The sequence below is a fragment of the Emys orbicularis genome, chromosome 9 (assembly GCF_028017835.1).
Source record: "Emys orbicularis isolate rEmyOrb1 chromosome 9, rEmyOrb1.hap1, whole genome shotgun sequence".
In the NCBI taxonomy this organism is placed as follows: domain Eukaryota; kingdom Metazoa; phylum Chordata; order Testudines; family Emydidae; genus Emys; species Emys orbicularis.
In genome coordinates, this window is record NC_088691.1 from 60,195,788 (window position 1) to 60,339,966 (window position 144,179).

The following is a 144,179-nucleotide window of genomic DNA, read 5'->3' on the forward strand; positions in this document are numbered from 1 at the left end:
AAGAGAGACGGGAAGGTAGTACGACACCATGGAAATCTTACTGCAAGTGCAAGTTGTCTGGACTTTGAAATTGCATAGGGTTCCCTGTTCCATTATGTACTTTCGCAGTTATCAACCAGCCTACACCTCCCATATGTGGCTGGGCATTTAACTTCTACTAGGATGTTTCTTGATGAGTTTTTACCTCCAGTTAATTGATTGCCAATGGATAGGGTAAACTACAAATGTTTGGGTGGTTGTGGGGAGTGTCCAGACTAGTTTTTACAAACACATCAAGGGCATTGAGTTAATTGTCAATCAGTTAACTTGAGAGAGGAAAAACTAGTGAAGACAATCCCGTCACAAATCTACCAGAACCTGAATTGTATTTGGAGGTGGGGGAGGCAGTGATGTGCAATTATGCTAATTCCCCCCATCTCATAATTAAATTAACAAACACTTTAGTGCAAAGGATTCTCTTCCCTCCCTCTCCCCCTGGGTAATGGCCAGAGTAGGAAAATCCATTTTTTGGCTGAGGTTTAAATATATTAAGATACAAAGAGCCTTCAACATTCTAGAAACATCTCTGTGCAGCTTGGATAGCAGTCAATGAAAAAAGCAGTCTGAAAACTGCTAGGATAGTGATCACCAGCAGTAGGGCAAGAACCTTTGGGGTTTAAATTTTCCAATAGGCAGTAAAAATGTATGCCTCCCTTTGAGATCCTTATCCCCAGCTGCCAAGATGACGGACAAGTCAGCTAACAGTGGGAGGTGACCACTCCTGCGAACAATCACTGCCTTTGCTTCTTGGTTTGTAGTGGTTTCAGAGGGGACCTATTCACTAGGAGCAAGTCCCACTGTTCTCAGTTTTTATTTTTAAAGTTTTCTGGGAATTTATCAGTTTGTTACAAAAATGAAAAAAAAGGGTGAAAATCTGTTCAAAAATTAATTTGTTTCCTGGGTAAATATTAAGGAACAGGAGGACAGAAAAAAGCAACACAGAGAAAAAAGTACTGAAAGTAAAAGCAGTTTGATGCTGTTGCTTAGTTAATGAACTGTACAGTACATTAACAGTACGGACTGTGGCAAGGCACCACCTCGGTCTCATTGGGCTTAGCACTTCCCCCGCTGGCTGTGGAGGGTTCTGGGGTAAATCTGCCCCACTCTGACCCATGTTGGGCTTCCCCCTCTGTTCTCTCTTATCGGTATTTTCAAGGAGGAGTGCTCCTCCAGCAAACAAAAAAAAAAAAACAATTTACAAACAAAGGGGGATACCTTTCCCTGGGCGGGCAGGTAGGTGTGGGGGTGGGGTTGTCCTGTTGTTCCCAGGTGTCAGTCCTTCCCCTAAATAGGCAGTCCATTTGGTTGTTTCCACCTTGGAGAGTAGCAGCCTGTCACACTACTGCTATTAGCCCTGCAGCAGCTTGTCCTTCCCTCCCACACCAGAAGAGGGGTTTTTAAAGATTTCAGGCAGCCCTTAATTGGACTCAGGTATCCCTAATTGACCTGAGGTAACCCCTTCTCAGCTTATAGGGGAAAGGGCCTTTATCATTCTAGGGCTGACATCTCTCTCAAAGAAAAAGGAAGCAAAGGAAAAAGACACTTGATTTGAACTGAAACGCCAGCCTTCTCCACCCAGAGAGAACCAATGGCAAAGAAACAGCTGCTGGAGCCAATTCCCTATGGATTCATGGCATAGTGTAATTTAAAGAAATAAAGATGTCTATTTAGGACAAAATGCAAAAATTATAATAATCATAATAAAAATCACACTCTTGCATCTACCCCAGCCTGACTTTCACAGTACATATATGCACATGCATGGGTGTAGCTTCTACTACATTGCCTTAGCCTAAGACATAGCCTCACATTTACACTTAAGCTAATTTATTATTAACCTAAACACACCTATCTAATGTACTGGCTTTTCTTAACATAATCAGTATCTTCACATACTTGACCAGTTCAAAATTTGGGTGAAAATTGGTAAAAAACCAAGTAGTAGCTTTTGTAAAGCCTGGAAGAAAACTGGAAACAAAAGGCCTGAACTGTTAGTTCCCTGAGAGGCTTCAGCTGTAATAAATGAAGGTGCTAGGTCCCGATATAGTAGCTACACCTTGCACATGGGTAGCAAGATAGCCCACATCCAAGCACAGCATGTGTGATGCTTTTGTTTGCCTATTTCAGGGTCCCATCAAGCCATTAGCTATGCTGCTTCAGATGTAATGGAATAGAATCTGGGTCACGTGACGATCAAAAGCGTTTACACAATACTTAGAGGTCTCTGGTAGTTATAAGAAGCTTCTCTGCTACCTGTATTGTCATGCTGGGTATTGCTGGCCTGTTGGTGATGTCAGCTACAACTTGTCAGCTACAACTATTATTCCTATTTGGCCAACTAATGTTGCCAAAGTGGACCTGAAAAATGTTAGGCTGCCAAGTCATGTAGTTGGATATCTGCTGTGAGCATGTCAGTCACCCTGTTGCTTGGTTTGGACTCTTACCTTCAGCTGTTCTAGAGTCATTTGTAGTAGCTTGCTGCTTTCTGGACCAGAGGAGAGAAACATAAGGCTGTTGGTAAAGGTACCAGCCACTTTATAGGCTAAGAAACCTAATAAACATACTTGCTTATAAAAAGAATCGCCTCTCTGAAGTCACTTGCTTGAGTGGGATGGGAAAGAGACTAAAATGATGGAGCAGTAACTTCCAATCTTTATCCCTCCTCTCACTTATGCTTTGGTTCAAATCCCTATACTGCACTGATGGAGCAAGCAGCGAGACTGAGTCTTCTGAATGCAGAAATAGCAGCAGGAGACTTTCTATAGCACTAGGATGCAGTCAGGCACAGAGCCACCCTCATGGCCTAAAGCTGATGCTAACACAGGAATTATTATATGATTGTAATGGCCAGGAGAGAAAAACAAAGGCTTGGACAATGCTGCAGTCAACTGAAGCAAACTTACCACCTAATTTCCCCATGACCAAATAAGGCATTGGATGCTCTAGTGCACAAATGTTAATGTTGCTGAGGTCAGAGTTAGATGAACTGTGTGTGTGTGTGTGTATTGTGTGCAGGGCAGTACAGGGGAGGAGAAAGGGAGCTCCCGGTGGAGGTGAGTCTGTCACCAAGACCAGCTCTACACTACAGGTGCTGCAGCTATGCCACTGTAGCGTACCACAGTGTAGCTGCTGCCCGCATCAATGGAAGGGGTTTTGTCTGTCGCTGTCGTGAATCCACCTTCCTGAGCAGCTGTAGCTAGGTCGGGTGGATGGAGGAATACCTATGTTAACCTAGCTGAGTCTAGACCAGGGGTTAGGTTGACTTAACTATGACACTCGGGGGAGAGGGGGGTGAATTTAACGATGTAGCTTGGGTGATCTAAATTTTCAGTGTAGACCAGGCCCCATACTGGTTAATCAATGTGTAGGTGTTAAAGTAGGCTTCCTCAGCTTGTCACTTTCTTGCTTTCAAGGGCTTGTTGTGTGGGTGGGTTTGGCACTTAATCATTCTTAGGGAGTTTAACCTTTTGTTGGGTATACAATAAACCTTCAGGCGTTGTTTTACGTTCCAGCATTATCTCCAAACCACAGTTGAGGGCTGGGGCCCACTGTGCTAGCCGGTGTACAGACACCTAATGAAGACAGCTTTCTCAGGCTGCATGGCAAACAGGTGATTGAAACAGACAGACAGGAAGGGGGTAGGTTGAGCGGCTGAGATAACGAGAGAATTTAGCAGGAAAGCTGCAACCACAACCCAGCACTGAGCTAGCTGCTCCCACCCAGGAGTGATTTGAAGGCATTCCAAAAGAGGGGGTACGAGGCAAAGAGGGATTTAAGAGGATAAATGGCATTGTAAGCTTTGACCAGGAGCTTTCCCCAGAGTGCTACGTGATCTTCCTTGGTTCCTTGTAATACTGTAGTGTCATGATTAACCCCTCCTGCCAGCTTCAAATAGTCATGTTACGGGTTAGGTTGCTAAAGTGGCACATCTTTGCATGGAAAGAGGAATTAGTGGGCAAATGAAACCATGTCCTTCCGGAACTAGCTGTGCTGGGCAGCTGGATTCCTGTTTGTCTGTTAGTGTTTGAAAGTTGTGTGTCCAGGATTCGGCAGGCCCCTGATGTGGAGGTGCAGGGGAGCAAGGGGGAAGCACATCTGGCTTATAACCGAGCTGTGAGTGGTTTATAAGCAATAATCTGGAAGTGATGCAGATGTAGCGACACCTACAGAATTCTGGCACATCTCCCTCCCTTAAGCTTTAGAAACACTTAATACTGAAAAGCTCAACAAGGTCCCACGCTGTAGTTTACTGGAGGATGGGGCAGACTACCTGGATCCCCGAGCCTACTGAGAGGATTATCCTGAATGTTATTATAATTAGATAGCTCAATTAATACACTGTTCATTTCTTCTTTAGATTGTCTTTTCTTTGATTCTAGGCCTCTTCTTTTTCTCCTTCTCCTCTTGGGCTTTATTTGAATGATGTTTCAGATTCCTAGATTGCAAGGCCAGAAGGGATCATTGTGATCATTTACTACGACCTCCTGTATAACACAAGCGAGAGAACTTCTCCAAAACAATTCCTAGAGAAGATCTTTCAGAAAAAACATCCAATCTTGATTTAAAAATTGTTGGTGATGGAGAATCCACCATGACTTTTGGTAAATTGTTCCAATGGTTAATTAGTCTAACTGCCTCTCCATTTAGAACTTCTTGACCAAAGTGAGATTGTGATGATAGAGGAAAAATTAATTCTCAGCATTTGCACCATCAGACACTGGCAGTTCTAACATTCTCTATTGCGGATGTTTTGTTTTTTTCTCTCTAGTTCTCTTTCACCAGTCCAGGGATCAGGCAGCTCTGTATCAGTGTCCAATAAGGCCATTTCACCCAGGAATGCTATCTTCACTTCCTTGTTCTCTCAGAGACCATCACCTGCATCTGCTTGGACTAGCTGCATGATTTCTGTGATGTTAGGGGTTCTGTTTCTCTGGGCATGCATATGAGGAAATGCTGCCTCTTTCTTTCAGTTCAGTCCTGGCAACACAGCCTGTAATGGGGGCTTCTCCCCTGTGTCTGGCAGTAGGATCCAGCCAGTTGTGACACTATGCAGACAGGAGCAGGGAGCATCGAGGGGCATCTGCGCAGTCTTAGAACAGAGGTAAGTGCTTTATCATGGATAGTTAGCAGTACTTCTCAGTAGAGTGAGCCCTGCAACATTAACCCTTTAAGGGCTTGGCTACACTTGCGAATTACAGCACATTAAAGCAGCCCCGGGCGCACTAGCTCACTACCTGTCCACCCTGGCAAGGCACGTAGAGCGCTCTGACTCCACGGCTAGAGCGCTCCTGGTACTCCACCTCGGCAAGTAGAATAACATTTGATGCGCCTTCACTGGAGTGCCCCAGCATCATGTGAACGAGGTGTTGGATTACTGCACTCTGATCAGCCTCCGGAAACGTCCCATAATGTGGAGTGCTGTGTGTGAGAGAGAGAGAGGCGGGGGAGGGGAGTGGGGATCTGCTGCTGTCTGAACTTACAAGACAGCATGCTGACATACTCTCAGCCCCCCAAAAACACACTCTCTCCCCCCACATACACACAACACACTCCCTGTCACACTCCACCCCACCCCGCCATTTGAAAAGCACGTTGCAGCCACTTGCATGCTGGGATAGCTACCACAATGCACTGCTCCCTGTGGCAGTTGCAAGAGCTGCTAATGTGGCCACGCCAGTGCGCGTGCAGCTGTCAGTGTGGACAGACTGCAGTGCTTTCCCTACTGCACTCTCTGAAGGCTGGTTTAACTCAAAGCACTCTACATCTGCAAGTGTAGCCATGCCCTAAGTGCCTGTCAGCCCTTACACAGAAATTAGTCGGCAACACTGGTGTTGCAATTAAAAAGTCAAATAGCTTTCAGTTGGGCAGATCACTCTCCAGAACCCTTGCTGAGAAGAGCATTTGCAGGAAACCAGTGATTTCATTGCTGACAACAACTGCAGTGCTATGGTATGATCTCGTGGGACGAACCATGGAACCAAGCAAGCAGCCCTTTGTCCCTCTAGGTAAACAACTCTGGGAGAATCCCAAACAGAATCATTGCCCCCCTCGACCCCCTAGATTCACAGGCAGCGTTTGATGTTTGCTTGGTTTATTGGTTTTAGGCCACTTGTGTGGAAAGTACAAAAGTGGACAGGCGGAAATGTGGACACCTTGTTCTTGTCCCATTTCTCGAGTGCATATGTGAACAGCCATTCGCACGTGGAGGTATGTACATGTCTCGGTCAAGGATCATACATGTGCCACCCATTGGGCTCTAAAACAGTGCAGAGAGTTGCATTGCTAGGAGAGCGCTGCCGAATAACAGCCCACCATGTACTGGGGGGAAGTACAAAGTAGTTGCAGGGACAAAAATGACAGTGAATCTAAGGGCACGTCTTCACTACCCTCCGGATCGGTGGGTAGCGATCGATCTATCGGGGATCGATTTATTGCGTCTAGTGTAGATGTGATAAAATCGATCCCCGATCGCTCTGCCGTTGACTCCGGAACTCCACCGCAGCGAGAGGCGGAAGCGGAGTCGACGGGGGAGTGGCAGCGGTCGACTCGCCGCCGTCCTCACAGCCAGGTAAGTCGACCTAAAATACGCAACTTTAGCTATGCTATTCGCGTAGTTAAAGTTGCGTATCTTAGGTCGACCCCCCCTGTAGTGTAGACCTAGCCTAAGTAAGCAGGACAAGCAGCCTTCAGCAGAACACAGTCCCTGTCAAAACCATGCTTTTTTTTTATATCACAGCTCATGATTATTGAAGGAGACAGGAGACGGGGTAGAAGGATTAAATGTGATGCGAGATGTCAATCCCACACCAGGAAGGAGATTGCAAGCTGTGGATAGTGAGTGGATATAAGCCAGGCCAGGAAACCAGAATTCTTTTGCTTCTCATGAGTCTGAAATTATGCAGCGGCTAACACAGAAAACACAAGTGAAATAGAGTTTGTCGCTCAGAAATGTACACTTTAAACATGCTGTACGCAACCCCCCTCCATCTCCCCCCAAAACGGAACCTGTACACAGCAGTCCTCTGAAGCAGCATGTGATGGAAATGCAGATGTGGACACTTTGGTTCCTGTAGGGTTACCATTCGTCCGGATTCCCCCGGACATGTCTGGCTTTTCTGAGTTAAAAATAGCGTCCGGGGGGAATTTGTAAATGTCTGGACTTCCCCCCCTTGCAGAGCGCGCGTGGCTGACAGGGCAGCCGGCCGGATGGTGCCACTTGCACTGGGCTCCAGCAGCCAGAGAGAGCCCCTCCTCCGCTTCCCCCTCCTCTCCCCTGCAGCTGAGATCACTCCCTCCCTGCATGTGCAGATCGCCGGACATTCGGGCCTCCGGCAGTGTCATAACTATAAAGGGAAGGGTAACAGCTCTCCTGTGTACAGTACTATAAAATCCCTCCTGGCCAGAGACTCCAAAATCATTTACCTGTAAAGGGTTAAGAAGCTCGGTTAACCTGGCTGACACCTGACCCAAAGGACCAATAAGGGGACAAGATACTTTCAAATCTTGGGGGGGGAGGCTTTTGTTTGTGCTCTTTGTTTAAGGGGTCGTTCGCTCTTGGGACTGAGAGGGACCAGACATCAATCCAGGTTCTCCCCATCTTTCTAAATAAGTCTCTCATATTTCAAACTTGTAAGTAAAAAGCCAGGCAAGGCGTCTTAGTATTACTTTGTTTTCTCAACTTGTAAATGTACCTTTTACTAGAGTGTTTATCTTTCTTTGCTGTACTTTGAACCTGAGACTAGAGGGGGGTCCTCTGAGCTCTTTAAGTTTGATTACCCTGTAAAGTTATTTTCCATACTGATTTTACAGAGATGATTTTTACCTTTTTCTTTAATTAAAAGCCTTCTTTTTAAGAACCTGATTGATTTTTCCTTGTTTTTAGATCCAAGGGAGTTGGATCTGTATTCACCAGGAGTTGGTGAAAGGAAGGAGGGGGGAAGGGTCAATTTCTCCTTGTTTTAAGATCCAAGGGGTTTGGATCTGTATTCACCAGGGAATTGGTGAAAGGTTTCTCAAAGCTTCCCAGGGAAGGGAATTAGCTTGTGGGAATGGTGGCAGCGGACCAGATCTAAGCTGGTAGTTAAGCTTAGAAGTCCTCATGCAGGCCCCCACACTTGTACCCTAAAGTTCAAAGTGGGGATACAGCCTTGACAGGCAGTCTGGAGCTCCTCCCCCTGCCCAGTCCGTGGGGGAGCGCGGCAGCGTGTCGGGCTGCGCGTGGAGCCCGACATGCTGTTCTGAGCGGCACGGTAAGGGGGACAGGGGGTCGGAGAAGGGGCAGGGAGATTCTGGAGGGGGCAGTCAAGAGACAGGGAGCAGGGTTGGATGGGTCGGGAGTGCGGAGGGGGGGCTGTCTGGGGGTTGGGGGTGTAAGGTTTTGGGCAGTCAGGGGACAGGTAGGGGGTAGGATCCTAGGGGGGCAGTTAGGGTGGGGGGGGTCTCAGGAGGGGGCAGTTTGGGGACAAGGAACAGGGAGGCTTAGGTAGGGGGTGGGGTTCTGGAGGGCAGTTAGGAGCAGGGGTCCCAGGAGGGGGCAGTCAGGGGACAGGGAGCAGAGGGGTTTAGATGGGTCGGGAGTTCTGGGGGGGGGGCTGTCAGGGGGTGGGGAGTGGTTGGATGGGGCGTGGGAGTCCCTGGTGTCTGTCTGGGGGTGGGGGTGTGGATAAGGGTTGGGGCAGTCAGGGGACAGGTAGGGGGTAGGGTCCTAGGGGATCAGTTAGGATGGGGGGGAAGGTCTCAGGAGGGGGCAGTCAGGGGACAAGGAGCAGGGAGGCTTAGGTAGGGGGTGGAGTCCTGGGGGGCAGTTAGGTAGGGTTACCATACATCCGTTTTTTCCTGGACATGTCCGGCTTTTTGGTCCTCAAATCCCCGTCCGGGGGGAATTGCCAAAAAGCTGAACATGTCCGGGAAAATAGCTTTGCCGGCATCCCTGCCCCAGTCCCCTGCTTACCTTGCGGCTCCCGCAGGCTGCGAGCTGCAGGCGGATTCCCCCGCGGCAGCTGCTGCTGCTCCCCCCAGACACCTCAGCTCTGTGTAGCTGAAGAGCCGAGCTGCCCGAGCGCTACCGGCTTCACGGTTTGCCGGGCAGCCCCCAGACCTCCAGATCCTGTGCCCCCGGCCGGGCGCTTCCCCAGCGCAGCCGGAGCCTGGGAGGGGAAGCGCCCGGCCAGGGGCGCAGGGTCTGGAGGTCTGGGGGCTGCCCGGCAAACCGTGAAGCCGGTAGCACTCGGGCAGCTGTTTTGCGGCTGGGAGGGAGGAGGGAGAATGAGTGGTGCTCAGGGGAGAGGGCGGAGTTGGGGCGGGGACTTTGGGGAAGGGGCGGAGTTGGGGCGGGGAAGGGGCAGAGTTGGGCCGGGGTGGGGAAGGGGCGGGGCCAGGGCCCCGTGGAGTGTCCTCTTTTTTTAATGAGGAAATATGGTAACCCTAGTTCCTGCCAAGTAATGTTTTTGGTTCACTTTGGAATGAAATTATGAAATGGTGGAGTTGCAGCAAGTGGTGACTGAAATGAGTTGCACTGATTTTCTCTCTGCTGCTTTGAGGAATTGATTCCCCAACCCCCACCCCCAACTAGGTAAATAAAGCATTGCATCTCACATGGGCGTCCCAAACACTTTACTTATTTTTAAATTAAAATCTATCAACTCAAGAGCTTATTCTTTAATCCATTACTTACAAACTGCCTGATCCTGCAGCCCCGCTTAGCACTGCAAACTTTGTGGGGCAGGGACCATCTTTGTGTTGGAATAATTATATTTGGTCCCATTAGGTTCCATTGGGCCATTAGAGAGGAGGGGCTGCAGGATTAGACCTGAGTGTTTAAAGCAGAAATATGAGCAGAAAGGGCTGTTCTTAGAGCACTAAAAGTTATTGCAATCTCACACTCCCTGTTCAAACATTTAACATGATGCAATAATCCTCATTAGCAGGCATGTGGCTAAGCTTGCCAAGAGAGCAATGCAAACAGAGGTAGTTGCAAGAACATGGTAAAATTAGATGTGTTAGCACGTTGATATTTGCATTAGCCCTGGCACAAAGCAATCTATTTCACGGGATCAGTTTGTTTTAATTAAAACAAAAAAAAATGTGAATCCCAGGCAATCAATATAATGGATGTTTCACTGAAAATATAACCCACCAACAGTGCTTTGCCATACATACTTAATTCCACTGCTAGTAAAGGATCTAATCCTGCTGCCACCAAATAGCAATTCAGTGGGGGCAACTTCAGGCCCTAATACTTTCCTTCAGTTCGCAAAATTAAAACCCTTAGTTTTCCAGAGAGGATAGAGTAACAGCAAACGCCCCAGACTACTAAACCGGGAGTGGAAATTTCTGCTTATGAAGTCACAAAGTTAGTCAAAAGCGCCTCTTACTTTTATTTGTCTACATTTTTGGGTGACCAACTCGACCCCTTGGGGCCCGGCTTCCTGACACCACAGCTATTATTAAGTGAAGCACTTCTCAAAGTCACGGGCCCAATGGGCCTCAAGCTGGACATCTAACTGTGTGGTGACTCTTCAAAATTGGCTGCATCGCAGGGTCACAATTCATGGGATGCAAGGGTTGCAGCATGATGCATCTTGAGCAATTGGAACTGTCAACTCTTTACCTATGGGGAATATGCTTTTTTGAAATCGACAAGAGCAAAAGGAGGGAGAGTCTTTTCCATGTTCTTCAGCTGCAGCACAAAACCAAAAAGCTCCACTACTTAGACTATGCAGATTCATCTAAAAGTTCAGGTCCTATTTGCCATGGAAATTTATCAGTTCATTATTTTCTTTGCATTTGCTCTGGTAGGAAGTCTCATTCGAAAGTACATCTTCCAAAAGTTGTGGTAAACCTATGGAACAATGAAGCTTAGGTCTGGCTCCAGCACCTACTCTAACATTTTCAGACCACATAGTCATTATTCCCAGCTAGTGAGCTGACGTGGGAAGATCAGTCAGTCAGATGTTCTAAACAAAAGAGAGATTTCTTGGTAACCACACAAAGTCCACATTACACTGGCTACTTCAAGAACTTCTCATGCAGTCTTTTAACTAATTCACACATTTAAACCATTCCCCCTCCTCCCCTCCACCATAAGTAATGTCTGGATCAGTTGTACTCTAATATTAATGCATATTTTTTTCTGTAGCTTCTGACAGGGAGTTCCCACTTGGTGAGCACACTGAATTTTCTCACTAAAAACCAGATGGCAAGCATTTTCCCAAGATAACAGCTCAGAAAAATTCTAAGCCAGGCCAAATCCCTCTTATCTTTCTCAAGTGAGTAACCCAGTTTTGCAGTACATGGAGGAGTAGACTCTTTGGTCTGCAGTCTGGTCTGCAATCTTGAATGGGCCACTGACATTAAAGACAGGCGCTCCTGTCCAGATAGGACTGGCATGTGAAAATACAGATTTCTATGTTTGCAAAGGTGCTAGGCTCATCTCTGGAGGAGAAAGACTAGCCCCTAGGTCCCTGCTGGGATCGCCAAAATTCTTGTTATGTTTATAAAGTGCCTAGCACAATCTGGTCCTGGCCTCTAGGTGGCTACTGCAATACAAACAACAACAATCTCGGGCATAATTGTTCATACCACTTTCCCCCTCCAACTATGTTAAATAATCATTGGTGACTGCTTGAAGAAAAAGCAACTCTTTTCCACTGAACTGTTGCTTTTCCTCTGAACATGTCCCACTGTTAAGAAAGTAGATAATGTTCTTAAATCTGCTGGGTATATACAAACACTTCCCCCCTCCAACCCAGTTTTTTCTAATGTTGGCAGTGTAAACTGAATGACAACTCCTTGATACTCCAAGTATCAGGCTCCAGGGTGGGAGGAGAAAATAAAACTCACCTTTAGAATGTGGATGATTGTGTCATTTTGACCTTTACCCAATAATGCAGGAGAAAATTTCTGACTTTAATCATAGCAAACCAGTCTATTTAATATACAGGTATCTGATAACACAATGGTCCATTCATGAAGGAATAGGTCTTGTATGATTAGAGAACACTGAATTATTACGGGATATAAAATAAGACAAGGGATGACAATTACTTGTTAACATTCTGCCCACATAAACTGGTTTCTATCCATTAGCTGCTATATGAATTTGCTATATCGTATATACACATGTTGGTGCATGGGAAGAAATCTTGGAAAAAAAATGAGTCAGATCCTTGTCTCGATCATACAACTGTCAATCCTGGAACTCCACTGAATATAGAGCTAAACCCTGATTCTACTCAACGGCAAAGCTCCTGTTTTCTTCAATGTGACCAATATGTATCCCTAATGCTAGGCTTAAACTGAAGTCAGCCTCTAGGCTCTGATGTTTCTTACAAGGCCAAAATTACAGCTGAAGGAACTTTTAAATATTACCAATGACAGCAAACATTTAAGCAGAACACCCCTCTCTACCAGAAATAAATTACAAGTACTCAATACAATACATAAAAAGGGACACCATTTGGCGGCACTAATCTATCTTGGCACCTATTAGAAAAGAGATGTCTAGAAAAGGATTCTCTTCACAAATAGTTGTAGTGTGCGCTAACTAGGTGTGAACCAAGACAAGTAAAACAGTTAAACTCTTCAGAGTATGTCTATGAGGACAATAGGACAGCAAGTCACTTAAAAAATTGTTTTTTCAAGACTCCTTCTCTCCCTTAGACTGGTTCTATACTTCAGTGGAATTACCGCAATTTATACCAGTGTACGAAGTTGGCCTACATCCCAAGGCTGATTGGCTTTAGAAATTAAAACTGAGTTTAAAACCAGGACAAACCAGCTCCCCAGACTATGTATCATGAAACAGTCATGGTCAGAAAATCATCACTTACATGCCAACCTATTTTCTTCCTGGCCAATCAAAACAGACATATTGTGGGAGGTAGGGGGAAAGGAGAAGAGATGCAGACACGAAGGGTAAACAGAAAAAGAACAGTGCCTTCTGTCAAGCCGAATGTTTCTGCAACACAATCCAGCTCTGGCTGTGATAATCCTGTGGAGTGAAGTGTGGCAACCTGAATGCCGCAAGGATGCTTCAAGGCAGGAAATCACCATCAGCTCAGTTAAATGAACTAGGACACTGGGAGATCAGCGTGAATCCTCTTCTAATTGGTGGATAAAGGGCCCTTTTCTACCATCCTGATTTCTGTGAGTAATTCCATTGCTAAAATGTGATTCAGTTCCCTAGCCACGTGAACCTAAAGGCAGTACGTGTATGGGGAACGATGACTCATGTGACATCCATTGCAAGCTTGTATTCAAAGATGAAGCCCGGTGCAGCAGTAACATAGTTACTGCTGTGATAAAGCAGCAGGCAGAACATTTACTGCACTAACCCCAGAGGAATGGATTGTTACCAAGGCGAATGATGAGTGGGTCAAAATTTTAGGATGAAGTCACATTTTCAGGCCCCCACCCTACAGGGGCTTGTGACCATGTTGAAAGCCAATTTCGAAAGTGGCTGTAGTAGTCTGGGGGGTCTACATAATTCACCTCTAGCAGTGGTAGCAATGATGGAGGGTTTAGAGCAGATACAACCTAGCCCAACTTCTTAACAAGGTTTGTAATCATGCCAGTCATAGATCCTGAGGCCCTGTGGGAGCATTCACTGAAAATACCATTGCTAATGCTTCTTCAGCTCCACCAGTGTTAGCAACGTTAGGGGCCCTAGTGTGATGGCTGCAGGTTTTAACACAATCTCAGGTAAGCCAGCGCTGAACAGGTCTGACTGGTGTTAGGCTGCTGTTGGTGTTTAGTACCATGGTCGTTAGACCTACTCAGGACACGCTTTTAAAAAAAAACTGTGCAGCTGCCCAGCTACATGAGCGCTTCCTAGGTTGCTAACTCAGGGGCACCTGTGTAAGCAACAGTGGGGCATGATTAGAAAATGTAGACAGGGCGTAACGTAGACAGGGCCTTGGCATGCATGTTTACAGTCTACTATGTACTTAAAAGCCCAAGGCAGGATCACATTAGGTGTCCCTAGGGCAAGTTAGTAGTAGTGAATAACGCTTCAGATTTTGGCTTATGTAGAGACAGGCTCAGTAAAAACCATACTAGCCTTGAGCATTCAACAGCAGCAGCTGCTGCAGGTGTTTTCATCAGTATGCCATCTAGACCTACTCTGAACAAAGTCGGGCCAGTGGTAGATCCATTTGTAGGTCTCTAACTGCTGGCACAGACATTTCTTCTTAGCAAGTCTTTGTTAAGGGGCCAAGTCTATGCCTGGGTTCTAGCAGAGTGGCTGGCTGAGGAAAAAATCCATGTCCACTCGTGGCCAGTGAAACCATGCGTGCTCCAACCAGTCAGCCCTGGTGTTAGGACGTGACTGTAGCTAGCTTAGTTCTGATTCCCATAGCGAGTCGGAGTACAGAGTTGGATGGGCAAGAGGAAACCAGCAGGAAGACTATCATCAGGTATTGCAACCAAGAGAAGCAAAAGGCCAAAGCATTAGTAAATGAAATATTTCCTGCTGTAAGCTTAGGCTAGCTGATTATTAAAAGAAATGAGACGAGGTGGGTGAGGTGTAACATCTCATTGTACCAACTTCTTTTGGTGGAAGAGACAAGTTTTTGAGCTTCACAGAGTTCTTCCTCAGGTCTGGAGAAGGTAACCAAAGTGTCATAATCAAGTTAGGTCCAATAAAAGCTATTATCTCACCTACCTTGTGTATCTCACAGCCTGGGTCCAACACGGTTACGGCAACACTGCAGACAAGTATTAAAAGGAATGTTTGTTCACACCAATAGTCTTCAGGGGATGTTATTCTGAATATAGTAAAGTTTTCTAAGGGACCTGTTTACCCGTAGTCGAAGATGCATTTGCAGAAGTGACAGACTATGCTCCTGCAATTGGTGCAGTGTTGCCCAGACAATCAGAAGACCAGTTTTGAGGACCCTTTTGAAATTTGGCTCCGTCATGGAATTTAAACCTTACACTTTCCCCATGACTTGAAAAAATTACCTTGTGCAGAGATTTGTCCTTCAGCTGAAAAGTTCAACATTCAAAGAGAGGATTGCAAAATAGGGGTCTCCTGGGCCTGAGGAAATTGGGCGTGTGTCTGCAGTTACAAAGGGTGGTGACCTTTGCAGCAAGTTCACGGAAAGGCCACACCCCATGACAGTCTCTGTACTGGGCTATACAGCTGCTGCATGGCTACATATAAGTTCTCTCAGGCAATTTTTTACATCTTGGAACGGCATCCCCATCTCACTCCTCACAGGAGTGAGAGGCAAAACAGAAATCCAGGGCTCAGGCATCCACTGCAGCTTATTTAAATACAATGTATCGATGGGAAACGGTCCATCACCACGATGCACTTGCTTTGAAGTGCCCGGCTGATGTCAGGAAATTCAGTGCTGTAACCTGTCAAGGGATAGGACAGGAATTTGGAAGATGGCCTTTAATTCCACTGGCAGCCTTGAGCACTCAATTCCAACTGACTAGCATATTTCCAGGTTCCTCTGTATCTCTCAACAGATATGCCATCCCCAGGAGGACTTTGAAAGATGCCACTTCCAGAGTGACCTCTAGTGACACATGGCCACCTATGTAGCAAGGAAAACAAGCAGCTAGGATTGTGAGGAGGCCGAACGAGGACCACACCGACAGACATGTACGCGTAAGACACAAACACTGGCTGTAAGTCACTTTTACAAGTTTCTTTATGAAATTAAATGTAGCCCCTGGTGAGGGGAAAGATATAGTGCAAGAATGACTTTGTACATGCTACTGAATTCAGATATCCCTGGATAACCAGACTTCAGTCAGCTACAGTATCAGCAAACATTGGAACTCTGAGCTTTGCAGACAGTTAGTGCTTACTCACAATAGCAACACGCTGGAATGAATGGGTGTTTTCCTTCCAACCGCCTGCAACTTCTCCTAAGCTATGGAATTCAGTCCTTATGGCTTCTAACTCTTTCACTATTGTAAGGCAAATCTTTCCTTTTACTAACCAAGGATTAAATGAATTCTTTTTGGCCACAATTTACAAACCTGCGTGCCTACCGCTAAGCTCTTAATTCCACATTTAGGCACCTTATAAATGGCCTGATTTCTTTTTTCAGTGGTGCAGGTGACCTGGAATACACCTCGATATGGGGGGCGGGGGGGGTTGTACGTGTTCTCTGGTTTGGAAAAATCCATCCATTTTGTATGAAGGTGCTCAACTGTGGAGTTAGGACCTTGACTTAAGGGAATTAAGTTTGCAGATGTTGGCCTTTGTTTTTTGTTAACAAAAAAAAGAAAGACAGACGAACAGGCATCAAGTTAACAACATCTGACAGGACTGATTACAAACTTACAAAATACACAGTTCTGTATTTGCCATAAATAAACACATTACAAACGTTTAACATTTTCATTGGCCAGGAAATATGGCAGAGTGACAGTGGGAAGAGTCTAAGGAGCTGACAACAGTATTTATTTTAGGCACATTTTTTTCCTAACTCATTTTTTTTTTACATAACTCAAAGAAAATCAACTAGGTTGCAAGATGCATGTACTTCACTCATGCTGTGGGTTTGATTGGCACCATTTAACGGACTATGGTTCGGCGGTGTGTTGACCTAAGGAAAAGAAAAAGGGCACAGCGACATCATTGTTGCCTTCTCTGAGTGCCAATAAAGGCTAATCAGTCTGTTAAACATGTAGTAAGATCATTTCTTTGAAGATGAACTCGGGGATTGGGGCAGTAAAAGGAAGGGTTTAGTCCCCCCAAAAGTGCATCACATCAGCAACAATGAACCATGGTTCTGAGCATGCTCAGTAGACACCAAGCAGGCTGGTGTTGGAATGGACAAACTGCCATCTCTGCATGGGCAGCCAAGTTGGCTGAAGGCTAGAGTCTCTCTGGCAGTTGTCAGACAGCAATAATGTTCACAGCTGGGAGGATTGGTTCAAGATGCAGCTGACAACAAGGGTAAGATGAAAAACAGTTCAGGCTCCATCCTGTCGTGATCTCTTCCTGGGGGTTTGTATGGCTCCCGAGTGTTGTGCAGGGCTGGCTCACTTTGACTGGCACAAAAACACGCAACACAGTGTCCCACTTCGGACCCATTCAAGTACAGTCAGTCTGCAGAATAAATAGGGAAGGAAGGAGCATGCGCCATCCTTTGCAAACAGAGGGATGGAGGAGCCGGGGGTCCGTCAGCTGGAACTGATGGCTAAAGTGCTTTCTCAGAAGGGATTCAGGCACAATAGGGAGCTGCCCCTCACTTCCGAAAGGGTGTCAGCCTGCTGATGTTCTGCCAGAAGTTCGAGGGCTTGCGCTTGGGCTCTGCCAGCATGAAGACTTGCTGCTGGGGGAGGTTGGTAGGCAGAGAAGGGTGCTTCTGACGCATCAGAAAGTCATAGTAGGGCCTGGTGACAGCTGTTTAGACCATGAGACAGGGAAGAGCAAGCGTTAGACTGGTACAGTCCCATGGCCGATTCCCACACAGTCATTCTCAAAGCTGAGGCAGAGTTAGCCATAATAAGTAACAGCCAGTTACAGATAACTCTGTTTTGAGTTATCTAACCCCAAAGGCAGTTCGGGGATTAAGCTGATAGTCTGGGAGTGCCCCAAATGTTGATTGGAATTCAGAGATGCTCGCATGCCCTCAGAATGTTGCCTGCGGCCACGTGCAGCAATGCGAGGACAAAGCTGGACACTTAAGGCATGTCTACACTGCAAAGGAAACCCCCCAGCAGGCCGTACCAGCCGACTCAGGCTCTTGGGGCTGTTTTATTGCAGTGTAGACTTCCGAGCTACCACCCAAACTCTGGGACCCTCCCACCTCGCAGCCCGAGCCCAGAAGTCTACACTGCAATGAAACAGCCGCAAAGCCCAAGCCCGAGTCAACTGGTATGGGCCTGCCATGAATTTTTCTTTGCAGTGTAGACATGCCATTACAGTGCTCTACTGCTGACAAACTTAAACAGCACCCAATTCTGAATGCTTGGGAGACTGGTTAACTGACCTGCACTTGTGCACATTAGCCTGTGTGGCAGGTTGTAAATACGCAAGTATTTGTAAATGTTTAAACGTTGCAAAGTCTTACTGAGCAGTGGGCCCAGTCCACAGCATTTAGATATAGATCTGGATTTGGAAGCCCTTGGGGTTCAGTAGTGTTTGGAGTTAGGGGCTTGTCTAGACTACAGACACTATAATGGCACAGCTACGGCACTGCAGCCGTAGCGCCATTGTGTAACAATGGAAGGGGTTTTTCCATCACTGTAGTTAATCCAAGAGGCGGTAGCTAGGTCAACAAAAGAATTCCTCCATCAACCTAGTGCTGTCTACACTGGGGCTCAGATCAGCTTAACTACTTCTCTCGGGTAAATTTTTCACATCCCTGAGTGACCTAGCTAGGTTGACCTAAGTTTTCGGTGTAGACCAGGCCTTGGTTCACTGCACTAGAGAGAGACTGGGCAGCCTATGCCAACTGGATCTGGCTCCTGTTTCCAAACTCCCATGATACGTGGCAATATCTGGCTCCAAGTCTGGATTATAGCTGAACTGTCCTTGGATTTTTGCAGTACTGTGCAATAAACTGCCAGCCTGTGTTTAATTCCCCACACAGTACCCAGGGAACCATAGAAAGGTAAGAGACTGAATTCCTTGGCAAGCTACAGTAGAGGGAGTGCAGCCACAAAGTCTGGTTTCCCAGGGCAGTTCTGTGAATCTTCACCTGGAGGCAGCGTCCATGATGAAGGGCAGGACAGGCATAAGGAGGGGAAACTTCCCTGCAACTCATAGAGCTCATCCTCCCTTCGGCTACTGCTAAACCTCCCGTGTTAGGCTGCTGCTTTCTGTCCTGGGTGCCTACAGACGCTGTTGAAGAACACATCATCTGCATCTGCCAATCCCCATGTACAGCAAAGGGCGGGTATTTAATTAACTGTTCTATTGTGGTAGCACCAACACTGTGCCAAATACCACACAAACATACACAGAGAGAGACTGCCCCTCCCGCAAATACCTCAACCTAAACCCTTTTCACTTCCCCAAGAGTTCCCCTAAAACTCCTCTTGTCATTCTTCCTGCAAGCTGCCCCATTCAAATTGTTTAGAGACCTGGCTTCTAGGGCTGAGGGGGGGATTCCAGTCCCCAGCCAGATGCCATCCAACAATCTCATAAACAGAAGCTGCCAATTGTATTTAGCTACCTTGAACTGTACTAGGGGTTTTGGAATATGAACCAATGATTAGACACACAGAATGGCCCTTGTAGCCAGGAAATATTGGGTTGCTGAATCTCATTGGCTTAGCTGAGGCTGCCAAGTCTTCAACTTGGTGAGAGCTGCTGGGAATTGTACTGCAATTTCCCACCTCTCTGAGCCTATCAGCTGGCCTATCCCAGAACTTTGTTAGCGTCACTTGATTGACACTAATCACATGCAGTAAAATCAGCTTGTTCGGGGAAAATTTCCATATAATGGGAGACAATAGAAAAATACAGTGCTGAGTAATTTCCACAGCTTGCGGACAGTTCCATTAATTTCACCAGGATCCTACTTCCCTGTCATGACTCTTTCTCTGTATTTTCTTTCTCATCCATCAGTGATGAAGGGCTTGATCCAGCAAAAATATTACATACTCATAAAACTGCATTTCCTAGTTCACCTAGGAGAACAATAGCTCTCAATATGGTAGTAGGCAGTTAGTGAGGTGTTAGTCACCCCCATCTTTAACATTCCAGTTCAACCCCAGTGGAACAAGACCCACCAGTGGAAATCTTTAGTCATTTCCCTCTTAGCTGTAAGAGTAGGGAGATGGATCAAAGTTTGTGACAAGTCACATCTCCCATCCAGCTAAGAGGGTATATTGACTGGATGGCACTAGAGTCTGGTTTATTTTCAAGGTCTACAGTCGCTGTGAGATTCCTTAGCATTGTGTTTAGCTATGGACTCCTATTGGGATCTGAATTGGAGGTTAACTCTTAACACTGTGTTCTTTATTTAATACTGAAATGCTACCTTAACCTGCAGAATAACTAACTGTAAATATTGTTATAAACAAAAATAGTGTCACTGGGAAGTTATGCTGAAACGTTGCTCACCTGTTTATCGACAAGTTCAGATTGCTTAATGGGGGGCACGTTTATCAGTGAATCTGGATTTTTATTTAAATGTGACTTCACTAAAACATTTGTTTTCTGAACTGTATGTGCTGATCCGATTTACAGCTTGTATTTTTTACTCTTAAGTTTGATCAGGTTTGTTCCTAGGCTCCATAAACCCGGAGCGACAGAAAATTAGAATGGCTATTGCTAAAACAGGGGCAATTGCTTCTCATTAATTTCCCTGCCCACTTTTTTCCCCCACCACACCAAGTGATCCCTGTGCCACTGGAATAAAGATCTTAAAACCTACCACCCCAGTGGTAGGAGAAGAGTAACATTTACCAAGCTCCCAAAGATGAACAAGCCGGGGGAGGGGGCAATTAATGCATTGATCAGCCCAAGCTTATTTGAAGTCAGTTTTTTAGATGTGCTGATGTGCTTAGGAGAAAAAGAAAGGGCCACACTCACCCTTAGGCTTTCCGGTGTGGTGCTGTTTGTTGGCATTCAGCATCGCCTGCTTCTTCTGCACCTCTGTGATTGAAAAACCTTAAAGACAAAACCGAACCTGTTAGCAGCTGTACCGCTTAGGGCTCCTCCTACAAACAGCGGGGCTCATGAAGAGGGAAGTGTGGGGATGAACACATCACTATGGATTTGATTGTGCTCTTCAGGCACAGCCCCATATTGGGGTCTACCTTGCCGCAGGAGCCCCGGGACACATTCTGGGTAGAATTCAGCCAGAATTGCCTCTGGCGCTGAGGGAGAGTGTATGCTGCCCAGGGCGTGCTGCCAATTTTTAGCAATTGCAACATGTGCCTCACTTTGTGGCAGCTACGCCCCCACTCAGTTCTCCCTGCCTCCTTGGTTAGCATGGTCAGTGGCAGCCTACCAAATGGCCTGCACTCTTGGTGCACTGGGTTGGCCCTGCTTGTGTGGCCCTAGTCACATTAGACCAAGTATGAAAACAGTGAGATGGATTTGCCCCCTAGAGAACATGTGGTCATGTATAGAATCCTGGATCAATCTTGTGCTGGGCTATTGACGAGTCTGTCTCTAACCCTGCCAATGGGAAGAATAATTCAAAACTAACATAACTTACTATTTAATAGTTCAAGCAGGCTAAGCAAAAGAATTTAGCAGCTCCCTGAGACCTCATTTCAGTGCTTGCTCTCTGCTCTATTCTTTGTATGATGAGCAGAGGGGAAAAGAAACATCATGCAAAATATATACATCTGCAGCCCAGCCCTGGGCTGGAGGGGCATGTATTGCATTTGCACACATTTGTGTTCAGCGTGGTGGAGGGCCCTGCTAGACAGACAGCCTTGCCATACCAGTTTCCTGGTCAAGCTGAACCTGTTTCCTTTCATTCTCGAATGCCTTGAGCCAGCGCTGTTTCTGTTCAGGCTTTTTTGCACAGAATAAGTGGACTTCCTCAGGGTCCCTGCAGAGCAGCTTGAATGCATTTTTAACACTGATATTGAAGTCCTTATCCTTCCCATCCTCCACGTCCACTATTTCCATGTCATCCATGTTGATCCGACTCTTATAATAGAGGATGTCCCGGCGCAGGAGATCCTGAAAGAGATTATTTTCATTGTAACTATATCCAATTTCCATGCACACAATTCCTTTCTCTTCCTAGCCACAACAGACGACCTGTTACCTTGCTGATGTGCACTGCTGCCTTATGAGAAAAAGCAATGACACCTAGGCCTCTTCGCCCTGACTGTGGCTTTTTGGAACTCACTTTCTGATGCTGGCTGCAGTCTTAGAACAAGCTGGTAGGGCCCAGGAACAGTTTCTGTAGCTGATGGAGCATGTGTCTGGGCAGGACTATACTTATAGCAGTGTGATAATATGTACTGCCACTCAGGGGTGAAAGTGAGCCGGTACGGCATACTGGTAAGAACCCACACCGGCCCGTATGCAGCCCACATTAAAGCACTGCCACGGCGTTATAATGTCCCTGCCACTTTTGCCTCCCCCATCGGCGGCCCTGCTAGTAGGGTCCGTACCGGCAGGGCTGCCCACAGGGGAGGCAAAAGAAGCAGGGACATTAAAGTGCAGCCACAGCAGTGCTCTAAGGACGGTCTTTTGTCGTGGCAGCACTTTAACGTTGCGGCAGCCCTACCAGCAGGGCCACCGACTGGGGAAGCGCAGCAACGTTAAAGCGCTGCCGCGGCAAAGGAGCCTACAGAGCTTTAACGTCCTTGCCCCTTTTGCCCCCCCTCGGCCACCGATGGGCGGGGGAGGGGCAAAGGGAGCAGCTGCCCTGGGGCTGGTGATTTAAAAGGGCCCGGGGCTCCGGACGTCACTACCGCAGCAGCGGCGTCCAGAGCCCCAGGCCCTTTAAATTGCCACTGGAGCCCCAGGCAGCGCGGGCCAGGCAGCCTGGAAGGGCTGGCTCGGGGATGCTGACCCCCCCCAGCCCCGCCCCTTCCGCCCCTTCTGGGGGTTGGAGCTGGCCCCGGCCCCATACCGGTAAGTGTCTGGAGTTATTTTCACCCCTGCTGCCACTACTATCAACTGCACTAGAGTGCTTCTGTAATTCACTGTCACTTTCCAGGATGTCTGAAAGGCAAGCACAGGTTCCTGTCATTGCCCTGACACGGGGACACTGGGTACTTACTAAGCCAGACAACTAGTCAACATTGTTATCCAGATTTAGGACAGTGTAACGGAGCAGGATTTGGCCCCTACAGTCTATCTCAAGAAGCCACAAAATGCAGGATTGGATTTTCCTGCTAATTTCGCTGGTGAAAAATACAGCCAGCACTAGTGTCCAAGGCAAGGCCCTCATTAGTTTAAGTCACTTGAAGTAAGGAATTGTGGGTATAGTGAAATGGGTCATGCACTCAGTGAAAAGCTTTGGTGTGGTCACTTCTGACGTGCTGTAGAAAGAGCCCTGTCTCCCTTTGCACTAGGTCACAACCACATCTGAGTCTTTGCATTTACACATGTAGCTGTGACCAGCCAGCATTCCCAATGAAAACAAGCCAAGTGACGCTTGGCCTACTGATGTGGGGGCCTGGTTTTCAGTGGTGCTGAGCTCTTTGACATCACCTGGAGCTTGTAGTGCTTAGCAACCCTGAAAATCAGACCTGTGAATTAGCTCAAACTCTGAAAGAGCTTTCAATAAAGAACAACATATGGGGAGGAAAGGGTCTGTGGGGCACATTGTGCTTCCCCTGAAGAAAATACAAAACTGATCTTTCAATACTACCCATCCAGGGGGAAGTGCCAAAAGGCAAGATCCCAAGTGAAATGTGTTGTTCCATCCTTACTTAGAGCCTAAGCCAAAGTCAATGGAAGACTCTCATTGACTTCAGTAGGCTTTGGGTCTGGCCCCTAAAGGGACGACAGACCGCTTTAAGGACTGTGATCCCTCCTGTTATTTAAATAGGCCATCTCCTTGGGTTCGTTATAATCCAATATAGGAGCTGTAACATGCCACGCTTTCCCTATGAGAGCAGTGTATCCGAACTGATTGTTCTGGAAATTAGATACCCAGCCACAGCCATTTTGTCTTCTGGGTACCATTTCAGTAATCTGTCCCTAAATTCCTGCTGATGACAACTGTGTTAGATGAGGGCGAAAATAGTGATGGCAATGTTGACGCATTTGATTTTTTTAAAATTAAGCCTCACGCTGATCCTACAAAAACCAATGCCCAGCTTTCCTCTCTAGAGTGACCAGACAGCAAGTGTGAAAAATCGGGACGGGGTGGAGGGTAATAGGAGCCTATATAAGAAAAAGACCCAAAATTCGGGACTGTCCCAATAAAATTGGGACATCTGGTCACCCTATTCCTCTTTCACTGCAGGAGACCTGCCTGTCAAGAGCCCGCTACTTCCATTTATCATCTGCAATCAAGTGCACAGTAGACCAGCATGGCAGGAAAAAAATGCTGTATATGCACATACACAACTCCAGCCCCCTGACTGATAGACAGACATGTCTAGCTTTAGCCTGCCAACCTACATACTGACCCTCTTTAAAGCTATTCTGGGGAGGTTAATGTAAAAAGTAAAACTGAACTGAGGTGGGATTTGACTTCAGTGGGCATATCAATCAACAGAGGTAGAGACAGGCTCCTCAAGTTACCTTCTTACAGCAGACCAGCTGGTGATCAAAGAGGAAGAACATTCTCTGTTGGCTCTTCGCTTGAGGCTGGGAGATTTTGGTTAATTCCCCAGAATAGATGAGTTCTGAGCTTCTGACTAGGACGTCTTCACCCTGGCGGCAGCAGCAGCACCACAAAGAGCATGTCAGTTTGTCCCAAGAATCACAAGAATTTAACCTGATTGAGCGCCTGGGCTTGATTGGTTAAATGGTGTGGTCCTGACCTACCATCCTGGATCTTAGGTGATAGTTCATAAGATGTCACAATGACCTAGAACAACAAATGTTGATGGGAAAAGGTGCAAAGGGGAGACAGACTGAATCAGTCCAAACAAAAAGGCCTCCTGATATAACTCAAGGAGTTAAGATCATGCTTGGTAAACAAGAGAAACGTGCAACCAAAAATCAGTGAACCAAAATTGGTGCGTCCTGGATGCAGGCCGCCTCTGTGAATGCGGATGGAGTGAAAAAGGAGCAGGGGCTGTTGTATGAATTTAGATGGAATAAATGGGCCAAAGGCGTTAACATAACCCAGTCACTGTCCAACACTCAACGGCATTAAACAAGGTTCAGGGTTTAGTATGCAGAGACCTCAGCCTGCTTAGTACGATGGCAAACACACCATTAAAAATCCTTAGCCTTTTATTAAAGACATAGAGAAGAAGGAAAAACAGTTAAAGCAGTTGAAATATAAAGCATTAAGTAAGGCTTTCATTTTAAGAAGATTTCTTGTTCCCTTTCCCTTTAGCTGGAGAGAGTTTTTAGAAGGAAAAGCCCCCTTGTCTGACATCTCTTAGATGGTATCAAAGATGAGCTAATTCAGTTTAAACTAAATGGAAGGATAAACAAAAATAGATCTGTGACTAGGGTTTTTTATTTCAAAAGGGCTAACTTTAAAGAATTAAGGAAATTAGTTAGGGAAGTGGATTGGACTGAAGAACTTGGGGCTCTAAAGGTGGAGGAAGCCTGGAATTACTTCAAGTCAAAGTTGCAGAAACTATCAGAAGCCTGCATCCCAAGAAAGGGGAAAAAATTCATAGGCAGGAGTTGTAGACCAAGCTGGATGAGCAAGCATCTCAAAGAGGTGATTAAGAAAAGCAGAAAGCCTACAAGGAATGGAAGATGGGAGTGATCAGCAAGGAAAGCTACCTTATTGAGGTCAGAACATGTAGGGATAAAGTTAGAAAGGCCAAAAGCCATGTAGAGTTGGAGCTTGCAAAGGGAATTAAAACCAATAGTAAAAGGTTCTATAGCCATATAAATAAGAAGAAAACAAAGAAAGAAGAAGTGGGACCGCTAAATACCGAGGATGGAGTGGAGGTTAAGGATAATCTAGGCATGGCCCAATATCTAAACAAATACTTTGCCTCAGTATTTAATGAGGAGCTTAGGGATAATGGTAGGATGACAAATAGGAATGAGGATATGGAGGTAGATATTACCACATCCGAGGTAGAAGCCAAACTCGAACAGCTTAATGGGACAAAATCAGGGGGCCCAGATAATCTTCATCCAAGAATATTAAAGGAACTGGCACATGAAATTGCAAGCTCATTTGCAAGAATTTTTACTGAATCTGTAAACTCAGGGGTTGTACCATATGACTGGAGAATTGCTAACATAGTTCCTATCTTTAAGAAAGGAAAAAAAAGTGATCCGGGCAACTACAGGCCTGTCAGTTTGACATTTGTAGTATGCAAGGTCTTGGAAAAAATTTTGAAGGAAAAAGTAGTCAAGGACATTGAGGTCAATGGTAATTGGGACAAAATACAACATGGTTTTACAAAAGGTAGATCGTGCCAAACCAACCTGATCTCCTTCTTTGAGAAGGTAACAGATTTTTTAGACAAAGGAAATGCAGTGGATCTAATTTACCTCGATTTCAGTAAGGCATTTGATATGGTTCCATATGGGGAATTATTAGCTAAATTGGAAAAGATGGGGATCAATATGAAAATTGAAAGGTGGATAAGGAACTGGTTAAAGGGGAGACTACAATGGGTCGTACTGAAAGGTGAATTGTCAGACTGGAGGGAGGTTAGTAGTGGAGTTCCTCAGGGATCGGTTTTGGGACCAATCTTATTTAATCTTTTTATTACTGACCTTGGCACAAAAAGTGGGAATGTGCTAATAAAGTTTGCGGATGACACAAAGCTGGGAGGTATTGCCATTAAGAAAAGGACCGGGATATCATACAGGAAGATCTGGATAACCTTGTAAACTGGAGTAATAGTAATAGGATGAAATTTAATAGTGAAAAGTGCAAGGTCATGCATTTAGGGATTAATAACAAGAACTATTGTTATAAGCTGGGGAGGCATCAGTTGGAAGTAACAGAGGAGGAGAAGGACCTCGGAGTATTGATTGATCACAGGATGACTATGAGCCGCCAATGTGATATGGCCATGAAAAAAGCTAATGCGGTCTTGGGATGCATCAGGCAAGGTATTTCAAATAGAGATAAGGAGGTGTTAGTACCGTTATACAAGGCACTGGTGAGACCTCATCTGGAATACTGTGTGCAGTTCTGGTCACCCATGTTTAAGAAGGATGAATTCAAACTGGAACAGGTTCAGAGAAGGGCTACTAGGATGATCCGAGGAATGGAAAACCTGTCATATGAAAGGAGACTCAAAGAGCTTGGCTTGTTTAGCCTAACCAAAAGAAGGCTGAGGGGAGATATGACTGCTCTTTATAAATATATCACAGGAATAAATACCAGGGAGGGAGAGGAATTATTTAAGCTCAGTACCAATGTGGACACAAGAACAAATGGATATAAACTGGCTATCAGGAAGTTTAGACTTGAAATTAGACGAAGGTTTCTAACCATCAGAGGAGTGAAGTTCTGGAACAGCCTTCCAAGGGGAGTAGTGGGGGCAAAAGACATATCTGGTTTCAAGACTAAGCTTGATAAGTTTATGGAGGGGATGGTATAATGGGATAGCCTAATTTTGGCAATTAATTCGTCTCTGACTACTAGCGGTAAATATGCTCAATGGCTTGTGATGGGATGTTAGATGGGGTGGGATCTGAGTTACTACAGAAAATTCTTTCCTGGGTGTCTGGCTGGTGAGTCTTGCCCACATGCTCAGGGTTTAGCTGATTGCCATATTTGGGGTCGGGAAGGATTTTCCTCCAGGGCAGATTGGCAGAAGCCCTGGGGTTTTTTCGCCTTCCTCTGCAGTGTGGGGCACGGGTCACTTGCTGGAAGATTCTCTGCACCTTGAAGTCTTTAAACCACGATTTGAGGACTTCAATAGCTCAGATACAGGTTTGATACAGGAGTGGGTGAGTGAGATTCTGTGGCCTGCGTTGTGCAGGAGGTCAGACTAGATGATCATAATGATCCCTTCTGACCTTAAAGTCTATGATTCTATGGTCATAACTGTCCTTTTGGGGAAGAGAGAAGAAGTTAGTTGAGATGAGCTGGAGCTGCTGCTGCTGCTGTTAAAGTCCAATCCTGTTTCATCTCAGGTGGTGTTTGGGATTCAGCTGGAGCCGGCAGTGGTGGTGACGTCCCCTAGATCGCTCTCCCGGCCTGGTCTGCTCAGGACATCTCCAGGATCAGGATGATGAAGGCCCAGGATCCCAGGAGATGGTGGGGAGTAGTAGCCATGATGGTGAAGCTTGCTCCAGTAGCCAATTTCCCCTCCAACGTCTCTTTCTTTAAGGACCTCCGAAAGGGAGTTATGGGTGGATAGTGCATACCCTCATTATTTTGTCCACCAGTTAGGCCTAGTTTCTGACATACCAATTTTGGTTCACTGATTTCTGGTTGCACACTTCTCTTAACACACTCCTTGAGTTATATCAGGAGGCCTTTTTGTTTGGACTGATTCAGCCTGTTTCCCTTTTGCACCTTTTCCCATCAACATTTGTTGTTCTAGGTTATTGTGACACCTTATGAACATAAACGCACTATTTAACAATTGAGCTCACAATTAGGGTAAATTTGTAGGTCCAGTTATCACAGCATGATCTCATTCCATCACAACACTGGAGCACAATCCCTGCCTCTCATGAGAGTGAGGGATGCTGTCCCTCTCACATCCATTGAGCACCAATTTGGCTGGGCATATGCAGAAAATGAAATTTTGTTCTGGATTCAGCCCCATTTGCCAGGTCTGGATCATCTGCTCATCTGCTGAGCCAAATCCTCTGCCCTCAGAGGAGCTACATTAGTTTACACCAGCTGATGGGGGGGGGGGGGGAGAAAGGATAATTTAATCAAAATACATTTGCTCAGCTCTAGAAAACAGGCAGTTTTGTTTATTTAAAAAATAAATAAATAAAACTGGTTTTAAAAAGAGCTTTTCTGAGCATGTACAAATACTATAGGAAAATTCAGATGCCATTTTATCTGTCAGGGCCTGGTAGCCCTCTCAAGGATGTCGCTTAGAATACTAGATGCCAACTCTGCCTGCCTCAATAATGCTTGAAAATTAGTCAAATAATAAATGGTTTATTGGAATTTCAGTAAGCAGCATGTGCCAATTTCCTTCTGCAAAGAGCAAGGATGTATGGTAAACGGGACCCAGAGAGCTGTGCAAAGCTCTAGAAGGGTATCAGGCTAGCTCAGGTCTTTCAGAGTTCCTCCAACCCTATCAGGAGAAGGTGAAACAACAAGCATGAGTGTGACAGAATGTGATTGGGCTAGTGAGCCAAATAAAATAATCACTTGGGGGCCCCATTCACTCTGTGGGGCACTTGAGTCCCCTCACCTCCCAGTCCTCTATGGAACTCTGCCACTGGGCAATTTTGTCTATGTTCTCCAGCCTCCTCTTTCTCTCATTGATCAGTCGAGCAACGTTCTTCATGGCATTTAAGGCAGCTTCAACATCTTTAAAATCCCTAGGGCGAAACAGATTTCGTTAGGCACGTCTACATGAGCAGACCGGAATCCAAAAGTGCTGCAACTCTAGAGTCTACTGAACTGGAGCACAGAGCTGGAAATCTGGGTTCCATTTCTGGTTCTGCCACTCACTTGGGTTGTATTTCTAAAGCACTTGAAGAATGTCACACGGAGAGCCCCGTGGGCCACATTTTCAGAAGAACTCATCTCTCATTTAGGCATGAAAATAAGAGGTCAGATTTTGAAAGGAGCTGAGTTCTTTGGAAAGCCAGGCCCGAATGGTGAGTGCTGAGTATCTGAAAATCTGACCCAGCAGGTGCAAAGTACTTGCTATTCTAAGTATCTGTTTTCTCTGGAGATTTAAAGCCACTATTTTGTCCAATACAAAAACTATTTTTTAAGTGAAATTGTTAAAGCCACAATATTTTCATGCCATTACATTTGAAGATTTAGTTGTCAGACATGGGCCAAGACCATTTAGAAATGCATGGGTTCCTTTCAAACAGGAGGCATTATCTATTTGTGGTAGGACAGAATCTCCTGCAACCAACCCACACACCATCTGCTACCACCATCTCACTCACTAGCCCTGGAAGAAGAGGGCTGGAGTGTCTTGCCTTACACACTATTTCCAAAATCTCAGAGCACCCACTGTGGCACGTACTCTGAGTAACCCCTTCCAGATATACTTAGTTTCACAACATAGTGTTTACGAATTTAATAACACACACACATAAAGTAATTCTGAGAAACATCAGTGTGGTCATTAGGAACTTGAAAGTCCAGCTCAATTCATAGTGTGTCACTATGATCACTTTCCTCCAATACAGATTTTCAGGTTTATTTGTGTAACTCTAGTTATATCAGGTGCATTATTAAGAGACACATTTTATTATACACAAATATGTTCCTCGTACTGCAATTCCTTAAAAAAACCAGTTGATCAATGGTTGCGCTATGAGAATTTGAATAGATTCTATCAAAACTGTAAAGGGATTCTGTTTAAAAACACGGGCCCAAAGTTTGCTGTGCCTTAAAATTGTTATGATGCCCTAGGGAAAGTTCTCTAGAGCCAAAGGGCCACATCCTCAGCAATGTGCATAGCCCCACTGAAGACATTTTAAGTGCAATGATTCCCACTAACTGAGGATCTGGCCCTAAACAGCTAGCCGGGTATTTTTTAAGCCTATTACCCTGACTCCATAAAATCAAAATCATGGAACAAACATGCCCATGCAGTGTGTCCCAGGAACAGGTTTCAAAGCTGGGGGGTGACTGTGCAGAGGGGGCTGAAGCAGCCCAGACCTAATGCATGAACTGTGCATGTCCCTGATGTGATGGAGAAGATCTCCACAATGGTACCCAGTTACTGCAGGCAGGGAGGGCAGGCTAGATGCCTGAAGGTGTGTGTCTGTGCTCACCATGAATCCACTGGGCCATAGGACAGCAGCAGACCAAGTCCACCACTCCCCTCATACCCTGCAGTATTAGCCACAGCCTGGCTGCTCAGACATCCTGGCTAATTCTGGCCGAAGAGCCCATCCTTTCAGACACGATACTTCTAATTCAGGCTTTGTTCAGATTCCCAGACAAACAGCCTTTGTTTTGGTAGGACCTACAGCATTATGTGCTGTGCTCCTGCACAGCCAGCAAAGGAAGCACAAGTTGACTCATGAGGCCTATTGGCTGTGCTAATATCACTCTTGGGGCTCAAATAAGGAAGTGAACATGATACTAAACAAACAGTAGGGTGGTACCTACTACACAGGTAGAGAAAGCTCAGTGTTTGCCTAATAAAAAAGGATATATCTGGTAAGACGGCATGCTAAACAATTGTGAATATAACATACAGCTACCATGAGTATCCTTTTTCTGTAACTCTGAGACAACTGTTCACAAATTCCCCATTCCCATGCGTGTATAAGCCGTTCCCTGACATTTTGCACCTACCTGTGCTGGGGGTTGGTATATTTGAGTAGTTCAGCCAGCTGCAGTGGATACTTGCAGATTTTCTGCACTGGAGTCAGCAGAAACCCATCCAGAGAGATGTCGATCATCTTCTGAAGCAGGCGGCACGCTTCGAAGAAGTAGACATACTTGTTGACTTTGGTGAGTCGGGACAGCTCCACGCAGGCGTTGGGGTGGTTGTTGCAGTACTCGGAGTAAATCTGGAACTCTGTTTGCTGAGATGGGAATGAAAAGGCAACCCCTAGTGGTAATCTCTCTCATATCAGGGTCTGGGCCTGAAAATGCTGCACAGTGCAGAGCTCAGCCATCCTCTACCCACTGCAGGCCCCTCTGCCCAAAACAACTACAGTACCTACCCTGCTTCCCAATAAAGGGACTCCACCCACCTATCCTGGTAGGCAACCACTAGTCTCTTCCAGGCCTCACCCTGGCCTTGGTAGTGGTGCCCTTTGGTAGTGGGTACTGCCAGGCATGCTGATATACTTCTCTCCCTGGTAGGCCTATACACTCAATGATGGATCTATATGTGCCCTCCAGCCCACTCCCATTATGCCAACCCGCAGTCTCCTCTTAGAGGGAGAAGAGGCCCATCTGATAAATGTCCTATATGTTTGCCTGGCTGAGGCCAATTAAAAATTATGGTACATGCTACTTATCAGACAGGCTAGGATGCGTCCAACATCCCATGTACTCCACAGGCCACTCTATCCCCTACCCAGATGGATGTTTCTGATGAATTGATGATCAGGAGTAAAATACTTAAAATATTGGCCTGCAAATGGCAACATTAGGCTACAGAGTTTACACCCCCAATGGAGAGGTATTGCACTCAGCAAGGCAGCTTTTTATTGAGTCACATTGGGAAGGTCTTCTTGGCAACCAGAAGGGCTACAGATTTAATTCTAAAAAACCTAAAGCTTAAAAATTCCATCCAGCTAACATCTCCCCAGCTAGCCTTCTCCCATGAAGACACTGCAAATCAACTCACATATTCCAGGAAGCAGGAGCCGACCTCACTCAAGTGTGGATGGTCTTTGTTGAATTTCTTCTCCAGCGCTTTTACAAATTTTTTCTGGCATTTGTAAATGTCTTCGATGTTCCCAAAGATTGTCTTCAGCTGTTCTTCTGTAAACATGTCAGCCCTCTTGCGGCACTGCTTAATGTAACCCTGGGAGGAAGTCAGATTTTAAAGGGGTGTTGGGTACTTGCTCAAGGGCCTGGTCCACAGACCACTGGAGTCAATGAAAGACTCTCATTGACTGCAGTGGGTTTTAGATCAAAACCCTATACCTTTCTAGTATGAGTCCGCTGTGCTTTTATTACTATTTCTGAAGGTACCATGCCTAAAAATGGCACACATGGAAATCAAACCATAGTCAGAAACATGCTTTGGATGATACTGATCCCATGCTCAATGGTACAACCTGCGCTATAGAATCTTCTCCGGTAAATAACTAGCTGACTGTATGTGTACCAGATATTCTGGTTAAACCCAAAGGGTCAGATCCTCAGCTGATATAAATCGACAATAGCTCCATTGATGGAGTTATGCTGTTTTACACAAGCTGAGGATCTGGGCTTGAATATACTAGTGTCCTTGTATAAAAGTGTCTCTGTTTCACCCCAGTTGGCTTCCTCTGTCCATCCCGGATGAGGCTACAGCTCAGTGGTGTTTTAGATATGTATTTTGCGAAGTGTTTGGGGAGGAAAGGTCCTATGTCCATGCAAAGCTGTTATCACCAATTATCACCACATGGCATGTCTCTTGTTAAAGGAGATGTCAGAATATTCAGCATGTTCAGAAGTGAATGCTCTAATAGGCCGAACATTCCCCAGGGTTTGGATCTATGAGTATATGAATTGCATGAAAACTGGTATTTCTGTTCATGCCACCTCTCACCATTTACTAATAAAGAATATAGTGGTGCTAGTATTCTAGTCTTCTTGGCTTGGGAAATTCAGTTAATTACATTTAATCAGGACTCCTCTTTGTGCTCCAAATAAAGGGGCATTTGGGATATTCCTGGAATGAATCAGTATTCTCCATTTCCTGAACATGCACAGTGATTACAGAGGGGGTAGGCAGAGAGTATATGACAGGTATATGTCAGAGAGACAACTCTGCTAACCGAGGGTTCTTTTCTTAAGGGAAGAAGAGTAATTTGCAGCTAGAGAGAGAAGAAGAGCACAAGACAGCTTAGTAGGGTGGGGGCTGGGGATCTCTCCCTTCTGAAGTGGGTTCAGTTCATGCATTTGGGTCACACCCATTCTATCTGCCCCTTATTCTCTCCTTTCACAGCCTGGTTACCTCACAGATGTCCTTCAGGTGTTTGATGTAGTCTCTCTCTGTGCTTATGATCTCGTTGATAACATTGGTCCTCATTTGGTCCTTGCTTGTCTGCCCCACTCCATAACGCCGGGCGGCGGTGCTGGCATCCTCCTCTTTGCCGTCCTCTGCCTTCATAGGATAGTCTTCCATGGGTTCATCTTGGTTCACTCGGAGCTGTGTCAAACACACATGGGTTTCCATTGGGTAACAGTCCCTGTTTTTACTCTCTCATCTTGCCTGGGTCACTAATTCAGATCCTTCTACCACCAAGAAGGACATGTTGGAGGACAGCAAGGCTGCTGTGATGGGCACTTCCTCCCTGTCACATTCCTAGAGCCCACACACGGGTTAGTCAATGTCCTCCAGAATTAATTCTATGAAATATCCAGAACCTGGGCCCAGAGATTGGCCAGGGGAGGGTGGAGGGAGTTCTAGTGATAGGGATAGCTAGTTTCAGTCAGTAGACTTTGCCGTTTGCTCCATAGACCTTGGAGGGGCTGAGAATATGGCAGAGGATAGGTATTCAGCACCTGGGGGATGCCTTCATGTCACCCAGCCACTGCTCCCGTTAACTAAGGTGTGACATTGATGGGCTCCCTCTTGGATGGAAGGATCACAGGTGTGATGTGAGGAAATACATATAAATCAAGGGAAAGCACCTCAGTAAATGATTTACTAGTCAAGTCTGAGGGTTTTTTATGGGGTGGGTTTAGGGGAATAAATCAATAGATAAATTCTGCTTTGATAGTCTTTGTTAAGGAGTAAATTAAAGGACACTCATTACTTACAAGGTAAATAACAGTAATAAAACATTTCTTTATATGAATTGAATATAGATGCCAGTGGGCAAGTAATGCCACATGAAGAGACAGCTCAAGGTTGCGTCTGACGAAGTGGGTATTCACCCACGAAAGCTTATGCTCCAATACATCTGTTAGTCTATAAGGTGCCACAGGACTCTTTGTTGCTTTTTACAGCTCCAGACTAACATGGCTACCCCTCTGATACTTGACACATTTAATATGAGACTCATGCTTCTTTCAGTATGGCCACTAGATGACAGCACAGCATGAATATTGGCAAAAATATCAGACATTTTCGTAGAGGACTTGCTGTACACAGTCTACCTTATCAGCTGTACTAAAACCACTGTTAGGTAATTCCAGGCAATTTTCAATTCAGTTCTTTTATACAGTACTGCCATAGCGCATATTTAACTGTCTCAGGTTACCCCATTTGGATATCTAATACCATTTAGAAAAATATCATATAAAATGCTTAGGAAAGAACAAAGAAAATTCAAGTAAGGAACATGCAACATCATTTTGCAAATGTCCATTCCACTTCAGCCATTTTAGTGCTACAAATATTGCAATGACACAAAGAGTTTGTTTAGATTTCTACATAGTTAAAATTTGTTAAGATAGGATTATCACATCTATACCCACACATTATTGACACATTGTCAACATTATTGACAAAAGCTGATGGATCAAAGATGTGGGATGCCGATTTTCCTTCATTGCTAGCAGGAGAGCATGGACCAGCAAAACTAGTGCAAACTCCATGTTAGACCCACAACTAAAACGACTGCATAGAATCAAGGAAGTCTGAGAGTTCAGGTTAGCTGGAGTTGCTTTGATACTCCCTTCCCTAAAGCTCTTACCTGAAATAGATCAGAGGTCAAGTGATAATTGGCAATGCTTGAGTTGCCTGAGCAAGGAGCCATCAACTATTGCAGTAGGAGAAGTTGGCATCCTGCCCTTTTAAAGGTCAGCACTGACAATGCCTGTCAGCAACAGATATGCTGTCTCGCCACAGGTTTTTACCACTCAGGAGGGACATGGGTCCAACTTATAGGCAACAACCTGAAGCTCCTCCAACGCAACCTCAGTGTGGCGCTCAAGCAGAAAAGACTTTCCAGAAACCAGTTCTGTCCCCATGGAAGGTCAGAACTGGCTCCACATCCAAGTGATGTTATTTACGAACTACAACATTTTATCATCTGGAACAGGTCTTCGGCTAGGGACTAAGGATGCTAAGGAGGAGACAAGGAACCTCTTCTTTGCCTCCTGCACAGCCCTAGCAAAAGATTTCAAAACTTTTATGTCCCAATCAGTCAGACTCCCAACCAGGACTTTTGCTATAGGCATAAATACATAATTTGTATCAGGTAATTTGTGTGAGGACAAATAACTGAGAATCCAGGTATCCTGACAGACCTGAATTTCCCCATATCAATTCTCAGTTAATGTAGTCGTGCTGAAGCAGTGATGCAGAGCTGGGATTCCATACTGAGAACTGCAGCTCACACAATGGAATGAAAATTCCCTCTTACCTGGAAAGGGAAGGAAAATATGTGGCCTATGCACTGAATCTGCCTGGGCTCTTGTTCTCCCCCATATGTAAGGAGAACTCGGATGGCCCAGCAAACCAGCAGTAAGGAATCCCACTTCTGCACCATCCAAACCACAGACTACACTTCTGGAGCTCAAATTTTGTCCACCAAGTCTGTCACATCCAATAAATGGGGCTTGTAGGGCCAGATCCTCAGCTGGTGTAGGTTCGGCATGGCTCCATTGATTTCAATTCAATTATGATGCTTTACAGTCGCTGGGGATTTGGGCCTACCATGACAAATGGAGAGATCCACTGAGGCTTCAGTTCAGGACAGCATAGGGTTGCCAACTGTCTAATCACACAAACCCAAATACCCTTGCCCCACCCCTTCCCTGAAACCCTGCTCCTGCTCCACCCCGCTCACTCCATCCTCCATCGCTCGTTCTTCCCCACCCTCACTCACTTTCATTGGGGCAGGGGGTTGGGGTGAAGGAGGGGGTGTGGGTTCTGGTCTGGGGCCAAGGGGTTCAGAGTGTGGGAGGGGGCTCCAGGCTGAGCCTGGGCCAGAGGGTTGGGGGGCAGGAGGGGGTGTGGGGTGCAAGCTCTGGGAGGGAGTTTGGGTGTGGGAGGGGGCTCAGAGCTGGGCCAGGGGATTGGGGTGTGGGAGGGGGTTCAGAGTGTGGGAGGGAGTATGGGGTGCTAGCTCTGGAAGGGAGCTCAGGGCTAGGCAGCGGTTTGGGGTGTGGGAGGGGTGCAGGCACCGCCCCTGCAGCTCCCATTGGCCGCAGTTCCCGGCCAGTGGGAGCTGCGGAATCAGTGCTTGGGGCAGAGGCAGTGCGCGGAGACTCCTTACCCACCCCCCACCACCAGGGACATGCTGGCCACTTCAGGGAGTGGGGCAGCCTGCTTTAGCCCCGCTGCACCACCAGACTTTTAGCGGCCTAAAATCTCCCAGTTTGGCTTCAGTAGCCTCTGGGAAATAGAGTCCGATTCCGGGAGACTCCCGGCGAAACCAGGAGGGTTGGTAACCCTAGCACAGCATTATTAAAGAGAAACAACAATGTACATGGCTCTGATCACCAGCACATTCTACACCAAATCACCTCCAACCATGGAAGTGCTTGGGGCACTCCTATCAGGGAGCTGGTGTTAACAGACTGGGGTTAAAAACAATGTTTAGGTCCTTACCCGTACAAAGCTGGCTGGAAACCAGCCTTCGCTGTCCAGGATCCTCCCCCACCACCACTCCTTGTTGGTAGCATCCATCACTTCGATGACATCGCCAGCCTTGAATCCCAGCTCTTGGTCATCCATGGTGACATGATCCCAGAGGGCTTCTGCGTACACCACGCTGCCATCGCTGATGAGCTGGGAACAGAGCAAGTAAAGCATTGGCAACCAGTTACCTCCAACAGAAGCATTTCACTCAACTAGCACTCTCTGAGCACAGGCCTTGTTCCAGATCACTGCCACAAATGGCACAAGTCACTCCACTGTGAACAGGAGGAGGACAGAACCATGCTGCCTTCCCTGCACACACACTCACACTGTCCAGCAAAAGACAGCATGTTGCAAGCTTTGGAAGGCTGCCACTGTTGTGTGAACTCCTGGTTTCCAGGGGCTCATGCTGCAGTGTAGCCCCTCCTTGTCCCAGTATGGGCCCAGCTTAAAGCCTCAGTCTGGTTCTTATTCTAGTGTGAATAAGAACCTTCAAATCCTTGCAGAAGCATAAGAATTTAAAGCACATTCATTTCTTAGTGCAGTTCATAGGGCTGAATAGTGACTATTTCAAATGGCACCTCCTTACTGAAATGACCTGCCCTGCACCCTCTGTGTATTCAGAGTCATCTCTGCTGACTAGGCCCCAAAGCAGATTTTATTGCTTTAGAGCCCTTCAGAAGCAGCAAAGTGACAAGAAGCCAAGTCCATTCTGGCTCATGCTTCATCAACAGAATTACTAAGTGCCAACTGCACAGCCAAACTGTGCTCTCTATTGCATCTGATCCACCCCAGTTTGAGACAGCGAGAGGTGCTGGGTAACTGAGGCAGATTTTGGATCAGAGAGTTGTTGTTATTGGTGATTATGCATTAGCCTGAAAGAACAGAGCATGCACTTTAGATCTCAGAGCACATTTGTGGCACCAGGTCATATTTGCTACGGAAGCCCTTGAGATACAAAAATGGAACCCAATGGTAGCATTTTTACAGAGCCACTTTTCAGAACAGAAAGTACCCCACAGTGACCTAAGATTTTATGCTGCTTTTAGTGTGGTTAAAATTAGCACTTAAGCCTCTTTAAGTAAGTCCTCAAAGGAAAACAAATGCTTAAGCTTAGGGTCAACTGGTTATTAACATATATCAAAAAGTGCTTACTTTGGAAAAAATGCACATATGCACAGCCCATCTCTTTGGGCGAACAATCACTTGCATTTAAGGAATGATTCTACTGCGTGTATTCAGTATGTAATTTTCAAATGGTCGCAACTTTCTTACTTTCCAAACAATTTGTTTAAAACTTAAGTCTTGGACATACTCCTCACTGAGGACTATTTACATGCCATGGTTGAGTCATTTTTCAATGATCTGTGTGATAAAACAGAGCAGCAAGTCCTTATAACCATGGGGACAATAGCCCTTCCCTGCACCCACTCATGATTCAGTAACATCAGAGGAGGTTCACTTCAAACATTCAAAGTAAAAGCTCTGCTCAGGCAGAGACGAAGCCTGGAAAACTTCAACCCTAAAAGATCATTTAAAAAAAATGCATGAAGAAGTAAAAGCAAGGGACCATAAGGAAAATCTTTGTATCCTGCACTGTGATAGTCACTACCAAGGGAATGTCCAGCTGTCTTTTCCCTACAAGTCCACCCTGATTTGTTGGGTCAGAGACTTTCCCATTAACCTTAACCTCTGGAGAACAACATTTATGGGCTTTCATCAGGGACATGACTAAGAATAACGGCCTAGACATCTATGCGAGTCTGTGAACCTTTGGGGGCTTCCTTCCTGAGGGGTCAAAGAAAACACAGGACTCTTCCCATTATGATTTGGTTAGGGAAGTGTCCCCAGACAGTCTAATCCAATGTAGAGGGGCGTGTGAATCCTGATTTTCTGTAACCCCATTGTGCAGTGCTAGCCTCTGGAAGGCAGGTGGCATGAACAGTCCCTGAGGAGGATGGGAAAGGAGAAAACTTGTGTGTACACCTCTACCCCGATACAACGCTGTCCTCGGGAGCCAAAAAATCTTACCGCGTTCTGGGGGAAACCGCGTTATATCGAACTTGCTTCAATTCGCTGGAGTGCACAGCCCCGCCCCCCCGGAGCACTGCTTTACCGCATTATATCCGAATTCGTGTTATATCAGGTCGCGTTATATAGGGGTAGAGGTGTATGTGTAACCCACACACCTTCTGGGTGTGGTGTTCTGTCCCATCTAGTGGCACTGAAACCACTTAGAGAGAGAGCAATTAATGAGTCTGCTCTACAGCCCTAGCTAACAGCCAGTTTACTCTTAGCTCATGTGGTAGAGGTTCACGCACTAAGCTCCAGAGGTTCCCGGTTCAATCCCACCTGCCACCGACCAGGGTCTGTTGGCGTTACATATGGTTCAACGACAAAGTTATTTATTATACCCAATACCCCATCTTCAGTCATGTTAATAACCTCTTCTGAAATATTATCTCCGTATCCATCCACTGTGCTGTATAGCCCAGCATTGGCTATGATATGCACCTGAGGTTGATTATATTTTTCCAGGCACAGTTGATCACATCCTGTGTTACTATTTTTTTTTTGGTTTGGTACCAATGCAAATAGTACATGGACAAAAAAGTGCATGCTACAGGATGCAGAACAGGAGGCAGTAGAGCTGGTTGCATTTTTTAAAAAACAACATTATTTTGGATGGAAAATGCTTTTTTATCTAAACCAAAATGTTTTGTGGCAATGTATCTGTTTCGCCAAAATGTTGCAAGGAAGATTTCTCAGGTCCAGGTGAGGGAGGGAGAGAAAGACTCCTGGAATAGCCAATAGCCCATTAGTTTGGGCACTCACCTGGGTGGTGGGAGACATAGGGACAAGTCCCAGCTCTGAATATGGCAGGGTGGGTACTCTAACCTGGGTCTCTCACATTCCAGGGGAGTGCCCTAACCACTAGGCTATTTTGGGGTGAGAGAACAACTTGCTGTAGTTTTTTCACAACATGTTTTGAAATATCTCAGTTTTGTTCTGCTCTCTCACAAACAAATTCCAAACTGTGACATATTTCATGAAATGGAATTGTTGTTTTTCTGACCATCCCTAGAATTAATATAGCAGCTAAAATGGTCCGAAATGTTTCAGCCATGCCTCACCTCTTTTCAGCACTCCAGCTATTGGGGGTGCATTATAATAATGCTTAGCATGAATAGAGCACTTCTCATCTGTGCATCTCAAAGGGGCTCACAAAGGTGGACAAGCATCATTGTCCCCAGTTTACAGATGGGAAAAAAGAGTTACAGAGAAGTTAAGAGATGTGCCTAAGGTCATACACTCTATCAATGACAGAGCCGGAATAGAATCCAGGACTCAAATCCCAGTCCTGTGTCTTATCTACTGGACCTCACTACTTCCCATCTACACTGAGTTAGGATGAGTTTGGATCATACAACTGGTGTTAGTATGGGACCATTTTCTACGTAAGAAAAGCAAGGATCAAATAGTGGTAGTGAGTGACCCAGAAAACCAAATGCTACCATAGCTAGTGCAGCAGTAGAGAGATCTTTTCACACTTCTAAATGCATGGTTTACAATTTGTCCTATTAAGCTGTGTATGTGTGTGTGTGGGCGTTTAAGTTTAAGCTTGATAATTAATCAATAATGCTATTAGGGCCATTTATTACACTGCTTACTCATGGTTCACATAGCAAAGGGGAATAGAAGCCTACTGCTGAAATTTCTCCTTTCCCTTCAGGCATGACTCATTTGCTCCACTGTCATATAGCTATGGAGTAGACTAATTAAGAAATCTTTGAAAAGAACAGAATTCAAAGGGCTTCTCAAGATACAAGTTATGAAGAGCTCATAAGATAAAATAACTCTACTATGGCCTTAAATCCCCTGCTCTGAGTGTGGAATCAAGTACCAGAGACATTCAGGTCACACACTCTGTGAATGGGGCCACACACAGCTTCTTTACAAAATTGCTGCTGCAACACAAGCAAGATTCAGCAGAAGTGAATAAATTAACACTATAAGCTCCAGGCAGTCAGAACTGCCTATTTTTATAAGGAAGACAGTATGGCCAATGAGACCCAACATTAGCAATGATCCCAGGTTGACCTGTTAACAGCTCACTAGGGGATTTTACACACACAATTCCCATTGAAATTGATGGGAGCCGTGTCAGTAAAACGTTTAATCAGCTTTGAAAATCTCAGGCTTCGGCACAGGTGGATGGCTAGGCTATCCTTTAGTTTAATGCAGCATCTAGTATTAATACCTGAAGCCTTCTACATTCAGGAATGTAGCTATAAAGGTGATTGTGTATGTAGCTACAGAGTCATAGCTGAACTACCAAATACCCAGGAGTAGGCAGATAAATCCATGCCAAAGATGTTTGGGACTCATAGTAGTTACTCAAAAATGGTGGTGGGGATTATAGACCAACTATTGTTTCATCAACAGTTAACACCATTTCTATAATAAGGGAGCAATGAGAGGAGATTAAGGCAGAAGAGTGAGGAGAAAAATGTTTTATTTAGGCTCTGGACTTTCTCACCCAATTTAGTCCCGCAATATTTGAAACACCACTTGACTGCTACAGCTCCCTGATTCAATGCGACTTTAACTCAGGGATCTATTTGGCTTTTGGGAGGTGACAGGTACTGAAAAATTCAATAGTCCATTGATTATTATCAGCATATCATGTACTGCCCATTAGTGCATCATGTCTTTGATCTGCAGCTTTTTAAAAAAATTAATTTTGTTGGACTCTCATGGAATGATTAAATGACTCCTTGTTTTAACAGACCCTCCTCTGAGATAGATCATTTAAGAGTAGACTGTGCCACTACTCAACATCAGTCATGATGTCATTGCCGTAAATATTGTTAAACTATTGATGTTATTTCACATAGTTTCTCTGACTTGATAAGTGCAGCTGTTCCAGACGTGATGCTGAACCACAATGGACACTGTAGAATTCAACAAAGCTTGTTCTGGCAGAGACATGTTGCGGCTGGGTTAAGAATGGGACGGTTAAGATTCTCCTTTTGCTAATTAAGAGGAAGCACAATAGGAGGAGAAGGGTTTTCTGCAAGATGTCCAAGAACACTGCACAGTTAGACAGGTACATTACAAGCGCTTCTTGCCTTCCACAGAAGCATCACGCTAGATGGAGTATTGATCACTTCCAGCATAGCAACTCCTATGATCGAAAAGGTTCACAGTTACCACAGCACATGCCCTGCTCTTGCTATTTACCATAGTCACTGAGAAACAAAGGTCAGTTTCCATACAAAACAATGTATAACTTGTCCATTCTATTGTTGTGACTTCGGCAGCTTTTCATTCTGACCACTCCAGACCTTTTCTGAAAGGCCTGCATTTGCTACCACTAAACTTGTTCTTGTGACCTAAGTAAGGTGACCAGATGTCCCGATATTAGGGGCTTTGTCTTATATAAACAACTATTAACCCCTCCTCCTCCCCTGCAAAAAAGTGTCCTGATTTTTCACATTTGCTACCTGCTCACCTTAGACCTAAGCAACTTGTGAACCAGAGTTTCCAGAAGGGAAATGGTAGAAAACAGAATGCAAACCTTGCCTTCTCCAGACCTGCTCTCAATCAGTTTTGTTTGCAACTCTGTAAATGAGCAGAAATGAGGGAGTTCTCTTTATTTAAACCAGGGTTGAGTGTGCAAGGATACATCAGCAAACCAAATGCAATATTATCAGTGTATCACTGACATTGAATATTGACTGTACTGCAGGTGCTCTAATATTACATTAGCATTTTTATTCATCTGCAGCTGTTTTTAACTGTCCACATAGCTACAATCGGCTGTAATTTGTTTGCTGCTCATTTACAGTTCACCAAAGAAGCACTGTGTATGTTACTCGATATGTCACAAAAGTGAACAATAAGGTACGTTAGAGGCTGCTGCATTAGGCTCCCAAGCACTGTCTGTTCAAGGGCAGAACAAATATGACCTAGAGGGGCAAAAAACAGCCCGGGGTCCACTGCAAATCCACATAATTACACTGAAATTAAGCCAATTATATGTATGCAAAGAAATTGAGGTTGCCAAGCACTGCATCTATATGCATGTTTGTATTTTGACTGTTCAGCTCTTGTTGATCTAAGGCTGTATACCTCGGCATAATTGCCTCATATGTCCCAGGCTTGTTCTAGCAGAAGCTCCAGGCAACATTAATAGAGATAAAAGATCTGTGAACTGTGTAGAAACCCTATGAAACCAGGGATGGAGGCTGCTTTAGGGAATATTTATCTGTCAGCTGTTTAGTTCTACTTGAATAAAACTGTAATAACCTTCTATTGCTTATGCTGAGCACTAAAAGCTGAAAAAGCAGCCCTGCTTACACCAGGTGCATCGGCTATCAGTCAGGCACAGGGGATCTCAGCCTCCAGTTGAGAGAAAGGATAAGGCACAAGAACCACATTTTCTGCTCTGTGACCCTAGAACAGATGCCTTTCAATCAAGAGTAGCTATAAAGTCAATCATTGCAGCAGTAACTAAAATACGTCTGAGAAGCGTTGCTTTTATTTTTCTGAATATTTCTTTGGATCTCTCCCAACACGTGTATTAGAAACAGAAAAAGAGAACTGGGTCAAGACACCAAACATTTAAAGCCTTCAGTCCCACCAGTCTGCAAGTCAGCAAGCCCCCCAAAAGGCAAAACCCACAGACTGCTCCAGCTGCTTCACTCTGTCAATCCTTCCGCTATGGAAAGTGCAGCAGGGGAGTTTTATATAGCATGTTATTTCCCATCATGCCCAGAGGCACAGTTTTACTCACTCTATAGATTCTTTTAAATGTACAGGTGTAATCTAGCCAATCTTTGCCCCGACTTAAAAATTTCTCCTGTAGTTCAACGCTTCCCTCCCTCTCATCCCGCACTCCAACTCTCTGTTTTCATGGAAGGAGAGAGGAGACGAGAAAAAGGTCAACAAAGAATGTGCAAGCTGGTTTTCAGAAAAACACCAGTAACAAAACAGAACCAGCCCTCTGGCATGAGCCAGGCCCAGGCAATTAACATTCCCCTACCCAGGAGTTTTAAGAAATCATTGTCCCCTTTTGTTACTAAGACGGGAACTCCTAGATGGTCATTTATTCATATTGTGTAAGGCCTGAAAGCTCCATTAGCTCATCTAGTCTCATCTCCTGTATATCACAAGGCACTACATTTCACCCAGTTTCCCCTGTATTGGCCCAATAACTTGTATTTGGCTAAAGCATACCTTTCAGAAAGGAATCCAGCCTTGATTTGAAGACATCCACAGATGGAGACTCCACCACTTCCCTCAGTAGTTTGTTTGAATGGTTCAGCACCACAATTGTCAAAATATTGTGCCTAATTTCTAATTTGAATTTGTCTGGCTCCAGTTTCCAGCCATCGGTTCTTGTTCTGCCTTTCGCTGCTGGATTAAAGAGCCCTTTAGTATCTGGGATTTTCTCCCCGTGAAGGTACTTACTTATACAGAGTAATCAAGTCACCTCTCAATCTTCTGTCTGATAAACTAAACAAACTGAGCGCCTTAAGTTTCTCACTGTAAGGCATTTTCTCCAGCCCTGCAATTGTTTTTGTGGCTCTTTTCTGTACCCTCTCCAGTTTTTCAAATCCTTTTTAAAAAATGGACACCAGAATTGGACACAGTATTCCAGTGTTAGCCTTAGTAATGATATATCATCTCCCTACTCCTGTTCATATATCCAAGGACCACATTAGCCCTTTCTGCTACAGCATCACTTTGGAAGCTCACATTGAGTTGCTCTTCTACTATAGGGTGACCAGACAGCAAGTGTGAAAAATCGGGATGGGGGTGGCGGATAATAGGTGCCTATATAAAAAAAGTCCCAAATATTGGGAGTTTCCCTATAAAATCAGGCATCTGGTCACCCTAATATACTATGACCCCTAAATCCCTTTCAGAGTCACTGCTTTACAGGATACAGCCCCCATGTAGGTGTGGCTCTGCATTTTTTATTCCTAAATGTATGGCTTTGCATTTGGCTGTATTAAAACACAGTTTGTTTGAGTGGGCCAAGCTTACCAAGTGATCCAGATTGCTCTGTATGACTGACCTGTCCTCATCATTATTTACCACTCCACCAATCTTTGTGTCATCTGCAGATTTTCTCAGCAGTGATTTTATATTTGATTCCAGAACTTTGATGAAAGTGTTGAATAGTGTTGGGTCCAGAACTGATCCATGTGGAACCCCACGAGAAACACCCCCATGCAATGATTTCCCATTGATGACTGCTTTTTGAGATCTGTCCGTTAGCCAGTCCTTAATCTATTTAGTATGTGCTCTATTGATATTATATATTGCCAATTTTTTAAATCAGAATGTCACATGCTACTAAGTCAAATTCCTTACAAAAGTCTATTACTTCTACTAATTATGTTTATCAACCAAACTTGTAATCTCACCAAAGAATAGAATCAGATTTGTTTGATGACCTATTTTCCATAAAAGCATATTGATTGTCATTAATTATATTCCTATTCTTTAATTCTTTATCAACTGAATCCTGCTTCCAATTCTTCCTGCTCCCCGGGGTAATTTCCCTCTCAAGGAATATGCAGCGGAAGGTGGTTAAAGTAGATTGAAACAGGAGGGGGAGTGCCCACTGTGCCACACAAGGAGAAGGGGGAGCTGTAGAGAAACAGGTTACCCAAGCCAGGGGGAAGAGGGATGCTATCCTTGTTTTTAGCAGAGTAGGCAGAGCGGTGCTAAGCTCTATGTGTGTGTTCGGGGGAGAGGTTATAGGAAAGAACTACAATCCAGGCATTGCTTGCAATGCTTTGCATGTTAGGGATCCACTACACAGCACATACATGCACCTTTTGGGGGAAGTCTTCTCATCAACATCCATTCCAAAGACAGATTTCCCATAATTTTCCCCTCTGACATTTCATGACCAATCACTTTCATCAACCAGAAACAAATTTGGTAATGCTTTCTCCCACGGACATCTCATTCACTCCTGTTAGAGATACGGGAGTTTCCTGTTTTTATCATGTGCTGTATAGTAACAATAACAGGAGTACTTGTGGCACCTTAGAGACTAACAAATTTATTAGAGCATAAGCTTTCGTGGGCTACAACCCACTTCTTCGGGTTGTAGCCCACGAAAGCTTATGCTCTAATAAATTTGTTAGTCTCTAAGGTGCCACAAGTACTCCTGTTATTTTTGCGGATACAGACTAACACGGCTGCTACTCTGAAACCTGTATAGTAACAGAGTCTGCTAACTTTCTAGAGCGAATATCCTCAGTCTTAGGCAAAGGAAACCACAGAAGGTAAAATACCACTGAATCCTTCCCAAGGTTATCATCATTCTCTAAAAGACAGTTCCTGCTATCACGCCAGGTAACAAAATGTTAATTTATTACAGAAGTTGCTGGTAGTTACCACTCTAATTAAGGTTGTAAAATGGTTTCCAGAAGCCCTTGTTATCATTCACTCAAGTTTCCAGAAGATTATTCTTTGAAGATGAAATTTTCCATACTTTTTTCCCAGCCTCAAGCCATATTTTTTTCTGGTAATTGTGAACTAATTTTCTTCAACTGTTTTTGAATGAGAAGATAGTAAAAACAAAACCAAAGCAATTTTCTATTTCGCATTCTGACCATCGTTTTACTCACAAATGGCCGAACTCTGAACATTCAGACTTGATGTGTAGGCTCCTCAGTGAGGAATAGCAGAACCTTTGCTAGGCTGGAAAATGTGTGGTTTATCATTTAGTAGTTATGAGGGTTTGAAAATGTCCTCTGTGGAGCATGCAGAGTGGAAACATTCTCCTGTCTATGAATGCACAGTACAAGTAGGCATGCGTATAAAACTAAGGAAATACAGTGTCTTTCAAAAATGTTCAAAAGGCCTTTGGCAGTTAAGTGATTGATTAAAGCCATCTTAAGCCCACAGAGCCCAAGAACTTAAGTTGCTCTAAAGCCTTAAATCAGCTTAAGTTTAAACCAATCTAAAGCCTTAAAGTGACTTAAGCAGCTTATACCAGTCTAAGACCTTTAAGTGGTTTAAAATACTTCAAATTTTGGCTAACCTGCACCTCCCTCCCCCCCCAGGCCTCTCCAGCCATACAGTTTGTGAACAAGCAGCAGGCACCAGCTGCTAAAAACTTTGCCTGGGATTTTCAAAGTGTCCGAGATGCCAAACTCATATTGACTTTGAATGGCAAGTGGACACCTTACTCCCTTAGGTCTCTTTGAACTTCTCAAGCTTTGACATTTTGCTGCACACCACAGCCACTCTAAAACTCAACATGAGACTAGGACAGAACTCAAATCCTCCTGCCCCTTGAGGTGAAGACAAGTAAAACCCCAAGTAGCTGTTCTAAGTGTAGGGCCAATGGCATACAGTTGACCAGTTCTGATTCTTTCCAGTAGAGGGAAGCAACACATAGGAACTAGTCAGTGCATTACAATATTAACTGTGAACTTTCCACTGTGGTCTTGATTGTGGGTCAGACCCCAAACCATAAGGAACCTATTTTCCAGTTCTAGTTTGGATACAGCTAAAATGTTGGTTGATCTCATAGAATTTGAACCCCAAACAGAGGGAATCTCACAAGAGTAGCTAATTGCACAACAGCAGCTTGAAAGATTTTGGCATCTTCAAACTTGACCCTTACCTTACCTCTGGCTTCAAATCCATCCTGTGAAACCTAACCTATACCTAATAGGAAGGAATCCAGATCCAAACATCACCTCCTCAGCCTACCTCTCATTATTTAATTGTGACTGGCAAAATTGTTGCAACTTTTCATTTTATCTTTACTCAGGGACCCAATTGGGAATGCTAGTTATTGTCTTCATTTTAATGTTATGTGTCTATGATTATACTACATATACATGCTGCTGTGTTCTGTATTCTAGTCTCTCACCATGGTCCTTCCCCATCCCCCTCTTCCTTCTTTCCTCCAGGATCTGAATTTCTCTTTAAGCCTCTCCCATCAGTGCCCCCTTTATTATCCTCCATGATACCACCTGTCCCTCTGTCTTTTTGTTGGAGCTCAAACTTCCCCTTAATCTCCTGTCCCTAAAGTGGGCTGCTGCCAAATTTTGAGGTTCCTCCTTTGTACCTTTGTTGCTTCCTTCTCCCCCTTCAAGGTATTGCTGCCATTTTTGAGGTGTGGGGAGATCAGGTGCCCTTTAGCTGTGGGCCAGCAGCCTGCATCTTATCTGGCTCCTCCATACAACCGCTGCCCCTTGTGGCTGGAGGCCACATTGACAACTCAGGAGAAGCCAGCTCAGTTTTAGGAAAGCAGCAACTGCCTGAGAAGCTCAGAGTGCCCTTATCTCCACTGGGAGAAGTCCAGTTACTCCCCTAATGGATCAGGAATCCCCCGCACCAAACAAGAAAAAAATGGGTAGATACACAGCCACAGGGTTCCTGGGCATAAACACCTGGCCCTAGCTCTTCATCTGTGGAAAGACGAGGGAACCAGAAAGACTCACAAGGCTCTAAGCTTTGAGCCAGACCTTTATTCCTTCCCCAGGAGACTCAGTAACTTACAGAATGAGCTGTAGCTTGGAGGCAAATTAATCTAAATTTGTTTTACAAATAAGGCAAGAGGAAACATTTGCAAGAAGCAAATATAACAGTGCTGTTTGCAAACCACTTCAAATCAGCAAAAGGTCAGCATATCTCTGGTTCTGGGATAGGCAGCATGCCAGAAAGTAGCCCTCCTTTTTCTTTGTGTGTAATTTAATTTTAATGGAACACGCCGCAAGGAACACACTAAAATGATTTTTATTGCTACAATTGTCTGTGAAAACATCCCCCTTGGATTAACAGTCATGTGCCAGATCCTGCCCCAAATTAATGGGAGCTGAGGACACTTAGCACCTAAGAGGAGGAGCCCCAGAATTTTCAGGATTTGGCACTTAGAAACAATTTCCCCTGCCCCCAAAGAACCATTCAAGAATTAGCCTCTGCCTCCTTCCTTTGGCTTCTCCTGTTAAAACAACTGCAAGTGTCCAGTGACCCCAAAAATTAGCTATAGTGGCAATTTCTCTACCTGTAGCTCTCTCTCTCACACACAAACATACACTTCAGGCTTTCACCTTATTATGCTAGTGGTCAAATATCCCTCATCCATTCTTCCTTTCTTAGGTGACCCTAAGAAAATCTCAATATTAGCAGGGCTGTGGGGTGGAATCAGAACTGATGCCGTTTCACATGTTCGTCATTAGGCAAATGTTAGTTATTCCTTATCTGATTGGTTTCTGTAGGAGTAAAAATGTAGTCAATCACTTTCTCCTTTTTTATTCTAACAAGAGCTCCTTTGTTTTAATCAAGTTCTCTCCATAACTCCTTCTCTGAGTAAATATATGTTGTTGTTTTAAAAAACCCTATTGATGGTACATGTAGTGGGTAGACAGAAGTAGCAGCTGGTTGGGATCTTTTGGGGTCCTATCATGCTTATGCCATTTAAATATTTCCCATTTTCCTCATTTATCTGAGGTTTCGATTGCCATTTTGGTCAAGAAAGCCAATGGATTCCCTTAGCCCATTATCCATATTGCTGCCTCCAGTCTGTGAACATAAGAACGGCCGTACTGGGTCAGACTAAAGGTCCATCCAGCCCAGTATCCTGTCTACCGACAGTGGCCAATGCCAGGTGCCCCAGAGGGAGTGAACCTAACAGGTAATGATCAAGTGATCTCTCTCCTGCCGTCCATCACCACCCTCTGACAAACAGAGGCTAGGGACACCATTCCTTACCCATCGTGGCTAATAGCCATTAATGGACTTAACCTCCATGAGTTTATCCAGTTCTCTTTTAAACCCTGTTATAGTCCTAGCCTTCACAACCTCCTCAGGCGAGGAGTGCCACAAGTTGACTGTGCACTGTGTGAAGAAGAACTTCCTTTTATTTGTTTTAAACCTGCTGCCCATTAATTTCATTTGGTGGCCCCTAGTTCTTATATTATGGGAACAAGTAAATAACTTTTCCTTATTTACTTTCTTCCCATCACTCATGATTTTATATACCTCTATCATATCCCCCCTTAGTCTTCTCTTTTCCAAGCTGAAAAGTCCTAGCCTCTTTAATCTCTCTCATATGGGACCCGTTCCAAACCCCTAATCATTTTAGTTGCCCTTCTCTGAACCTTTTCTAATGCCAGTATATCTTTTTTAAGATGAGGAGACCACATCTGTACGCAGTATTTAAGATGTGGACGTACCATGGATTTATATAAGGGCAATAAGATATTCTCAGTCTTATTCTCTATCCCCTTTTTAATTATTCCTAACATCCTGTTTGCTTTTTTGACCGTCACTGCACACTGCGTGGGCGTCTTCAGAGAACTATCCACGATGACTCCAAGATCTCTTTCCTGATTAGTTGTAGCTAAATTAGCCCCCATCATATTGTATGTATAGTTGGGGTTATTTTTCCCAATGTGCATTACTTTACATTTATCCACATTAAATTTCATTTGCAATTTTGTTGCCCAATCACTTAGTTTTGTGAGATCTTTTTGAAGTTCTTCACAGTCTGCTTTGTTCTTAACTATCTTGAGCAGTTTAGTATCATCTGCAAACTTTGCCACCTCACTTTTTACCCCTTTCTCCAGATCATTTATGAATAAGTTGAATAGGAGTGGTCCTAGGACTGACCCTTGGGGAACACCACTAGTTACCCCTCTCCATTCTGAAAATTTACCATTTATTCCTACCCTTTGTTCCCTGTTTTTTAACCTGTTCTCAATCCATGAAAGGATCTTCCCTCTTATCCCATGACAACTTAATTTACGTTAGAGCCTTTGGTGAGGGACCTTGTCAAAGGCTTTCTGGAAATCTAAGTACACTATGTCCACTGGATCCCCCTTGCCCACATGTTTGTTGACCCCTTCAAAGAACTCTAATAGATTAGTAAGACATGATTTCCCTTTACCGAAACCATGTTGACTTTTTCCCAACAATTTATGTTCTTCTATGTGTCTGACAATTTTATTCTTTACGATTGTTTCAGCTAATTTGCCCAGTACGGACGTTAGACTTACCGGTCTGTAATTGCCGGGATCACCTCTAGAGCCCTTTTAAATATTGGCGTTACATTGGCTATCTTCCAGTCACTGGGTACAGAAGCCGATTTAAAGGACAGGTTACAAACCATAGTTAGTGGTTCCGCAATTTCACATTTTAGTTCTTTCGGAACTCTTGGGTGAATGCCATCTGGTTCCGCTGACTTGTTACTGTTAAGTTTATCAATTAATTTCTGTTTAACTAACCCCTCATTTTTGCATAGTTCCCCTTTCTGAAGTTAATGCCACAGTGTTGGGCTGTTGAGGTGTTCTTCCCACCACAGGAATGTTAAAAGTTATTATATTATGGTCACTATTTCCAAGCGGTCCTGTTATAGTTACCTCTTGGACCAGATCCTGCACTCCACTCAGGACTAAATCGAGAATTGCCTCTCCCCGTGCTGGAAAATAAGGCAGCTGAGCTGGGGCAGATCACAGGTTCTCCTCCTCCTCTTGTGTAACACTATTCCTTACCCCAGCCAAACACACAAGTGTTCAACAGATTCCCTCTCTTCCATGGAACTGAAACCTGCAGCTATGGAAGAGATTGCAAAATGAATTGTGGGCCTTGCAATAAGCGGCTTTGCAAGGCAATCAGAGGCAATGTTGTTTAGTGGCTATGGCACCAGACAGACCCAGCAGACCTCCGTTCTATTCCCAGCTCTGACACAGACCTGCTGTGTGACCTTGGGCAAAGTCTCTTCCCCCTCTCTGTCTGCTTCCCTTCCTGCCCTTTGTCTGTCTTGTCTGTTTAGACTGTGAGCCCTTTAGGGCAGGGGCTGCATCTTACTATATATGTGTACAGTGCCTAGCACAGTGAGACACTGATTCCTATTGGGGCCTCTAGGTGTTACTGTAATACAAATATAATAAATACTAAAACATTCAGTTACAATTTCTTACCAAGATTCCTCACGGTAATTTTCAAACCCTGCTTTTACTTATCCACTTATGAAACTTTTTTGGGGGGGCTCATGGGGGAGAAAAAAATCTTCTCTGCTAGGTTCTTTGTTCCAGATCCTCGATTGGTGTAAACCAGCATAACTCCTTAAACTCAACAGAGCTAGGCCAATTTACACCAGGTGAGGGGCTGATACTCTGTGTATTAAAACAATGCTGAAAGTGATGGCTGTTTTGGAATGCCTGAAGTAAGCCCAGCACAAATCTGTGCAGAGGAATAAGTCAATGGGTACAAGAGAAATACCATTTTATTCATATTTTGCAGCTTTTTCATTAGTTAACATGCCCAAGGATGCAATATAAATACGAACATTCCTCATTTTTTAATCTTATCTAATCTTTGCAAATGGACATTTTAAAAATTACAACAGTAAAAGCATAAATTACAAATAATAGTTGACGGTATCATTCTAAATACTTAACGTGTTTCTTATCGGGCCAGCTCCATGCCTTAGAGCCCAGGAATAAATCACAAAGACAGCAGATGGTTATCAAATGTCACCCTACAGAAATGAATCTAGCTTTGGAGAATAGACGCAGACCAAAATGTGATCAAAAGCAAATAGCTCCCTCCTCGACATAGGTCCAGTACTCCGCAATGGAATGGAGCAAACTTTTGTACTGTCTACATTTAAAGCAAAGAAACAAGCTTAGCAGGCCCTGCTCTCTCATTGGACAGGCCACTGCCAGTGAAATGTTCTGGTGCACTAGAGCTAGACCGCTTCTCCTGATCCCATATCGCTGTGTAGGGGAGTGGAAGACTGTAAAGACACACCTCTGTGCAGCCCATGCGGGTCGCTTCTTCTTGCAATTGGGTAAGTACAGAGGTTGCACTTGGAATGTTCTCCCCCGGGAGCAACCAGGAAGTCAGTGAGTAGGGAGTGAGGGGAGCCATGACTCTGTGCCCCCATGTATTGACCAGAGAAGCTGGCTGGCTGTGGGGTGTGGAAGAGTGTGCTGTACCCCCAAAAGGTGCATCAAGACATTACTCCCCCCTCTCCAGCACAAATGGAGAGCCAGGGGAGACACTGTGCCTAGGAAGCTTGTCTGAGGCTCACCATCACCAACACTGCTCCTCAGTCAGGGGCCGGGCTGTGCCCAAAGGCACAACCGAGCCCAACATCTGCATTGCTGCAGTGAAGAAAACGAACAGTCTCGCTGCTGGGTCTTCAGCTTTGATGACGATTAAGTGCAACTAGCAAAAAACAAACACACAAACAAAACCCAATGCCAACTTTTGTGCCTTCAAATCCCAAATCACCTTCCTTTCCCATCAGTCTTTTCAGTGTTGCCGATGCTGTTCACACCCAACACGACTCTGGAATCCTTGGCCTGATGTCATCTTTCCAGGTTGTTTCTTAAACTGAGATTTGAGGCAGGTTTGAATGAATCATGGTTTGTAAATACAGGTTGATTAACTTCTATAGGCCAGAAGTGAGGATTTCCAGGGTAAGAAATCCCACTTTCAGAAACAGATGTGATGGCATAATTAGCTGTACCCAGCTTGAGGCTGTATATATGACTGTAGGCAAGGCTGGGGTGGAGCAAGAGAAACAAATATAAGTGTTCCCCTCCCAACCATAAAACTATACCCAGATACCACGAAAATGGCCATCTTACAAATAACCAGATAAAGAGATGGAAATGCAAAAAAAAAAAAAAAAAAATTCATCCATCATTTCCTCATTAAATATTAGGGGCAAAAGACCCAGATTCTGACCCCTACCCTGTATTCCCAGGCCTGGTGACCATCCAGGGCTGCTGGAGTCTGGAGATATACTTCCAATTAGCACTTTGCTCCAGGATTTCAGAGTTGCCCTGTCTTTGTAACAACTTCCTTTTTGACATAAGGATTGCTGGCCCCTTCAATTCCCATCTACACTGTGAAATAATAATACACAGCATGTACCTAGCTCCTTCCACTTAGGAACTGAAAGAGCTTTACAAACATTGATTCATTTAGTCTCCCAACTCCCCTGTGAGAAAGAAGTATTGTTATCCCTATTTTACTGCTGAGGGAAACTGAGGCAGAGAGATAAAGCAATTTGCCCAAAGTCACCCAGAATCTATGGCAGAGCCAGGAGTAGGCAGCAGGCCTCCTGACTCTCAGTACTGTGCTTTCAGCCCCAAGACGCTTTCCCCAGAAATCCTTTTCTGGGTACTGCAATGCTTGCCTTCCAAGGAGATCATTACAGAAAGAGGGAAGTGGATTAACTGACATTACAGAACAATCAGAGGCAGCATATAGATGAAGGCAGGAAAAGCCTTTATACACATTTCACAAACCACAACCCTGCTGTCTTTACTGAAAAGTGTGCCCCTTAACACTCCAGCACTTGGGACCGCAGCCTTGCTGAGCTGAGGATTTGCTTCTCAGAAAGGATCCAAATTGAGATAAAGAAAAGGATACGCACCGTACACTTAGAGTGCCTCATGACTTTAGAAAAGGTAAGGCAACTATAGTTGGAGCCGGAAGCTGCCACTATTATTCAGATTAAGCGATACCTTTACATGTAGTCTCAATCCTTTCAGGGGGCCATTTGCGGCATCAGGCTCTGCCCAAGACAATTACAGCGGGCAGAGTGAGGCTTTATGGGAGAATTTTTCTGACACACACACAAAAAACATTGACTCGTTTTTCTCTCTTTTTATTGCCTTTAAAAACATTATCAAGGAATTTTAATGTAAAAGGCTGAGTTAATGCAGTGCTAAGATTGCAGATTTAAACATCAACAGTCAAGACATGCCAAAGTTAAGGTTCTCATAGCAACATTAAACTGCCCACGGGTGCATGTGTGGTTTTTGGATAACTAGCTATGCTGTTAAATATGTGCCTCAATATTCAGTACTGGGTATGTTAAAATCACTGTAAGAACCTTCATTATTTCATCTCCTGGATTTTGTGTGTTTAAATTTGCAATCTTAACATTGCTGTAATGTAGTTTTATATCCAGTATATATATTGTGTGTGTACACACACATATACAAACTGTACATTCTCAATATAAAACTACACACACACACACACACACAAACAATATATGCATGCAACGGAGTCAAGTGTTAAATAATTCTGCTACTAGCTTAAAAACATGGATGATAATAGCTTGCATTGCAAGAAGCCTTTCCCTTTATTTGTCTTTAGCTTGCTCCCAACCCTATTTCCGCAACTCTGCCAGGCTCTCTCCACTGCCCGCTAATGGCAGCCAGCACTTTTCAAATCAGAAGCAGTCCAGGAACCTTTGTGTCAGCAGTTGCTGCACGTCAAGAACAAGGGAGCTGCCATGGCAGTCAGCAGTGAGGTATATCAGTGCCCTGGGGACACCAGCTGCCAGAATTATGTTTCCAACCAGACTCATCTTGGTTGTCTCCAGAAGCAGATTTTCCACCTAGCAATGGCAGCTAGCAATTTTAGGTCTCATATGCTCCCCAGGATCCACTCCATTGGCTGCTGTTGCATCACCTTTGAAGGGCCACAAAAGTTAATGCAAAAGGTATTTGAATGCATCTCACTCCCAAAGCCATCAGCTCCCGTGACCGAGCAGAAAAGGGCAAAAGCTGCGTCCTGGGACAGATATGAAACTGGTGGTGGCAGTGGATGGGAGAAGAGTGGAAGAGGAGGGTCACTAATATGTTAACAAGGGACAAATTTCCCCCTGTATTTAGCCTGTGACAAACACCATGTAAAAACAAGGGTACCTGACTGGAGAATTCCTTCCTTTCAAGAAACACTTTCTTATAACCAAGAAAACAGTCAACATCACTTGGCAAATCATTAAGTGCAACTGGTATACAAGTTTATATTGACTTCCTGAAAAGCATAATGAGTATATTCTCTGCATTCAGTGTTCAGCTTGTCAGATCTGAAGGACACCATGGTGGGGTGAAGACCTTGGTAGGGAGTGAGGGGCAGTGGGTTCTTTCTCCCTCTTTGACATATTTTACAATCTGATTCCTTCCACAAGCAAAGGCTTATGTAACCCCCACACATAGGCACCGACTCCGTGGTGCTCCGGGGCTGGAGCACCCACAGGAAAAAATTAGTGGGTGCTCTCCACCCACTGGCACCTCCCACCCCACCTCCTCCTCTTCCTCCCCCCCATCCCAAGCGCGCTGCGTCCCAGCTCCTCCGCCTACCTCCCAGTACTTCCCCCCGGCTGCCACCAAACAGCTGTTTGGCGGCGTGCTGGGAGGGAGGGGGAGGAGCGGGAACGTGGTGCACTCAGGGGAGGAGGCGGGAATTTGGGGAAGGGGTTGGAATAGGGGCGGGGAAGGGGTTGGAATAGGGGCGGGGCAGGGGCAGGGCCGCATGGAAGGGGTGGAGTGGGGGCGGGGCCAATGGGGAGGGTTGAGCACCCAAGGGAAAGCAGGGAAGTCGGCACCTATGCCCACACACCTCCTGGATGTGGTGTTCTGTCCCATCTAGTGGGGCAGGTGGGGGAGGAGGAAGAGACAGACAGACATCAGCCTTAGTTAACAGCCAGTTGGCTTTTAGCTCATGCAGTAGAGGCTCATGCACTAAGCTCCAGACGTCCCAGGTTTGATCTAGCCCGCTGACGACGAGCAACTGTCGGTGTTACACTTACTCTACAGAAGTATTTTTATGAATTCCCCCAGAAATAAATCATTTCAAGTTGGTACAACTGAGCAATATCTAGAGGAGGGCAGAGTCCTTTAGAATCAGGGAAACCATTCTAACCCTCCCACAAATTGTGTGGTAGAATTTTTAAAAAGGGGGCTTCTGGGACCCCCCCCCCTGGCACATCACTGGGCAGTGTGTAATGGACGAAAACAGAGTGCAACTGGGTGATGAGAGTCCTGATATTGAATTCCAGCAACTGCTGACTGGCTGAAAAAGGGGGGGGGGAAGCCTATGGATCTCTGGCAAATGGCTAAGTGACCAATAGCATGACCAACTACTGATCAATACAGAATTCTTTTGATTGCATGAATCTACCTTAACAAACAGGATTGTGTTTGGTCTTCAAACATTGTAATCAATATTTCAGGGTGTATGCATATGTCACCCTGCCCAGGCATGGTTTGTGTATATTAAGACAAATGATTGGGAGATCAATGGATGCATTCTAACTAGGGCTGTCAATTAATCACAGTTAACTCATGTTTTTAACTCAAAAAAATTAATCGCGATTAAAAAAAATTAATCGCGATTAATCGCACTTATAACAGTAGAATACCAAGTGAAATTTATTACATATTTTTGGATGTTTTTCTACATTTTCAATATAGATTTCAATTACGACACAGAATACAAGGTGAACAGTGCTCACTTTATATTATTATTTTTGAATAAAATATACGCACAGTAAAAATGATAAACAAAAGAAATAGTATTTTTCAATTCACCTCATACAAGTACTGAAGTGCAATCTCTTTATTGTGAAAGTGTAACTTACAAATGCAGATTTTTTTTTGGTTACATAACTGCACTCAAAAACAAAACAGTGTAAAACTTTAGAGCCTACAAGTCCACTCAGTCCTACTTCTTGTTCAGCCAATCACTAAGACAAACAAGTTTGTTTACATTTATGGGAGATTCTGCTGCCTGCTTCTTATTTACAATGTCACCTGAAAGTAGAGTGACCAGATAGCAAATGTGAAAAATCGGGACCGGGGTGGAGGGTAATAGGTGCCTATATAAGAAAAAGTCCCAAATATCGGGACTGTCCCTATAAAATTGGGACATCTGGACACCCCACCTGAAAGTGAGAACAGGTGTTTGCATGGCACTTTTGTAGCCGGCGTTGCAAGGTATTTACATGCCAGATATGCTAAACATTCGTATGCCCCTTCATGCTTTGGCCACCATTCCAGAGGACATTCTTCCATGCTGATGATGCTCGTTAAAAAAAAAAAAAAAGCGTCAATTAAATTTGTGACTGTACTCTTTGGGGGGAGAATTGTATGTCTCCTGCTCTGTTTTACCCGCATTCTGCATATATTTCATGTTATAGCAGTCTCGGATGATGACCCAGCACATGTTCATTTTAAGAACACTTTCACAGCAGATTTGACAAAATGCAAAGAAGGTACCAATGTGAGATTTCTAAAAATAGCTACAGAACTCGACTCAAGATTTAAGAATCTGAAGTGCCTTCCAAAATCTGAGAGGGACGAGGTGTGGAGCATGCTTTTAGAAGTCTTAAAAGAGCAGCACAATGAGGCGGAAACTACAGAACCCAAACCACCAAAAAAGAAAAAGAACCTTCTGCTGGTGGCATCTGACTCATGATGAAAATGAACATGCGTCAGTCCGCACTGCTTTGGATCGTTATCAAGCAGAACCCATCATCAGCATGGAAGCATGTCCTCTGGAATGGTGGTTGAAGCATGAAGGGGACATGTGAATATTTAGCACATCTGGCACGTAAATATCTTGCAATGCCAGCTACAACAGTGCCATGCAAACGCTTGTTCTCACTTTCAGGTGACACTGTAAACAAGAAGCAGGCAGCATTATCTCCTGCAAATTGTAACCAACCTCGTTTGTCTGAGTGATTAGCTGATCAAGAAGTAGGACTGAGTGGACTTGTAGGCTCTAAAGTTTTACATTGTTTTATTTTTGAATGCAGTTTTTTTGTACATAATTCTACATTTGTAAGTTCAACTTTCATGATAAAGAGGTTGCACTACAGTACTTGTATGAGGTGAATTGAAAAATACAATTTTTTTGTTTTTTACAGTGCAAATATTTGTAATAAAAATACAAAGTGAGCACAGTACACTTTGTATTCTGTGTTGTAATTGAAATTAATATATTTGAAAATGTAGTAAACATCCAAAAATATTTATAATATATGGTATGCTGTTGTTGTTTAACAGGGCGATTAATTGTGTGATTAATCACGATAAATTTTTTTAGTTGTGCGATTAATCGCTTGGCAGCCCTAATTCTAACTAATATTATTTATAGCTATATTTCTACAGGGGGAGTCACCGTAAATATCCTTGGTTCTTGTCCAAAAATGCCAGAGGTGTACTGCACCTTATCAAGACATAGAGTAGGATAGGTATTAATAGCTGACACTTCCAACTTTTTGTAAGCAGTGCTGATACCCTGTGGCCCAATACTGCTCCCGTTACTGTCAGTGACAAAACTCGCATTGACTTCAGGAGGAGCAGGAGCCAGACCACAAAGACATCAAAGCTTGCTTAAGCCTGGTGAAAAATGAAGATCAAATTCTGCTATCATACGTTCACAGGCATCTGCCAGTGACTTCACTGGGAGTTGGGATTTGTGTACCTGAGAACAAAGTTTAACGCTGGACCGTTAATATTTTGAGGGATTTGCTTGGCTGTATCTATAATTCACCCCTATCTAAAAACAATCCCTTTTCCATAATACCTCTGTAAAGTTATGACTTTAAAAAAAAATTACAATCACGGAATAATCACAAAGCTAGAATGGGGAGATCTCTTTGAAATCCAGATTTGTTTTTTAAACAGCTTGAGAAAACAATGTCTGTGTGGGAATTCCAAGGGCTGGATTCACCATGCTGTCCTCTAAGGAATGTTTGTATATTTTGATCACTGACATTAGATCATGGTTGGTACTCAGAAAAGCACCCTGGGGTCTGATCTGCAGTATCTCAGCCCTGTGATCCATGGGATTATATATAGGTGTCGGGTATGGTTACAATGAAAGAGACAAAGAAAGAACTCACAAAATACAATTTCATTTCTGTGTGTGCTGAAATGGCAGGATTTTGGCACAACATCAATGTATTACACATAAGCATGTAAATAACCAGTACAGAGAACATCATATGTGATATGACAAAGACAACACCACAACCAAAGCTCTCCCAATATCAGATCAAACTCCACGAGCCATTAATATTCAGGTCTGAAAAAGATCATGGCAGCTCCAATAACATCACAGGGAAATGCACTGCCCTTATGAAACCTGCATCTCATTGCATGCTGCTTGCAATTGCAAAATGAAGAGGGAGCATGTTGATTTTTTAAGGGCTTGGACATTTTACTGAGCTTTTTCTATGCCAGTAAAAAAATAGTCCCATGGCTTCCTTTATAGTGTGTCTTCCCAAGATTCATTTGCCTTTAATGCTACCAGGTAGAATGTTGCTCCACTTACGTGCCACTGCTTATGTCTGGAATTTCATGATGTAACAAGCCTGGTGATATGACATCACCAAGCTGAAAAAGCTATGTCAGGGGCTCAGCTTCATTCCCCTGCTCTTCTAACAGGCCTATTTCAGTGCTCCTGGATTCAATCAATGTTCACGCTGTGCATGCATATTGTGTTTCTGCTAGAAATAAGGGGCACGAAAGCAGTTTTCTGTCCAGTGATTTTGCCAGCCATTTTAGCAGACATGCACATCTATACAAGCATGGGGTGGTAATTAAAGAAACAGGATAAACGCCAACAAAATGCTCTTTCCACACTGTTGCAGCTGTGTGTCAAACATGGATTCCTGATGCACTCGAAGATCCATTATTAATCAGTTACAGTTAATTGTACATTACTCACATCCCACCACACAGCACATATTTCACAGCCCCGATGCTGGCAATTAGAAAGCAATACAGGTTTGAATGGATCAGGCTTTTGACAGCACATGTAGCCTTTGCTTGCGCGATAGTTTGTTATAAAATGATTGCCACTCAACAAGCAAAGAGAGTGCACAGTCTGTACAGCACTTGGGGATCCTTTGGGTTGAGAAGTGCTACATACACGCATGGGATCACCATTGTTCTGAATCAGGGGTGTTTAGCACCACGGATAGCAGTTATTCAATTGACCGGGTTGGCTCTGTTACCTCTTTCACTTTCAATGGTGTAACGGTGCTCTGGACAGCAAGGCACAGACGATGACAACAGGGAGTGGGGGTGGGAGGAGGAGTGCTGACTAATCAAAACAACAAGGGGTACTGTCAGACACACGGGCACCGTGATGGGAGACAGGCAAACCAGAATCAGACAACGACAAGCTGACCTGCTGATCTGTCGCCCAGTCCTGGAAACCCCCAATCCACCACCACCACGCAACAACCGTCTTCCTTCAGTGAAACGCCAAGAGGAACATCAGCACCACGTTAATGAGGATGAGGAAGAGCAGGATGATAAAGACCACTACCCGCTGGGTCTCCGGGTTCATGTTGCAGCGGAGGAACGTGTGAAGTGCGCTCCATTTATGCCTACTTCGGTCTGGCCCCTTCGCCATGGCCAGCGATGGCCCGCTCAGCCCTCAGACAAAAACAGTTCTTTAGCTGGTTACTGCACTGTTCCTGGGGCGGGGGAAGGAGGGAGGAGGGAGGGAAGAAGGGAGTTACACACAATAGAGCTCTTCTGCAGCTGTCAGGAGTCTAACGGACTCGGTATAGCCATTATCGGCACTTAACGAGATACAGCACACGTGCCAGAACCCCCCTTCCTCCCGTCAAGCAATCCGGCTTATCTCCTTCTAACTCAGCATAGCAACGGGTTTCCACGTCTTCTTCAGCAAAGCAACCGCCTCCGTTACATTAGCAGAAAGAAGACATTAAATTCCTTATTGCAGGAAGCCTGCGCGTGCTGGTGCACAGCGATCCCAGCTGCGATACTGGCTTTCCAAAGAGCCACTCAGCTATTTGCTAAGCTCGGTATCCAGGATACATGCAGGCCCTAGCAACAAGGAGAGCAGGGAGGAAAACATGGGGGGGTGAGGGTTCTTCTAAGGAGGGTCAGGAGTGGATTAGGCAGCTGCTTTTTTTAAATCCTTACTCCCGTGCTAAGAGTATGCCACAGTTGGAGAGAAGGCTAATGGAGCTCCCTCACAGGGGGCCTATGTAACTAATGTCCACACAGTGTGACAGCACAGAGGTAGGGCACATCTAGGGCTGCAAGGATACTTCAGTTAAATCCAAGTTCTAAAAGCACAGGTGTGGATTAGAGGAAGGATGGACTTGGGGTTAAGGCACGGGCCTGGGACTCAGAGTTCAATTTCCACCACAGCCCTTCTGTGTGGCAAGCAAGCCACTTAACCTTTCTGTGCCTCAGTTCCCCATTTCTAAAATGGGAATAATAATACTTCCTGTGTCTGTCTTTTCTATTTAGACAGCAAGTTCTTCGGGGCAGGGGCTGTCTCTTACTCAATTTATGTACAAATTTGAAAGATTTCAAATTTAGAAATTTTAAAAAAATTAGGAAAATATGTAGTGATTTCCCCCTAAATCCCCCTGATGCCCCACAGTTGTATTTATTCTTCTTCTTTATATTACAACAGTGGCTGGAGGCCCTAATCAAGATCAGGACCCCCACTGCAGTAACAACAAAGCAGAGGAGGGGTGTGGGTCGGAGGAGGAGAACAGGATGCTGATAAATGCTCAACTTGCTTCCATTATTGTGATATATATAACACACAAACCACCTTTTTTCAGCTGTTGGCAAGATTTACAATCAGGACATCACCTCACTGAAGATACCAACATTGACCATCATTTCTTCTTGAGGATTTATATTGCTTAACTTTTTCTGAGAGTTGCCGTCTTTATTATTATTATTTTTTTTAATTGTGCTACTTTTGGGAAAGAGCGGGTGTTGGGTGGGAACTGCTGACCAGAGAAATAATTTCCTCTCTGTTATATTTTGGTAGTGTGTAAAATATCTGTCCTTTGCAGATATTGTTATAAAAAACAAGTCTGTAACAACTGCAGCTCACTGGTATCTGCACGTGAAGAGTACTGTGAATCATCGCTGACACCTAATTGGAGAGCAAGACATACAACGCCTAGGTGGAGAGGGTTTAAGACTCCAATGTATATTTAGTACATGGCAAATAATGCTCCATTTTGTCTTTGAGCCCCATTAGCAGTTTTGGCTGGGCCTCAGCAGCTTTGTCATTCACTGCCTCATATACCAGGGGCTGTGTATCCATATCACATTTTAAAATCTATTTGAGGTTGTCAGATCTATGCTGTTGATCTCCACAATCTGTTTTTTTCTGAGGTATTTCAGCATGAGGATCTGCTGGTATGATGCCTTACTGGAAAAGCGTAGGTTATTGTAACTGGAGGTTCTTCGAGATGTGTGGTCCCTATATGAATTCCAAATATGGGTGTGCAGGCAGGTCAGGCACTGGAATGATTTGTAGCAGTGTCCGTTGATCCACACGTGCATTGTCCTCATGTCTGCAGCTGAGACTATAAGAGGCCGTGCGAATCGATGCTACTCCAGTATCCCTCCCACCGATAAGCAGTGTAGTCTGCAGCAGAGGGGATGGAGGGCGGGTATCGGAATCCCAAAAGGGATGACACATCTTGAAGAACCTCCAGTTACAGGTAAGTAACTACTCTTTTTTTTCAAGTAACTACTCTTTTTTTTCCAGACCTGGGTGAGTAGTGATCAGTGATCAGTGTGGAGGCAGGTGTGAGAACTTGTGAGGAATTATTGTCTATAGCACAGTGTGGCCCATGGCTGCATCTGCGGCTGCCACTCAGGCAAGGTAGTGAGACATGAAGGTGTGGATGGAGTGCCACGTGGCTGCACAGCAAATGTCCTGCCATGGCACTTCTGCAAGGCAGGCTGAGGTGGCTGCATATGCTCGCGTGAAGTTTGCTGTGACTCTAGGAGGTGGAAACACATTGGTGAGTATGTTGCATTCGTGAATGCAGCAGGAGATCCATGTGGAAATGCACTGCGAGGAGAAGGCTTGTCCCTTGCATCAGGCTGCAATGGCAACAAAGAGCCTGGGTGATACACAAAAGGCACAGGTGCGGTGGATGTAGAAGGCCAGTGCATGCTGGACATCGAGGGAGTGTAACGCTCGTTCCCTGTGGGAGGTGTGGGGTTTGGGATAGAAGACTGGGAGGTGAATGCACTGATTGAGGTGGAATTCTAATATCACCTTAGGTATGAATTTTGGGTTCAGGCGCAAGGAAACCTTGTCCTTGTGGAAGACGGTGTAAGGGGGGGGGGTCGGCCATGATGGCCACCAGTTCACTAACGCATCTCGCCGATGTGATGGCCACCAAGATCATCTTCATGGAGACATGGAAAAGAGAGCATGTTGTGAGGGGTTCGAAGGGCGGCTTTGTGAGGGAAAAGAGAAGAAGATTAAAATCCCAGGAAGGTGTGGGGTTGAGTATCGGTGGGAACATATTCAGCAGACCCTTGCAGAAGCCAATTGTGGTTGGGGGTGCGAAGATACAGATGCCATCCCCCGGAGAGAGGAAGGCACTGAGTGCCGCCAGGTGGACCCGTTTGGAGTTGTGGGCGAGGTCTGATGTTTTGAGGTGGAGAAGGTAGTCCAGTATGATAGGAAAGGCTATGGAGTCCAGCAGGTAATGGTGGCGGTGAGCCTTGGAGGTGAATTGTTTCCATTTTGCTTGTTAGAAGGCCCTGGTAGATGACTTCCTGTTTTGCATAAGGATAGTGTGCACTGGGGTGGAGCACGCCTTGTTTCTGTGCAAGCTCCATCCAAATAACAAGCTGTGAAGTGGAGTGGGCTTGGGTTGGGGTATCAGAGCTGGCCCCACACCTGTGTGAGGAGCTCAAGGTGTGTGCAGAAGAGGAGCGGGGTGTGAGCAGAGAGGCAGAGGTGGTCTGTGAGCCAATACTGGTCAGGCCAAGAAGGGACTAACAGTATAACCATCGCTCAGTCCTGGCAAATCTTGTGCAGGACTTGTGGGATGAGCGGAATGGCATAGCATAGGTTGCCGGTCCAGGGGAGGAGAAGGTCATTGCCCCATGAATTCTCCCTCACGCGCCCCTTGGAGCAATAAAAGGGGAATTTGTGGTTCTTGCTGGTCATGAAGGGGTCCCATCGCGGGGTGCCTCACCTGTGGAAGACAGATTGGAGTGTGAGATTGTGCAGTTCCCACTTGTGGTCCATGTAGAAGGACCTGCTGAGCATGTCTGCAAGGGAGTTGTGGGAGCCTGAGAGGTATGTGGCCTGGAGTGTGACATGGTTTTAGATGCACCAGTTCCACAGGTAGATGGCCTCTGCCCAGAGAGAGGGGGACTTGGCTCCGCCTTACTTGTTGACATAGACTACCGTTGCCATTTTGTCGGATAGCAGTTGAATGTGATGGGATCGTATGAGGGGGAGGAACTCCCGGCAGGCAAGGCAGATGGCTCTTAACTACAGGATGATGATGGGCATCTTGGCTTCTCTTGGTGTCCAGACGCCCTGGGCTGTGTGACCATTCAGGTGGGGACCCTGATCGGTGAGAGAGGCACCTATGGTGAGACTGGCATGTGGGGTGGGAAGTGTAAAGGGAGTGCTGACCATGACCTTAGAAGGGTCGATCCACCATGTGAGGGAGGCCAAAACAATCTTGGGGGAGCAGGGCGGTTTTGTCCAAATGATCTGTCTGCGGTCCGTAGAAGGACAGAAGCTACAGCTGAAGCAACGCATATGGAGGTGGGCATGGGTCATCACTGAGGTACATGCTGCTATCTGGCTGAAGATGGAGACACATTGGCAGACAGAGATGCAGGGGTTGCGGCGCAAATCCATGATTATAGAAGTGAGGGTGGCAAAGCAGTCTAGTGGGAGAAAAGCTCAGGCCACGATAGATTCCAGGTGTGTACCAATAAAGGTGATCAGATGGGTAGGGACGAGGACCGACTTTGCCTTGTTGATACAAATGCCGAGAGTGTTGAGAGATTGTGAAAGACCAGGATGGCCAATAAGAGGTGTTGGTGGGAAGGCACAATGAGAACCTGGTTGTCCAGGTAGGGAAATACAGAGTGGCCGAGATGTCCAATTTGTACTGTGACAACAGTGAAGACTATTTTATGAAGACCCAGGGAGCCACTGCAATACCGAAGGGGAGGACATGGAACTGGTAATGGGAGTGTCTGACTATGAAACAGAGAAATTTCTGGTGGGCTGGGTGAATGTTGATGTGAAAATACGCCTCTTTCATGTTGAGAGCCACAAACCAGGCACTCTGGGAGAGAGAAGGGATAATCATGGAGAGTGTCACCATCCAGAACTTGAATTTCCTGATGAATCTGTTGAGTACCTGAAGGTCCAGAATAGGGTGGTGTCTGCCTCCCTTTTTTGGAATGAGGAAATATGGGGAATAAAAACCATGTCTCCAGTAAGGAAGTAACATGCTCTATGGTGCCCTTGAGGAGGAGGGCATGCCCTTCCTATCGGAGGAGGTCTCGATGGGAGGGATCTCCATGGTAAGTGTGGGGTGGACAATGAGGGGCGGAATAAGAGGAATTCTATGGAGTACTCCTGATGGATGATCTCCAGTACCCAACGGTCCATGGTGATCTTTCCCCAATTGTGGGCGATCAGGGCAAGACAGCCCCCAAAGATGAAGGGGAAGGGTGGGAGAAGGTTTACAGTTCTCAACCCGTGAGTGAAATCTGCTACTTGGACTGGTGTTGCAGGAGAGTTGATGAGGTGGAGATGGTGGAGGCGGAGTAGTGTGGTCGTTGAGGTCGCTGGCTGCGGCAGGGTGTCTCCTACTGGTGTGGATAGTAGGGCGGGTAGGGGATGTGGGGATGGGGCAGAAGGACTGACTCTGCTACCGTTGCCTCGGGGCGGAGGTGTAAATGCCAAGAGATCACAGAGTGGCATAAGAAGCCTGGGGCAAAAGAATCTATCTTTTCACTGAAAAGTTTGTCAGTGTCAAAACGGAGGTCCCAAAGAGTGATTTGTACCTCCTCAGGGAATCCAGAGAATTGGAGGCAGGAATCCTGTCGGAGTACGATGCCAGTCGCTAAAGAGCGGGAGGCAGTGTCGGCAGCATTCACAGCTGCTTGAAGGGCCACCTTGGCACCAGCTTCCCTTCATCTATCAGCACCGGGAACTGCTGTTGCTTTTCCGTTGGCAGAAAATCTTTAACCTCCAAGAATTTGGAGTAGGTGTGAAAATCGTATTTCGCCATCAGGGCTTGGTGGTTGGCGATACGAAATTGGAGTCTGGCGCAAGCGTCTACCTTCCTGCCCAAGAGGTAAGAAGGAGCACTCCGGCTCCAAGAAGCTCTCGGACTTGGAGGATGGTTCCAGCAGTGGCGGAGCAGTCGGTCCAAGGTGGGTGGAAGAGGCACGCCTCTCCATCAGAAGCAATAGGGGTTCATCCACTGGAGAAGGCAGGAATGAGGTGTCCAGGGATCCTGAGAAAAGAGATATGGGAGCATTCACTCTTCAGTGGGCAGTAGCGGTTCCAGGTGGCTGGGCGTGTGTGGAAACAAGTGCGGCAGGCTGGAGAGTCTGGGTGCCGTCAACAGTGCAGGCGGCACAGGTGGCAGCTGCATCGGTGTTGATGCCAGAGTGGTGACTGGGGCCGCTTCGGATCTAGAGCAGCCAAGTCAACACGTGACTTCTCACCCAACCTGGCTTGGCTTGGCAACACTGCAATTTGTGGGCAGTCCAAGACTGCCCTTATGCCTATGGCCATGCTTCTTGTGCTCCTGGCGGGGCCTGTTGGACTTCAGTGGTATTGACGGAGCCAGCATCTGGGAGGTAGACAGAGGGGTGCTCGCAACCAGTGATTGATGCCAGTCCTGGATCTGACTGAGCATGTGGACATGTAGCTTGCTTCATAAGGAACTTGTGGGGACAAAGTTCCCTGGCCTCCCGTGTTCAGGGAAGGAACGAGCAGCAGATGGTGCTGCTGGTAGCAACGTGGGCTTCCCAGAGGCACTACAAACACCATTGGTGCTCATTGCTCACAGAGAATGAGCGAGGACACAAGCCATTTTGAAGCCAATTTGCTGGGGCATAACCCCTGGGTGGGGATGCCTCCCCAACGGGGGAAGAGCTCCATTACGGAGCAAGCCTAACTAACTATAACACTAATAGACTACAAAAATAAGAAAAAAATAATTATATACAAGAAGGAAGAATGGGCAAATCACTCTCTCAGCTAGGCTAAGAGCATGAAGGACCAGCGGTTCCGATTCAGGCCATGCGGCAGTAAGAGGGAACTGGAGCTGCGTCGACCTGCATGGCCTCTTATAGCCTCGGCTGGAGACATGAGGGCAACGTACGTGCAGGTCAATGGACACTGCTACAAATGGCATGTGCACCCACATTTGGAATCCAAATAGGGACCACCACTTGAAGAAGAACTGGCATTTCTTGCCTGAAAACTGGGTTACTGCAAACAACTTCCCAGGTCTGACACTAATACTGGGCCCCTGCTCATATGTCTCCAAGGATTCTCATGCAGGTTTCTCATCTGCTAGCCCTCCTGCTCAGTGAGTATGTGGAGCTGTTGTAAGGCAAGGTGGACTGCAGTATTTTCAGTATATGGATGATTCCAACTCTACATCTGTGTCCTCAGACCTGAACAGAACAGATGATCACTTTACACAGTGTCAAGAGCCACTTGGCTGATGCCCACCCTAGATAACCTCCAGATAACACAGAAGTAATGCTTGTGGTTGGAGGGAGACAATTAGAGGAAATGTTGGAGATTATATCAGATCCTTCAATTGGCAGGTATGGAGGTCTTGTTGGATACTGTGCTGCTGCTTAGACATCCAGGCAGCAGCAGAGGTCAAGACTGCATTTTTCATCTATATTTGGATGAAGGATTTTACTTTTGGGGGGAGGGAAAAGGGGGTTGCTGTCCTTGACGCAGTTACTCATGCCTTTGTCTCCTCAACACTGTGTTACTTGCAACATGCACTGCATGAACGCTTGAACCTCAGCTAGAATACGATATGGCTGCCTGTTTATTACAACTATGCTCCGGAGTCTGTCCTGGCTTCCAACTCATTTTGACCTTTAAAGTCCTAAGTGGTTTGGGTGCTGATTACATAAGAGCCCACTTCTCTGTATGTGTGACAGCACATAAACTGGAGTGACTGAGCCCATTTTGTGAAGGGTCTTCAACTCCAGAACTTACTCTCCCACTTGATTTGCTGACCTTCAGGACAGCCTGCAAAGCTTATTTATTCTTGCAGACTTTCCATGAGTGGATTGCTGTTGGACATGAGTGAAATGAAGGGGCTGAATCTTATTTGTGGGAATTGGGGAAGTTTTGGGAAGGCTAAGTAGGGTGAGTGGAAGAACTTTCTTTAGGGTGGGAGAATGATTACATATATTTTCATAAAAAGTACACAACACCTACAACTTTAGCCAGGCACCTGACTAAATTGAAAATAAATAAATAAACTGTAGTGACTGATGAAAGCCCAAGATGCAATGATGTGTACTGACAGTCACTGAGGCTGAAAGTAACCTCAACAATCTCTGATGGGCTGTAGGAATACGGAGAAGATGCCAAGAAGTCTCCGGGTAAGGGTTCTTCTAATGCTATAGTTCAGGAAATCTCTGTTTTGAAATATTTGTATATTAGAAATGTGTGTAGGTGTGATAAATGAAGTGTGTGTGTGTGGGGGGGGAGCTCCCTTTTATGAACACCCAGCCAGCCAGTTAGCTGTAAAATCCCTCTTGGTGTCTGTTTTCTGCTTGCATTACCTGTAAAGGGTTAACAAGCCCACAAGTAAAAGAATAGGAGTGGGCACCTGACCAAAAGAGCCAATGGGAAGGCTAGAACTTTTAAAATTGGGAAAGAAACTTTCCCTTTGTCTGTTGTTCTCTGGGCTGCAGGGACACGGAGCAGCAGTGCTATAAGCAGGAATGCTGTGTAAGGTTTGAACCAGGTATGAAAAAGTATCTTCCATACCTAGAAGAAATTATTTGGACAGGGAATGTTTAGTTAGACACAGTTATGTTTATTCCTTATTTTGGCTTGTGGATCTCCTCTGTGCTAACCCCTGATGCTTTTGTTTGCTTGTAACCTTTAAGCTGAACCCCCAAGAAAGCTAGTTTGGGTGCTTAATTTTTGGAATTGCTCTTTTAAAATCTAGCAAAAGCCTAAGTTCCAGATGTATTTTTTCCTTTTTGTTTTTAATAAAATTTACCTTTTTTAAGAACAGGATTGGATTTTTGGTGTCGTAAGAGGTTTGTGCATGTTGTTTGATTAGCTGGTAGCAGATAATTTCCTTTGTTTTCTTTCTCAGCTCTTCCCCGGAGGAGGGTGAAAGGGCTTGCGGGTACCCCACAGGGAGGAATTCCCAAGTGTTCCTTCCTGGGTCCAAGGGTTGGGTTTTTTTTTTTGCATTTGGGTGGTGGCAGCGTTTACCAAGCCAAGGTCAGAGAAAAGCTGTAACCTTGGGAGTTTAAAACAAGCCTGGAGTGGCAAGTATTAATTTTTAGAATCCTTGCAGGCCCCCACCTCCTATACTCAAAGTTACAGTGTGGGGATTCAGCCTTGACAGTAGGAACTTGAAGATGAGGAAAGTAAATACACCTTGACATTTTTTCTCTTTGGATACTCCCATGAAATTTCTTGAAAAAATGAAATATCTGGAGGGCAACAGGATGCAAGCGCAAAAGAAGAAATTTTTTTAACACAAAATTCTGTGGAAGAAAAATATATTTTGCATACAACTCTCATCACAGCAGAGCTTAGAAGACATCCTAACCCAAAGATCATATCTGTCATGACTCTTACTTTATGTTACAACCCCTATTGCATCAAGCTGGAATGCATAAGAGTCAGGTATAATGTATTTAATGTTTGTATGTCTTAAAGTTCAAATAAAGTCACACAGTCACCTTGCTGACCTTACAGTGGATAATCTGACTGTGAAGGCATGAATGGCACAGATACTGCAATCTGACATTGGTTGTGATACATCCTTTGTTTCTACTACCTTGGCAGGTCATCCAAACCATCCAACAACATTTCTTGATCAGGAGAATTTGTACCTGGAAATAATTTCCATGGCAACTCAATCTGTTTCCCTGCTGCAAACAGCTAAAATATAATCGCTCAGTTATTAGCTATTTTTTTGTGCACTTTTCATTACAGAAATAAGATCTGGTTCTTTCTCATCACTGACCATGCATATGCGTATATGGTAGGTGTTGTCACTGTCAGAGGAAATGACTTAAGATATTAGCTTGCAATTTGGTATACTCTGAAACAGTGAGATTTTGTATGTGTGCTCAATTAGCTCTCAGGAATCAATGTAACTAGTAATTAGTAATTAGCAGTAACTAGTAATTCACGTTTGAGCCAGGGCCTAAAAGTGTCAGAATGGAAAAAGTTCAGCTGGTTAAATTGCACATGGCCAAACATTTTCGTAATGGAAAACAATTTTTATAGGTCCAGAATGCCCTCGGAAGTTTACAGTCTGTAATGTTCCATGGCCACTGATATTAGTACACTGTGAGAAAGTTGTTTCTCATCATTCCAGATAGAGCACAGCATGTTCTCTAGCTAGTATGACACGGCTTAATTCAGTTTCTACAGCCAGTACTGCACTGGACAATTTACAGGTGTTCTACCATTAGTATATTACAGATGGTTTCATTACTAGAGTGCTAAGATATGGTACATTGGTTGTCAAAGGACAATAAGCTAGTCTGGATTTCTCTGTATGATCCACAGATTTAGAGATTGTTGGATGGGGTGGGGGTGAAGGGTATGACATTCAGCCATTTCAACCATGTAGTTATAACTGAAATCCTCAAAAATTAAAGGATTCCGGTGACATTTCCATACCTTTGTTCCTCCTCATTTTCTGAAAGTGGCAACAACTCCAGCCCACAAACAATTTATTCAAGGTTGGAGGAAGATGTAATAATCCCACTTTGGAGCAGTTCTCTATAGGGGAAATCCCTTGTATGAAGAAAAAATCTTAACTGGGGATAATCTAGAAGCCAGAATCAGTTTTGAAGGAGACCTTTCACCTTCAGACCTCTGTAGTAGAAAGTCTTCAAAGTCTCTGCTGAAGGCATAGTTCTTGCCCTCCGTCCCTCCCCCTTGCTCTCTCTGATTATATAAGGGTTTTCAAGCAAGCAATTTAGTTTTGTGATGTTCAGCTTATTTAAATGACACTACTCAGTAGAAAGAATGAGCATTTGTGTATCTCTTTTCTTTACACAATGTGTTTTACTACAATTCAGGTCAGGGAACTGCCGTGACGCGCTCACTGCCTTGTCTTGTTGCCCACCTCTGAATATCCCAATCTTGCCAGTTCTGTATGTGGAAAATACTGAAGTCCGTTACACCAAAGAGTGCTGTAAAGAATACACAGCTGGCATGTTATTGTGACCCCAGGGACCCCTCAATGCCAGTCAGGAAAGGGGTTACAAGAAGGTCCTGATTCTGGTATGTACATTCTGGTTCACCAAAGAATGTCATGTGAGATCTTAAATGAAAACCAGGGTCACGCTGGTCATGGATATCATTGTGAAATGTATGTACAGAGATACTATGTAGGAGTTATGTATGTACGTTGTTCTTATCTTCTGTGTCACAGCAGAGGTGCAGAAGCAGGTTTCCTGTCAGACAAAAGATTCTTATTCACCTGTCTCTCTGTCAGCATGTACAGTTACTTTGTGAACCACTGCTATCACCTTGTGCTTCTCCATAGTAGAGTATGCATGTCCATTGTGGGAACAATCCGTCCATGCTAAGAAATTAGACCCTGTTTTAAGCAACAGGTGTCGTGGAACAACAGCCTGTCCTTACCGGCTGGCATTGCACCACCTGATATCAGGAGGAAGGTAGCAAGCCCAAGAGAAAGATCCTGGCAGATGGAAGTTCCAAGGCATCCATTATACAGTCACACAGGAATAATCAAACACCTTAAATCACGAAAGAGTTTTATAACCAGTTTTGTGCCTTTGGATATGACAGCTGGCAAGGCACAACTGAGGTTATGGAATGAAAGACTATGCACAGTTGGACGCACTGAAATAGATCTGGAACCCCAGAAGGACTTTCCCGGAGGGGCTGATATAGACTGGTCAATGTGGCGATGCCTGAACCACCTGTGCATTCAGACTGGCAGATCAAAGACTAATATGAATAAATTGGGCTATTTTAATGACACGATATAGGTGAGTGTAGCAGGGTGCAGATCATGGAGCACCTGCTTGTTTGCCAACTCTTTGGGGAGACCTGTACAAAGGAGGACCTTGCTGCAGCAATGGAAAAAGCCATTGCTTGTGCACAGTTCTGGAAAAACATCTAGTCTGTGACAAGGACATGAGAAGAAGCAGCAGCATGTATATTAAGCATTGTAAGCAAACACAATGGAAGCACATTTACATACGAATTCAACAGAGAAAGATGACGTCAACAAGGAAGGGCACACAGCAGGGGACGAGAACCTTATCTTGTGATACACTTCAAAGGTTTGCTAGACTGTATTTGGGGAACAAAGAAGAAATGCTGTCATCTGGTACCTAAGAAGTAACTGGGCAGTGCATTTACACTCATAGAAATAGAATCATAACCTGGCTTGGCTGAAACACTGCAGAGGATATTTGGGGTGAGAAACTTCAGACAGAAGGTTAGCCTGTTAAGTCTAGTCTCTAGAAAGCATGGTATGATTTTGTTTTATATGTAACTTTTTGTTTCCATCATCCTCACTCACTATCTCTTGAACCTTTGCTCAATTTATCCTTGTTTTCACTATAAATATATCTCAGTGCTGTGATATTAAGCTAGGTGCTGATACCAAATTGAATCATACAAGCTGGTGTGCGCACTGTTCCCTCAGGGACAGCAGACTTGGTATTTCTGAGTGTGTCCAGTGGATAAGGGGCTGAACACTACAGGGAAACGCTTCAAAGGAGCTTAGTGACCGGGGTGCACCTATTGTTAAGCTGCAAAGCAAAATGAGGGTTGACATTGTCCTGCAGAGAGTGCTTGGGTAGCTAACAGGCTAGTGGTATCAGGAAGCTGACACCCAGTTAAGCACAAGCAAGTCTCCTTTATGCTGGAGGCAAGGGTGTAACAAGGTGACTCACAGTCGTGGGTACCCCGAGAACCATCATAGTAATATACATAGGGCCCTACCAAATTCATAGTCCACTTTGGTCAATTTCACAGTCATACGATTTTAAAAATCGTAAATGTCATGATTTCAGCTATTTAAATCTAAAATTTCACGGTGTTGTAATTGTAGGGATGCTGACCCAAAAAACCAGTTGTGGGGGTGTTGTAAGATTATTGTAGAGGGGTTTGCAGTACTACTACCCTTACTTCTGTACTGCTGCTGATGGCAGCACTGCCTTCAGAGCAGTACAGCTGGATTGCAGCAGCTGCTGGCCGGGAGCCCATCTCTGAAGGCAGAGCTGCCACCAGCAGCATGGTATGGTATTGCCATCCTTGCTTCTGCACAGCTGCCTAAAGAGCTGGGCCCTCAGTCAGCAGCCACCACTCTCTGGCCACCCAGCTCTGAAGGCAGCGCAGAAGTAAGGGTGGCAATATCACGACACCCCTCCTACAGTAACCTTGTAACCCTCCTGCAACTCCTTTTTGACTCCCAATTTGAGAAACGCTGGTCTTCCCTGTGAAATCTGTATAGCATAGGGTAAAAGAATACAAAAGACCAGATTTCACAGGGCCAGACCAGATTTCACAGGCTGTGACGTGCTTTTCATGGCCATGAATTTGGTTGGGACCTAAATATACAGTAAAGTTTGCGTGGCAATCCTTTTCATCAGCCTCTGACGGAATTTAAAAAACTGGAAGAAGTCTGAGTTTTCTGGAGTGTTTGAGTGAATAGGTTATTTGAAGGCAATAACTTAAATGAGTTGTGTTCAAGAAAGAGACTACTAGACTGGAGGAAATGTTACCAAGCAAAAAAGCTAGACTCAGAGAAATTTGATGGAGAGAAATGTATTGGTCCAAGTGGCCTTTTTCAGTCTAGCAAGTATTGATGCCTCTATTCAGGCCAACAAGTTAGGGAAAATGCAGCAAAGTAATGTGCACTGAAGAACAAATAATGACAGGCTGTTCCTCGTAATGTGCCCCATTTGTTTTGCCCAAGAAACAGACAATAACAAGACACACAGCTCTTGATGATTCCCCCATAAACACTCCAGAATGTAGCTTTCAAACAGATCAACAACGCTGACTGCAGAAATTATTGCTTTGTGACTCTACTGATATACGACTCCTCCTCTGACCTATGGTAAATAAATAAGTCATTCTTGTTTGTATTACAAGCAAAATATCCATGAGGGGCTGAGAAATTTGCTGATGGTATGTCTGCACAAAAAATGCTATAGTGGCACAGCTGTACCACTGTAGCATTTCAGTGTAGACATTACTATGCCAACGGGAAGGGTTCTCCCATCGGCATAGGTAATCCACCTCCTTGAGAGGTGGTAGTTTGGTCAATAGAAGAATTCTACTGTCACCTAGTGCTATCTACTCAGGGACTTAGGTTGGCTTAACTACACTGCTCAGGGTGTGGATTTTTCATACCCCAAGCGATGTTGCTGGGTCGATCTAAATTTATAATGTAGACCAGCCCTGAGACAGCACATTCAGGGGAAGGAGTGAGTTACCTCCCTCCATCTGTTCAGAGAGTCATACTGACTGGTCCACTTGGTGAGAAGATGGGTTGGCCAGATGCAAGGACTTTGGGAAAGGATAAAATTTGAAATGGGTTGGGGGAGCAGTTGAAAACAAAACAGAACTGAACAAAACATTCTACAGGACCACTATCACCCACCTCAAACATCTAAATCTAAACAAAGACATTGGGGACCAGATTCTGAACTGGCATAAATCAGTGCAACTCCAATGAAGGCAGCTGAGGCTCGATTTACACCACCAGAGGATCTGGCCAATGATTAAATGTCTCCATGAGTCTGCTTCACAGATATGCAACATGTGGAGATTTGTTCAATCTAGTCCAAGGTTATATACAGGCAGAGACAAAGGAAGCTATTCTCCCCTCAGGGTCACATATGTATGTGTATGGGTGGGGGAGTAATGGGGTTAATACAAGTAACTTCTATTCATTCTAATGGGAGTAGCAGACATGAATCACCTGACCAGCAAGAGAATAATAACACTCAGAGCATATGGTCAGGGTAATCTAATGGGGCTTGAAACAAAGCCCGCTGAAGGGAATAGAAATCTTTCCATTAACTTCAATGAGAACTGGATCAGCCCTTAAAGAACTCTGTTGTGACACTAACACCCCCTTCTGTCTGCAGCTCCTACAGTTTGCTGCTTTAATCAAAAGAATCAAATATGATATAAAGGCACCTTCTAATCCTTTTATTACATTAAAGTGCTCTGGAGCTTTGCTGCCTCTGCCCCCAAACTCAGGCCAGTTCTGCTCCCATTGTCCTCAGTCCATGCAGCACTGGCCCTTTGTCCTGAAGGTCGCCAAAGCCACAAGGGAGGGTCTGCCAAGGGATAAATAATACTCTCTGAAGTTCCAGAAGTCAGGAATGAGTCACAAAGACTTTTGTTTCTCTGCCATAGGATTCAAACAGATTCTACAGTGCAAGAGGCAAAAAGAAAAATAGCTTCTCAGTCAGAACTGGAGGAAAAATAATTTCAGAATTTTTCTGTCAGTAAAACCATCCCAAAGGAAGGTTGAGATAGAAAAGTTGGTATGAAAACCAATTTGTTCCACATAAACTCCCTCCTGCTTCCATGTCAACACTTACGTTCGGAACTGCCGAAATCAACATTCACCAAGTGCTTTCCTACTCTTTCAAATTATTTCCAGAGACCATATGTACAGAAACATCCAAACCTCTTGTGCTCCCACTAGCCACTACATGTGCTTCTTTAACTAGGAGACCCATTCTACTCTACTAACTGTACTTAGTAGTGGCATAGTATGGGTGGGGCTGTATCAGTAATAACTTGGAAGCTAGCCTTGTCTGTTGCACACTGATACACTATCCCATACTACAAACTTAACTATGGTTATATTATTTTTTCTGAGGTAGACAGGGCCAAACTCTTTGTGCCTTCTTAAGAACAAATCTTTCCCTTGATGTTAGGTGTTATGCTGGTGACAGAACAGGGTGGACACATATTGGCTCCAAACCACAACTTGCTACTGCACAGCAGAATGGTTCAGGTTTGGCAGTCACACCACACACAGGAGTCTTTGCTACGGAGTATACCTAGGGATTTTCAGCCCAAATCAATATTCCTAGCCAATGTTGGGGAATAAACTAGAGATTTATATGGAGTGTGAAAATGAAGTTTTATAATGGAAGTTGACTACAGCCTTAACTGTGAAGAAGCTACCATCTCTCCAGAGCACTAGTAATTGTTTTGAACAATTAACAAACCAGTTTTCTGATTCTGTTATTGTGGCAATGGTTAGATTAAATTTTGGGAGGAGTCCCATATGACTGAGTGATCAGTTTTTAAAACCTATAGAAATGCTGGGTAATGTACAGACAGACTGCAAGGTGTTTTGGCACAAAAAGCTTTTGGAATTAAAAATCTGTTTGGATATTTTTCCCCAAAGGGAAGAAGTATTCTGTGATAGGTGCTCATCTCTTCTCCCATCTCCCCAAACTAGGAATGCATTTAATACTAGCAAAGAACAGAAGTTATTAACAGTATCCCCTAGTACTTGCATTGTCATTGTCAAGCCTAACAAAGCTGCTATAACCTTTACAATTTAATAGCTCACATGAGATTGGCATAAACATTTCAAAAGACACTGCTCTATCTTGGGTGTTTCTTTTGAGTGACTTTTTTATGTTTGTTTTCCAGACACAGACAGACATCTAATCTTTAGCCATTTTAAGGTCTGTGGGGAAAAAGCAGAGAAACTGCCCATTCTGTTGTGTCCTTTAAGTTTAGTTTACATTAGAGGCAACTGGCCAGCACAGAGAATATCATCATGAATCACTAATTCTTTATCTAGACACTGTACTTAGATGGACCCCCTCATTACTGAAATATCTCAGCACATGCTCTGAATTAAAAATGACAGTACTCTCTCTCTTTAGTCTTCCCCTGCCACCAAGAACCAGAGTTAGGAGTTGCTGTTTTGTTTTGTTTTGTTTTGTTAGGAATGAATCTGAGAGAATGAGGATGCTATTGAGGAAAAGCCTGGGGTGAAGATTGATTCAAAACTTTCTACATCATTAAAATGAAAACAGTGATTGGAATTAATGTCAATTTGTGTGTATTTTTATACAGAAATCTCATATAAATACATACACATGTATGTACATACATACAGGGCAAGACACGCGGTCTTTTGCATGACTGGAAGGGTGCAAAGAAATCATAAGCCTGCCCTAGAAAGGCTGACGAGGATTTCCCTGCCCTAAAGAGCCTAGGATAATCCTCACCTCGCATAAAGCAGGCATAGTCTGCTTTACATCACCAACTCCTCATCTCTTGTTGTAGAGGAGGGGGCAAAATGAGGAGCAGAACCGGGCAGGACCATAGCACACAGTGTTCTGTCTGATCCTCAGCTAGTAGAGAGGTCCCTGTGGGATTCCTCCAAACAGTGTAACTTAGAGCAGCCCGGAACCACCTGTGGCTGCCCCAGGATTGAGAGTGCAGAAAGCTGTCTTGACAGCTCCCTTGGAAACCTGTCCTACCTCCCTAATCAGATGCTCTGGACATGTGATGAGTACAGCTAAGGATCTGGCCCACAGTATAGGCCATGAAGCATTTGCATATACTGAAACTTTTTTAAATAAAATGTAAAAATACCTCTGATGAAATATTAAAAGTTTGCACATTTAAGAATCTCTCTCTCTCTCTCTCTCTCACACACACACACACAAATCTGAAAATGCAAAGAGTTTTTAGAACATGATGCTGCAAACGTGTATGCACGTGCTTAACTTTAAGCATATGAGTAGTCCCAGTGATTTCAATGGGACTGCTCACATGTGTAAAGTTACTTATATGCTCACATCTTTACTGGATCTGAGCCTTAGACTACAGGGTCCTCAAGGAAGAAACTGTCTATTTCTTGTCCTTTTCAGCCTTGAGCACCATTGGTGTCTAATAAATAAATGATTGCTGCTGCCAAACCATAGTTGTCTCTGTTCAAATCTTGGCCACAGTAACATGTGGGATCTGCAAACAGGAACTTGAGCCAGCAGAAGGAGGGAGGGAGAGCATTTGTTATCCGGTTACATTTGCTTTAGAGTCTGGCTATCAGTTGAGAGAACAATATACTCACATGAAGACATAAAAGAGGCAATAAATCATCTCTCCTAGACTATATGCATGAACACAGTGTATCACTTCCAAAAGATTGATCTATCTAATTATGTATGTTGTGGCTGGAAGTCTGGTTTGACAATTTCTTTCCCAAATTATTTTGTATCCTTGAGATTGATTATTTCCTTCCGAGGCAAAATGTTACATGGAGAATGGTATGTTTTAAAGACTTTTTTTTTTCCAAATTGTTCGCTCATGAAGTGTATGACAAATGTATAATAAACAAAATATCTTAAGGATTCTAGACGTATTATTCTTAAATGCTATGGACTATACTCTGTACATTAGTTACTGTTTATGCAGTCTTCTGCAATATTGAAATTTACCTGAATTATTTGATGGTAACTTAACCTGTTTTGGTAATGGTGTTACACTGCTGAATCCCAAAAGATGCAATTATAAAAACTAAGTTTTAGAATCAAATTACAGCTTCCATTACTGTATTTACTAGGGCTGTCAATTAACCGCAGTTAACTCATGTGATTAACTAAAAAAAATTAATCACGATTAAAAAAATTAATCACGATTAATAGCATTGTTAAACAATATAATACCAATTCAAATTTATTAAATATTTTGGATGTTTTTCTACATTTTTATATATATTGTATTCTGTGTTGTAATTGAAATCAAAGTGTATCTTATTCTTGATTACAAATATTTGCACTGTGAAAGGTAAACAAAAAATAGTATTTTTCAGTTCACCTCATACAAGTACTGTAGTGCAATCTCTGTGTCATGAAAGTGCAACTTAAAAATGTAGACTGTTTTTGTTACATAACTGCACTCAAAAACAAAACAATGTCAAACTTCAGCGTCTACAAGTCCATTCAGTCCTACTTCTTGTTCAGCCAATCGCTAAGACAAACAAGTTTGTTTACATTTACAGGAGATAATGCTGCCCTCTTCTTATTTACAATGTCAACAGAAAGTGAGAACAGGCATTTGCATGGCATTTTTGTAGCCGGCATTGCAAGGTATTTACTTGCCAGATATGCTAAACATTCATATGCCCCTTCATGCTTCAGCCACCATTCCAGAGGACATGCTTGCATGCTGATGCCGCTCATTAAAAGAATAATGTGTTAATTAAATTTGTGACTGAACTTCTTGGGGGAGAATTTTATGTCCCCTGCTCTGTTTTACCCGCATTCTACCATATATTTCATGTTATAGCAGTCTCTGATGATGACCCGGCACATGTTGTTCGTTTTAAGAACATTTTCACTATAGATTTGACAAAACGCAAAGAAGGTACCAATTTAAGATTTCGAAAGATAGCTACAGCACTCAACCCAAGGTTTAAGAATCTGAAGTGCCTTCCAAAATCTGAGAAGGATGAGGTATGGAGCATGCTTTCAAAAGTCTTGAAAGAGAAACACTCCGATGAGGAAACTACAGAACCTGAACCACCAAAAAAGAAAATCAACTTTCTGCTGGTGGCATATGACTCAGATAATGAAAATGAACATGCGTCGGTCCGCACTGCTTTGGATTGTTATTGAGCAGAACTCACCATCAGCATGGACGTATGTCTGCTGGAATGGTGGTTGAAGCATGACGGGACGTATGAATCTTTAGCACATCTGGTACGTAAATATCTTGTGACGCCGGCTACAACAGTGCTATGAGAATGCCTGGTCTCATTTTCAGGTGACATTGGAAACAAGAAATGGTCAGCATTATCTCCTGCAAATGTAAACAAACTTGTTTGTCTGAGTGATTGGCTGAACAAGAAGTAAGACTGAGTGGACTTGTAGGCTCTAAAGTTTTACATTGTTTTATTTTTGAATGCATCTATTTTCTGTACATAATTCTACATTTGTAAGTTCAACTTTAATGATAAAGAGATTGCACTACAGTACTTGTATTAGGTGAATTGAAAAATACTATATTTTTGTTTTTTTACAGTGAAAATACTTGTAATCAAAAATAAATATAAAGTGAGCACTGTACATTTTGTATTTGTGTTGTAATTGAAATCAATATATTTGAAAATGTAGAAAACATTGAAAAATATTTAAATAAATGGTATTCTATTATCGCTTAACAATACGATTAATCGCGATTCATTTTTTTAATCGCATGACTGCCCTAGTATTTACCTCTTTTATAGAGTGAGGCACATAATTCATACCCCATACCATGAAAGAAATCTCTTTACTATGCATTAGCTATTTTGTTAAATAGAAGCATTATATATATATTTCTGGGTGTATTGATCAATGTGTTTCTTAACTGAAGCCAATGAAACAACAAATAAAAGATATGCAAAATATTGCAAAACTGGTGATTTAAACTAGGGGTTCTCAACCTTTTTCTTTTGGAGGACCCCCCAACATGCTATAAAAACTCCATGGCCCAAGGGAGGCCTTTGGGCTTCAGCTGTGAGTGCGGGGGGGGGGCTTCTGCCACACAGCACTGCTTGGGAGCCCCATGGGTTGGGGGGCTCCAGGCTTCTGCCCTGCAGGGTGGCTCCTGCTAGGGCTTGGGGCACCTGGGCTCAGAGCTTCAGCTCTGTGGGGTGCTGGGACTCGGGACTCCAAACTTCAGCTACTGGGTGCCAGGGCTCAGGGGTCCAAGTGGCTCTGCTTGGCAGACCCCCTGAAAGAGTTTGTGGCCCCACAATGGGCCATGGACCCCCGGTTGAGAATCACTGATCTAAACTATATGGCATGATCACAGAATGATAGAAATGTAGGGCTGGAATGGACCTGAAGAGGTCATCTAGTCCATCCCCTAGTGCTGAGGCAGGACCAAGTATACCTAGACCATCCCTGATAGGTGTCTGTCTAACCTGTTCTTAAACACCTCCAGTGACTGGGATTCCACAGTGTCCCTTGGAAGCCTATTCCAAAATTTAACTACGCTTACACTTAGGAAGTTTCTGCTTCAGATTAAGCCTATTATCCTACCTTCAGTGGACATGCAGAACAATTGATCACCATCCTCTTTGTAATGGCCCTTAAATATTTGAAGGTCCACCCTCAGTCTTCTTTGCACAAGACTAAACCTTTCCCCATAGGTCAGGTTTCCGAAACCTTCCCCCCCCCCATCTTTGTTGCTCTCCTGTGGACTCTTTCCAATTTGTCCACATCTTTCTTAAAGTGTGACGCCCAGAATTGGACACAGTGCTCCAACTGAGACCTCACCAATGCTGAGTAGCGCTGGACAATTACCTTCCATTTCTTACACATGACACTTCTGTTACTATAATACAAACTATAACCCCTGTTCAGCATTACTGCTGCCTAGCCAGTTATTCCCCATTTTGTAATTGTACAGTTGATATTTTTCTTCTTAACTGAAGTACTTTGCATATGTCTATATTGAATTAAATCTTGTTGATTTCAGACCAATTCTCCAATTTGTCAAGGTAGTTTTGAATTCTAATGCTGTCCTCCAAAGTGCTAGCAACCCCTCCCAGCTTGGTGTGGTATGCAATTTTTACAAGCATAGTCTACTCTATTATCCAAGTCATTAATAAAAATATTGAATAGTACTGGACCTAGGATAGATTCCCTGCAAGACCCCACTAGATACCTCTCCCCAGTTTGACTGTTATGTAATACGTATTAGATTTATCATTGACTTTAATGGGACCAGGATGTCACACAAATGTATTAAGTGCACTGACATAAATAAATAGAAAAAAATGACCAGTTTAGTCATTGCATTAAAAGTTAATTTCCAGAGGCTTGATTCCTTCCTCTACCCAACCTATCAATGCTGTTGATCTTGGAAAAATCATCTAGTAAACAACAAAGATATGCTCAGGTACAATAGCGAATTTTCCAATTTATGCAGAAACATGCTCCCCACAGCAGAGAAGAGGAATGAGCCCTTTGTCTAAGATCTGATATGTTCTAAATCAGTCATGCCTAAGTCTATTTGCCCAGTTTGATTAATTTTATTTGATGAGCAAATAAAGTATTATTGTTTTCTTCACTATTGTCATGGTACGGGTGAGTAAGTAGATTTTGTGCCTAAACCAGTCAAGGTTCTAGATAATTTTACAGTGCTTAAATTAAATGGATATGCCTCACATTTCATGTAATTTATAGCTACATGTGTCCAATATATTATGTTTCCATATGGGAGGACTGAAAAACTACACAGCATTAGTAATATAGCTTCCCCCTGTCATATTTTTCAGCTGATCATACTTTGGATATATGTGGATCTGTTGCCTGGAACTCCCCAAACTAAACCAAACAAAAATATAATCTCAACCAAAAATCTCTTTTAAATACATTCTCTCTGCTCATGAAAAAGCTTTGACAGGGCCTCCAAGAAAGATATTTTTCCCCTTTTCTTTTCTTAAGAATTGGTTCATATAATTCCAGCCCATCCTCTATTATTACTTTTTGTTTGATTTCTTTCTTGGCTCCTACACATCCTTGAGCAGTTCTTCCTAGGTGGGCTCTGTAAGCCTTCCCCCTTTTCTTCTATCCCTCAAACCCCTTTGTCAATAAGTCATTCTTCTTCCATGAAAGGCTTCATTGTCATTCCACAACCATTGTCTACTGATCCCAAACTGATAAAAACTGAAGTTAAAAATAAGGAATGTTGGGTCTGCCAAATGTTTAAAAATACATTTAAATCTTTCTCTGTTTATTTAAAGATAGCTAAGAATGAGGATATCTGCAAGGAAATTGGCATGGTTTCTTTCCTCTAGACCAATGAAATACCAATGGAGATTCAATAAAGCAGGGAAAAGACAGCTTGGAAAAGTTTATTAAATGATTATATTTTAGCTTCTTCACTTGCGGTTCCCCCAAGGCTATTACTGAAAACCTTCAGAGAAGATCCTGCCTAGAAATGTTTTTATTTTATAGAGGCTATGAGCTTTGACGCACCACTGAAGTTCATCAAGATGGCTGGGAATCGGGAAGGTTTATGTTAGAAATGTCCATTCTAAATTTTACGGTATTTGTCCATTTAAAATCCCTGCATTAGAAATTAGTATTCTATCATACTGTGCCATTCCAGAAGGCCATCATGCAGAGAGGCACTTTGCTAATGCTAATTGATGCTAAATGATGGAATCATTATCCATCGGAACCAGTGGACAAGGTAAATAATGTGCTACCTGTTATTGGGCCAAAAAACAAGTTGTAACACACAAGCTTACAGGGCACAGGCCAATAAACAAATAATCAATGTTGACTGGTTGACCTGATAAGTCTATGGATCTGAAATGCCAACAGATCCAGATATGCTTCAAGAACTTCGCATGTTACAACTGCTCTGGACAAATCAAAGTTACATGATGGATAAGCAGTTAACAAAGACAATGAACTCTTAAGAAAAAAAGCAAATGTTCTCAGTAAAAAGAATGAGGAAAATTAAATACAGAGAATATCTGATATAGAAACAGAACCATTTCCAAGTGAAACAAAATATTTTTCAGGATTCATCACAAGGTATAAAGATTTCTTTAAGGATATCTGTAATTCCTACAATATTATATTGTATCCTTTTTCTTTAACCTCCCCCTCTCCCCAAGATCTAGGAAGTTACATACAAAAACTATGTTAAAAGAATGTTTAGGTTGCACACTCAAGCACTTGAAAAATCAGGAAATGCAGTAAACACCTTCCACAGCTCGAAATGTATCCAGTACATGCTGGGGAATACATTTCCCGTGCTGCTAAACATATCAGAGGCTACTGGCCAAACACACCTCAGGTACCAGCTAAATGTGGGCGAATGCATTCCTAGTGCTGTCATATGTACCATGTCACTTCCAATTCCCTTTCATTACAAAGTGAAGTGGATGTAACAGCACAGGAAACTGAGCAAGAGAATAGTTTTGTGGCAAATCTTGTTTTATCCTACCAGTTTTCCCATCTGTATCACAGCATTAGATGCGTTGGTGTTCTTCTAGATTCTTTATGTTTACTTGCTGATAATAAGGGGAAAAACAGTAATGGGATGAATTCTTAGTTCTATGCTGCTGTGGTGGCATGAAGAGGCTGTAAAGTGGGTGGAAACAGCCCCTCATAAGCTGCTTTCATTAGGAGCCTCCTCACCGGTATAGAACTATGACGGAGACCCTATGATGGGCCTGCTCCCATCCCCATTGTAGCAGTGTAGCTGAAGCATGCTGTATTCCAATTATTCTCTGCTCCCTATCATGCCCAGGGGTTGTGGGAAGCAGAGTGGAAATTAGAGCAGCTCTAAGGCTTTCACTTTCCCAATAGAGCAGGGAGACTGGTACTGGAAGGAGTATATGTTGTACTGTTTTTAAACGGTGTTATACCTGTTGTTTCTAAGTCTTTACCTCATACAGGTCCTAGAAGCTTTATGGCTGCCTCTGACACAGGCATAAGGTGTAGCCACCACCATTCCAGCCATAGCTGACCCCTAAGAAAGCATAATACATCTTTTATCGGTGCACCTCCATCTTGTGCAGGTCACAAAAAGATAACAGAGCATACAGCACACTCAGTTCAGCAGTCCGTATTATAGTTCATAGGGAGCATGTCCTCAGCTCTTCCAATGAAATGTTTATTAATTCACCCAAAGCATTCTATATATTGTGTAATACTGCATAGCAGGATTCCTATTTTAATGCACTAGACAAGGGCATTGTACTTTTGCAGACAGACAGATCCTGTGTGTTGACTAATACTCATCACACAAGTTAGACTATGGAACACGTTCTAATTTGAGACAAGCAATTAAACTGATGTCAGCATTACAAGAACCGTTTGCCAAAACCATTCCCATTCACTAATGTGCTACTTGTTTGGACATAAGCTTGCATTCAAGGTGAAAGGTTTGAACACGTGTTCAGAATAATCCTTCCAAGGGCTTCAAAATCATCATTCTAGCCCCACTAAGTAAAAATGCTTACCAGACTTCAGATCACACCACCCCTGAAAGTATTCCAGCCTGTGCTGCTCACTCATGTCTGTATATTCCCTTTCTGCCTAAAAACACACGAGAAGAGAGGAACTCCTAACTGAAGTTACCTACAGTGTAGGGAGCTGCAGTTCCATTTTATATCACATCAGCATTCCTTCGATGCTGGAGCCAGCAGCTCTATGGAAAACCCCAATGTGAGTTTGGGATGATAATGCAATTAAAATGGTGACCGAAGCAAGTGAATACTGAGCTGTACCCATTTATCCAGGACCCTATTGCAATGGTGATGCCTCACTACCAAAAACCAAAAGCAGCCTCCTTTCTGCTTCTTCACAGACCTACAGTTGCAATACCTCATTGATGGCAAGTTGTTCTCCTCCTCCTCCAGGATGGCCATAGCGGTGATTGGAACTCCGAAAGTCCTCATACAGATCCTCCTCGCTTCCCACGTCATCTGCAAGAGCTGTCTTATCCAGCGCCCCATCAGTGATCACTGCAACAACAAGAAATGAACTGCTTAACAACACTGCTGAGCAGAGAGACATGAATGACAGCAGATGGAAAAGATCATTAATCTTGGATTTTTAAGTAAATTATTTTAAAATCTGTTCTGTTAGCATGACTGAGAGGTGCCGATTGATGTCACTAGAAATCAAAGTTGTCAGTTTATACAGAGACCAGGAACGGCAAAGGCACTAATAATGCAAACTGTCACATGCAGCCACACAAAAATGGCTAAAACCCAATGTAAAGGAACTACCGGTGCTGCAAGAGGACAGTTCACTACTCATGCCCATTTCAAGTTCTCTCTCACTATGGCCCTGATCCTGCAAACCATTATGAACATGCATGAATATGCCCATTGAGATCTGTAGGACTACTCACATGCCCATTAAGTTGAGCACATGCACCAGTGATTGCAGGATTGGGGCCTAAGTGAACAGCAAAACAAAAGCTATTTTCACACAAAATCTCAACCTGTGTGCAGGTGAGTGAAGAACTCAACCACCATCCTCTTCCTATTTTGGCAAACAATGAACAGAGTTAGTCAGAAGAAAAAATAGGAAAGTCAAGGGAATGTAAACTTAAGTTTGGATTCAGGTAGAAATCCTGGGTGGTCGGAGCTGTTTCACCTTCACTAAAGCTTGACTGATACCAGCTTATACGCATCTGAATTTATTACCATCTTTGCTCTTTAATTTTGATAAATGGAGGTTACTTACCTGTAACTGGAAGTTCTTCGAAATGCACAATCCCTATCTGTATTCCATACATGGGATACGCATGCCCACCATGCGCCTGAGTCTGGAATATTTTATAAGCAATGTCTGTTGGCCCACAAATGCACCACAGCTCTCCTCATTATATCTGAACCAAGGGCACAAAAGGTGGTGTGGGCCAACGCCTCTCCAGTTCCCATTCTTATCGTAGTTCAAATAATCTGCAGCAGAGGGGATAGAGAATACAGTTAGGGACCATACATCTGAAAGAACTTCCAGTTACAGGTAAGTAACCTCCATTTCTTCTTCAAGTGTTGATGTCTATGTGTATTTCACTCGTGGGAGATTAACAAGCAGTAGTCAGATGGGGAGTGGGTGTGAGGATGCAGAAGTGATAGCTGCTAGTACTGCTGTTCCCGCTGCTATATCTGCAGCTGATGACAGGACCAGAGCATAATGTCTCATGAAGGTATTCAAAGAGCTCCAAGTAACTGCCCTAAATATCTCTAGAAGGGGAACATCTCTCAGAGATGCAGCCGAAGTAGCTTGCTCTCTAGTGGAATGAGCTCTCACCCTGCTTCTGAGGGGGAATTTGAGCTAGCTGATAACAAAGGGTAATACAACCCGAAATCCATTTTGAAACTGTCTGCATCAATATAACTTGACCCCTTGATCGCTTTGCTAGGGAAACAAATAGTTTACGTTTTTCTAACATACTTTGTTCTTTGCAGACATACAGCAAAGCCCTTTGGATGTTCAGAGAATGGAGCTCTCTCTCTTCATTTGTGGCATGGGATTTTGGAAAAAATACCGGTAAGTGAATTAACTGACTCATAAGAAACTTGGAAACTACTTTAGGAACAAAGCTAGGATGGGGTCATAACAAGACCTTTTCTGTATAGAATGCAATATATGATGGATCTACCATGAGCGTTCCCAGCTTGCTGATTCTTCTGGGCTGACATTATGGGTACTAGAAAAGCCACCCTCATGGACAGATGGACCACAGAGTATGTAGCTAGAGGTTCCAAGGGGTGTGGTGTGAGCGATGATAAAACAAAATTAAGGTCACACTAAGGCGTGAACTTCACCAATGGTGGAAAGGACCTGAGAATCCCATTCAGAAATCTAGTTGTGACAGGATGAGTGAAGACGGTACAGTTATCCATCGGAGGATGGAAAGCACTGATCACTGCTAGATTCACTCACAGAGAACTGAGTGCAAGACCTGAAGACTTAAGGGTAAGTAAAGATTCTAAGTTAGCAGGGATCCCAGCTGATTCTGGAGACGAGTTTCGTTGGTGAATCCAAGAGGAGAAACACTTCCATTTTGCTGAGTAACTGCTTCTTATAGAACCTTTTCTGCTTTGGTTAAGGCTGGATTGTACCCTTTTAGAACATGAGTGCTCTATTTCTGATGTCCATCCAAATATCAAGCTCTGAGTTGCAGACTGGGGTACTTGAACCTGCCCTGTGCTGTGTTAGAAGGTCTGGTAATGTGGGGATGTTCATAGGAGGGTGAACTGAGAGCTTCAGCAGATCCGTAAACCAGAACTGTCTTGGCCAGATGGGCACAATCAGTATGACACAAGCTCTGTCCTGGTGGATCTTCTGTAGAACTTGTGAAGCATCTAATAGCACTGTTCATTGCCTAACTAAGCACTGGCCACTGAAGGAGTATCTATTACCACCATGGGCACGTAATTCTACTCCTGTAACTTCGCGTAAGTGAGGGCACATCTCCTGAAAGTCTGTCTCCTTCTATTGGATGAAACAAGTGCTAAAGTCCTGAGCATGAGTCTGAAGCCAGTGGAGATACAGACTAGATATCAGAGAGAATAAATGTCATTTACGCTACTTTTACACAAGGAAAAACTGGTCATCTTCTTTAAAGAATAGAACCCTTTTGTACTGTTTTCTCAGGGTTAGTTGCAATTTTCTGAAACGCTCTTTTTACCAAGTACATTTTGAGACGCATGTACTGGGTGTTGACCGATAATCACTCCCTTATTCTGTGCTTTTATAAGATATTGTGTATACGTTTTCTGATTTGTAAACTCAGAGGATATCATCTTCCTGCTTTTCTGAGACAATAACAATGGTAATAACTGAACAAAATGCTGATTGGCATTTGTATTCTGGTTAGCAACTGCTGTTAGAATAAAGCATACGCAGTTTACATGACAAAGAGGTGTACTCCAAGGAGTCTTTCTACGTTATAAAATACAAAGGCAATAACACGATGCCTACAAACAAAACGCAGGTAAAATACACCTGATGGAAGATTTCAGCTCAATGGATTCACTAGTATTGCAGTACTAAAGCTAAATGAAATTAAGATATCAAGAGATAACACCATCTGGACTCTTGGTGATCTCACTGACCAAGTTACAAATTATGTCATACTCAAAATCCTTGCAGAGCAGATGAAACGCAAAGGAAATAATTCTAGAGTCATATAAATAAAAGCTGGGAAAGTCTTATTAGATCATCTAGTCCATGGGTTCTCAACCTTTGCCATCCTGGGACCAGCCCCGCATTTAGCAGTAGGGGAAGGGCAAGGGGGTCATGACTCCTGGGCTCAGAACCATAATCTAGTCCATCTCCCAAGGACTAGTCCAGAATCATTCCCTACAGGGTATTTTCTTGTAGTTTATTTGCTCTCCAAAGAAAACCACCATCCAGAAGTGACACTCTGGTATCATCAGGAAATATGTAGAAAGCCTTCAGCCTGACCAAAAGAAAATCAATAATATCCAAAGCACAAGCTGCAATGATACGTGGACCAGGAGCAAGTCCAAAAATGTAATCTGATATATCACTGTGAACAACCTCTAATTCAAATCAAAGTAACAGACGCCAAGCGGTACATTTTGAAAGGCCCCAAACATGGGAATTTAGCCATATGACTAAGAGCCCAAAGGAGCTGAGCTTGTGGCCTTTGAAGCCAATGGCAAAGCTCCCATTGAATTCAGTGGTGTAATATTAGGTCCTTAACAGCTCTATGGGCTAGACCCTCAGCTGATGAGTACCAGTGTAACTCCACTGAAGTCAACTGCATCACCTTAGGATCTGTCCCTGTAATTCCAAGGGAATGCTTTGGAAATACAGTCATAAATTTCCCGCACAGCAGAGATTACAGTAACAACTGCAATGACAGTTCCGTCAGTGCTTCCATTATATGTCATGTTTTGTCAGGGTTTCATAATGCAATCATTTCCAATCACATTGTGTTGAAGCTCACATGTGAGTAATCAGTGAAATGCATTTATTTTACATCATAATGACTGAAGTATGCATCAGATCTGAATGAAACATTTGAAATGTTTACCCTTTAAATGACAATTTACTGAATTCAACAGAAATTTGCAAGGTGACAAAGATCTATTGATTCTCACTTTCATTTGCAAACAAAGCTTCAATTAATTTCAGTGGAAACTATGTGCCTGGGGACAATATGCCCTTATGATTAAAGTGGAGTTTGCTGTGGAATGGTTTAACTGCCCAAGAATTCAGTGTTTTAAGGGATGCTTGACAAAAGCCTGAGTACACATCAAACATATTTCAAATATAAGCAACCGGCACCCTATTGAATGTATGTTCAAAGTATATGTTTCATAGAGAGCAGTTCTCACATCTAGAATACTACATATAAAACTTAAAAGTACTGAAACTGCCACCTTCATAATTTTAATCGGTGCAGTTATAAAGGATTCTACTCTGATATTATTTAAATCAACTAATCTACCACCGCTGGTACATCTACCATAGTTTGAGAACTGCTAACATACAGTGTGTGCTACACACTGTACTGTTGATGAACTATTTTGGGGGCAATTTGTGTAATGACAGAAACAAAAGGTACACTTTCAGGAACATAACGGATTGCTTTGTACAGGAGTGAATCATTGTTTAGCCCATCAAAGCTCCTCTTTCTTTGTGTTCTGTCTCCCTTAGCATGGCACCTTATTGATTCCTGCAAGCTTTCATTGCTTTTGCTTTATACCCCCTCTCGACTAGTTGCATTACATAGAGTATAATTTTCAGCCTGAAAAATGTTTCCTGACATCATTAAAGCTTTCTGATTTTGTCATGTTTTCCCAGTTGTATTATGATCGGCTTTATATTGGGGGGTGGGGTGGGGAAGGAAAGCTCCATGGAGAATAGCTCTATTATTTAAAATATTCTATACCTCCGGTAAATCTCTGGCCAACTTTATTTAATTTTGCTATATAGATTTGTTTTTCTTAGCATGTCTTGATTAACTTTGACTCAGGGGTCAGCCTCATTAGCCTTCTCTGCAGCCTTGAAAACTGTTGCTACATCTTGTATTGGTTGTCCAAACGTAACTAAACAAACAAAAAGCATAGGTAAGTTTCACCAGAGAACTCTATTGCTTGCAATAATGCAAAAGGTTTTTGGTTCTTAGTCTGTGATGGAAATTTGTCCAGGAGAGAATTTTTTCATGATATTTTGTGAAGTATGCTAATGGTTCAGAAGGCAGGAAGAAAGAGTTAAGAAAAATGGTGACTAATGAGACTTTGTTCTGAAGCAGCTTATTCAAGAGGGAAAAAAGAATCCTGAGAGTTGATTATTAAAAAAAACCCCTTTGAAACAGTGACCCAATACACTAGAAATCAGTCAAGGAAGTAGGGCAAGTGAAGGCTCTTAATATAGGTAATGATTCAACATGCACAGTCGTAATTAGGTCAAGCAGGAAAGAAGTAAGCTTTATTCTAAAAATCTATTAAGTGGACCTGATAAAAATTGTTAAAATGGTAATTCGGTTTCTTCATTAGTTTCATCAAGTGCACAGTACTAGTTGGACAGGCACCCATTATGCTGCACAGGAAGAAGAGGCAGCCTGCTGCGCCCTTCTCCCCAGCCCCAACAAATGCTTGTTTTCATCCACACTTGAATGCACTGATGTGGTCACAGCTGGCTGTCTCCTTTTCTCTCTGAGCCCAATAATCTAATCTGTCACGGGAAAACACAGAGCAGTAAAGAACAACTTTCACTCCAAAACAAGACTCTGAACTACATTCAATTAATTTTAAACCAATTTCCCCAGAATTTAGATGGCTGTCCAGATAAATTCGTCTAACTGTGACAACAGAGTCTACTCTGCAGAACATGGGGAGGGAGAGAGACCATGATTTACCACTACGGCTGCCTGCCAGAGTGTCAAAATCCTGCTTTGTATTGCTGCAAGTCTGAACCTGAGCTCAGGATTTATGTCACAAAAATACTTCGGCAAATAGAAAACTTTGTCATGCTAGCTCATAAGTTATTCTTCTTAGTCCTGAAGCAGACATTTTCTGGAGAGAGGAAAACAAACCATATAAACCCTTCTGTGTGCTGCCGAAACCAGAATAAGCAACATTGGGAGGAGGGTATAGGGATCTGAGCCCCATCATCACACGTGAGCAACAGTGGGGTGTTACAATAAACGACATAAACTCAGAACACTGATCAGTGTTGATAGCACTACTTACACTGAAGACAGTTAGAGTCGAGAACACATTTGAGTAAATACAAATGTAGCTCAATAAAAATTAAGCTTAAATATGTTAGAAACAGAATTAAATTAATTAAATATGTTAGAAACAGAAAAGTGGAATAAAGAAAAATGGTTCAGCTTTCTTCAGGCTGCTGAGGAAAAAGTGATTTATTTTTCTCTGCAGTGTGAAGAAATGGGGGGGGGGGGGGGTGGAGGGGAAGGAGCATGCTGTGCTCTTTAAAGGGGCTGTAGCAAATTATTTCCCACACACAGCGCTATACCAGAGCAAATGGAGGAATTATGCCTCAGAGGAACGCTTCCCAGAGCACTGCAGTCTAGCCTAAAATTAAATTATAATTATATAATTATTCCCAACTCCAATGCCAGCTCACTTCATGACTTCAAATTACTCCCTCTGCCTACAGCCTTGTCTATGCTAGTGGCGGAGTGTAGAATACGTGCAGCTACAAGCTGCAGTGAAAAGCAGGCTGCGTCCACACTGGCGTGTAGCTACACACGGAAGTGAAAGTCTCTGGCAGGGGGGAGGCAGTGGGGAAAGGCTCTGGCAGCGGGGAGCTGCCGGTGCTTTTCTCCACTGCCTTCCCCACCAGAGATTTTCCCCACAGCTGAAGTCTTTCACTGAGGTGGGGAAAAGCAATGGGACACTACACTGCTAAAAATAGCAGTGTAGACATGGGAGGCACTGGTTGCTCGTGTAGAGAGCTGTGTAGGGCACACAGCCACAGGGTTCAGGTGTGTCCTTACTCTAGTTGCCTAAGCAATGCCTCATTGTCTACACTGTTATTTATACCCGTGCTAGGTGGCATATGTACTCTACATGCCACCGTAAGTGTAGATACAGCCTGTGTGCATCTGTCTATATAATGGCTATATAGTTACCCATCTCACAAGAGTGTTATTTATTTGTATTATAGCCATGGTAAGGTTTCATATGAGATGGGGCTAGTGCAGTAGGCGCTGTGCATGCGCCTAGTCAGAGAGAGAGAACCCCCTCCCTGGAAAGCTCATAATCCAATATAGACAAGACAGACAAAGGGTGGGAGGAAAAGCATCCTCATCCCCATTTTCTAGATGAGAAACAAAGGCACACCAAGCTTAAGTGATTTGCCTAAGGTCACAGAGGGAATCCATGGCAGAGACCTCCTGAGCCCCAGTCCAGTGTCATAATCACAAGGCAATGTTTGTAGAATACTCCAGAGGGAAGATGCTATTTTGTACAATGCAAGGGCCAAACATTCCCATGCATTCATCTTTTTTTAAATTTTGCAGCTACTCAGCAGATATTTTAAACCACATTCTACAAATGCAAATAAAACAGAGTAAACCAATTGTTTAATTATTCAAATACATTGGTTGGGTCCCCTTTCCCCCAGAGAACCTGCAGGGTTATTTTCTAAAGGGGAGTTTCCTTGTTAGGGTGGAGGAGGGGGTTCTCTAAAATCTGTAATCTCATAATAATTGATGTCAATGTATCTCTCTGAGTCAGATAGGCCTGATGCTTAGCTGGTGTAAATCGATGTGGCCGATTGTCTTCAGTGGATCTATGCTGATACATTCCAGCTGAGGGAATTTGGGGAGTGAACCCAGCATTGATGGGGAGTGAGTTAAAAGAAGCTGTATTGATAACCATCAGATTCATTTTCATAGGGCCTTTTATAGGAACGCAAGGGAAATACTCCACAACAGTTATGGGTTGCTTTCAAGGCTGATAATTATCTGAGAGCATCTATATTTAACTAGAAGCAAATGAATGAAAAAAAACCTCCAAGGGGATTTGATTTTTTGCTCATTGGAAGGCTGTCTGACAGAAGTTGTTTTCTGGGTGCCATAGCCACCTGCTTAATTTATCTCTGTACAGCATTAAAGCTAAAAGAATGCACAGAAATAACATTAGGAGTCCAATTTACACTCAGAGAGCAAATGAATTCAGAGCTAAAGACATCATTCTCTCTCTCTCTCTCTCCCCCCCCCCCACCCTCCCACGCCCCCAGACTGCTGGTGATTCTTGATTGTAGAGCTGCCAGGGTGAAACAGTTTACAGTTAGAGTTCACATGGCCCAGGAGGCTAAAGAAAAGTATGGAAAAGAAAGGCCAAACTGAGAATGAGTTGCTCAGGTGAGCTGAGCTAAAAGCCTCTATTCTCTGCAATCTAGACTGCTATGTTCTGGTCTCCTTTAGAAATAGTGTGTAACAGCATTCAGCAATTCTGCTTTGACTTATGTGCTTCATTTATCAGCTGCTTGATATATTGTGATCCCTGTGCAGCTCCCACAGTAAAATCCATCAGACAGTGATGTCATCCCATTTCTGTTCCATCAGTACAATTCCTCTGGCTCTTTATTGTTCCAATGGACCCTCTTCCATTACTGTCCTCCTGGTTGTGGGCTGGTGGAACAGGAAGAGGGTAGTCTGGTGGGAAATGGGTGACAAGGGAAGAGGAACCAATAATGTTGCTTTATGAGAAAAATGAAAGCGGTCCTGCAAAATAAAGCCTCATGGATTTAATCTATTCCATGTGCAATTATATGTTGGTCATGAAACAAGATTTTAGGGATCTTCAGGGAGAAAATAATGCATGAGAGAGACATACACACAAAATACGCAGAGAAAGCAAATGCTGAATAGAACCCCTCATATTAAAACACAAATTAAGAGTAGAAAAAAACCCATCAAAATGAAATCAGCCTTTCAGTAAAAGTGCCATTACCCAGCACTGTTGTGCATGAGCTAGTTGCTAATTAGCTGAAGCAAAGCGCAAATCCATTCTTTGGAACAAAAAAATGCTGCAGCTCTTTAATAAAAACATAGTGGGGTTCTTGTATTGGTCTGCAGGGTTGGAGCTCAGGGTAACATCCATCAACTATAATGCACTGAGCCACCCACTCAGATTTCAAGAGTTTTTTAATCCCAATTAGAATTCTAAATGACTTACAATGAGGTTTGAGGGAGCTTTTGCTCTCATGTGTAGTGTAGATAATTATGGGCAACAGAGAGTCACAGGTGTAAGAATGGTTCTGCAATTTTGGACTTTAGGATTGCTGCTTGCAATCTGCTTCCAGCTCATATGCGTCTGCTCCTGCACGCATCAAAGATGACAAGGCAGAAAAGGGGTTTGGGGTGCTTGCATTTGATTGGGAGCAGTGGGCTTAGCTGCTTTTCAGCAGGTGATTGACAGAGCAGAAGCTTGAGACAGAATGGAACGATACAAGGGAAATATTAGATAAACTGAAAAGCAGAACAAACATTTAGATCAAAACAATTAGATCTTTATTTGATCCACAGCCCAGTCCCTCCTGAAAACTCACCTTTGCCATAATGCAATGGCCAGGCTGTTAATGCTATTGGCTGCTGAGGAATTACACACATCCTGTTCTATTTATTTGTTACCATGTCTCTCCTTGCCCACCCATGCCTATTTGTCCCCATCCACGTGTTATATCTCAACTTTCAACTGTAGAATCTTTGGGGAAGGGCCTATCATTTACCATATGTCTGTACAGTGCCTAGAACAGTGGGGCCCCATGTGGTTGAGGCCTTTAGGTACTATCGCAGTGTGAATGTTAAATAGTAATATTATGCAGTACAAGCAAATCCCTTTCCTCCTGGGTCCTGGCATTGTTCTTTGCTGTGTCATGGGTGAGACATACTCACTAGGATATAAGCCACGTCGTTTAGTCTCCCATCAAGGGGACTACTGTGAAGTAAATTATTATTTAGTGTAACTAAGGGTGGAAAAATCTAGCTCCATGATTTTGCTGAGCCTTAAATAAAATAAAAAACAGATCCAACTCCCAACCCTTCAAAGGAAAAGAAAAGAAACGAAACAACAACCTAGCAACTAAGCAGCCCCCATAAACCTCCACAACTTGCTGGTTTGGTTATTGTGGTTATACGTTAATTTGATATTGTCCAGTAGAAAATAAACTTGGCCAACTCATCTCAGCTAGAGCCCCAGATGAGTTTTCAATGCATCTGCATAGATGAAAATGCCACTTGTGTTGCTAACTATGCATTTCTACCAAAATCGGTACAAACAATCAAAGAAATTAAAGCAGATGAGCTGAGAAACTAGAACAATAGTTATTTACATTAGGCAAATGTAGAAGGTGGGGACAGTGATCAAATATGTTTAGTGCAGCTGACAAACCTAACTAACATATTTTAACTGGTATGTGAATTAAGGAGGACTTACCAGCAAAATCGTGGGTATTTTATTTATTTATTTTTAGAAGAGCATCTGTCCAGCTTTTCAAAGCCTTACAGGCATGTCCACAAATGAGACGATTGACAGTGTCAGAGTCAGAAGCATCTGTTTCTTTAAGGATTATTCCAGGGGAATCTCCCTAGCTGATCTGAACACCTGCCCTCAATCAAGCACTCCGCTTCATTTCTTAGAGATCACTTTGTGCTTCCCTTGTCTCTTTTTAAACTGGTTGTTTGCATGGATGTGTAGGGGGGAGGAACGACAAACAAACCAACCACACAGCTTTACTGCTGTGCCATTATTTCATCCCATTTGAATGTTTCAGTTCAAATGAGCTTAAGTTAAATCCAGTCAAGCCCATTTTATTCTTTTTAAAATTTATCAGGAAACCATTCAAATGAGATCAAGGCATAAGCAGGAGCTTACAGCCATTTCTGACTGCAAGGGATATAGAAGTTGAGAGAGAGAGAGAGAGAGAGAGAATGCAGCCTAGCATGGGAAAATTTGGGTTGTAAGTACTCAGTCCTTGTAGAAATGTCATTCATTCCATCTTTACGTTACTCTCAAAGGCTTTAGTGGGGCTTTAAGTCTGATGGAGTTAGGTCTGGTCCCCACTAAGCCCCCACTTCGGACTAAGGTATGCAAATTCAGCTACGTTAATAACGTAGCTGAATTCGAAGTACCTTATTCCGAACTTACCGCGGGTCCAGACGTGGCAGGCAGGCTCCCCCGTCGATGCCGCGTACTCCTCTCGCCGAGCTGGAGTACCGGCGTCGACGGCGAGCACTTCCGGGATCGATCCGGGATCGATTTATCGCGTCTAAACCAGACGCGATAAATCGATCCCAGAACATCGATTGCCTGCCGCCGGACCCTCCGGTAAGTGTAGACGTACCCTTACTCCCCCCCCCCCCCCGAAACATTGCACAGCTCTTGTCTGTTTTAATTATATTGATCCAAATGTGATGTGTGCTTCTCTAAGACCAATTTCTGCTCTAAAACCACTTCCTAAGTGTGCATGTTACTAAGGAATCCAAACTATTAAGGACTCTACTTCTCTATTTGATTTCTTGTACCTATTACCTTATTAAATAGAGTAGAGAGTGTACACATGCTTTGGGAAAATCTGACTGGTTTGTATTCTGAGAGTTCCTTCATTTTTATTATGCTTTTATTTCCTATTGCTCCGAAGCACTGAGGGCTTGGAAGCCAACTCTGCAACAAAATCTCATCATCTAAATTACACAGTATTTTTCAATCTTAATTCACACAATGGAAACACGGTGGTTCTGCTGCATATTGGGCCTTCCATACTTGCTCGAAAACGGTCTCTCTATAAAGCCTCTCTATAATAAGATACTACAATTCTCTGTGCATTATTCTGAAGCCTGTTATGTCTGTAGAGACAATGTGAAGTGACAGAAACAGCTACAAGCATGGTCAAGGGCTCTTGTTGTTCAGAATATCATCAGGTTGAATCGTCACTAGGTTTCGCAGTCTGTTACTGTACAGTTTGTAAGTTCTCAGCCATTTTGACTTTACAAATTATACCCAGGTAGTGTACAGCTACATTAAGGCATGTATTTACTAGCCCATAATGTCATTCCTATGCAGTATTCTCTGTAGAATGTAGAACACTTCATATTATAAAATATTGTTTATAAAGCACCTTTCAAGTGTTGCATCCTAATCATGATGTACTTTTCATGGAAATATCTAATTTCTTGCAGTGTTTTCAAAAATTGACAGATTCAGAGAACAGCAAAGATACATTTTGTTTTTCAGAGTAAATCCAGGTGTTCTAACTCAACAAGTAAAAAAAGAATGAAAAGTTGTGCTAATGATAAAAAAATCCCCACATTTTTAAGTACAGCCAGCCTTGGACATTCTGAATCAAAATTACGAAGTTTGAATGCCTAAAATTAGGCACCTAAATCCATATTTAGGCACCTAAATAAACCAATGGGCTTATTTTCACAAGTGTCGAACACACACCATTCCCAGCAAAATCAACAGGAGTGGTAACTGCTCAGCACTTCTGAAAAATCAGGCCACTTATTTAGATACCTAAATAGGGATATAAGAACCTAACTGTAGGCACTTATATTTGAAAAATTTGGCCTGAATTTCTCCCCAGAACTCTGCACCTCAGGCATAAGATCTGCTCTTTATTTTTGAGAAGTTGTCCAGTCTTAAAATTATATATATATACACACACATATCCCAGTTCTAAGAAAATCCCTGGGATCAAGCTCTGAGAACATTTTTGCGGAAAAACAAATTTAGGATTAGGGGTTAGTACATTACAATTGTTCTACGAAGAAGGGACCCTTGTGAACTGAACACACTTGAATTATGAAGCATCACATGAGTAAGGATGGCAGAATTGGGCCCTGTAACTCAATGGTGTAACAATTAAAGATATTTGGAAATTCTGAGTGAGTTGCAGGATGGTTGTTCATTGTGACCAAAAGTAATGCAGCCTTTTAATTAGACAAACAAGCAAGTGTCTCTCCACTAAAAGGTCATTGCAAAACAAGTTGCCACAGTAACCTAGTTTAGAGGGACCTAATGCAGATGTAGGATAGAATTGTCAAAAGTACTCAAATGATGGCTTTTTCTGCTCCCACAGAAGTCAATGGGAGTTTTACCGTAGACTCCAATGGGAGTAGAATTAGCCCAACAATGACCAATTTGCAAAGCCCACCCCTAAATGTGTTTAAGACCAGTTGTACAAACAGATTGCTAGAATGAACAGCTCTGTGGACTATGTAAACACCACCCCCTCTCTAAAACCTCTGAATTTTCCTTCCTAATATATACATGTGAGCAACTTTTTCTCAAGACTTTTCAAAGTCCAGAATGAAGTGTAAAGTGGACAGCATTAGCCTTAACATATGTTTAAAAAACAAACAAACTGCCAAGGCTGATCCAAAGTCACTAAGGCATTCAATTCTGTTCAGAGAGAAGTAGGGAGACAATTGAAATTCACTCTAAAGGGCTAGTCCCTGAGGAACTCAGGGCATGCAGAATATGTCACTTCTTCATGGCTCTGACTGAAACGAGTATGCTTGAAACATGGCATTTAGATGGTTAACTATCACAATAGATTTAAAAGCATCATAAAAGACTTATGGGTTCAAACACAAGAGCCTTACAAACAGAATTTACATTAAATAATTGCATGTTTTCCAGTAAATGGAAGTGAGAAGGGTAGTCATATTATTCGTGGTCTTTTCACAATATTCCATACGCAGGGGCGGCTCTAGGCACCAGCAAAGCAAGTAGGTGCTTGGGGCAGCCCATTTGCAGGGATGGCAGCCGGCAGGGATCCAGCCTGGGAACTGAGAACCAGCAGGGGGCCCTGGGAGCTGTAGTTCCTTGGTTAGCTCCCTGCCTATAGAGCCAGCCCTGGAGCAGGGAAAGAACTACATTTCCCAGGATTTCCTTGGCCGCTATCAACAGGAAAGGGAGAGGGAGGGAGTATGGTAGCTGAAATGTCATGCTGCAGCTTGCTGTGAATGGAGAGCTCACTGCTAGAGCAGGGTGGCATTGTGAATGGGGAACAAGTATGCCCAAGGAGTAGAAGGCTTTGGCCCAGATATCCCCTTCAGAAGACATCCCCAGACTGGATTAGGGATACTGGTGTGACCTCACCTTGCAGCCCCCAAAGAAAGAATTGGGTGGATTAAATGGACAGTGCCCCTCTGTATCTGAAGCCTAGCAAGGGAAGTATGTGGATCCCACTAGAATTTAAAATGAAAAGTAAGGGAGGGGAGACTCTACTCGACCTGGGCAGCTTTAGATACAGTACCAGGCACGTAGGAGGATTTCCACTTCTGAGCCATGGAAGCAAAAATTGACTTTTCCTTTCCAGATTTAGCTAATATTCAGAAAGGGAATCTAGCATCTGCCTTCCAGATTTGAACACCTCAAAATTCAGGAGTGCTCAAGCTCAATTCGAGCAGCTGTTACTTCATTTCTACCAAATCAAATATACTGATCCACTGTAACTTGCTGTAGAAAAAGTAGGGCTGGGGTGGGGGCAGTCAAATTTTTTTTTGCTTGGGGCGGCAAAAAACCTAGAGCCAGCCCTGTTCATATGTCTGAACTGAATCTAAATATGTCAGATAGAATTTAGATTGATACTAGCAAAAATCGCCCAAGTAGAGGATGTATTCCAAGTGGAATAAGTACAATAAAATACAACATTCCATTCAGACAGATTATTAATCAGAATCCTGGAAAAAAGAAAGCTTTCTGGCAAGGTCACCAGATTGGTCAGGCTGCCTCCAATTGTGAAATGTATTACTTTGGATGTTAACTGAAGGCTCCAGCACAGGATTAAGAAAAGTAAAATTGATAGGGTCAGCACTTTATGGAAGTGTTTAGCCTGTGATGCTAAATATGCACATCTAGGAGTTCAAAATGACACACTGCAACTTACAGATCATTAAACATAACGACAGTGAATATTTTGAAAGCTTTGGAGAGTGACTGAAAGTAAAAAATGCTAGGAGACTGGAAAATAAATAGCAAAAACATATTAAAACAACACAACCAGCAAAGTAACCCCACCACTAAATGAGAAGTAATTGCTAAATCAGACTGGTTGAACTATCACTAATATCATAAAAGGTAAGAAAAGGGATGAAGCTTTCTCAGAGGTTAAAATATTAGCCAAAAAGCAGTCAACCAATATAGTCCAATGCTGACCAATGATCCCTCTAGCTGGATCATGAATGCCAGAAAGAGAATACCCTTATACCAGTGGTTCCCAAACTTTAACAATCTGTGAACCCGGTTCACTAAAATGTCAAGTCTCATGACAACCCCCCCCCCCCCAAAAATGAATATTTCCAGAGATTTTCTCCTTTACCTGAGTATAAATGATAAAACCAGTGATCTTGGAAATATAAAATTTGTTCTTTTGACATGCTTATTACACACTATTTATTAATTATTATTTATAATTACAGTATTTTTATTACATTATGAAAACGGCAACACTCTTCCGAGATCTCACTTTCATAGCTTGCAACGCTTTGAATAAGCCTGTTATAAGACAAGGCTCCTATGTTTCATCAAGAAGTATCAGATGTGAAACAGCATGAAGGTATTTAAGAAGCCAACTCAAAGAGTTCCTTCTACACAAGCATTCAGGTCTTGAGCAGTCCAGGCAAACAATGCACATTACAACAAAGCTTAAACTTGTTCTTCATAATAATTTAAAAAACAATACTAGCTGTGTATTTAAATTTTAAAAACAGCAAAAAATATCCACCTCTCTTTCCATTTCTTATAAGAAGTCTTGAAGTTTAAATCTCCCCAGTGTGATAGATAAACTTGCTTTGATCTGCTTAGCTCTTGGAAGTCCAGGGGCTCTGGGCTGCTGGCCTCCTGCTGCCTGGGGTCCCTGGGGACAGCTCTGTCCACCATTAGGGAATTTTTCCGCCCGAGAACCCCCTGTAACATTTCGCGAACCCCCAGGGGTTCAAGAACCCCAGTTTGGGAACCACTGCCTTATACAAAGAGATAGCTGTTAAAAGTGGCAGCAGTGAAGGTAACGTAAGCAAGTTTGATCGAACAATGCAACCCTAATAGGCGACAAAACGCATGTTGAAAAAGAACAGTGCCTCCTATAGTGATGGTATGCAGGTCTTCAAAACCGAAGTCTAACATATAGTGTTGTGTTTTGTAATTTTAAATAATCGGCAGGGTGCTCAAAATCTGCCTATGAGCGCATTTTATTTATTCTATATCCAAAGATAATAAGTTAAATTTATCACATGATTAGCCAAAACTCAAAGCAGTGAACTCGACAGGTCCCTCAGTGGGATCTATCCAAGAACCAATAAATACATGGCACTATGGATGAAGATGAAAAACAACTGGATTCCATTGGTAAGTCGTCTAGTGGAGGCAAAAATGAATTAAATACTGATGCCAACCAGAAAATAATTAAATAAAGATATACATGCCAAATACCTACACTTTTAATTTGGGAAATCAGTTGTAGTAATTTCTCCAGCCACATTTATCTAACTAACTGAACAAAACTCGCATAATGACAGGTTTCAGAGTAGCAGCCGTGTTAGTCTGTATCCGCAAAAAGAACAGGAGTACTTGTGGCACCTTAGAGACTAACAAATTTATTAGAGCATAAGCTTTCGTGGGCTACAACCCACTTCTTCGGATGCATCCGAAGAAGTGGGTTGTAGCCCACGAAAGCTTATGCTCTAATAAATTTGTTAGTCTCTAAGGTGCCACAAGTACTTCCGTTTCTTTGAACAAAACTGTTCTTCAATCATTTGTGGTTTCTGGACCCGTAGCTCTTCTGAGACAGTAATGATAGTTTCCTTGAGCCCAATCTATCTGTCTAGAGTGACTCAAAGAAATTGTAAGTCACTCTCCCTCCTATCTCCACAATACACACATCAATGCCAGAAATGTTTTTAGCTTTCCAAACACATCCCATCAGCTACACTATGTATCTGACTAGATTTAGCTTTCAAAGAAGTGCTCATTTTATAAAATACATTTACCCCCCCAAAATTGGAATGCACTGAAGGATCTATGGTAGCTTGCTAGGTTGTGCAATCATTATTTTTTCTTGAAGGTTCTAAACACACAGTTACCAAGAGTAAAGCTGTGCAAATAGTGAAGAAGTTATTCAAGAAACATTTTGCAAATTAGAAATGAAAGTTATAATCTCCATAGTTTCCGGTAGCTGAAATTTGCTTGACTGAGGCTACGTCTTCACTACAGGGGGGGGTCGATTTAAGATACGCAAATTCAGCTACGCGAATAGCGTAGCTGAATTCGACGTATCGCAGCCGATTTACCCCGCTGTAAGGACGGTGGCAAAATCGACCTCCGCGGCTTCCCGTCGATGGCTCTTACTCCCACCTTCGCTGGTGGAGTAAGAGCGTCGATTCGGGGATCGATTGTCGCGTCCCAACGGGACGCGATAAATCGATCCCCGAGAGGTCGATTTCTACCCGCCGATTCAGGTGGGTAGTGTAGACCTAGCCTCAGAAACAAAATTTTGTAGGGCAAGATTCCAGCTTCTCCTATTCATTTGCCATCATTCATCATGTGTGCTGGTGACCAATAAAGGTAGTTACAAATAGTACAATGCTTGATAAACACAACCGAGAAAGGGGAATATTGTGGTGTCCACCAGCCCCTGGACCAAAGATCCTACAATATCTAGGTGGCTATTAGCCTCAAATGTGCTCACATAAAATCTTTGAACATTTGTAATAATCAAACACTGTGTGTGAACAAGTCATGAACAGAGAAAAGGGTGGAGTTCATCAAATACATTTTCAGTATAAATGGTTCTATCCTAGGCGTTATATGTTTTTTTGTTTGAAGTATATTCAAGTCTGGGAAAGAGGCACCCACATGACAAAGAACAGAATTTGTTCGAGAGGAATGAATCTGGGAGAATTTTCCCTATTCCTCTCCAAGCTGGAAAAGAGGAAAGTTCCCATGTGTCAAAGTCAATTTGAAAACATCCTAGATACAGCCACTGAGAGCCACATTCCACAATCATTCCATGCATTGAACTCCCATGGACATCTGTGAAAACAAACATGGCCCTGAGTATTTCATCCTGTATCCCATGGGCTCTGATGTAGTTTTTAGAATTTCAGCTTAGAAGACTATAGCTGCTGGTAACGCTGAATTTAGAAAGGACTCATCTGAATGTCATTTCCATTATGCTATGTTGTCACACGTACTGTACATTCCTTTGAGGAAACTTTTTGTTCTACCCCTAGATTGCATAGTACATGATTATATTTCAACTATAAATCATTCTTAAGGGAGGATGTGGGAGAAGAAGTTAGTTCTGCAATCAGGAAGCATTTTACACTGTGGTAATAACAACTTCATTGAACCTAAAAACTTAATGTCAATCCTAGATATTGCTATCTGACAGTAGTTGGCATATTTAACACACAGGAACTTTCTACACACATAGCACTTATGAGTATGCAGTTTGCATGTAGAATTCTTATAACAATTCATGCTACAGCTTGGAGCTTCAGGATCTGAAGTCACATTAGGGAATCACAGATAAGTGATATGAAGTATCTTAGGCCTTGTCTACACACAAAAGCTGTACCACTTTAACTATGCCAGTATAATTAAAACAGTGCAACTCCATCAGCGTGGACAGAGTTATACTGATATAAATGTGTTTCTACTGGCATAACCTACTGCTGTATGGGAAGGGGAATGAACTATATAGATATAAGGTACCTTTTTACTGCTGTAACTGCATCCACACTTGGGGTTGTGCCAGTATAACTATATTGGTTTAAAAAAAAAAAAACCCCATACCTCTAACAGAAATATGTAAACTGGTACAAAACTGTGTGCAGCCTAGGCCTTAGAAATAGAGGCCAAACTGCAGCTGCTATATCATGGATGAACCTAGAACATAAGAAGCACCATCCACTCACCTAGAGCACTGGGCAGAAAAACAGGTATGATTTAGCTGGCTGATTTGGGGAGCACAGGGGAGGGAAGGAGACAGCAACCCGCCAGATGGTATGTTTGTGGATAGAGTGACAGCCCTCAAGTCCTGCACACCAGGGTGGCTTCAGGAGGGGAAATCCTTGCTATAGCTATTAAACAAGTATCAAGAGAGACCACAGTCCCAGTAGAATTACACCGCTACCTCGATACAACATGACCCGATATAACATGAATTCGGATATAACGCGGTAAAGCAGTGCTCCGGGGGGGGGGGGGGGGGCTGCGCACTCTGGTGGATCAAAGCAAGTTCAATATAACGCAGTTTCACCTATAACGCGGTAAGATTTTTTGGCTCCCACGGACAGCGTTATATCGAGGTAGAGGTGTATTATACCACTGAAACACTCTAGGCACTGAAGTTTTAGGGTGCACCAAGTGAAGCATATCAGAGCATGTAGCATCGGGAAAAAGGATACTCCTCAAAAATTGTGTGCTCTCCAAAAAGATAACTGTATTCTTGCTGAATGTTGCAGGGGTCCTGCTGCAAGTGCAAAGAGGTAGAGGAGGGTTCGAGCTTCCCTTTTCCCTGCTACTTGACTTTTCTTTGAAGAATAAAGAGGCCCTGGAAAGTTTACATTTACCTCACAGAGAAACTCGGGGCGTGATACAGAGCAGGCTCTCTCCACAGAAAGAGTAAAGGGAGGGGAGCAGGAAATGGGAGAAGATGGGGCTCAGAATAATACAGGCTCTGCTGCCTTGTAGTCCATGCTAAAGAAAGCATGAGAGGAGAAGGTGCTATCTGCAGGACTTGGAAGGTGGGCCAGATGCTCAGCTGATGTAAACTGGTGTAGGTCCATGGAAACCAACAGAGCTATGGTGATTTCCACCAGCTGAGGGTCTGAAACTTAGCACAGACCATGACAGAAGAGCTAGCCTTAGTTTATGCATATTTTTGTACAAATTTCATACTTTATAAGGTGCCGTGAACTCGTTTTCAGATTCAAATACTTAACAACCAACATTCTTATGACTTTCTAATTTTCTGTTACTTCATGTATAAAGAGAGAATCATGGAGGTCTCAGACTTACATGGAAATGAACGGCATCACCTCTGCATTGCAGAAAGTAAGACTCATGCTTTGCTCCTACCCATTAAAAACTGGACCCCAGTTCCGTATTCCAGCAAAATGAAATAGTTTTAGTGGGCTCAATACCCAGGGAGCTGGTGGTCTTGGTGTCTTTGTAACATTTCCAAGTGAGGTTCCAAGAAAAGCACCAGTATTTGCAAGATGGAAATCTGCCACAATGGAGGTGGAGGTATATTAAAAGTTGTCATGTAGTCAAAGGGCTATTTATATGGATCTGTGCATCGGTGAGCTGGTTTATGGATTAGCCTGAATTGAGTGTAAACATAAAATCCGTATCTGTTTATAATATATTTCTGTGGAATCAGGTTGTTGGCCAGTGTTCATATTTAACATGCACTGTCCTTTGACACTCTTGTCAGTAACATCATTCTCTCCCTGACAGCATAGCTGTGGCATGGGTCTTGTATATTTAAATAATTATTTTATCTTTTACTTCGGTGGTATTTATCCTGCATCAGAAGCCTAATTGTATCATCCATGAGTGACAGCCTATGCAATGCAGGACTATTAAATTAAAGAACAGCATTGAAGTATCAGTACATGAAAAAGCTCCCAAGGGAGTTGCTGTCAAAAGAAATAAATTCTTCCTTCAGACAGGAAAAATAACCCCCCAAAACAAACCCTTTCGTCCCTTCCAGAATGCCGCCTGTCTCTGTCTAGACAGTGACTGATGTTGCTCCACACGTAAAGCAATTGTTTTACTTGCCAACCAGTATGGTGAATTAGAAAAGGGGAGTTACATCATAATACAGTGATCATTGGGGAAAAATACTGGTGAGAGATATACAGTAACTTGTCAGTTACAATGGTGCAAGTATGAAGTAACTCCACTAGCTTCTCCAGACTTACCCCAGTGTCACTGACAGACAAATCTGGCCCATTGAATACTGTGAAACTCTGAATTCAACAGCCCGAAGGACTCTAGTTGTAGAATTGCAGCTCTGTTCTAACAGGACTTGGGCTGCTTTAAAAGATGATTATTCATGTGATTAAACCTGAGAGTGAGGCATGTGGTGTGTACTCATGATCATGAGGTTTATTATGCTGCAAAACTAATGAAAATTCAGGTTACATCATCAGTCCATAGGGCTGTACGAGTGCTATCAAGACAGATATCCTGTATGCATATTGTGGTAGGTTGCACTCCCCTCTTGAGCACCCCCTTGTTGTCCGATTACAGTGCTGCCGTTCTCTTCGGCTACCAGCACCTCCTGCAAGCTGTCAGCCTGCCTCCATAGGTCTTCTGTGACTCAGCCCTTTGATCAGATGTCACAATCCAAAACTTCTTCTGGGGTATAAAACGCAAAAGAGATATAAACAGTTCCTTGTCCTTCCAGGCCAATTATAAACAAAACAGACTTTTGCCCTTTCTGGGTTAAGTTCCCTCTCCAGGACTGAATCAGCAGGGTTCCTTCTGGCCCAGCCTGGTTCCTCTGGCAACAGCCTAGGGAGCGTTCCTCTTCACTCCTCTAGCTCCATCTAGGAACTGACCTGCTGAGAGCAGACAACTCCTTTTATTTCTGCCTGCGGGGCCTCATAGAATTGTACGACTGGAAGGGACCTCGAGAGGTCATCTAGTCCAGTCCCCTGCACTCATGGGAGGACTAAGCATTATCTAGACCAGTGTTTCCCAAACTTGGGACGCCGCTTGTGTAGGGAAAGCCCCTGGTGGGCCGGGCCGGTTTGTTTACCTGCCCCGTCCGCAGGTCTGGCCGATCGCGGCTCCCACTGGCCACGGTTCGCTGCTCCAGGCCAATGGGAGCTGCTGGAAGCGGCGTGGGCCGAGGGACATACTGGCCGCCACTTCCAACAGCTCCCATTGGCTTGGAGCAGCGAACCGAGGCCAGTGGGAGCCGTGATTGGCCGGACCTGTGGACGCGGCAGGTAAACAAACCGGCCCGGCCCGCCAGGGGCTTTCCCTACGCAAGCGGCGTCCCAAGTTTGGGAAACACTGATCTAGACCATCCTTGATGGGTGTTTGTCTTGATTGGCTGTTGTTAGTCCCCAACCCTTCTGGCTGCTAGAGAACCAGATCTCACTGGTTTCCAAAATGGCTGCTCTTTCCCCCCAAAGATAACTCTTTCCTGCGTGGGGTCCAGTAGAGCAGCGGGGCCTCCAGTAGGGGACCATGAAGGCCTGGTACACCCCGTCAGACATATACATCATACTAGATCTGTCAGAGTGCATAAAAGATTTAGGGCAGAACAGTGGCATAGCATCAGCCCCACATTTGCGGTGGTGCACAAGTATGCACTGCAGTGGGAGCTTGGAGAGGCACAGTGTTGAAAGGCCACCATTCCTGAACCTTACTGAGCGTGCCCAGTATTGCTACCAGCACTAGTTCTGTGAAGCAGGGCAGTGAATAGTTGTGACTGGCCTCTGCCAGGTAGGTGGAGAGGGCAAAAGAGAGGTCTCTTTGGGCCACCCAACTGGGAAGGGGCTGCCCACAAGGTGGCCTGAAGGCAACTGACTTCCCTTTAAGGGTAACCTTTGTTTTGTTCCATGTTTGTACAGTAGGGTCCTGTCCATGACCAGGGCTCATAGGAGCTATGTTATACAATGAATAAATAATAATAGTAATGTAAAAACTGTGACTCTGATCCTCGGAGGCCCATAACCCTTTTGCACTCCCCAATCCCTGTCACTGGTTCATCCCCCAGCACACTTTAGAGCAGGCTCAAAGCTGTACTAAATTCCATCAGCTTGTAAATCCCCCACCCCCACCAGGGGCTGTTTGGCTGGCCATGGATAGCCGGAGAACACCATCCCATGACACTGGTGGGAGATGATGGAAGGCAGTGGCTTAGAACCAACTCTGTGCCAGCCAGAGACTCCCCCAAGCAAAGGGAATCTCCAGCTGCCTGTTCAGGGCAGCTTTTAATGTTCCCTTTGCACAGCACCGGCATAGGGCCGAATTTGGCCCTGCATGCATCCGATGTCCATAAAGCTCTCTACAATCTTTCCTTTGAGTCATTACATTTCCGTTTTAACATAAAATTGAATTGTGAGACTTTACAAAGGGGATTGTCTCTATGCCAAATCCCCTTCGGAGCTCAGCAGGTAGAGCTCCATTGAAAGCAGGAAATTTTCCCAGTGTCTGCTTGTCTTTCCTGCTGAAACTTTGATGGTAGTCATCAAAGTGCATCAAAATTTAAACACAATCTCCCTGCCTCTGATATTCCTTTTTTATAAGTAAACCCTGAGCTTGTTTGAACTGTAAAATGTTGTTCTGAGCCGTAATTGCTTTCCATTCAACATTTTGTCTCCAATTGATTCCAAGGCACATCTCCATAACTGTGTAATTCTCATTTCGAGCCTAACAGGAACCTTAAAAGTTTGAGCTCATTCCCTTTGTCAAACAGCTCAGATCCTGGGGTTGCATAATCTTGAAAATGTCAACAGTACAGACCGAGGCAATCAAAGCAAACATAACTTGAGCTGGTCTTGGTTTCCATAGAGCATGACATTTCCAAGCTGATAAAGATTGGAAATCATTATCTCTGAGTGGTGAAGGAAAGATGCCTTTCTATTTACACACATCTCTTTCAAAGGTGAAGAGATTGACACAAGAGGGAGGGGACACTAAGAGGCACAAATATGCAGAGTATTAGCAGAGCTGTGAGAGTTTATGAGAAAAAAACACCTGGCCAGCTAGCTTGTTTTTTAAATGTTAATTAGTAATCCCAGGCCAAGTAATATTATCTGAAGTCAGTGGTGACTGAAGTTCAAACATAGAAAGGAGGAGGTAACAGAGAACAAGATGGTTTAAACTAGATGGGTCTTAGATGCAAAATCTGCACCTGTATCCATCTATGTTCATTAAAGGTCTGTGGTTTCTCAGATCATTTGTCTTGACAACAGGGTTAGGAGCTGGCTAGTATCTGTAACTCAAGATGTGAGTTTGGACTCTGATCATCAGAGTTCAGAAGTGTTTGGATGTGGGGTTTTGCTTTGGATCAACTCCAGTTTAAACCAGTCTTGAAGCTTAAGGAGCTTATTGTCAAGACCTCACTCACTGAGTGATATGTCATGGGCAGACTTGGAAGGATTCAATTTTTATTGGTAAATGTCAGTAAACATTGATTTCACTGTATACACACACATGCACAGACAAAAAAGATTTCCATAATGATAATTGAAATTTATAGATAGGCAAATTAAGAAAAATGCTGCTTGAGAACATATTAGAGTTTGATTTAAGGATACTAACTTTATATATTTGATATGTGATATTAACAATTTGTACTTTAATGGCTATAAAGCTTTAACTTTTGGAATCTCAACATCTACTCTCATTAAATAATGATTGTGTCATTCCATTCATTGTCTACTCCTCCCATAAGTTCCCACAATTGTGAAAATTGAAATCGATAAGCATTGAGAAATATGCTTAAAACCCATAATTTCATGCAACTGTGAAAATGTAAGTAAATAAAATAGAAAAATGCTTAAAAATAAACATCAATATTAATCAAAATTATTAAATGGACTGGAGTTTGGGGATAAAGGAACAAAACATGTTTCTTTTAGTTCCAAACCAACAGAGTGTGCAAAATTGGTCTGGGTATCTTGGGGAACAATTTCCTTGTGGTGACATTCCTGATGCTACATCCTTCACACTGAACTTGAAATATGAGGACATAGTTGGACGTTTGGTGCTTCGGGTCCCAGCTGGCACCAAGGAGTGCAAAGACACAATAAGGAGAAAATCTTCAAAGTTAACTGGACTCTTTGACCTTTGGTAACAATGCAGGTTTGGTTCACCTATGTGGGGACAGTTTGGCTTGACTCTCCTCACTCCCCTCGCATGTTCAACCCACCGCTTTTTGGGGGACTGAAAGGGGTGATATGGAGAGACTGGAGAACTCCTAGCCACCGACAATGCTATTTTTCTCACTGGAGTGTCAGTTTCGTTCATTCTGGTCCCTAGAACAATCACAATCGTCTCTCGTTATCATAAAGCAAACAATATAATGTACAGGAAGGGAAGAATTTGTTCTGGGGTTTTGCTTTTATAAACCTAATTGACCTCTTAGTCAATCCTCTTGCAATCAGGAAAATCAGTTGTTCAATGTTGTTATGATACCAATTAATTTACTGAAAAAAGAGAGTCGGGGTGGGACCAATTCTTATATTAACATTCTTGGCATTACTTCCATGCCATAAAGCTAACAAAAGCTGAAACTACAGGAGATACAAACATGGTAGTGAGAAAAAACTATCCCTGTGCAACTGTAACTGGTGTTATCTGCAGGTGAATTAGTAACAACAGAAGTGCCCATACAGATGTGCACATCTGGTACACAGTTGACTGTCTTTTCTTTCACCAGAAAGCAAGCTGTGGACAGCTTTTTTTTCTCTCTTGTGGCAGCAGCTCACCCACAATTTCCTGATCAGCCTACCTCACACAGCAAAAATCCATTACAATAATCTTCTGCTTTCCTGAATACTGTGTTAAGCATCCAGCTAACAGTATTCTACTTGCACACTAGAAATATCATAGTGTGCAAGTAGATGTAATCACTTGTTTTGCCTAATGTGAACAAAGAAGAGCAAAACAAAATATTTCTAAAAAGGGGCCCGGGGAGGGTAGGGGGAGTGGCAGCAGCAGTGGAATCCTGCACAGCATTGTTTCATTTTATTCTAGTCTGTAGAATCAAGTATTTTTTTTCTTGTCCATGCTTATAACTTAATTATACCAGTCTGAAGCTTTTTCTGATCAAGAAAAAATGGAGCCTAAAATTGCTGCTTTTGCACTCATCTCCTTCCATGCACTTATTTTTTCTCGCTGACACCCTCTGTACAGCCTTGGGCACTTCTTACTTGCACTAATAAAGGGGTCTTTTCCACCACACATAATATTGTTGTGAATATTATACCTTGTTGCTTCATAGCTAGAAATCTCCAATATAGGATAAACTTACATAGAGTACAGGAAACTCTCAGTTTCCACTCATGGTTTCTCCACTGCATTGTTCCATTGGGATTCATCCATGAAGAAAAAGGTAGAGAATTCAACCTACTAAACCTGCAGATCCTGGGATAACAGAAGCCAGGGCCCTCCACCGTTCTTCCTAACCTACCATCCCCTGGGGACAAGGGATTAAATATTGCAGAGGGGGAACTAAGGTGACTTGGAATGGCTCAACATAATTTTTATTCTTGTTCGTCCTATGGGCTTTCAGCGTGATGATACCAGAACTCAGAAGTCTTCCCCACAAGCATTCCCCCTCTCCACTGATGGCATGTTCCTGGGACTTACACACATTACACATCTACAGGGTCCAGACTCTGTCGCCATACATCTAATGCTCTCGGAGTGGTACTTTTCCATTTCCGCTTCTCCACCAGGCCATCCATTGCACAGCTAACAGAGATGGATTCCCTCTGTATGCGGAAGCAGAGAGGATGACCTGGCCCTTAGAAATTCAGAGCTTGGAGCAGGCTGAAATTGTGCCAGAAACCAATTTGCAATCACACAGACAGGGCAAAACTCTTCATGCTCAGATAAATGGGTGACGTTCATCCAGTGATGATGATCAAGCATAAACAGGTGAACTTCAACTTGAGAGGGACTTGTAAATTGCCTTTCACAGGTCCTGCAAGCAGCTTGCATTGGCTCTAATTAAGAGTTTGTTGAAACAATGTTTCAATTTTATTTTTTGCAAAAAAGTGTCGATTTTAATCTACTTCCACTTTCCACCAATTACATCCCCATTGCAACAAAAGTGACTCTGCAGCTGCAGGCAGAGACTTATAGATAACACTCAACAATGCTTTGTACAGATGGCATCAGAGGCATCATGGGAGGATGTAGAATCCTTACTCTGAATGGATAAAAACAAAACAACCATTGGCATGTGTTGAAGAAATAATGGGGTCAGGAGGACAAAGGTACTCAGAGGCACTGGCAGCCAGCCGATTGTCAATATGTGGCACAGCCACCAAAAGCGGCCTTGTATAGCTTAGTAAGCAGGAAACTCATGCTGCTGGAAATGTTCCCGTATAACGTCTGGCCTCTGGATTCTGTCTGTAATGCACAAGGAGTGGGTGATGGCATGAAGTGGGCTAAGTTGTATCATGTCCATATTAGTGATGAGTGAGTTTCAGAAAGTATGGAGACTTGCTTTTGATAATTCCCCAAAGTCTAGGTACTTAACCAGCTCTACAGGGTCTCAAACACTGAATTAAAAATCTTAGAAGACCAGGTTTGCCAAGCCACCCTTTTTTGGAACCTCAAAGGTTGGGTTTGAGATGGAGGCAAAACTGTTTATTTTCTTATTATGGTAGCACTAAAAGGCCTCCACTGAGGCTGAGGCTCCAGCGTGCTAAGGTGAGGTACGAACACATAGTAGGAAGCAGTTCCTGTCCCAAAGACCCTGCAGTCTAAATACAGACAAAAGATGGGAAGGTAAACAGTGGCCTTGCTCAAGATCACATGGCAGGTCAGTGGCAAAGCCAGGACTAGATGCCAGTCTTCCAGACTCCGTGTCCAGTGCCACAGCCTCTGGACTACATGGCCTTGCCCTAGTTTAGCAATGTGCCCATCCTTAATAGATATTGCACTGGGCTTTAAATTGTTCAAAACCATAGACCAGTGGTGGGCAACCTGCAGCCGGCCCACGGGCCGCAGACGGCCCGTCAGGGTAATCCACTGGCGGGCCACGAGACAGTTTGTTTACATTTGCACAGCCGCCCGCAGCTCCCAGTGGTTGCAGTTTGCTGTTCCCGGCCAATGGGAGCTGTGTGAAGTGACGTGGGCCAAAGGGACGTGCTGGCCGCCACTTCCCGCAGCTCCCATTGGCCGGGAACCGCGAACTGCGGTCACTGGGCGCTGCGGGCGGCCGTGCAAATATAAACAAACTGTCTCGTGGCACGCCAGTGGATTACCCTGATGGGCCGCAGGTTGACCACCACTGCTGTAGACAATATGTTACTAGAGGGTGGATGCTTGCGAATTGCTCCTGTGTCTCTTTTTAAAATACAAATAACTGTTTTAAAATTAAAAGATTACGCCTTTTCTCCAGGACAGCTCTCCGCACCATTGCAGTGCTTCCGCAATCATTACAATGAAGCGTAGCAAGCCACTGCGAGAACTGCAGCAATTTGTTTATAATTAGGGGAGTAATGTGTTCAAGACTGCAAAAGACTCGCGGTCGTCAGTATTTTGTAGTGAAATTACTGGTGTTTTTTTAATTTAAAGGATTTTGAGGAGTGACCAAGATTATTTACCCATGCAGAGCAATTAAAACCTTGCAATTTATAGGGGCATAAGTGGCACTCCAATATCAACTATAGCCCCAAGCCTGTAAATAATTACACATATGCTTAACTTTATGTACATGAGTAGTCCCACTGACTACAATGGGACTCCTCAGACACTGAAAATTAAGCAGGTGCGTAAGTCAGTGCAGGACCAGGGCCCACAGATGTAAAACTGCCTTCGTTTAAGTTAAGGGCAAAACTCCCATTGATTTCATTCATTTTGGATGAAGTCTAGAGCTGGTCAAAATATTTAAGCTTTCTGATCACTTGGGACACGTTTTTCAGGAACACTTTTCCAGCAGCTCTGATCTAATGCTGTGGGTCTGATCCTGGGCACTAGCAGGAGTTGCCCCTTTCCCAAGGTTCTGCATTACATTCTCAAAAAGGTGCCACCCATAATCACGCACCCACTCAGCAAAGCCAGAAGAAAACATTCTCACCAAGTCGCATGCTAAATACAGAGAAGCCCCTCTCATTCTCTGTGCCTATCTTGACTCGGGCTGAACACCCAAAGCATAGTCTCTGTCTAATACCTAGTCTGTCCTGAATTTTGCACACATCCCTTCCAAGAGATTTGCTGACCCAGCCTGTCTCTCATTTTCTCTTATTTATCGCAGCTCAGTCGGCTCCTAGAAAGAGGCCTGTCAGTTCTGGTTGTGTGCAGCTCTGAGGACACTCTCTCACTGCTGTGTGCTTTGTTTATCAGAGAAGTGAGTCTCTCAGGGGAAAATACACAGCAAGGTCTCTGTCTTGCAAAGAGCTGCACAGCTTGATGCTCTGCTCTGCCTAATCCCAAAGGGGACCCGGAGTACTCCCTTCCTCTCCCCCCACTCAGACTAGCATGGGTATAAATGCGATTACACTGGCAAACATCCACAGCTAGAGGTAATATACCCTATCTAATTAATTGCTGCCACCAAACCCACGTACAATATGTATTCAGGCAAGGCACAGCCCACAGAGTCCTATGACACTGTGCCTTTAACTATCAGTTGCTGGCAAAATTGTTTATGTTGCTGTTGTCTGTCTTGATTAAAGTTCCCTGTGTGGTCAGAAAAGTGGGCCTCTGTCACTGGCTGTCAAATACTGTTTCTGAGACACTGGGGCGCTGGAGTTAGAGGCTGCTGCTTGACTCCTCATGCACTATAGGGTAGGTCAGGGAGAGCTGCCTCAGTAATTAGTCCCAAGTTCTTGGCAGGGTTTCAATGTGTCTCACTCAGACCAAAGGGCTCGCGACTCACATCAGCTCCCCAAGGCCCCAGAGGCAAAGGGACGTGGGAAGCAGGGAATTAGGAGAATCTGACACAATATAGAAGATCAAATGGTCAACAGGGGTCACAGCTCAGAGAGAGGAATGTTTAGGGCAGGAATTCATGCTAGCAGACTACTCCCACTCATGCTTGTCTCTGATACAGGGGGATGCTGAGCAGATAAGCCAGAAGCAAACAGAGGAAAATCTCTTAACCTTGAACACTCACGGTGTTTCTAAGAAATAGTTACAGTTTGCCAGCCATGTTGGGTTTGCGCTCAGGGAAATTCAGCTGTATGAAGGATGACTTAGTAGCTGTGGTGGTTAATTGTGTCTTGTTCTAATTAGCTAGTGCCTGCTAATTAGCAGACAGTCTTGGAAATGGAGATGGAGAGTGACTTCCATGCTCTCTACACAGATGGAGAGTGACTTCCATGCTCACTCCAAGCATTTCTCTACCACATAACAGTGAAATAATTGCTCTGGTCGGGTTTGGGCTCACATTTAACTCCCTCCATAAATCTGCCCCTTAAATTTTATTCTTACACAGCAACATCCCTATTAGACAGAATAGAGACAGTGTAACACAGGGGTGGGCAAACTTTTTGTCCTGAAGGCCGCATTTGGGTATGGAAATTGTATGGCGGGTCATGAATGCCCGTTGTGGGAGGGGGACTCTATGGGGTGTAGCATGGGGGGCTCTATAAAGGATGTTACCAAGGTGGGGAGAGGGGGACTCATGGGGTGTGGTGTGGGGGAGAGGGGGCTCTACAGGGGCGGTACTGGGGACTCCTAGGGGCCTTGCCAGCAGTGACACCAAGGCGGCCGTACCAGGCACCGCCATGGGCGGAGGCACCCTAGCTGGGATGGGTGCAGCCCCTGAGTGGTTTCGAGACTCTCGAGGGTGGGGACGTAGGAGACTGGGAGGGGATTGGGTGTGCTGCCACGTAGGGGGTGGCTGCCGCGTAAGGGCAGAGTTCCGATCCCGGAAACAGCGTGGTGAAGTCGCACCTGCGCAGTGTGGCTCTGCATGCCAGAAGATGGTGCTCATCAAGGGAATTGTGAGTCGGGGACTGGGGAGCGCCAGGCGGGCGCAGCAGGGCAAGCCCACTACCCCGCTCCCCGGTGGGAGCTCGCGGGCCGGATAAAAACATCTGATGGGCCGGAAGTGGACCGCGAGCCGTAGTTTGCCCACCCCTGATCTAGCACATGGTGGGCACTAGAACAAGGCTGGCAGAGGAAAGCCGAGCACCAGGGTCATGGACGGATTTCCTAAATAACTTTTGGTAACACCTCGTGAGCTTTCAAGAAGAGTGTTTGCAGTCTGAGCACCTCACACCGTGAGGTGCTGATGTGTTGCAGTGCTCTGGAAAGTGGGGGTTTCCACAGAAAACTTTACATTGGAAATTGGATTAATACTTAAAAGCTTTTCATCCACAGATCTCTTGGTACCTGGCAAATTTCAAAGGGAGGAACCCCTCCTGCAGACCAAATGCCACTTGGGTCAATCTCTAGCTAGGTCCTTAAGGGGATCTGGCTGGATATTCAGTTTATGTCAATTATTAGTGATATTATTGTGCCATCGAAGCTGTTGGCTACCACGTGATCGCTGGTTGCGTAGCAGCATTCCCTGATGAAGTGAATAAGCATAGTATCCTCCATTTTAAAGACATGGTAACTGAAACAGTGCTTTATGTGATGTCTAAAGTCCCGCACTGAAGACCAGGAGTGCACCTTTTACTCACACTGGTGTGTGGTTACTCACTAGAGTTGTCCTACTGTATACACTGAGACTACCTCAGTAAGTAGCTACTCACCAGTGTGAGCAAGGGGTCCCACCTTGCCCCAAGGCAGTAGCAGGGTCTGGAACAGAACCCAGGGCTCCTGACTCCCCACGTTCAGTACACTAGATCAGCGGTTCTCAAACTGTGGGTCAAGACCCCAAAGTGGGTCATGACTCCGTTTTACTGGGGTCACCAGGGTTCGCTTAGACTTGCTGGGACACAGGGCCGAAACCAAAACCCAAGCCCCACCATCTGGGGCCAAAGCCAAAGCCCGAGGGCTTCAACACTGGCTGACAGGGCTGAGGTTACAGGCCCTTTGCCTGGGGCTGAAACCCTTTGGCTTTGGCCCCCCCACCTGGGACAGCAGGGCTCAGGTGGGCTCAGGCTTCGGTTCCCCTCCTGGAGTTGTGCAGTAATTTTTGTTGTCAGAAGGGGGTTGCGGTACAATGAAGTTTGAGAATCCCTGCACTAGACTACCCCAGCTGATCCAATATCTTAATACTTATTACTAGAATTATTTTACGACTATATTTCCAGTTCCAAATGGTGCTTCAGACTCTGATGGAGAGAGTGGGGAGGAGAACTGGGCCGTGAGCCCTGAAAAACAAGACAGTTTATGTTTGTTTGTTGTTGTTTTTTACCTTGCTTAGGCAATCAGTGTCTTGAAAGCCCTGGGAGTTAGTGCCTGTGAAGCCTGCTTAGACTGCAGACTAATTTTCAAAGTAATTGGGGAAGACAGCTCTCTGCAGGCTCAGACGATTTAAGCCATAACTACTGTCTTGCTCTCTTCCACATATTCTTCATGGACGAACATGACAAATGATCAGTGATACAAGAACTCGGCCACTTCCTGGAATCTCTTGGTTTTAATGTGAGTGCATAAAATCCAGGGACAGCAGAGCTTTCTGTAATATAATCCCAAAGCTGCTTATAGGACAAACTAAAATAAAATTGTCACTGTGCCTTCTCAGTTGTTATGCTCAATAACATCTGGGTTGCCCATGCTACAGAATATTAGATTGACCTCTGAATATATTAAATGCTTTAAAAGGGTATGGAGGTACCCTTCATCATTTTTTAAAGTCACATTTTATTTATCGTCTATAACAGGGGTAGGCAATCTATGGCACGCGTGCCGAAAGCAGCACACAAGCTGATTTTCAGTGGCACTCATACTGCCTGGGTCCTGACCACTGGTCCGAGGGGCTCTGCATTTTAATTTAATTTTAAATGAAGCTTCTTAAACCTTTTAAAAACCTTATTTACTTTACATACAACAATAGTTTAGTTATATATTATAAACTTATAGAAAGAGACCTTCTAAAACGTTAAAATGTATTATTGGCACACAAAACCTTAAATTAGAGTGAATAAATGAAGACTCGGCACCCCACTTCTGAAAGGTTGCCGACCCCTGGTCTATAATCACTCCTTGGAATCTTGAAACTGAAATCAGTTTCCTCATTTGCTCTCTCTCCATGAGTGTGAACAGTGCATTTTTTTTTAAAATAGGGTTACTCATTTACAGCTTGATGAAAAGGTCACTGAAGTCAATGGGAGTCTTTGAAGCCATAGACTTCACTGGGTTTTGAATTAATATTTGTATTACCCCCATAGTGTCTAGAGGCTTCAATACAGAGCAAGGCCCCATTGCGCTAGACACAATACAGATACTCTTTGGTGCAAGGACAGTCTAAAGATGACATGAAGTGTGAAGGGGGAAACAAGCACAGAGAGGTAAAGTGGCTTGCCCATAATGAACAGACCCAAGATTTCCTGAGTCCCACTGCAGGTCTCTCTGCTAGACCACATTGCACCCCATGCTCATCTTCATCTGGGTTCAGGCCCTAAGGTAGGGTTGCTTATTGATTTTTTTTAAAAATAGATATTGTAGCACTTACCTTTTGGGGGGAAAACTAACAACTACATGGGCTTTGTAAACAGGCCTAAAATCGGACTTGTTTTTTGTCATCTTATACAGCAACTATCAAGCATGACAGCATCCCTTCAAATTAAGTCCTTAAAGAGGCAGAGAGTAAAAACTAGCCTAAGGCTACTCTTCCACCTCTTGTCAAAATATTAATAAAATAACCAAGGCAGGAGTTCCAATTTTCAGGCAGTTGAGATGCTGAGGTTGGTCCAGTGCCTAGCACAATGGGGCTCAGGCCTGGCTGGACCCTGCTGCTACTGCAATATAAAGTTTTAAAATAATAAAAATTAGCTACTTTTGTTGAACTTTAGGAGCCTGATCTCCTGAGCTGCACAGGGAGCCCTGGATGGGAGCAAGGCCATCTGCTTGTGCCATTTGCCTCAAGCGTGTATGGCTGTCCAGCATGCAAGGGAGGAGCTGCATGGTTGCACCATTCAGTGCCTGTTGCTCCCGTGCCCATGCTTTGTCACAGGGAACATGTCAATCCAAGCTGCCCCTGAGTGCTCCAACGCAGGCAGAAAGCAGGGCGAAGAAGGGAAGCATTGCACACAGCCACTTGAGGAACTAGCCAACTGGGTCACAGACACAACAAAAAGAGAAATGAGCATGGGGGAAAGAAGAGAGGCAGCCCCCAATGTCAACCAGTGTGCAATGCAAGCACATGGATAAGCGTTCTGTCCTGCCGCCGAGTACCTGCAGAGTCACCTTTGTCATTCAGCCCACATTCTCTCTTCAACCCACAGTCATGACAGATGCTCCCTGTGACCTTGCCTAGAATGTGACTGGCTTGCATATGGGGACACTAGAGGTATGAGTAGCACCCTTCCTCCCTACTCTGTAGGCCATGAGGCTACAGTTATCCCAGACTAAAGCTGGTCAGGAAAAATTCAAAACTGCTTTGAAAAATGAAATCGTCCCTCTTCCAACCAGCTCTGCCCCAGACACCTTTTGCTGTTTATTGTAGGGTTTGAAACTCTTTAATAAACATCACCATTTAAGCAGGTGGCTACCTGCTTGGCCCCTTCCTGCATTAGCTCTGCCTGTTGTGACTTATTCTCCTTCAGGGGAGCATTCACACATGTTTTCCACATAGCTGGGTGTGCATTTCCCTCGGATACATATTTTTACATTACTAGTATGATCTGGCCATAATAAATATAATGTAATTTATATAGAGAATAACTTAACTCTGACAAGCCTTTACAAACCATGCCGTGAATTCATGGGTCAAAAGCAATGATTTATAAAATTAAGGAAATAAGAATGTTCGAGTCGATAGAAAAGTGCAGAGTGTTTGATTGCAAATTAAAGATGGCATCATCTTAAAGAGGAGATATTTGGAAACTGACTTGTGTGGGTAAAACTCTGCCTATGTTTTTACTCTTCTTGTTACAAAAACATGTTCATTTTGGTGAGAAAATGCAATTCTAAAGTTGGCTGGCTAGTGGAAATGCAAAGCTTCTGGCCTGTCTTACATTAGACCACACAGGAGATAGTTTGGGGAAATAGTATCTCTTTGGCGATGCTACTGCATATGCTGCTATAGGAATGCAACTTATTATCACACAAACTAATTCATTAAAGGCAATGTGATGGGGTACAGAAGCATCACTCTTTCCTTGGTAAGCAAAGGGTTAACACCTCAGACTTAGGGCTAGTCTACACTACCCGCCCGGATCGGCGGGTAGAAATCGATCTCTCGGGGATCGATTTATCGCGTCTCATCGAGACGGATAAATCGATCCCCGAATCGACGCGCGTATTCCCACCTTGTCAGGAGGAGTAAGCACTGTCGACGGGGGAGCCGCGGCAGTCGATTTGCCACCGTCCTCACAGCGGGGTAAGTCGAATAGGATATGTCGAATTCAGCTACGCTATTCGCGTAGCTGAATTTGCGTATCTTAAATCGATTCCCCCCTCCCCCCCCAGTGTAGACCTAGCCTTAAAAACAGAGGCCTTAAAAACAGGTGCTCCAGGAATAGGAGAAACTGCCTGGGAGAAGGCTGGAGAGAGAAGCCCCAGGACTGAGAGTCTGCATTAGAAACCCCAGGCTGGAAACATCTTACATTATATTTCTGATGTTGTCTCAAATGTTCTGTGATTGGTCTATAAAGTCCTTCCTTGTGGTGGGAACAAACACTGCAAATAAAAGGGCACTGATGTTTGCACAAAAGAGGTCTCCGGCTGATTTTTGAGAGGAGCAGTGAAGAGCACCGTTATACGTGGGGGCTTGTCCGGGATTGGAAGCCAGAGAACGTGGGTGTTTCGGCGGCGCGGTGCTCTGGTGGGGGTGTTTCGGCAGCGCAGCACTCGGGGGGTGGGGGGGGGTTACGGCGGGGCGGTGCTCTTTTTTTTTGCTTGGGGCGGCAAAAAAGTTAGAGCTGTCCCTGCACAGAAGGACCACTAAACAGGAATAAAGTTAGTTACTAGCTCACTGTTACATCTCTGAAACTCTGGCACTCAGAATTTGCTCCATTTGGAAACACCTCAGCTGCAAGTTACCCAAGGATGCTCTGATGCCTGACAGCAAAGTCAAATACACCTCTACCTCGATATAACGCTGTCCTCGGGAGCCAAAAAATCTTACCGTGTTATAGGTGAAACCGCGTTATATCGAATTTGCTTTGATCCGCCGGAGTGCGCGGCCCTGCCCCCCTGGAGCACTGCTTTACCATGTTATATCCAAATTCGTGTAATATCGGGTCGCGTTATATCGGGGTAGAAGTGTACTGCAGGAAACAAATCTCAGAGATTTTGAAAACAATGTATCCCCTTGGTAAAACTCCACTGAAGTAAGGCAACACTGGTGTCCTGGCTAACTTTCCACACAACATTCCTACAATATAAAACTACCACTGATGAAAAAGGCAATCTGTATTCTGGACCCCAGTTCTGTTAAGGTTATTAACACTGGAGATGTCCCGATAAGACTGGTCATACAGCACTAGGCAACCGTTCCCAGGCAGTGCTATTAGAATACCAATTTTTCCCTGTAGTTGGTGGAGCATCATTATCTAATAAGTAGCCTAATAACCCTATCTTTGAGGACATCAGTTCTGGTGTGATCAGGAGTACTTTAGTCCCTTCTTACAAAGGAACATAATATACCTCTCAGGCATAATGGAGCTATTTTTGGAGGCCACACATTTTGTTAAGATCTATAGATTACAGGGAACCACGAATTATCATTCCTGCATACTATGCTCAGCTCTGCTACAGACTACCTGTATCACTTTGGGCAAGCTATTTAAACCTCTGTGTTAGCTCCCTCATATGTAAAAGGGACAATGGGTGTCTGTAATGCACTTTGAGATCCTCGGATGAAAAGCACAAACTAAATGCAAAGGACTGTTTAGATATTAGAACAGGGTGGATTTGTGATGGTACATAGTAAAGTACAAAGGGGATTGAGTAGACCCTTAAACACAATCCACCTCTACCACATGCATCCACTACACCCCCTTATTATACAGGAACTCACATAACTTCATTGAGTGTCCTGGACTTTTATTTGCATTGTATGGCTGAGCATTCCAACTACTAACTCAGCGTTTCATGCAAGCTCAGGTTTGCTAAGTTTTCTAGGATGGGACCCTTAGTCCAGTGCTTTACTACACCTACTGAATGATCATGTAATTTCTTCCTCACCCCTACTACTTACAAGAAATCACTGCAGAGTATCATTCATAAATTGCCAACCTTCTTCTTAATTCAGTGGGATGTTAAAATCCATGATTTCTGACATCACATTTAATCAATCACAGAAACAACTGATAACAAAACCCTTGTGACTACCCTGAAATAATGAAATGGGTAGGTGAAGAATGGTGGCTATCAAACACTTGTATTCACATGGACCTCTTACTAATCAAATTATACTAGACAGAATAGGGAAAAGGTTCATGATAACTTAATGTAATCTTCACTTTGTATAAGTATGCCAGAATACGATTCTGTTCATTTTACAAACAGTATTATAATCTACTTCGTGTAAAATGCCAACTCGATAAAATATCATAAACCTACAAGTCCTTTAAAGGAAACTTCTCTAGAATTTAATAGGGATGAAAGTAATAGGGTCCTATTGAAACTGAATTGATACCATATTCTTTATGTAGGCCTGTTCACCCATCCCACAGAAGGTTAAAGAAGGGATGCAATTATCATTGTATGCCTCTAGGTACAATGTCTCTGGCTGGCACCCGAGAGGACACAAGACTGGAATCTTGATCAGTTGTTGTGTAAGTGTATTACATCTCCCTGCACCCTCTTTCAGTGATGTTTCTGTCACACACACGAGTTTTGCCTCAACAATTTTCTGCCTCAGTCATCAACACAACTGACACCGCCTGGTTAAAGGAAGCTTGCTCCCTTGAAATAAATCAATCACTTGTATATTCTTCTGTTCCACAAAAAAAGTCCATCAGTCTGTCTATGCGTCCCAACTTCTCCCACCCATTGAGCTTCCCCCCAGCAACTCATGGACGCTGCTCTAGATAGCTCTCCTAACCTGGTAAGTGTTCCCTGTAGCAGCAATAGGTGGGGCTGCCTCTGGCTGTGGGGTAACTGGGTGGATTAGAGCAGATCCCCCCTTCTGGTAAACTGGGAAATGGACTTCTGATCAGTGTGTGTGTGGGGTCTTCCCTGACTACTGGTTCTTCAAACTCCTGGCAAGAAGGCACTGGTGAAGAGAGATGTGAGGTATAGCTGCTTCAGGACCAGGGCCGGCTCTAGGGTTTTTGCCGCCCCAAGCAAAAAAAAAAAAAAGAACCTCAGAGAGCACCTGGAATGCCGCCCCTGAAATTGTGCTTGGTTTGCTGGTGCCTAGAGCCAGTCCTGTTCAGGACTCCCACCAATATAACAGCAAAAGCATCTTAGCTCCACCACCAGCTCTGCATCCATTGCTAGAGCTGCAGGCAAAGAAGATGGGGATTATATGGTGTCCTCTGGGCTCCTAGATGCACTGGTGAGGGACACAGGACAGGAGTTTCCCTGGCAGCAAGTGCAACAGCAATAGTGGGTGCTTCATTGTGCATCAGCTGTCAGAGCAACAGCCAGCTCAGTGCCAGCATCGGGGAAAATGATAACTTTCAACAAGAAGAGTCTGCCTGAGCATCTTTAGGGCACATCTGGGAAACAACTGCTTGCTTCCTCCCCCTCCACCCAAATGCAGTTGATTTCTATCTACCACAGTCACACCACTACCCACAGGCCTGGACTAACAGCGAGACTGACACTCATCTTACATCACAAGTGTGGGGGGAGAGGTTTGGAAAGAAGATTCTGAGGCCACCTGCTGCAGAAGAGGAGCCCTGTGATCAGTTTACATCAGCCTCTGGATTCCAAGGCTGTTAGCCTGTTATGTTAGCCTGTCCTCGGTAAGGACAGGCTAACATATTTTTAATAAAAGCTGAGATTCCGCTTGTCCTAACAAGGTGGCTGCCAACCGACGTCTCTCTAACCTCAGTAATGTACACATGCAAAAGATGGCAGATTTATGTCCTAGGTACAGTATGAGTAGCTGAAAAGCCTTGAATCCTAGCTGGGAAGAACATTACTACATATTTCTGGTAATAGTTATGTCAAATAATCCTGATTAATGACATCCTGTGATGGAAAAGCCTTCCTTTTTTCAGATTTGCAGCCTATCTTCTAGTAGGGCTCACCTATTTTAGTTGTTGATTTTAAATGTATCAAAACACATAACATATGTCAAATTTTGTCCTGCCAGTTCATTCCCTATACTAAAAAAATCAGGTTGCCTGATAATATCTATGTAATGAACTTGCTGAAGTGCAACCATGCCATTTTTTTCCCTGCTGAAACTTTTTTTTTTTAGAGCCGACTGTCTGTTTCACAGGGGGCTTAAATTCACGCTGTTTCTATTAGCTAGCATCCAGTTTTAATGGCACAATGTAGGCGTCTTCACATCACAGTTCATCCTCCAACAAAAATGCATACATCACACTGATGTTGAAACTAATGCTTCTTTTGCACTATGAAGATTTCTGCCATTAAATCAGTTGTTTATAACAATCATGTTTTGCATGTTCTAGTGTGGTGGAGGAGGGCTCAATCTGAGCCTTGGAAGCTAAAATAATGTAACATTTTCCCAGATGAAAAAAGGTACTAAATAAAAAATAAAAAACAAGCTGACATCTGGGACTAGACAGCTGAAATTAGTTTTATCCCCAACTTTTAACAAAACCCAATAAACAGACCTTTATCGTTTCCAGGTAAATATAATAACAAATAAGGTGGAGTCTAATGACAACAAGTCAGACTAAATGTAGACTCAGATCTTTTTATACTAATCAAATTGGAAATACTACCTGAATTGGTTTAAGTTGTAAACTAACAGATTGTTTGCCACATATCTACAGTACCTCTGGCTATACTTCAGTTGTAAAATTCTCACTATAACACTTTCTAAAAGGCCTGTGAAGGTCCTTAAGGAATATATCCTGAACTAAATAGTTTTCATTAAGAGTCAACTTTTTTCAGATAACAGCTTTTTACCTCAAAGTTGAGCAGTCAAGCAGCTCTACAGATAGTGATAGATGTAAAGGGAAACTTTGGTCAAGTATAACTAGATAGCATAGCACACAGGCATCTAATGCAACTGCCTTTTTTCTTTTAATTGGCCTTTGGAATTTAGCAGCCAAAGGGTGTGAACTCCCAGTAAGCTCACAAAGTCCTATCTCATTTTACTTGCTTTCCAAATTGTCCAGTTAACTTCACATTGGCACTCAAGGAAAGTTCTTGATAACATGACTTGAAAACCAAACTGTATAATACAATCCTTACTTCCTGTCTTGTTTGAGCAGGATTGATACATCTGTCGTCCAACAATGATCCTTGTTTGTAGAGACAATTCAGACACAGTGATCTTCTATAAAACAATACTGAAACTATTTGGAGAGAGGCAAGCAGGGGTATGTCTAGCACTTCCCAGCTGGCAGATGAGATGACTACAAACCACTGTTCAATACGACGTAAGAAGTCATATCAGCACACTACCCCACTGATTTGGATTTAGTAGCTTATTTTACCTGGAGAAGACAAACTACATACTGGCCAAAACAGGTTGCCCCCAATCTCCCATTGTCACTGGGAGTTGCAACTGCAGAGTTCAGTTACAGGATAAACTCCTCAGTCTCTTTGATAATTTTGCTTAATTGACAATTGAAAGCCTGATTGATGATACAATGAGCCAGATCCCTGAATGGTATGAATCAGCACAGATCCATTTAAATCAATGAAGTTATGCTGATTGACAATCTGGTTCTGTCTCTTGACGTGATTGCAGCAGTGTTCGTACAACACCTAGCTAAAAATACCTAAACTGAGACTAGAACAACGTTGCGGTTCAGTAGATTCGAAAAGTTGCCACAACATTTCAAACTATTAAATCCACAATAGCAGTTGTTATTATTGCTGATTTCCTGTTCTTGTCTTTATTCTCCACATTAGGTGCTATAATAGGTTCACGACAGTGGTGATACACCCAGAACAATCATCCAAATGGATCCTGGCACTGACTAAAAGCTCTCAACCAAGTCAAAAGAAAACTGCCAGGCTGCACTGCGGCCTTAGAAATGGATGGTAAAAATCATTCTAAAATTAAAATAAATGAAGGGAAGGATTCATTGTAACAGACAGGTGGCCAAATGAAGTGTGGCACTCTGACACCAGCTCTCCCTGGAGGAAGAGACAGTGGCAGCCTGGCTGACTTTTCATCATGACTTCCTCAGGATATATAGCTTTCTCTCAGAACAGAATAGGGGAAGGTACAGTATTTGTCTCTGTATCTCTGCAGTCCAATTAAATTAACAATTTGCTAAAGAGCTACGTTTTTATAATTAATAGAGATGCACAAGGCTAACAGCACTGCAGAAAAGCACTGTAAGTCTATTTTCCAGAACTAGCTGACTAATCCACTTTTGTGACCATTTCAATAAGAATTTCAATTAGCATTTTACCTCCTATGCAATTTCTAAGATATTTGGGGTTGGGGCCTCTGCAGAAAGCATATACTTGGTATTCACCTTTACCTGCTGATTAACCTGCTCTTTTAGCTCATTTGGCTGTTTGCTATCAGATTGGATACTTTCCTTGCACAAAATGTTCATGCAAATTCCAGATGAACCAGTAAACTGCTCCTGATGAGCATCTTAAACACCAGGGCCTGGGTGGGGAAGGGAGCGAATTTTGGTTCACAAGCCGTTTAAAGGGTTGGTTACTAACTTCACTGCTAGCATTTAGCATTGTGCCAACTCAGCATGGGATGCTAAACACACGGGGCACAATCCAACGTCTATTGAAGTATTATGTGTTGGGCCCATAAAAAAAAAGTGTCAATATCAAAATGTAAGAAATTTGAGCATGTCATGAACACAATAATCTCTCGACAACACAAAAACCCTTAGTGAGTATATAAGAAATGTGATCTGGGTGCTGATCAAGGTAACATCTACATGGACTTTCAATTGCTTTGCACCAAATCCTGAAGTGCTTGCATCTCCTATGGAATATAAAGTGAACTTCAGGTACTCAGCACCCATCAGGATTTGGTCTTAAGTTAGCAGTGGTGATTGGTAGCTCCCAGTTAATATTTCTTTTTCTTTTTTCACTCTGCTGTGTACTACTCTCAGGGGTGAAAGTGAGCCGGTACGAGCCGGTACGGCGTACCGGTAAGAACCTGCACCGGCCCATACCCAGCCCACATTAAAGAGCTGTGGCAGCAGCGCTTTAATGTCCCTGCCCCTTTTGCCTCCCATAGGCTCCCTACCAGCAGGGCCGCCAATGGGGGGGAAGGGGCAGCGACCTTAAAGCATTGCCATGGTAGCACTTTAAGGAGTGTCCTTTGCTGCGGCAGCGCTTTAAGGATCCTCAAAGCGCTGCCATGGCAAAGGACCATCCTTAAAGCGCTGCCACGGCAAAGGACCATCCTTAAAGTGCTGCCACGGCAGTACTTTAAGGTCGCTGCCCCTTCCGCCCATCAGCGGCCCTGCTGGTAGGGTCCGTACCAGGAGGGCTGCCGACAGGGGAGGCAAAAGGGGCAGGGACATTAAAGCGCCGTCGGCGGAGGGGGATGGGGGGGACGGTGCAGCAATGTTAAAGCGCTGCCACGGCAAAAGACCGTGCAGCACTTTAATGTCCCTGCCCCTTTTGCCCCCCCACCTGCAGCCACCGACGGGGGGTGGGTGGGGGGCAAAGGGAGCAGTTGTCCTGGGGCCGGCGATTTAAAAGGACCTGGAGCTCCGGACGCTGCTGCCGCTAGCGCAGCAGCGGCATCCGGAGCCCTGGGCCCTTTAAATGAAGCCCCGGCCGGCACGGGCCAGGTGGCCTGGAAGGGCTGGTTGGGGGATGCTGATCCCCCCAGCCCCGCCCCTTCTGCCCGAGGCCCCGCCCCTTCTGGGGGCCCGCCCCGCCCCCCCCCCCGGCCCCGTTCCAGTAAGTGTCCTGACTTACTTTACTAGAGTTGTCAGGGGTGAAAGTAACAAAGTTATGTCCATTCACTACCTCCCAAGCCAAGGTCAGACTATACAGTTATACTGGATTCAAACTTCTCCAGTGGCTGGGATGAATCCCAGAGCATCCTGCAAGTTCTAGTTTGTAGAGCATTCCTGTGAGGAGAGATTTGGTTCAAAGGCAGGCACTTGCTTTTTTTAAGAGAACAGGTGCTCAAATTTGGCTGAGGGGCTGGTAACAAGCTCTTGGACTTGTGGAAGGCAAACTGTTAGCTCCCCAAGAAGATAAAATGATCAGCTTTGAAGCACTGTGCAACTGAGGGGGGAAATGAAAGTTACTGCTATCTGTTTGTTGTTTGGTAGTCTGTGAGCCTGATTCTTGGGTCTGCTACGGTCACTCCAGCAGCATAAAGACCATAAAGCCTGCCTAAGCAGCTGCCCAGGAATTGCCCTTATGTAGTTGCCTCTAATTGTCTGGCTCTATTCTCACACACTGCCCCTAGGGCAGGGAGCATGGTCAGAGTGCCTTTTCGCTATGGCTATTCCCAGCTTCTCGGAAGACCTCTTGGGGCTATAGGCAGGCATACATGAAAGCAGCCCCACTGCAACTCTAACTTACATGGGGGATTTAACTAGCCTTCAGTTAGCCTCAGAATAAGGGAACCACAAAAATGGCATAAAGCTCCCTTTGCCCCCTAGTCCTATTCTTGGGTCCTGTACTGAGCACACCTTGGCTGGACCCAAGCACTAGGGCTTGGGTATGTACAAGAGTGGAAGGTCTCATTCCATTTCCTAGGGGATAGGTGGCTATTTCAATCCATAGACACCGATGCTCTTCTTGGCAATTTCAGGAGGAAGCCAAGATTTGAACTGGCACAAAGACTAAGCTATTGTCACCACAAGAAATGGTCCCTCCAGATCAAAATGGAGGTAAAAATGCGGGATGGGTGTGTCAAAACCATCTGTCTACTCACGGAATAGGAGCTGCACAGATAGTCTCCAGCAGTGTCGTTCTAGCGATCTGTATCAGTACTATATTGGCTTTCTAACATTGTTACAAAGAAGGAAAAAAATGTTCGTCTGAAAGAAAATATCCTAGTTCGTTAGGGTCCTTTTGAGCAGCACAATTTCCCTCAAATTTCCCCTGTCATCTGCAGTCTACTAATTAAGAACACTTGCAGCCTACAGCTTTATCCACAGGAACATGAGACTCTCTCAGCTCCCCACAGTGTCTGGTGGGCAAATGAAGGAAATACAGTCAGCTCCTGGAATCATGCATTTAGTGATGATGGGTAAAGAAAATAGAGTTGATAGGATGGGTTAGGATGCCCCTTCAAGGGAAAAAACAAATGTACATAGTCTGAATAGTTTACCCTGGGCAGCACTCAATCTGTCAACATGGAATCTAATCTCTGACCAGAACCGCCTCCAATTCTACCCTGGTATGTTGTCCTACGGTGTCTCTGACAAGTATAAATGTAGGAGCTTAAGCAGCTAGACTGAGGTCCTTCCTCAAAGCTGGATAACAGTGCTGAGCTTGGCTTTCATGAGCAGGACCTGTAGAGCATTATAAGTGCCTCTTATAGGTGCCTGGAGAGTAAAGATACTCTAGTCCCTAACTAAATCCAGCACTACAACCTCACTAATATCTGGCCTTGCCTTAAGTCATGCCCAAGCAGTGCCTCTCATGAGACAAGCTGATGCAACTTTAGGCTAAACCTTTTTAAGAGCTCTTCTGCAGCTGGATGTCAACACTAGTCTTGACAGCCCAGGAAAGCTCAGCTGTTACCGTATCCTGTGGGGAGTCTCTTTTTACTTGGTAAGACTACACTCAGCCAGCACCTGTTTTGATTTACCACTGAAAGTTCACTGCTTTTGTCCACTTTTCTCTCACTCTGTGGTGAGAGAGAGGATTGTGGGGAGAGAGAACACCCAGCACAGTCGCTGGTGGGGCAAGAAGAAATAAGTCATTTTGCCATCCATGAACAAAAAAGCATCTCTTTTGGGGAAATGGTTTGAAGTATTCCATCTTGTTAATGACACCCCTCACCCACAAATACACATTGAATAGGAGTCTAATGCAATTCAAATAGATCTACACTGTCAGAAGGATTCATTCGTTATTGCTAAAAACAGGAAAAGTGCTCAAAGTTAAGGGACTGGAGGTATAAAAAATGTCTAACAAAATAATGCCTATTGGTAAATCAAAGTCAATTATGCTGTTTGACTAAATTAGTCTCAATTCACCAAGACAAATATATCCTTAAATATTCATACAGCTATGCTAAAACCAGTTCTTCTGTGATGTCCAAGGAGTGAGTTTACATTTATGAAACTAAGAGCCCCTAATCTATGTCTACCTCTGCATTTCCCAGTGCACCTTGTGTCCGTCTTTGAGACTAAGGTCTGTGAGATGGGAATGTCATTTGTGCATTTTACAAAACTTGGTAATAACCTTGAATTCTTTTCAGAACCCAAACTTCCTATAAAATCAGTGGGACTGTTGAATGTGCAGAGAATGCAGGGTTAGGTCCTCTAATTATAACCTGGATGGGCCAACACATTCTGTGGATGAGAGAAGCTGGGTAAACCATAAGCAATTATAATTAGAAAATGCCAGACATATAGTCTATGATATCAATTTTGCATACCTACACTATCAAGGGACCATTGTGGATTTCAACAAGATTTTTGACCCATTTTTCCCTCTGAAATGCTGACCTATATTCCATATCTCGTCTCCACAAAATAATACTAATATCCCAAGTACTGTACCTTCATGCAGTCTTTTTTAGGTCTAATTTTGTACTGGGGGTACATAAGCAGTCTACGCTCAGATGGAATCTTGACTCAAGAATGCCAAATATCCCAGCTATTTAACTAATCCCAGTTGTTATTTTTTTCAGCACTTTTCCTTGGTCACCTCAATGTTTCCCCCCAAAAAGTGTTTTAGGAGTGGACCCTGCCACTTAGAACAGGATCAGGAGTTGTGACTGAAAGATTGACTTTCTAGGTTTTAAAGATCAAAGAAATTGCCCAGGGCATCCATCCTAAAAGACTCATTATAATTTACTATTTGATTCACTAATAATTGAAAATACTGTTGTGTCAGAAACTGTTCCCCAGATTTAATGATTTGGCATGTACTCAGAACACTATTAAATAACATGCTTTGTAAATGAAGATAGATGAGATATGTCATAAATAGTCAACCTGAAGCACGTCTATGAATTTGTCTTGGTCAATAGACTCATGGGTGACCAAAATGCAACTCAACTAAATAAACTTTGCTTAGAAAGTCAGTTGAACTTGTGGCAAAAATCAGCCCAGTCTAAGCATTTCTAAAATGCCTTGAAAGTAAAATATGGATTTAAATGCCATATTTACTTTATTTTCCTGTTCTTAATCTGATTCATTATTTTGTGCAAAAGATGGAAGGAAATCCTAGAACATGTCACCACCAGTCTTTTCTCCCTCTCTACCTTTTAATTTAAAGGGAGAGTGACGGCACTAGGTTCAGATAGCTCTACTCAATTTGAGAAGGACTTTGCTCCTTCTCAAATGTAGTCCCACTGAAATCAACAGGACTATTCAGGGCATAAGGTACTATTCAGCATGAGGAAGGGTATCAACATCTGGTCCAAAATGTGTATTTATATTCTTTAGGAAATCTATGGATGTCTGAAAATCCAGAAAGGCATAAACGTTGAAACATTTGTCCTGTGTCCATACAATATAGCTACAGAGCCCTACTGGAAACCTTGGGGCTCCTACATTTACCCTGCACGTGGCACTCAAGAGGCTGACATTTCAGACTGAAGTGACATAATGAAGACCATTTCGAGGTGCGTTAGTCAGGCTGTATTTTCAGTATTGGTTCCATCTGACAGGTGTTTGATAGTCTCAGACCCTTGGTTGCTGAACCTCACCTCTTATTACTGCTGTATCAATCCTCTTTTTACTCTGAAATGCTATTTCTCTCTAGTTTCTCTGGAAGACTTTTTCTAATACAAATAATCCAGAAATAGCAAGTGCTTTCTAGGTGGCCATTGATTCAGGGGGAGTAGGGGCGGGGGATTTCAGATGGAGCTTGTCTCTAGTTGTTAAACAGCCAAAGAAGTTGAGAAGCCAAAAAGAGGTCAGCTAAAAAAGGGAGGTATTCCTCACTCTAATGTGCAAATTGCATTCATTCATGTACAAAATGGCTGAGAACTTTCCTCTACGTGCCGCTGCTGCCTACTGTCCTTATTTTCAGCTCTTCTGGGTGTGGACTCAGATCTTGGGAATTTCATTCTACCCCACAACAAGAATCCTGAACAGTGTCATGGAATAGCCTACTTTCCTTCAGCAAACATACAGCACAATATTTGGTTCTCTCCTATTTTAATCTTTGTTTAAACAATTTTATGCCTGCTTCTTTCCCTTTTTCCTTCTCCATTTCTTTTTCCTCTAAATCATATCTGCCATATCTTTGAAAGGGGAAGAGAAGTGAGTCTGGCTAAAAAGGGAGAAGCTGAGGAATAATGGAAATTGAATAAACAAGGCTATATATGTTTTTCCTTCCGTCTTGCCGCTAATCCAGTATTCTGATACAGAACTCTTAAAACTATGGGAGCCCACTCAGGTTCTTGCCATGACCACCTGATCTCTAGGTTAGGAAGGGCATATCCCCAAATGGTAACTTTAATTCTAAAGTGAACAGCATGCTTGAGAAAGAAGGAAGGCAGCTCTGAAATGTAATGTCCGTTTATCACTTATTTGCAGAACAAGTGCAGCAGGGATGGCAGCCATGTAAACTGCCAGCAAAAGCTGAGTGTGTCTTAATCCTGTTCAGGAGGGAACCCTCCCAAGGATGAGATGCTGACGCGTCATGCCTACTCAATTCTTGGCCTCTCCAGAGTTTGATAACAAGGAACACCACTTGGTGTTAATTATGATGTGGATAGCAGCCACTAGGAACTGGGCTGAAACAGTTCATGCTGCTTTACACAGATCACCAAACAGCTGTGAAACAGTGACAACTTCTGCTTACTATCGCCAAGTCCATCTTTGGTCCATAGTTCATTTTTAATCATTATTTAGGGGCACCGTTACACTTAGATGATGCAAAGACTTTATTGCATTTTAAAATTAAGAGTTGCATATGAATTTAAGGTAAGATAGTTTCCATCAATGATCTGCTGACTGTAGTCAGTTGTAACTGCTGATTTAAATTTTAAAATACTATTCTTCCCCCCCCCCCCCCCCCCGTTAGCACTATAGAGCTATTACAGCCATGGGAAGGTCTCTGGAATCTATTCTGACTCATGCATAATCAACAGAATTGTCAATTAAATCCTAATTGCTGAATCTTTATTCCTACTGATGACCAGCCCAGAGAAATCTCAGCTTGACTTTCAGATTCCAGGTAGCACTTGCAGCTCTACCATCCTTGCTCTCACACTGAGAACTTGTTATGGAATCCTGCACACACACATGGAAACTCACAATCCCATTCTGAGTCACTTTCCATGCTAAGCTCTGTGTATCAAAAATAAATTATGCTCAAACATGTCAGAAGTTTTATATTTATGTTCTTCAATTGCCACATATAATTTAATCAACTAAGGCAACCTAAAAAAAGTAGGTTGACACATTGCCCTCCTACCTACCAATAGCTTCAGGAGTATGTAACTGAGCAACAGGATGCTGATTGAGATAGGGTCATGTGACCCTATGGTTTAAAACATAATAAGGCTTTGTAAGGTGCTTGAGGTCTACAGAGAAGGATTGCTATATAAAATGCAAGGTGTAAAATATTAACCATTTATTGCAAGCTTCTCTGCAGCTTGCCTTGATTAGATTTGGCATTTTAGGTGCTCAAATCTACAGGGAAACTGAGGCACGGAATTTAAGGACTCAACTTTCATAGTGCCCCACTGATTTTTGGTGCTACATTTGATAGCTCTGGCACCTAGTTGAGCACTCACAGCTCTAGCTGAAGTCAATGGGATTGGAAAAGCTGAGAGCAAGAGAAAATTCACAGCACTTCAGTCCAAAGATATCAAACAACGCAAAGCAAAAATTCGACAGAAGTTTAATCTGAGAAATGTAGCTTATTTGATTTCTCTTTAACTGAGGAATCCTATCATTCCAGTTTTCAGTGATAGTTGAATCGTTTCCTTCTCCCCACAGGAATCAAACCAGGTCTCAAACTTCCCATGTTCTTGTGCCCTTGCTCCCCCTTATATAACTCAGTGCAATGTGTAACAAAGTGCTATTTTATGCTTTAATAGCAAACAATTTCTTCTGAGGGGAAAAACAAACAGGATGTGTTGTTTTGGGTAACTCTGCCTGTGGTGACAGTACAAGATCTCACCCTTATGAGTACAGTAATAGAATTTCCTCCAGAGAAAATGTTCTAATTCATAATACACCTCTTAGATTCTTCTTGCTTAAAACATTTTGTCCACTCTTTTTTACCACTAAGCACACATCTAACTCAGGCTTTGGTTGGCTCCCTGTTGTGTATTTTTTTTTTACTTCGATAAAGCTATTTCTTTCCAAATATGCTTTACATAAAGATTCCCAGGCTCATTATTTTTCAGAGCCAAACAGTAAATCAACATCTTGGGTGTTATGGACATTATCTCTGGTTCTCACATCTGTTGAAGTCAAGGCTCTATTTTATTGTGGCATCTGGACACAAGAGAGGGAAACTATTCAACTATCACTGAAAACTGGAATGGTAGGATTCCTCACTGAGCTTCTTCCTTCCATAAGTTATAACTAGCCCGAGATACACCTCCTGGACTTCTTCCTCTTTGATAATATAACCAAATTCCAGAGCACTAAGGAAAATAATATTGCTGATCACAGTCATAAATTAGCCTCAGAAAATGAACAAACTTGAGGAGAGACTCATTGCCATTTCTAAAGAGAGGATGGCTTAAGAGGCTAACACTTCATAGCTTTCATTAATCTCTCCTTTAGGTGTTGGGATGATTGCTCTTCTCTGTACTCCATTTCAGGTGTCAAACTCAGAATTTCAAGATGCCCTAACATTAATTTCTGGAATAAAAGACACATGACCAAAAATTCCTGTAGGCCTTCAAACAAAATTGTCCAGAATCATACATGTGTTGACTACATTAAGTTACATCTGGAAAAAAAGTAACCAATACTGCAGTCTTCAGACACGCAAAATTCCTTGTGGGAGTTTTGCCTGGGTAGGAACTGCAGGATGTGGTTTTTGGCATGGACTATAGAATCCCCCATCCCATAGCCTAGACTTGATGGGTCAATCCTGTGGTGGAGAAAGTCTTAAGAACTTAGATGCAACTTTGTCACCCAAAAAGTGTATCTGATTATGGTGTGTATGCTGGAACGGTGAGGCATCCTGTGCTAGTGCAAAGGGGCTACAAATGACCTTAGGCCAGGGCTGTGTGAGTAGCAAATGCAAGTCCCAAAAGGGAGGCCTCATTGAAAAATGAGGTATGCTCCAAGCAAACTGCATCCATGTTCATTCTGAGTGGCACAGGGAAAGGTTACATTAACTGGTGCATTTTAAGGTAGCCCTAAGATACACTCACAACACTGCAGCCATCAAAAGTCATGCAACGGACCCAGTCAGAATGACAGAACCCACCTCCAACAAGAGCCAAGGATTGTCACAGAGTTCAACCACCACCCCAAGGACAGCATTTCAATTGTGGCCATTGTTGCACTTCACTATCTGGCACAGAACTTCCATGGACATAAGCACAGAGGGGCTCTGAATAATACTCCTTCCATCTCCAGATCTTCAAGAGCTCTGAAATATTAATGAACGAAACCTCACTTCAGCCCCGGGAGGTATGGTAAATACTACTGCTTGCTTACAGAAAGAGAAACTGAGGAATGCAGAAATTAAGTGATTTGTTTATGGTTATGGAGGAAATTCATGGCAGATCTCCTGGCTCCCAGTGCTTTCTCATTTCCTTTCACTGAGAGCTGTGCCACCAACAGAAGCTGGGAGGTAGCTGCTTCCTCACAGGGTCTGATTAAAGGCAGTACATACCAATGCAGAAGCAAATGTCCAAGCAGCAGGGGAGGGAGCAAAGTATGAAGAGAAGAATCTTTGAATGAACCAAAGCCTCAGTGTGACCCAAGTGCAACATAAAGACTCAAATAAAATAAAATAAATCCCAGAAGGCAAATAAAAACACCCAAAATGTCTGTTTTTTTCAAAATCATGATTTTGGGGGCCAAACTCATGAGTTTACAATATCCCTAACTCCAGGCATTCAAATCACTCACTTCTGATGTATCTGATTCTGGCACCATGCTTCTAGTGGGAATGAAATGTTGTGCCATAAATGTGCTCATTATTCTGCCACGGACAAAAGACAAGTGCTTATAGCCTTTCTACCTCACAACCTTGTCTGTCACTAAAGAGAATCTGAAATGTCCAAAAGCCTTGTATGTCACAGAAGAATGGAGTTGGCAGATGAAAGCACACTACCCATCAGAAACATGCAGCATGGTATTCCATAGCTCTCTTCTGTTTCCCTCAGCATGGTGGGCCTGAACAAGTATCTGAAATGGACAGCTACCTCTCATTGGATTTCCTCTCTGCACGAGCAATGCCAGAGGGTTAAAAGCTTGAGTTGTCTGGGAGAGGAGACACAGACAGCTATCCCAGCATAACAGTGAACAAATCTACCCCTAACCTGCTTTGCAAGAGGTTCACCTGAAAAGTACACAGGTGGAGAGAGACTCCTGTCTCAGTCACAAACTCCATCTTGCATGTCACATACAGTGCCCTTGCTTTTTCTCTGCCTCTTACTATGTCTCAAGCAAAGCTGTCACACAGCATCAAAGCTAGATAAGCTAGAATTATGTCATGAATTAGTGTTGACCACAAATTACCTGACCACAATGTATCTCAGAATTCTAAGGAGCCAGAAGATAAAAGCCATTTTGCAGGCATGGTCTGTTTGTTTAACATTGCTAGAGAGAAGTAGAGTATCTTAAGAGTTTTAATTCAGATTGCCCTTCTGTGGGCCTGCCCATGTTTCCTACCTGTCATTTAACTGTGCTTATTTCATCATATTAACAGTAAGAGGTTACCCCACTGTAGAGTGTATTAGCATTTAATATTTCCTGTTGATTCCACAGCAAGTCATCACTTCCATGCACTTAACTTGGGGCTAATGTATCTCTCTAAAAACATGGTCCTAATCACTGAGAAAGTCACCCATTTCAGAAGTATTTCCCTGAAGGCCAACAAAAGCAGCTTTGTACACCAAACAACTGAGCAGATTGGTTCATATGTTTTTTTAGCCTGTATTTCAGCAAAGGCATTAAAATCACAGATTCAAAGTGGAATGTTTAAGATCGGAGCAAGAGACAATGACCTTAATGTATGATGTAGAAAGAAATTATGACTGGAATAAAGACATACCTACCTAATTTGCTACTTGTCAACTCCACTCACTTGTTAAATAAAAGAATTTGACCAAAAAAAGAGTTAATAATTGACCGATCTTCCAGAACATGAGGGTCTTGGGATGAAATCACCTTTTGATAGGGATACTTTAGTCACGTAAAAATGTTAAGAGCTGGGTGGAGTACATCTTAATGAATTAGAACTAACTTCTCAAGCAAATTAGCTTTTAAGTTATCCATGTAATTTAGTATTAAACAACTGCTTTAGAAATCATTCATTTGCTTACGTTAGAGATCTCACTGACATTAGTAATTCCACTGGCTTCACAGAGGGAGTTGCTTCCGTTCTCAGCAATGTGAGGAGAATAAAGCACAAAGGATATAGAGTAAGGGTCAAATCTAACCTCAGGTATAATTTAACGACATTCTGCACTTCCTCCTAAGAGAAAAATGACCAAGGGCTAATGATGCAGTTTATTATAAAACAAATAGTAAAATATATTTATAATACTTAGGTACCATTTTTTTCTCTAAAGTAGGACCTACTTTTTATGTACTAAGCTCTCACAGACGAGGCGTGGTCCTTTCCACTAGACAGACTTTGATTCTTCCCCATTTGTCTGGAGCTGAATTCAAGTATGTTCGACAACAGTCAACCAAACTCACCATTGGTTTACCATGGGGTAAATAATGGCCTAGTGGTGGAAAGTCCTGATGGAGGAAAATGTAACGAGGTTGGGCTGTGGCAGCACAAAAGCCATAACTTTACTATGGGGCGATCTATAAGTGGCTCCAAAAGTGGGAGATACTAAGCCAAAAGGAAGGTATGGCCCAGGTTTCTAGGAAACTGGTTAATCCAGCCACTTTCCTCAGTCTGCCAGTAGCACAGCTCCTAGGTACCCAAGCAGATTTAAAGTGGTCTTCTTCAGAGCTCTCAATTAGCAGAACTTCAATGACAGGTAAAGTTGGAAAAACATCCTGCCTTTCTCAGGGACGATTCAGCTCTCGGGTGCATGAGTCAGGTTGGTACCACAGCATCACACCTCCTTGTGCCAGATTTGCTGAATTTAGCCCTGTGGGTTTTAGCTTATGTTACACAGACCCCTGGTAGAGTGTCCTGATTTGTGAATTAGCATAATCAGCAATGCTAACTCACTGCAGGTGAGAACAGCACATGCTAGTTATCACCTGCTGCAGACAGAGCACAAAACATTATGTTCTTGTGCAATGGAAACATAAAGCTTAAAAGAAAACTTCGATGGATGAGAATTTCAAAGGAAGCCTAGAATTCAGACACATCTACCAGGCCTGGGCATGGGCAGTCTGACTCAATGGTTAGAACCATGCTGAGGGAACCAGCACTAAGGTTGGAGTCAGGAACCAGGATCAGGGCAAGGGCAAGAGCAAGGCTGGAGCAGGACAGAAGTAGGGCTGGTGCTGATTCAGGACAGGAGCAAGAGCAGTCGCAGCTGTGTGCTCAAGTGTTGAGCAGCCAGGGAAACTGCTGTTGCTGACCATAAAAGCACATTTGCTGAGTTCTGCCAAGCTCATTTATCTGCCTGGAGGCTGGTCTGACTAGTCCTCAGGCTCAGCTGAAAATGCTCAACCCTGACAACGTCTTCCATTAAAATCTCCATTACTGTAAATTGGCTGGCTATTCCTAGATTATAACAGAGGTAAGATTACCTATTGGATAGGACCCCCACCTCTCAAGCTACATCCAGAGCCACTGCAGCAATCCTGCTGGTAGCACTGTAAGTCAGCAGGAGAACCATGGTCTAAAAGACAAGGCGCATCTCCAGCCCCCAGTCCACCCCGACACTTGGGAGTCTCAAACTACCAGCTGTTCCCCGCAACCAGTACAATGGAGAATAGCAAATTCCCTGCTACTCCTTCCTGGGGAGGAAAAGAGCACAGCAATTATCTGCTGTTCTCCTGAGGAGTGTGGATCAGCGCAATAAACAGTGATCTTAGCAGCTGCATTCTGCATGGATGGGAGAGGGTAGATGTGCATGTTCGGGAGGAAGCTGTTACAGATTGGATGGGCAGCCTGGACAAGAATCATTGTCTGAGGAAAGAGCATATCATAGACAAGTTATGAAGGAGGAAGCCGCAAGATTTGGATACAATCTGAATGTGGAGGGGGGAGGGGGAAGAGTGAGAGAAGCTGAAGATGACTTCTAAATTATGGGTTTGGGAGACTGGGATGAGGTTGGCGATAACGGTGACTGGACCGGGGGAGGGGAGAAAGTTTGGGAAGGAAAAAAGGGGTGAGAGTTGGCCATGTTAATATACATTGATGACAAGACATCTAAGTGGCTGAGATGCAGGACTGAGTTTAGGAAGAGGGATCAGAAGTAGTAAAGTAGATCTATGAGCCAGTAATTGAAGCCACGTGAGCAGATGGGAGGGGAGCTGGGTGAAGGAAGAAAAGAAGTAGACCCCATGGAGAGTGAGGCAGAAACAGAGCCACCACAGAATGGCACAGATGCAGGACAGGACAAGATTCCCCCCACTGAAAACGTCAGGGGAAGATATCATAACCATAAGATCCAGTTGTGGAATCGGACTTCAGTATGTTGACTTCACTTGACTTCAATGCTAAATCAGAAATATCTAATGCTCCCAATATTCCCTCCCCCACTCTAGCAGCAAAAGTTGTGGTGTCCAGGAAATAGTCTGCCTTATTAATGAGAAGCCAGCAATCACATTTTAGTGGTAAATCATTGCCTATGGAGAATCTGATTACAAAGCTTTACAGTACTCCTTATGAATGGGCTCCCAACCTCAAACTCTGGCCAGTAAAACTTGTTTGTGAGCAGCTCTGACTGGACTGGATGCCTGCCACTGCTGCATCCATTAAACACACACAGCAGACCAAATTCACTATGTAACAGAGAAGAAACTCCCATTGAAACTGGTGGGAGCTGCATTATGTAAGGGTATGTCTACACCCAGCCGCTAGTTCGGCGGCTGGGAATCGAAGTTCTGGGTTCGACTTATCGCGTCTTGTCTGGACGCGATAAGTCGAACCAGGAAGTGATCGCCGTCGACTGCGGTACTCCAGCTAGACGAGAGGAGTACCGCGGCGTCGACGGGGGAACCGCGGCGTCGACGGGGGAGCCTGCCTGCCGCGTGTGGACCGAGGTAAGTTTGAACTAAGGTACTTCGAACTTCAGTGCGTACCTTAGTTCGAATTGGGGGGTAAGTGTAGACCAAACCTAACTGAGCAGAATTTGGCCCAGCTAACCAGTTAATATGTCAAATGACTCACACTGCTATATACACACTGGGCTTTCTTAATCAGCCAAGTTGGCACTCTGTAGTACCAACAGTGACATTTTTGCATTTGGCATTTTCTGCTCCTGTGCTTTATCATATTTTCCACTACAGTGTCAGGAAAGATTTCTATCTGCTTCAGCTGAAAGAAGCCAGATAATAGCCAACAGCAGCCCTGTACCTTTGTTATCTTTAACTTTATAAAAAGGTTGTTATGCATGCTGCCTCAGTTTTCTACTAGACTAAGCACAAAGTTCAAATGAGACATGTATCCTGCTTCGTCACCGTCCCTCCATCTCTTTGGTCAATAGCCTATCAATGTGGCGATTAGACCAATGTCAAATATTCGCTTGACGTTTGCCTCTCTTTGAGCGCAAAAAATGAAGTGTTGCGCGTGCAATTGTCAAGACACCCATTTGAAGTGCAACTGTTTAAATGCAGCTGTTCAAATGCACCTGTTTGAGGTATGTTGGTTGGTACTGGTCACAAGGTACTAGATACAGCTCCCGGATAGGGGGACATTACTTCCCAAGGTCAGGAGGTGCAGCAGAAGCCATTTTACCTCTGTTTCTCTAAAGTAGTCTGCAACTGGGCTGTTCCCCAAGACACATTTTTTTTTGAAGGAAAGTCTTTCTGCCTGCAGCTTTCCCAGCTTTTTACACTCAAAACAGCTTGGGTTATAATTAGACAATATTTCACATTTTATAGTTGTTCATCACAGTAGTACAAATATAACCATATCCTGAAGGCAATGCCCTCAGGAGATTCTGGTCAGTTGTGCCCAGGCCATTAAAACAAGCCTAGTATATCCTCTAATACAAATGGAGGACTAGCTTCCTGGAAATATGAACAACAAATTAAACTGCTGTCTTATTTAATCCCCCCTTGATTACGTAGCCAGGGAACTGAATGGCTTTTAAGCTACTTGTCATTTTACTTCAGGCTCAGGCTTAGTGTAGAGTCTTCAATATTTGACCTTATCCAAAGAGTATCTGCAGTACCAAGAATACTGTAAGTGCTAAGTATTTAATGGGTCACCATTGTAAAACAGGAAGATAACACCCTGAGGAAGATCAGGGGTCTTCTCTGGGACAAAACAGCTCTCTCACACACAGCTCTAATGTTTACATTGCAGTTAGAGCTGTCCAGCATTTTCATATGCTTCAGATTTGACTTCCAAAAAAAGTCATTAAGTGGCTTTGTGCATCAAAGCCACACAAAATCTCAAAGGCTCCTTTCAATCACAATATCCCATTCCCAGATAGAAATCGGAGTCTTCCCTTCAACATTTGCAGTGTTAGGATTTGCAAAATGTGAAAACACAACTTGGAGGAGATTTTACTTGTACTGTAGTTACGAATACGCTGCACACCTCGAAGTTGCAATCTATTGCTCAACTATGGGAAAGCGGAATTTCCATTTGCTGGAAATACAATTAAATAGCAAACATTCGGCATCAAAGTTAAAGATGAAATCCACCAAAGGGGATGGAGTGGCTCTGACCATGGTGGAGCTTGGCTGCTGGAGCCATGGTGCTGAAGTAGACAAGGAAGACGCCAATGCAGAACCATGGCAGTTTGTACAAGCAGCCTTGGGACTTATGTGTAGTGCAGATGTACTGTCAAATCTGCAGAAGCCACGATGGAGAATGGGGTTTGGAAATGGACCTAGGAAGAGACACTCTGTCTTTGATCCTTGTGGATCTTAGTTTTGGCACATGCCTTTTTATCTGATTTGGCAAATGTGTGGCTGTACTGGGAAGAGGGCAAGGTTTTTGTTAGGCATGTATCTCACCTATTTCCTTACTAATGGTTCAGGGTGAAAGACTTGCTTTCTGCAATAAAATGCAAACAGCACATTGTATTCTACAGAACAGGCTCCTATACAGTGTGTCTGGAATATGCACAGGAAGACAAAGGGACACTTCCTGCAGATGCTGCCACAGGAAGAAAGAACCCCCTGCAGAGTTAAGTTCCCAAATTCAGGATGCAGATTTTCTCTTTCCTTCTGAAGTTTCTTATCTTGAGATTCTCCTTCATGGTAAGAGGTTGAGCCAAGCAATGACTTGTTAGAATGCTTTTTATGTGAGGCAAATAAATGCAACATTCCTGTTACAGCCTCCATGCCCCCCTCCCACGCCCCACTTCTAATTCCTTGACTTCTTGCCTTTGGAGGGTGCACAATTCCCCGGCACTAGTAGCAAGGCCCAAAGAGTCAAAAATTTGACTGTCAAAGTAACTAATTTGTATTCTTTAAATTACTCTCATAACATCTCCCTGATTAACCCTTAGGGCACCAGCATTTTCCAGAGTTTCAGCCAAATTAAAGCTAAGGAAGACATATGACCACAATCCCCAAAGAGTTCAGTTATGTATAGTATTGAGATGTGGGGCATAAGTGATGAGAAAACAGGACCC

The 144,179-nt window shown here is 43.8% G+C and overlaps 1 protein-coding gene across 3 annotated transcripts; it reads right to left on the reverse strand.

The window, feature by feature from the left end:
- Positions 1-17,252: 17,252 nt before the first annotated feature.
- On the reverse strand, positions 17,253-86,273 carry ARHGEF4 (Rho guanine nucleotide exchange factor 4). 3 transcript variants are annotated; one of them, XM_065410711.1, is made up of 10 exons: positions 86,145-86,273; positions 36,886-37,065; positions 33,337-33,531; positions 32,017-32,196; positions 31,011-31,243; positions 28,930-29,059; positions 24,188-24,319; positions 21,415-21,658; positions 20,552-20,629; positions 17,253-17,410 (listed from the first exon to the last, which is right to left on the reverse strand). In XM_065410711.1, exons 2-10 carry the CDS (start codon positions 37,009-37,011, stop codon positions 17,253-17,255), a joined length of 1,476 nt encoding a protein of 491 aa, XP_065266783.1. In that variant the 5' UTR covers positions 37,012-37,065; positions 86,145-86,273. The 3 variants fall into 3 exon arrangements, with proteins under 3 accessions (XP_065266783.1, XP_065266782.1, XP_065266784.1); XM_065410710.1 differs by having other exon boundaries at positions 20,543-20,629; XM_065410712.1 differs by lacking the exon at positions 33,337-33,531 and having other exon boundaries at positions 20,543-20,629.
- Between the last annotated feature and the right edge of the window lie 57,906 nt (positions 86,274-144,179).

Bases quoted from the DNA above. Each gene is read 5' to 3' on its own strand.
- ARHGEF4 (XM_065410710.1), bottom strand. From the start codon at position 37,011: ATGGATGACCAAGAGCTGGGATTCAAGGCTGGCGATGTCATCGAAGTG. The intron at 32,197-33,336 runs GTAACCAGGCTG...ACTTCCTCCCAG, and splicing joins ACCTGAAGGACATCTGTGAG to GGTTACATTAAGCAGTGCCG. The intron at 24,320-28,929 runs GTGAGGGGACTC...TGCTGCCGCCAG, and splicing joins GTTCCATAGAGGACTGGGAG to GGTGAAGACGTCCTAGTCAG.